This window comes from Phodopus roborovskii, unplaced genomic scaffold (genome assembly GCF_943737965.1).
Source record: "Phodopus roborovskii unplaced genomic scaffold, PHOROB, whole genome shotgun sequence".
NCBI classification, from domain to species: domain Eukaryota; kingdom Metazoa; phylum Chordata; class Mammalia; order Rodentia; family Cricetidae; genus Phodopus; species Phodopus roborovskii.
The window spans coordinates 4909322-5023841 of NW_026126638.1; the positions used below are offsets into that span (position 1 = coordinate 4909322).

At 40.7% G+C, this 114520-nt stretch overlaps 5 protein-coding genes across 10 annotated transcripts; 2 read left to right on the top strand and 3 right to left on the bottom strand.

Moving 5' to 3' along the window:
* Positions 1-4414: 4414 nt before the first annotated feature.
* On the top strand, positions 4415-19105 carry Clec9a (C-type lectin domain containing 9A). Its single transcript, XM_051173081.1, has 6 exons — positions 4415-4505; positions 5741-5821; positions 9539-9685; positions 13565-13716; positions 17773-17891; positions 18970-19105. The coding sequence occupies exons 1-6, from the start codon at positions 4415-4417 to the stop codon at positions 19103-19105; spliced, it is 726 nt and encodes a 241-aa protein (XP_051029038.1).
* A 5441-nt stretch (positions 19106-24546) lies between these two features.
* Clec1a (C-type lectin domain family 1 member A) lies at positions 24547-47191 on the bottom strand. Of its 2 annotated transcripts, none has more exons than XM_051173165.1 (6): positions 46919-47191; positions 34201-34299; positions 32847-33023; positions 29301-29452; positions 27152-27270; positions 24547-25744 (listed from the first exon to the last, which is right to left on the bottom strand). In XM_051173165.1, exons 1-6 carry the CDS (start codon positions 47028-47030, stop codon positions 25585-25587), a joined length of 819 nt encoding a protein of 272 aa, XP_051029122.1. In that variant the 5' UTR covers positions 47031-47191; the 3' UTR covers positions 24547-25584. The 2 variants fall into 2 exon arrangements, with proteins under 2 accessions (XP_051029122.1, XP_051029123.1); XM_051173166.1 differs by having other exon boundaries at positions 25594-25744; positions 27152-27218.
* Positions 47192-50698: 3507 nt separating this feature from the next.
* LOC127213001 (C-type lectin domain family 7 member A) lies at positions 50699-63282 on the bottom strand. Of its 4 annotated transcripts, none has more exons than XM_051173231.1 (6): positions 63046-63282; positions 61300-61398; positions 60197-60331; positions 58847-58998; positions 56718-56836; positions 50699-54244 (listed from the first exon to the last, which is right to left on the bottom strand). In XM_051173231.1, the coding sequence occupies exons 1-6, from the start codon at positions 63146-63148 to the stop codon at positions 54118-54120; spliced, it is 735 nt and encodes a 244-aa protein (XP_051029188.1). In that variant the 5' UTR covers positions 63149-63282; the 3' UTR covers positions 50699-54117. The 4 variants fall into 4 exon arrangements, with proteins under 4 accessions (XP_051029188.1, XP_051029184.1, XP_051029185.1 ...); XM_051173227.1 differs by having other exon boundaries at positions 56718-56784; positions 63046-63281; XM_051173228.1 differs by lacking the exon at positions 60197-60331 and having other exon boundaries at positions 63046-63281.
* Positions 63283-76752: 13470 nt separating this feature from the next.
* Olr1 (oxidized low density lipoprotein receptor 1) lies at positions 76753-90343 on the bottom strand. 2 transcript variants are annotated; one of them, XM_051173154.1, is made up of 7 exons: positions 90157-90343; positions 87197-87298; positions 85052-85288; positions 81878-82114; positions 79665-79804; positions 78934-79049; positions 76753-78655 (listed from the first exon to the last, which is right to left on the bottom strand). In XM_051173154.1, exons 1-7 carry the CDS (start codon positions 90239-90241, stop codon positions 78505-78507), a joined length of 1068 nt encoding a protein of 355 aa, XP_051029111.1. In that variant the 5' UTR covers positions 90242-90343; the 3' UTR covers positions 76753-78504. The 2 variants fall into 2 exon arrangements, with proteins under 2 accessions (XP_051029111.1, XP_051029112.1); XM_051173155.1 differs by lacking the exon at positions 81878-82114 and having other exon boundaries at positions 90157-90332.
* A 3715-nt stretch (positions 90344-94058) lies between these two features.
* Tmem52b (transmembrane protein 52B) lies at positions 94059-104061 on the top strand. The gene is made up of 6 exons (XM_051173082.1): positions 94059-94137; positions 98389-98492; positions 99562-99605; positions 101339-101377; positions 101862-102028; positions 103600-104061. The coding sequence occupies exons 1-6, from the start codon at positions 94059-94061 to the stop codon at positions 103842-103844; spliced, it is 678 nt and encodes a 225-aa protein (XP_051029039.1). The 3' UTR covers positions 103845-104061.
* Positions 104062-114520: the final 10459 nt, after the last annotated feature.

The window sequence follows — 114520 nt, forward strand, 5'->3', positions numbered from 1 at the left end:
TGTACAACACGGGGAAACTGGAGTTGGGAGAGACCCCACAGGGTCTGTAAAACCAGTAAGTGGCTTGTGACAAAGCAGTGTCCAGAAGGCAGAAGAAGCAGCAGAAGTGTTTTATCTGTCCTTTTCCTGATGCTCTATGTTTGGTGTTTGCTGAATAACTGAGAAGTATTTATAGGACCTGTGAGGAAGCACCTCTACCAGGATAAGAGGCAAAAGTTGGACTTTCTCCCCCCACAGCTTCCTTTGTTGAACTGGTGAGAAAATAGGATCATGAATACTGTTCGTCTTAGATGAGGACTTTGTGGAAATGGAACATGCCAGACGTGAAGGTAGACAGAACTCAGAAGGCTGAGTAGACAATGAAATCTGTTCTTTTACACACATTGCCTGTGACCCTGTTGTAAGCAGTCAGCTCCTAGTACCTTTCGATAAATAGTACTTTAGCACTTACTCCCTATGAGGTTTGGGGCAAATGGTTTAGTCTCTTTAACACTGTTTCCTGGCCTATGTAGTGAGCTGGTCCCCTCATCTAGAAGAGAACTGTGATGATCTTTGATATAATTATATGACTTATTGGTCAGAGCATCAAGCGTGTGATGCTCAAAAAAAAAAAGTGTTTCACAACTCTTCACAACTCTGTGCACTAACATGCAAATGTGCACTTTGGTTTATTTTAGACTGTTTGTAAGGGAATACAGTTCTGAGCTACACAACACAACAGAACTTCAGGCTCTTGATTGCAAATGTCTTGGTCTTGCAAGATAGAAAGCCTTGGCCTTTTCTCTTTTTCTCTGGAGCTGGGAATTCAGGGATGAACTTCTTGTATGTAACTTTCTAGTTGCAGAAATCGAGTGGGAACTAATAATTCAGAAACTATACAAACATCAACCCTATGCCTGGACTTTAGCGTTTTTCATCTCTTCAGCATGTGAAAGGACATATTTATTTATTTCTAATTTCATTTACTCTCCCTCCCTCCTCTCCCCTCCCCTCCCACAATGCCCCCACCAAACTAACCCCCATCTACTCCTCCCAGCAGGTAAGGGTTCACATGGGAAGTCCACAAATTATGTTGGGACAGAACCAACCCCTTCCCTCCTGTTCCCTTATAGGGAACAGGTTCCAACAAGCTAGCTCATGCATCAGGAATAGATCCTGGTCCTGCTGCCAGGGGCCCCTTAGATAACCCAAGCTTCACAACTGTCTCCCACATACAGCGGGCCTAGTTTGGTCCCATGGAGGCTCCGTAGCTATAGATCCAGAGTTCATGAGTTTCCATGAACTTGGTTCAGCTGTCTCTGTAGATTTCTCCATCATGATCTTGGAAAATTTCCAAGATTCCACAAGGATGTCTCCAGCTAAGACTCTTAGCAATAGTGGAGAGGATGCCCGAACTGGCCTACCCCTTTAATCAGATAGTCTAACTGTCATCATAGAGCCCTCATCCAGTAATTGATGAAACCAGACACAGAGATTCACAACCAAGCACCAGGCCAAGCTCCGGGAATTCAGCAGAAAAGAGAGAGGAGGGAATAGATGAACAAGGGAGGGAAAAGACATATTTGTGTATTACTACAACATATACAGGTTTAGAGGGTGTTATGATATGACCCATGAGGGACCATGGTGGATGGGAGCCAAGAGGCCCCACTATGAGTGAGAGACAGATGAGCCATGCAGACAGCTCTCACATGAAGAGTTTATTGGAAAGTGTTGTGGGGGAGGGGAGAGAAGGAGAGTGCAGAGTCTCCTCATAGGAAAAGGAGAGAGAGAGAGAGAGAGAGAGAGAGAGAGAGAGAGAGAGAAGATAGGCAGAGAGTTAGAGGGAGAGAGGGGGGGCACGGACTGGGGTGAGGGAGAGGAAGAAGAAGAGGGAGGGCAGGCAGGGTTCTGCCTTTTTAAAGGGAGGGGCATAGCACATGTGCACAGAGACCATACAGTAGGCCAGGCTACAGCCTGTATACTGAGCATGGCCACACGAGGTGACCTCTGCCAGGTCTCCAGGGGCCGGCCAGGTGTGTTCAGATGCTAACAGAGGCAACATATTTATAATGTCCTGCTAAACATACACAGAAGGTGAATCCAATCACACTGTATCTACAAAGCCTCTTCTCTTCTTCCTAGTAGCCGTGCCTAAAGCATATCGTGGAATGAAAAACTGCCCAGATCCTTCAGTCAGAGCATTCCATCATTCCCTTTCAAACACTCAGTATGAAAGTCGCTAAACGGGCTGACTTCTCTGAGTCCTAAGTAACAGCTATTCTTTCCTCCTGTTTCACAGAACTGTCGTGAGGAAGTAGCTAGTTCCTGTGATCGGGCTTTAAAATCCTTGTTAGGGGTTCGATGAATGATAAACACAAATATTATCTAAAACAAACAACGGCGGCAGCAGTGCAAGCAGCACATGGACCCTTTGTTCGGAGAAACCAAGGACTTGTAGAAATTTAGCAGCTGTGGGTCATCCTGGGAAACACTGCATCCACTCAGGCTTGGGTGTCAGTGCTGGCGAAATGGGAAGAGAAACTAGAAATGAGCAAGGCGCGGATGGAGCTCTGGTTCCCGGGATTAGTTGCGATATTATTTGCTGTTGTGGTTTCTTCCTCTTTTCTCATCCTGGTAGAACTTAGCATATGCAAAGGTTTATCTGGATTTCAGTCATTCTGTTTTCAAACCAGACACAGCCCAGGAAACGTTGGCAGAATGTGCTGGACATTTTTTCATTTGTCTCTAATGATTCCCGCTAGCTACCCCCTTGTGTCTCGGAAAGCTAAATTCAAACGAGTATATTTTCTGGGCAAACTCAGCCTCTGAGACATGCAGGAATGTCAGAAGTATAATTCAGATTCTCTATGCTTCTTGGGGTTGGTAAGGACTGATGTTCCTAGCCCTTGGCTCTAGTGAGGCAGACCCTAAAGGTCCAGTGTCTGCAATTCCTGTTTATCTCCCCTGCTTAGGCTTTCCTATCACCCTTTCCCCCAACTGTAACCCTATTAGTGAGTTCCCTTATGTTACCTCTTGACTGTGCCATTTGTGATGAAGAACTATTGATCAACTGAGACTCTAAAATAACAAAGAACATGCAATTTTGCAAGTAATATGGACTATAAATTACCAAGAAGTGACCTTTAGCCATAAGGACAAGTGGCCTAGAGATAAATGATGTCTAAGAGATCAAATTTCTCAGTACCAGTGCTGTAGTCACAGGATGTGATGAGAATGGCCACCTGTCCACTAAATAATTCATCCCTCCTCCAAGAGGAAAATTACCTCTGGATGCTGATGCCCAGGCAAACCCAAACTTCATGACCAATAAGAAGATGCAATGGATGGGGGAGGCTGTGATTCATATTACTTCTTGGTTATGGCTTTCAAGAAACAAGTGTGAAGATGGAGGTTTCTGTCTGGCCTGGTCCCACAGACACTTTGTCCCAAATAAACACAAAAACGACTTATTCATTGTAAACTGTTTGGCTGATGACTTAGGCTAGCTTTCAATTAATTATTAACCTATTTCTATTAAACCATGTATCGCCACCTGTAATCTGACATGTTACTTCTTTGGCATCACAGTGTCTCCCTTGGCTCCTCTCTGCATCCTCTCCCTAGAATTCTCCTTGTCTGGAAGCCCCATCCATACCCCCTGCCTGGCTACTGGCCAATCAGTGTTTTATTCATCAACCAATAAACGAAACATATGTACAGAAGGACATTTCCCCATCACAAGTGTGTGTTCGTAGGGCATTCCCCCATCACAAGTGTGGGTTTGTCACCTTCTCTTTCCCTTTCCCATGACTCCAATGAATAAATAACCCAGGTCTCTTTTGGGAGAAAACTCTCTGTCAACCCAATCCCTGGGGACAAACTATGAGGAACATGTAAACATTTACAGCACTGACTGGTATTTTGAAGTTTACCTATCTTAGCAGTCAATATTATCCTAACCAATAGACTGGTTAGAAATGAATTAAGTGATGAAATCCTTTCCATGTTTTCTTGTTTGAAAATCCAAAAGTTATGTGCAAGTTGGTTTGCCTAGATTGGGCTGTGTTCATCTTTGTTTCCTGACTCATTTTTGTGCTTCATATCCTATACTAGATAGAAGTTCATCCTGTATACCTCATCTTCAGCGTCTGCTACCATATGGGAATCAGAGCAATGGTACAAATTGACCATAGTCATTATGAGTTCATTCTCATTTCTTCCTTTATTGCGTTATGTTTAAATTCTAGCTTTAATAGTTCCACTTTCTGGATGATGATACCTCTACCCTGCACCTTAATCCCCAGTGCCTTTTACAGCTATGAAAGAGTAGTCAGTTCCATTTTTTTTTTGTACCAATGTACTCCTAATCATGAGAAGGGTTATTTCTGTCAGGCTCCTATGTAGGCTGCTTTACTCTCCAAGAACCTTCAGCATGCATGAGGAAGAAATTTACTGCTCTCTTCAGTGGGACAATCCACCCTCAGAGGACTCTCAGAAATGTCTGTCTGCTAGCAAATGTTCAGGTAATAAATTCAAAATGCTTAATAGAAAACTAGATATATTTTTTGTTCTGTTGGTGTTCCGTGATGAACCCAAGGTGTTTCTTATAATCCGAGGTAACCTCTTTATAGTATTCTAGCATGATTGACATAGTCACTGGCATGGATGAATAAGTAAAGGCGAAAAAGGGCACTGGGCTCGGGAAATATGATATATTCTCTCTCCCAAATTTGTAAAAAGGTCAAATAAATTATACAATTTTAATTATTTTAGTTTTTGCATAAAATGCTCAGCAAATTATCTGACAAACACTAAGAAATCAAGGAAAAAGTTGAAAAACTTGATTATGCTGAAGCAACTATGGTTTCATTATTTTATCCCTATTTCTACATCTTACAGTAATTTTTATTTTTATAACTTTACAGCACAAAATATTTTCAAATAGATAAGCGTTTATTCATTTCTAATCATTTCTTTGATGATTCATCAACTAGATGTCACAAGTAATAGCATACAATCAATAGTTGGGTGAGCTGTAAAAGTGTTTTATTATATTTTCCCAAGTAATTACATGGTTTTGTCTTTAGTACCAACTTGTTACAAATTCACTAATTGAGGCTGACTTTCACATGGCAGATCTCCACTGCCTTCAGAATCTCTTTTGTCACATACAGGGCCATTTTAAGGTTCCAGGGATGACCCACAGTCATCACAGGCAAGGCATTATCTGGCCTATCACAATATGTGAAGATACATTTTATTTTTCTTTGATTAGTGTGGATAACTTAGTAAGCCACATCACTCACTTTTCACTTTTAGTTGGAAATTTCTGTTCATTTTCTAAATTGCTTATTAAAATTAAATAGTTTAGTGAATCACGTTCAAGAGATTCTGAAAACAGATAAGAGAGTCTCGATGTTAAGAATTTAGGGTTGCCTAGGTGGCGTTATTGAGATTATTGAAAAAAAAATAGGTATATAGATAGGTAAGTACATAGATAGATGTAATCGCTTATTAAACTTTTGACATTGTATATTAGGGTCACAGAGATATAGTATAAAGTTTATTGAATTTGGTATTTTCCAGGTCAGATACATCCCAAGCTAAAAGTTTAATTTGAGAGAATTTAAGCAAAGATTCCTCTCCTCCTGTTAGAGTTTGAAATCTTCGTATTTCTCTGGTAGGAAGGGCCACTCCTTCCATGCATCCCAACATCTTTGACGGCTAAGTCTTGTCACTGTTCTGATCCTACGTTTAGGAACATGGTGCGCTGTGACGGCGATTTCCTGTGTGCTCTGTGTGGGATTATTAGCAACATCCATTTTCTTGGGCATCAAGTGTAAGTAAAACAGCGTATCTTCAAAATGACCTGTTTACATAAATGGGTGATGAATTGTTTATAGCTGTATTATTATGTAAAAAGTCCATATGTGTAAATGGGTGAAGATCAATTAAGAACTATTTAAGTGCCCATAAATCTGATAAAGGTACTTTGATTTATATTAAGAGGAAGTTCACAAAGTGAGACAGAAGAATCTGGTAAAATTAATCACCTAAAAGAATGTAATAAATTAATTTTAAAAATGGTCTGGAACCACTAGTAAGGATGTAGAGATGTTGTTATGTTGTTTCTCATTAAAGCAGAAGAGCAACATGGTAAATAAAGGACTCAGAGACAGATGTTGGGTTCGGGCTTCAAGCTGAAGATTAGAAAAGCAAAGCAGCTGGCCACTACTAGCTTTTACCTCTATTGATATTCAGACCAAAGGGGGCGATCTTCAAACTATTCTGGACTTCACTGCTCCCCAGATTCGCTCAGACAGCCAGGCTCTATTCAACATAGCTAGAGACTAACTCTCAGACTGAATGCCAGTTCTGAGTCCCTGCTCCTGTCTTATATACCTCCCTAGTGCTGGGATTAAAGGCGTGTGAATTTTTAGGACTAGATCAATTTGATAGTCAGTGTGGCCTTAAACTAACAGAGATCAATCTACCTCTTAACCCTGAGTCCTGGGATTAAAGGTGTGTATCACCACTGCTTGACTTCTATAGCTTCAGCATGAGTTTGCTTTCTAAATTGTCTGGCAAGCTTTAATAAATCACAAATAACATGTCACCACACAGAAGGTAAATGAACTATAGAGACATATAGTTTTCTAAAAATAATATGAAAATTAGATCATATATGCATATGTACTCTGTATATGTGTACACAGGGCTTCAACAAATATAGCCTGAATGTTAACCAGGACTGCTTTAGTGGTCATTTGCAAGGTGTATAGACTTACAATTTTCCCCTTTTGCATTTCTGGTTATAGCAAAAATATTTCCAGAGAGATCAATTTTCCTTGTGTCTTTTCTGTTCATTTTCATTTTTCAAACTCATCATTTAGGTACAATGTGTAGCATCATATAACCTTGTTTGGAAGAGTTAGAAGTATTTTGTTTCATTTCCTCAGGAAATGGAATTGTTCTGTCCTTATTGCTAACTTTTTTGCAAAATAATTACAATTCAAACACCAATAAAGATCAAGCATTTGCTTCCTATGTAGGATGAAACTCCAAGGAGAAGTCTCATTTCCCTTTCTCCTGTCTTATTATCATCTGATGCAGCCCATGCCACCCCGAGCTTAATAGGCAAAGCAGAAATGACTTGAAATCCAGTTTGCCCAGTAAAGTTCATCAGAATATTAAAATTATATATCAGCTTTCTAAAAAGAAGATTATTATATTTCAATCCCTATATGTACCAGTTTATTAATATAATAGAACAAGGAATGTTGGCTTTTTACTCCTAACACTAGGTAGTGCCCAAATCAAGAAAAGGAAAAAGGGAAGGGGAGAAATCCATTCTCTAAATAAGTGCAGAGTTCTTAGATCTAACATCTCATGGGTTATTAATAAAAGTAACAGCTGATGAGATGCACCTACTTCAGCATAAAAAAAGTGGCTGAACACATAAGGCAGAAGAGGGAAGTACTTGCGAACCAGATACCCAATGAAATAGTTGTACCTAGAGTCAGTAAAACTTTCAGAACCCCAAAAGACACCAAGCCATTCAGAGATAAAAAGGAAGAATGACATGACAACATATTTCTCCATAGAATTTAAGAATATAAAGCAAGCATAAAAACAGGGTTCAATATTATTAGCCATTAGGAAAAGCAAGCTAAAACCACAGTGAGACACACTACACACACCAGAAAGCAGAAACTACAAACCAGCGACATCACATGTTTGATGGGTCTCAGAAGCTCTAGCAGGACTGTACAGAGATACAGCTCTCAGAAGTACGGGGCAGTGGTGCTATCAGTGTTGATATCCTAGTTGTGATACTAAACTTCAGTTTTCAAGATAGTACCATGGGGTAGAAATTGGGCTAAGAGCTGACGGAATCTGTGGCTTCTTCTAGCTACATATGAAGCTTCGACTATATCAAAACAAAATTCATTATCTCGATTGCAGAGATGACTTATTACATGAATGTAGGCATGAAAATGAAGCCGATTCTATCATTCAATCGTAGAGATGTGAGGCAGCCTATTCGGTCTTTTATCTAGAATATGCGACCTAAAATAAAAAATGGCAGTGTGTCAAAAAAAAAAAAAAAAAAAGACTAAAAAATAAAATTCAGCTATGTAAATAAATCAAGCCAAATGTCAAACTATGAAGTGGTCATAGTAGCCTATAGCTTACCAAAATCAACCCTTGAAGCATGTGATATGCCAGCAAATATCTCTAGGCACAGGGCTGGTTGTTAACAGAGACTCACAGTACCAAAAACAACAGGCCTTAACATTTTAGTTTATTGAGAATTTTAAAAGAAATTTAGTTTTTTACATGATAAGAATACAACATAATGACACAGAAGTAAAGATATCGCTAGTAAAACCTCTTATTAGAAGGATCCTGGATAGAGCTAGGAGTAATGACCTAGGCCTGTATTCTTAGCAAATGGGAGGAGGAGAAAAGGGAGGAACAGAAGTGTAAGGTTATCCTTGGCTACATGATGAATCTGAGGCCAACATGGGGTAATGAGATGCTGTTGCAAGACAAAACAGAAAAAGGAAAAGGGGTGTTGTCTAGGGCCAGAGAGCAGGTACATTTCCCTGGCTCTCTTTTCACTATTTCACGACTTTCTGTTGGCTCAGGAATCACTGGTTTTTGCCCAGGATACGATGGTGTCAAGGAGCCCCAGAGTCTTTCTTGGAGATTTTTATGTTTTGCTGATCATAAAGACAGAATTTTGCTGAGACTAGGCAACCTGCCTCAGCATAAAGCCTCTCTCCTAAATTAGGGTCTCATTAAAACCAAGGGCAAATCATCTATCATGCTGTCATCACTAATCAATGCTGACAAGTTAGTCATATTCTGCTCCCCAAATTCTCAGACCCATAGTTACAAGCTGCACCATTAACCAGCTGGCATCGTGTCTTGTCTGAAGGTCATCGCCATGTGAATTTGAGATGCACTGCTCAGCTTGATTCCAGGCTTGATAAGTTAGTTATCACAGCACAAAAAAAGCAAAGCAAAGTACAGGAAAAGCAGCCAATGAGGCTTTGGTGTTTACAAAGGCTATAATCACACATTTCACAGACAAGAAAATACATCCAACTGTTTACATCTGTGAAGACAATTTTAATGTCAAACAGACAGCTGGAAATGCAGATAACTTTGAAACACTGAAAAACGGCATACATTTATAGAGGGTAACTTAGAAATACTGAATAATATTTAAATGTTCACAAACGTTTGATCTAGCAACTCATCTTAAAAATAGTTTACAAATGTGTAAAATGAGGCAAGACTGAGCTTTCCTTTATGTGTGTGGACTGCATGTGTGCTTCTGTCTGTCTGTGTGTGTGTGTGTGTGTGTGTGTGTGTGTGTGTGTGATTTGTAATACTTGATCCTTGAATAATTTTAATCTTAAACAAAAACCCAAAGCCAGGCAAATCATGCCCCCATCCTCACTGATAGTTTTCTTTGATCCTTGTTAGGGGATTACTTTATTGTAAAATGTCAGTGTTTTATGAGGAATGTACACCATTGTCACAGTCTTCCAGGTGTCCTCTCTTGCAATGAATCAGCAGGAAAGACTCATTCAACAGGACAGACAATTGATCAACCTCACACAGTGGCAGAGAAACTACACCCTGCAGATGAAAAACTGCCAAACCTTGCAACAAAGACCTCCCCGTTCAGGTAATTAATAAAGGATCGGTATGGTTCTGCATTGATTGTCATATAGGCTAGGGTAGCCAGAACTCATCATGGCTGGTTTCCAACTTGTGGTGACTCTCTTCCTTCAGCCTCCTAAGTGCTAGGATCCCAGTCATGAGGCATCATGCCCAGCTAAGAATAGGTGATCTCAGTGGAGACCCAAATGCATACAGTATCTATGCAAAAGAAACAATTTTGTGTAGCCTGTTCTTTATGGATTCCTAGGGTCTGGACTGAGTGCCGAGACAGATGTGAAAGGTGGAAAATAGTGATGACATGGAAAAAGAAGAGGTCCTTTCCCAGGAATCTGGTTATAACTCTCATCCACAGGGAAACGAGATTCCCAAGCCATTAACTACCACCTTTCTCCTTTCAGCTGGAAACCTGTAATTTTCTAGGAACTAGATAGAAATCTTAAAGGGAAAGGACGGGAACTGAACTCCTGTGCAGCCTTAGTGTCCTGGGTTTTACCTTATCAGATTGTAATTCCACCCAAGGCGTCCCCAGAGCTACCTGATGTTTTCACATAGCAAAATGCAAGGATTTCTTACAAACAGTTTGCGCTGTAATCCTAGAGCCAGCAGAACTGCACACAGGCCTAATGAGAAGGCAATTGCTGGTGGCTCTCTTTGAGGAGCCCACACCCATACTTGGGTCTTAGTTTCGACAGCTTAACCTTAGGGAAAGTGCTTTTGGGTGGCTTTTACTTTTTTCTCAGTGCTTTTCTTTAGCCTAACCCTCATGCTTATTTTAGTCTGTGTTAAAATATCTTTCATAATCTCCTCTGTCTCAAACTGTCCTTTTCTGTGCCCCACAAATCCCAGTTTTTCCAGAGTTCCTGTCTCTGAAAGATTATCTGAATGCTTTAGGTTGCTGAGAGTCACAGCCCTGAGCTTTCTTTGGCCCTCTGCAGCTGCCAAGAATGATGTAACTTTTGTTGCTCTACAGTTGGTTCAGCTTCATCTACATCTCCTTAAAAGTTCAGCTACAAATCTTACAGCAAGATCAAGTGGAATGTGTGTGATCCCTAAGCTTGGCTTTAAAAATCAACAATGTGTTTCACTCAGACACTCAAATCGAGGCCTATTTTCAATTCTAGCTTCAAATGTCCCAAATGTCTGCTTTAGACTCAATTATAGATAGCTAAGCATAAAAATTTGCTGTTGTAAAGACTGGCTTTTAGAATTCAGCAACTGAAGGCTACGGGGGTGGGGTGGGGGAGGGGGGAGGTTGAATAGATGGTGAGCTAATCATTCAATGGACTTTTTATCTGAGGGAGTAAAACTTAATTTTTGGGGCCAGTGCCAAAAGAACACACACACACACACACACACACACACACACACACACACACACACTCACATCTTCAGGATCTCTCTATTGTTTTATTTCTTTCATCTTTTCTGATGTATCCCTCCTATCTCTCTCCTGATGTCTTCCTTCCATCTAACTTTATTTTTTCCCCTTATGGATTATCTACCCCAGCAAAATCTTTCAAGTAATGTAAAGATTGCAATGTGGTTACATTCTACTTTTCAAGTTAATGATTACAATATATACAAATAAAAAAACAGCAAGGTTCTCATTTTCCTTACACGATTAAGCATTTTACATATTACAGGTAAAAAATATTTTGAAGGGCCCACATACATTCATCTAAGCAACTTACTCGATTAATGAAGTGTAAGCAAGCAAGTATTTTCCTCCTATAGTTCTTACACTTCCTGGCTGCATGACATCTCCCATCATTATGCAGTTACAAAAAAAAAAATCAATCATTTTATTATTTATCTCAAAAGGTAGTCTTATAAAAATCTTTAAACTACCACAAATTTAAATCTTTATGTATAAAAATCAGTCATCTTTAAATCCTCAGGGTGTATACCCACTCATCAACAGTTTTTTAAATTAAATCATATCATAAAGCTGAGGGCAGCAATGGGTACAAGGAATTAATCATCCTCTTTGATCAACCAACCCATCCTAACAAGAAAGCAATAGCCAGGCTGCCATCGTTTTCATTTCTTGACCTCAATGAGTCCCTGGCTCATTAAAAGTGAGCCTTTCTAAACTTTAAATTTTTCCCCAAGATTTTCTATTTCAACCCATTAACAAAAGTGCATTAACCTACCCATACTAATAATTCTACGTATCTACATTTTTTCTAAGTGTGGTGATTGAATCATTAATCTGTTCTAATAGCAATGCTTGGAAAAGTCAATCACTATTACTTTAAGTACCAGTAACACTGCACAGTGAGTGGCTAGAAGCCTTCTTAAAGTTTTTACAAAATGGGAGATTATGAGCTATGCTTAATAACAACAGCATGAGGTCCTCAGGACATGTAGTCCTTAGGGCTCTGTCTCTCCAACACTTCCCGCTCCGCTCCCCAGCAGTGTCCCGTGAGTTCCAAGTGTTTTCTGTTCCTCTTGCAGGGCTCCTGGGGAAAATTGACTTTGAAAATCAGAGTATCATAAAACTATTATAACATGAAAGGCTCACTTCTAAAAATTTATAGCGCTAATTCACTTTTATCTCATGACTATTTTAAGCCTAAAAATTTTATTACCACCTGTTAAATAGTTCATGGTGACTTAATAATTATTTAGGAAGTTAAATTGCTGCTAGAAGGTACCATTTGAATTTTGAATTAATGTGAAAAAAAAAACTATCATTGTTTTCTTTAGAAAACAAGATTTGCTTTTTAAGTGTATGCATGCGTGTGGGAAAGTATCTGTGTGGGGTATGAACAAGTGAGTGCAATGCCAGAGGAGGCCAAAGCATCAGATCCCCTGCAGCTGGATTTACACATAGCTGGGAGCCATCTACCTTAGGTGTTGGGAACCTAAATTGGATCCTTTGCAAGAACGGTACGTGTTTTGAAGTGCCGAGTCACCACTACAGTCTTCATAGTTCCTTCTAATTGGACATTTAATTCAAAGAATTGTTGGCAGAGTCACCCAGTGTCAGGAGTGTTCTTAAATATATCAGGTTATTATAAGCATGAGTCAGTCCCTGCTCTGAACCATCAACACTGACTACAATGATAACCTAGTTTGGAGATCTGCTAATCCATCTTGTTCTCCAACTTTCCAAGCACCATTTCAACGCTAACAACCCCCATCCCACCCCCTTCCCCCCACCCTGCCCATGGCTATCATAGCACTCAGCATGCTGATTAGCACTGATTCCAACACACAGGCTACTGAAAAGCCACAAAGGACTCAATATTCCATCTTGGAAACCACGTGTGAAGGGTTTCTCACCTCACATGAGTGCTACTCTCTAATAACCAGACTTCCATGTCACCCTTTATAAGATTCTGCTAGAACCTCTCACCAAATCTATGCTGCTTAGTTCCTCTGTGTGCAGGTCACTGGTTATCTTTTGTGAGTGTATTGTTTATAACACATGTTCCTTATACAACACATTGAATATTGAAGCCTAGGTTTTAGTTATAGTGAAGCCCTAAGACATGCTTCTTTATATGCCCTGTACACACCTACTTGTTTCCAAACCACACTTTTCATATATTAACTGATTTCTCTCTTGTACATGAAATTTTTTTCTTTCTTAAGTCTCAGAATTAAAACATCAACTCAAGGCTTACTTCTCGTCCTGGCCAATGGCTCAGTGGTGGAAAATAGACCAGTTTAGATGAAGTTATCTCCACGCTGATCTTTAACTGAAACTAATTATCAGAGAGCTATTTCAGGTATAAATTATATAACTGATGTTGTGCCCAGCCTCAGAGAAGCTGGCTTGGTTGGTGTTGCATCATGAGCTTCATTTGGTTATCTTGAGGGAGTCAGTTTTCCAGTTTCATGCACTGACAATTAAGGAAATGTTTGTGTTTTGAAGGTAGTAACTGCAGCCCTTGTCCACACAACTGGATTCAGCATGGAAAAAGTTGTTACTATTTCTTTCAACTCTGGAAAATGTGGAACGACAGTAAGGAGAATTGTTTAAAGGAGGGCGCCAGTCTCCTTCAAATAGACAGCAAAGAGGAAATGGTAAAGACTCTTCTATGATCTGTGTCATTCTGCAAACACCATGCTATGCATTAAAATGAAGTACAGATTCTCATAAGATAGGATTCCTTAATTTTCCATAGCAGTGGTATATTTGCAATATCCAAAAGTAAAGAGACAATGTAGAGATTCATATAGTTTACTTTCCCTTCAGTTAGAGAAGTGAAAACGAGTTTGGTTTTCCAGAAGTTGAGGAATACAGGTATTTTATGCACAGACAGTGTGTACATATACATCCCAGCTGTAGATTTTTTTAAATGCATTATGTTCAGTGCTACAGGGAACAGAATAATCATAATTCTCAGAGAGAAACAGAAGTATGAAAACTGAAGTCCCACTCTGCATGTGATGACTCATGCATGTAATTCCAGTACATGGAAGGGTGAGACGGGAGGAGTTCGAGTTTAAGGCCTGTGTATCAACTATGACTCAAAAACAACAAAAGTTACAAGGAAAAAAACCTGAAGTGATGTCATGAAAAGAACTGGCTTGTAAGATTGAGCACTGGATAAGTGAAATGTTAAGCTTATTAGCCTATCTTACTAGGATCTTGATAAATAAGCAATGCAATGTCTGCTGAAGCCATTCCACCCTTAAATAGAATATCTGACGTAGAATTCTCAGATGTTTCTCATCCTAATAAAAATGTTCAATAGCTGAAGTTCAGTTTTTTAAGAACAATGGGAAGTGTTAAAAAAAATACACAGTAAATAAAGAAGATTTAAACTACATTACAATTATATAAAAATAATTACCCTCTGATGGGAGATGTCATTCTGTATATGTTTCTCATACTGGTTAATAATAAAGCACTGTTGGCCAATAGGAAAGGAAGATAGGAGGGACTAGGAGACAAGGAAGGAAATAGGAAGTAGTAAGGAGGAGTCAAGATGGAGAGTCTGGAGAGAGCTGGACGCCAGCCGCCTCCCGGTAAGAGAAGGCCATGTGAAGATACATAGAAATGGGTTAATAATTAAAGGCAAAGCTAGCCGATAAGTAACAAGTAACCGGGCCAACAGTATTGTATCAAATACAGAGTCTCTGTGTGTTATTTGGGGCTGGTGGCGCAGCGGCAGGACAATACCAGGCGGCGGGCAGAAAAATCATACTCTTACAAATGGCGCCCAACGTGGCTAATAAGAACTTCCACTTAAAATTTAACAAAACCTTAAAAACAGGTTTTACAAACAAAAGAACAGAGACAAGCAAGGTTTCTTGGTAGCAGCATTTTTCTCAGTTAAACTCTGCTTTGCTAGAGACAAACAGACATGCTTTCTGGGTGGCAGCGCAGACCAAGGCGGTGAGCACAGCTTTCTTTGCTGGCGGTAAAGGTACCCACTGCCCTCTTTGATAAACCGCGGCTGACACGGCTATGACTTTCATTTTAGCAATGTTGTTGTTTACCAGATAAAAGACTTGTGGCCAGACAAAGATAAAGATTTACAGTAAAGACAGATTCATATTAAGAAAAACCTCTAAAGGTTTACAGTGTGTTTTAAAATATACGTAGACATGAAAAGAAAAATGGTTTTAAATAGACAAAGAGGAACTGGGTGTTGTAACACACGCCTTTAATCCCAGCACTCAGGAGACAGAGGCAAGCTGATCTCTGTGATTTGCAAAGTAAACCTGGTATGCAGAGTAAATTCCAGGACAGATAAGAGTTACACAGTGAAACCCTATGTCAAAAAATAAAAAATAAAAGTAAAATAAACAGAGTAATAATAAAGCCACGTAAAGATGAAAAACTCAGAGAGAATCTGGTTACTGTATGCTATTGTGTTGTCTCTACATTGTTTGACTGCTGAGAAAATAACAACAACTGATAAAGGAAATGATGCTGGATTAATTCAATTTATATATTTTAAAAATGCTTTGACTCAAACATTTAAGTTCAAGGACAAGTTACTGGGGAAAAGGATTTCTATTTTTGTTTCCACAGAAAATGAAAAGCTGTGGATTCCTTTCAGACTAATGTGGTTTGATCAAGCCAGGCCCCCTGAAACAGAGTCGCTGGTGATCCAACATTCAACATTCAAGGCAGCCTTGCAGACTACAGCCAGGATTTCTGCATCTTCTTAAGATCCCCATGACAGCGCCCCCTGTCAGCAGGAAGTAGTTTGGAAAGAACGACGCCCAAATTCCCAAACATTGTTTATAAATGTTTGTTTTCATGTAAATGGACTTGGTTATAAATGGGTAATGATCACAGCCAATTATTTTTAAAGGTAAAAAGGGAATTATGGTATTGATATGATGACTTTGTTTTGGAATGGATTTTCATTTATTGATACAATTTAATGTCAATTTTGTGAGATGTGTATTTCTCCTCTTGTTTAGGTATTGTGTTTATATAGAAATATAATGTAGTACAGATTATAGATAATTACCTATGATAGTCAAAGCTTAGAGTTAAGTTAGTTAGGTTTTTCAAGATACACAGAGATGTATTTGAGATAGATAGAAATTCTTCAAACCTTTCAAAGACCTACAGAATATGGCATTTAAAGTGGTTTAGGGTTTTTGTGACAGAGAGACATAATTGCTCTTGGTAATACCACCTGCACCAGAAAGGAAGATGGACATCGAAGAAATGCATTATGAAGTTTGCTTCCAATATGGCAAGACTAGCCATTTGGACAAGATACTGCTCTTGTCTGGACTGTTTGACTTTGTGCTATATAAACTGGACATGCAGGGCCCACAGAAAAGTGACTGCTGATTCACGATGGACATTGCTACAGAGTTCCTGCTTCATGGAAGAGTCTGCGAGACAGTATGTAGGACACAGAGAAAAGTGACTGATAAACTGCCAATACAAGAAGACAGTTTAAAGTTTCCTGCATTGCTGAAGAGTCTGCCAGACACACTATGGCCTATGGGCTGAAGATGGAAGATTACAAAAGAACTTTGGGTGACCAGGCAGTGAGTTGTCTCTGTCATTTCTAGAGTTTATACTATCCTTCTGTGGTCTTTGAGGGACTTGAAGACAGAGAGTTATGGTTACAGTTTTCCTTAGTATTAAAGATAAGTTACTTAGACTTTAGACACACAAATATATGATAGATGATGGAATATTTTCTTCAAATCTTGCTAAATGTTAATGGACTAAATAGTGTTAACTGTGATTCTTATTTGATAACTGTTATGTGATATATTTTGCTATGTTAAGGTTAAAACCCTTCTTTTTATTTAGACAGAAAAGAGGAGATGATGGGAGATGTCATTCTGTATATGTTTCTCATACTGGTTAATAATAAAGCACTGTTGGCCAATAGGAAAGGAAGATAGGAGGGACTAGGAGACAAGGAAGGAAATAGGAAGTAGTAAGGAGGAGTCAAGATGGAGAGTCTGGAGAGAGCTGGACGCCAGCCGCCTCCCGGTAAGAGAAGGCCATGTGAAGATACATAGAAATGGGTTAATAATTAAAGGCAAAGCTAGCCGATAAGTAACAAGTAACCGGGCCAACAGTATTGTATCAAATACAGAGTCTCTGTGTGTTATTTGGGGCTGGTGGCGCAGCGGCAGGACAATACCAGGCGGCGGGCAGAAAAATCATACTCTTACAACCCTCTCCAAAAATTTGATGACAAAATAAAACACACTTCATCTAACAAAATGTGTTCACAGTGAGTTGGGGCTGGAATCTCCAAAGCTGCACGCTAAGGGAGAAATTGACTCACATGGTGAACGAAGGAAGTGAAATTTTTACTTTTGATTATAAAGGGTTAATATTAAGACTTGCTTTGCTTTGACACATACTATCTGCCAGACTCAGAATCTATGAAAACTTGAATTCCAGATGCACATATTTTCATGGTATTTAACACACCATATTGACTATACAACAGAAGAATTGTGTTTGTGTGTGTGTGTGTGTTCCCACTTCACTTTAATATCTACTATTTTTTCCCCCAACACTCAAGTTCTCATTGATTTCTGGTTTGGCAAAAATCGTGCTTTATATTGCACAGTAATTTGGGATTTGTATTTACTTTTCTGAATTTATAGTTTGTGTCTTGTTTTTTTTTTTAATAGGATTTTATGATCCCCAGCCTGTGGAATCTCAAAGAAAAGGAGTACTGGGTGGGAGTGTATCAAGATGAACTCAGCCGATCTTGGTTCTGGCTAGATGGTTCCTCTCCTCTCTCTGACTTGTAAGTGTATGAAGGAGACATGACAGGGAAACTAGGAATGTGAAGAAGTTTTAAATGTTTACTTTGTACCTTGTATTTCTTCTAGAAGGCACAGAATCATGACACTTTAAGAGGATACTGATTAGAATTATAACTGATATACTTAAGACTTGGCTTTGTTGTTTCTATTGATGAGATGAAACACTGAAAATACCATAACCAAAAAGCAAAGTTGGGGAGGAAAGAATTACTTTAGCTTACACTTCCGTATCACTGTTCGTCATGGAAGGAAATCAGGACAGGAACACAAACAGGGCAGGGACCTAGAGGAAGGAGCTGATGCAGAAGTCATGAGGGGTGCTGCTTACTGGCTTGCTCCTCATGGCTTGCTCAGCCTGCTTTCTTATGGAATCCAGGACCACCAGCCCAGAAATGACACCATCCACAATAGACTAAACCTCCACCATCAATTCCTAACTAAGAAATGCCTTACATTTCTTGCCTACAACTGGACCTTATGGAGATATTTTCTTTATCAATATTCTGTCCTCTCAGATGACTTTAGCATTTGTGTCAAGTTGACATAAAACTATTCAACACAGCTTCTAAATCTTATCCATCAGTTCCCCTATCACCATCTTCTAGAAAATTCTTGTCATAATTCAAGTGCCTAAATGAGTAATCAAGTGTTAAGAACATTCGTTATATAACAATGCTGAGAGAGCCTTCTGGTCAAGAGACTATAATGACTACTGAGCAATTTCTATATTGAACTTTCCAGATGGTAATGGAGATTGGTAGACATAATCAGGTGCCTTAGTATTTTGAGAACTGAGTCAAGAGAACCACACTAGCTAGAACCTACCTTTATGTAAATGGCTTGGGTTTCTTTATAAGCTGTTTGTTCAAATTATATCAATGCATTTTTATTAAAACTGAATAGCTGTTATTTGAAGGAAGATAAAACCACCATAAAAGAATGCCACATCCAAGCAAATTAAAAATAAATCCAACAGTATCTCTGGAGTATTTCCTTGTCAAATACCAGTGTTACCTTCAAATGTAAACTCTAACCTGGGAATCTAACTTGCTTTTTCAGATTGCCAACAACACAGAAACAGTTATCTGCCAGCCAGATCTGTGGATACATCAAAGACAAATCCCTCTTCTCAGATAACTGCAGCAGATGGAAATATTTTATTTGTGAGAAAAATGCACTTGGATCCTGCATCTGAAAGATACAGCCCAGAGCCATCTCCGTTGCACGAAGGTTTGGGAGAGAGAGGTCAAACAGCAAATGATGTGTGGACCAATAAGGCAAAATTGCTTTTAAATTTGTCTTGGCAATACTCTTGAATGTTTTGCAGATTTCAACTGACCTTGTCCTATAGTATACCAAGAAGAAAATTGATTTAGGACTACAGAAGACCTAGCTCATTGAGAACAAAGAAGAGAAAATCATTTCCTGATTGTTTGGAAGTCCAAAGTGACTATCCATATGACAAAGAAATCTAGTCATCATTGGCAGAGTTTGTACAGTAATTCCTGATTTTTTAAAAAATAAACTTACCACTATACTTAACAACTGATAGATTTTTCTTCAGCTCAGCTTCCAGGAATTATATATTGTATGCTCACACCTAGAAAGAAGGCAGAATGATTTCCAAACTGTAGTGTTACCACCAGCCATTTCTGGGGTCCCTTGGCGCTAGATAGAAATGAGCAGGATGGGGGACCTCAGAGGTAATTCCTCTGAGGGCCAAGGCCTAGGGGTGGACCTAACAGATATAAAGGCCTGAGGTTCCTAACCCTTGGAGCTTGGGGTCTATTACTCTAGGATCTGCCTGTGCAGGCTGGAGGCTTATTTCTCTGGGATTTAATTACCCATGGCCTCAGCTCTTGACAGCTTTTGAAGTCCTTGACCTTCAGCAGAAGCAGCAGATAGCAGTCAGTGGCAGCAGGCTGCTCTCACTGGTGTTACGGTTCTTGGATGGCTGTTCCCTGAGCCCATTGTTTATCTTCTCTGCTGTCTATACTCAGCCTTGCTTTTCTGCCTTTTCTCCTGTAATCTGGATGTCCACATTCCTCTGTGTCTCTCTGCTTCCGCTTGCTATCCTTTCTGCCATGGCCACTTTCCAGAATTCTTCAGCTGTTCCCATGTCCATCTCTACTGCTCTAGTGATGGTGACAGCTGTCACCATCACAGCAGTAGCCGCTTCTGCCTTTGCTACCACCTTGTGCTTCTGCAACTTCCCTTGTGTTGCCAGCTCAGCCCACTCTTCTAATGATAAAGAGCAAAGGAGGAAAGAAAGGACCATTCAGGGAGTCTTTTACTGGCCCTAGTGTTGCAAGATCAGGAGTGTCAGAGGAGGGGTCTGCCGGCTGACTCTAAAACTAAACCAAACAACTCAATTAACAGACAAGAAGAGGGTGTGATGGTCTGTGTCAGTCATGCAGCCCCTCAAGGGCTGTGTGTGCACAATTCACAGTGCATACACTTCTTGACACATCCACGGGCCTCCCCTCAGGCCCACAGGTTGGAAGTGCTCCCTCTCTGGCCAGAGTGTGAATAGCTGCAGGATAGACCTGGCCATCTGCAGTTTGCCAAGGAGTATTACTTTCCACAGGCTGTTCCAGCTATGGGTGCAGTCACAACTGGACCCTGTCTTAAGCCATGAGGTAGTGGTTCCCTTCAGTAGCGGGTGTGTCCTCAGAGTAAAGTGCCCAGAGTGCTGGACTGCCATCAGGACAGTCTGGTCAGTTGTTTGTAAAGAGGCTGCTTGGCTGATAGCTTGAATCATTCACAGGCATTAAGAGCCTGTTTACAATAAAGACTTAATGAAACCCAATATATTACAATTCTAATAGCACTTAACCATGCCTATAAAAAATTAACATTTAACAAAGTTTAACTCATGCCTTAGAGATGTAGAGTCATTGACTCCATCTGATCTGTCTCAGAAGGGATGAAGGCTTCTTTATATGTAGAGTTGGACTGTGCTTTTCAGGCTGCAGAGTTCTATTGGGAAAGGAACCCTTAGAACATCAGTGTCAGCATATCCTGCATTATAGGCGGGACCATCCATCTCACCACTCACCAATCAAATAGTCTGCAAGGCCAAGATTAACAACCTAGTGGTTTCAACTGCTGGTCTTCGTGTCTCAACTTCCCCACTACAAAAATCACAGTATGATTCACTTCAAAATACTGCTTAAACAAACTAGGCTCCCTGAACGTGGGTGTCACTTGGACAGTCTATGGGGCTGCTGGCAGTGGAACCAGTATTTATCCCTACTGCATGAACTGGCTTTTTGGAACCCATTCCCTATGGAGGGAGACTTTCTCAGCCTAGATACACGGGAGAGGGCCTTGGTCCTGCCCAAAATGATGTAACAGACTTTGATGATCCCACATGGGAGGCCTCACCCTCGCTGATGAGTGGGTGGGGGTAGGTGGGATGGGGAGATTATGGGGGGAGTTGGAAGACTGGAGGGAGGGGGTACTTGGTGGGATTGGTATGTAAAATAAGGTTGTTTTTAATAGTAAAAAGTTAATAAAAATATTGCTTAAAATGCAACCCTAATGTTATATACAAACTAAAGAAAATGATGTTTTATGTAGGAAAGTTGGAAGGAAAATACTTGCCATCTAATCTACAGGAAGGAAAGATTTTATTATTGTTGTTATCATATTCCTGTCTGCCATGTGCAATCTCTAAACCTTAATGCACAGTAAGCTCTCAATAAATAGCTGCTAAATTCAATGTGATCGAATTTAGTCTTCCATTCTGACAAGAAGATGCTGAGAGGTACAAGATTTCATCCTTTCCTTCTTATTAAAGTGACATAACTTAGATAAATAATTTTTTTAAAAACCTGATTTACCAAGGCAGCAGAAATTATTAAATTGAAACTAAGCATTCTTTAGCCTGAAGTTCATTTCTTAGTGGCTACGCTCCTGTAGCAAGAAGATGATTATGTCTTTGTCTTGTTTTTGTTTATTTACCTTGACATGACATTTAAAGTCTGCCCCCCCACACACACACAGGGAGGAAATAGAAATTTCTCTAGTCTTCTGCTGACCCTGGGAGAATAAATACCCAGAGACCTTGGAAGTTGTAGGTTGTTTGGTTTTCACAGCTGGCAGCTGGTAGCTAAATATACTAATCTGGAAAACAGAGAAACAATGGTGATTTTTAATAGTAAAGACTGTTTGTCTCTGAGATTCTTCAAAGGCTTGTCATCGAGCTATGTTTAGAAAAAGGATGGGAAGCATTGATGATTCTTCTCAAAAAAAAAAAAAAGTACAAGGAAATCATATGCAAACATCCTCTGGCTGATGTTATCCAGCGTGTATATATACGGTGCTGGATTTACAAGCCAGAGATTTATCTACAGTGCAGCTGTTATAAGAGTCTGCAATACCCCAGGCAGTCATGCTGCACCTACCAGATGCAAGGGTTCGGAAAATTCTCAGTACAGGTTGCTAGTGATCCAGGATCCTTGTCCTTTTTTATGGTAACTAGCCATAAGAGGATCAATTTCATGTCCCAATCCTACCAATGATGAATTAGGTATTTTTAATCCATTTCACCTCCCAAACTTATTAAAAAGAGAAAATGATAATTACTCTGCAATTGGAAACAGGTTCTGCTACATAGTATTGCACACTAAATGCACCAACTAAATACTGAAATAATAATATTGGTACAGTAATAAATCTGTTGTTAGAGTCTAAAGATCTATTCATACAGTCAGTTTTGTGTATCTTAACTCACCCAGTAGTCTTTGTGTGTCTTTGAAAAACTGCACTTGACTTCCAAACATGAAGGCTGGCCCCAGGACAACCACTCAGCTCTTGTACCTAGTCTGTAATCTGTTTGTATTCTCCAAGTAAAAGCTGGAGAATTACCATTACCCTTCTCAAACTTCCTGCTGTCACCAGGCCCCTGACCTGTTTCCTGCTGATAAGTCCTGAGAGTGTTCAATATCCTCAGGAAAAGAAATAGCTCATTGTGTACCCGAGGGACCTCAGTCTATGGGAAAAGCCATGTCTCCTGTTTGACTCTTCCTGCACTTTCTTCACAATTACCTACATAGTAAGAGACTAGAAAACTGTCTTCTCATCCTGAAAAAGCCAGTACATGTGGTTTCCATTTTTGATTTTCAGCAAACCTTATCTCAAAATTAATTTTGATTCTCATGTCTTAAATATTTGAGGAGGTGATATTGTACCATAGCCCCCCCCACACACACACACTTTCTCATTTTTTGGAATGTTTGTTTATGTCGTTATCAGTATTATCAGGTTTGGATACAGAAAGGAGGACTAAGGGCAAGAATGAAGAATAAGATCAAGAAAGGAACTGTAAAAAATAGAATTTTTCTCTTTTCAACTGAAATGACACTTTACTTGTTATCTCAGATTGTAAATGAGAATGCTATTCACCCTCTAGATAGTTAGACTCTTCCAATCAATGGTAGTTAGAGAGACCGATGTCTTCCCTCTGGGAGCCCAGAATGCCAGGAGTAAGAACTTTAATAAGAGCTGTGATCTTTGTTTACAATTAAGTACATTTTCGACTTTCTCTTGCTGACTAGTTCCTTGTGCAGTAGGTTTATACAACAATTGCTTAATGATGACCTTGATCTTTATTTCTTATTTTGTAGGTTATTGTATGAATTGCTTTAACTGAGCAGGGAAAACAGTTACCATTTTGTAAATTATGAGAAATATTTGAGAATATTTTTTCATCTTTAATGACTACAGATGCATTTGTTCCCCATATTTATATAAGAGTCATTAAACTATTTTAAATATGCTCTATATTTCCCTTGCATTTTCTATTGCAACCTACATTATGAGACTAATTTCACACTTCATTTTTAAGTAACATTGTAGAGAAATTTAAAATATTTCCACTGTTTAATCATCTATATGAAGTGATGTGATTTTCTTAATAAATAAATCAAACCAAGAGAGACCTAAACCCCTCACGTTTTAAAATCACAAGTACATTTCTGTTTGCTTGACACAGTAAACTTGCATAGAATTCATTCATTATTGAAAAAATCCCCTAGGTAGTTAGAAGGAAATCTAAAGGAAAACTTAAGCAGTCTGCCAGTAGCGTTTAGATAAGCAACCATTATCAAATTAAGTTCTATGAAAATACAGAATTGTTCTCATCACAAAAGGGCTAACTGAATGTAATTTCACAATGAAGTAGACGTTTCCTAGATTTTGCTGTTGAAAACTAAGTGTGTGAAGTCTGATACTGGTACTGTCAAACCCGTAATGCTGGTTCATCTATAACCAGTGAAGCCAGCTGACACAGTGCTATTCGCAATGACCCCTGGTGTGGCTTTGAATGTCATCATGCAGTGAAACTCATGTCTAGCCAAGAGTCTCTTTCTCCTCCAACGCCTGTTTAGAAATCATGTGGTCTACCACACCTCGGTTACTCAAAACACCAACTTCAATGTCATGATTTTGCCACAATCATTTCACTTTAAGAATATCATAAGTCCATCCTCTTGAAAATGATTTGCTTTGCACGCTTTCTTATCCTCAGATATCCCATAAGTGAAACCATCAGAGTGGCCCCACCAATTGCCAAGGTACAAGCAGTCGAAGCATTCACTGAAATCACAAATCCGTTTCTAAAACAGCATCTGTTTCACATTCTTCACACTTATTATTATTAAATATTCAGTACCTGAAAAGTAGAAACACGGTTCAAACAGGATGGAGGAAGAAATCAAACTACTATCTATGCATGTAAAGGGAATAATTTTCATCTGTACTCCAGTCTCCTTGTTGGAGTATAGAGACAGCAACTCTAACTTAGATCAGAGTTGACATCATCTCTTTCCTAGGAGATCTGATTGATTAGGAGAGAGACACACTTGATGAAATGGAGACTGACATAATGAGAACCATCTCAGTTGAAGAGGTGGCCACAGCATAGCAGGGGAAATCATTGCTGAGAGCCTGGGAAAGGCAAAGTGCAGTTGGTAACAAAATGGATTAGCTGTGTGAACACCACAGCAGGGGGACAGCCACTAGTTCTTTCGAACTGCCTGTTGGGAAAAGGGACTCCTCTTCAATTTTTTCTGTTCTCTGTGTTGCTTTGATCTTCTCCTTTCTTCTTTCTTTTCTCTCTTGTTCTTTCTTTCTGTTTGAGAACTGGTTCTCATACAGCCTACAATGGCTTCCGACTTGCTACGTAGCTGATGTGGCCTCAAACTTTTCATGTCTTGTCTCTACCTTCCAAGTGCTGAGAGACAGAAGGCGCCAGTCCTTGCGTGGACATCACCACGCACAGTTAGTGGCTTCCTATCAGTGCCTCTATTTTCTTATGTGTCTCTCTTTTCCTAGTGTAAGGGAGGCATGGATAAGAGGGTGAAAACAGACACCGAGAAGGGAGACAGCTGAAAGGCTTCTGTAAATCAAGGAGGACGACTATCTTGCTTACCGGGGCTAGTTGGTGGTTCGTGGGTAAGAATCCTTTGACAGGCACATATGTGCAAGAACCCGGAACTCAGTTACGGGTGATGCAGAATCAGAATGAGAAGAACCTCTCAAGCAGCGGTCCCAGCAGCTGCCCCAGTGTTTCTCAAAGCTTTGAATGTCCTTTGCGGTGGCCACACTTGACTCGGCCCCTTTGCTGGCTGGCATTTGAAGCTGACCTGTTGGCCCGCACTGCTCAATGGCTCATGCCACCTGCTGAAGCACCTCGGGTACCACTCTCCCTGCCACCCGCTCACAGGCACACCTTCTCAGCTCTTTGCAGTCCTTTGAGTAAGCCTTTCCATTGAAGATGGTCATACAGTCCCTGTTTCTCAGGTTGGTGGGATCGATTATAATCTCAAACCTTAAAGAAAAAAGAAAACAATTCAATTTAATCAGAGTTTATTTCTTTTTTAAATTATTTTTATTAAAATTGAAAACAATCTCATTTTACGTAATAATCCCGGTTCTCTCTTTCTCCTGTCCTCCCATTCCCCCCACCAGCCTCCCATCCTTCCTCCCCATCCACTCTGCAGGGAAGGTAAGGCCTTCCGTGAGGGATCATCAAAGTCTGTCACATCATTTGGGGCAGGACCTAGGCCCTCCCCCATGTATCTAGGCTGAGAGAGGATCCCTCCATAGGGAATGGGCTCCCAAAGTCCATCAGTGCACTAGAGGTAAATACTGGTTCCACTGTCAGAGGCCTCATAAACTGCTCAAGTGCACCCTCCCCAATTGACACCACATTCAGGGGTCTGCTTCGGTCTGATACTGGTTCCCCAGATGTCAGACTGGGGTCTGTGAGCCCCGCTTGCTCAGGTCAGCTGTTTCTGTGGGCTTCCTCAGCTTTGTCTTGACCCTTTGCTCATTACTGCCCCTTCTCTACAACTGGATTCCAGGAGTTCAGCTCAGTGCTTGGCTGTGAATCTCTGCTTCTGCTTCCATCAGCTACTGGATGAAGGCTCTATGCTGGCATTTAAGGTAGTCATCAATCTCATTATTGGGGAATGGCATTTAAGGTAGCCTCTCCACTATTGCTTAGATTCTTAGTTGAGGTCATCCTTGTGGATCCCTGGAGATTTTCCTAGTGTCAGATTTCTCTCTAAACCTATGGTGGCTCCCTCTATTAAGGTATCTCTTTCCTTGCTCTCCTAGAGTTTATTTCTAAAGTCGTATATTCAGAAACCACAGAAAACATTCCTCAGGTGACAAAGATCATGATCTATATCCCCAGGATGTCTTTGCTGGAGAGATGGGGTCAATGAACTCAATTTTCAGCCACTCAGTCACCATTTCATTCTTAGAAGTAACCTACCACTCAAAACAATAAAAATTATTCTTAAAAAAAAAGCAGAACCACACTCCAAGTTCACTGATAATTTAATGTTAAAGTTCAGCTTACTTAATTAAAATGCAAATGATTACATTACTATGCCTTGTTCTACCACACACAGAGAATGGAATTTGCTCTAACAGAGCTTTAATTGTTCATCCAAAAGACATTATCTCTCCCTCCTTATTACCCTGCTTCTCAGAAAAATGACTCCTAGACACTGCTGAAATCAAGCAGGAAAGCACCTGCTGATATGCGATGACCCTCTCTCTCCCTCTCTCACCCACTTTTCTAAGTCATTTCAACACAGGCACCTCTGGGCATCCCCCTGCCAGCACACTGTGCAGCACAAAATAGGTTGTCCATAATTACTGCTGAACCGCTCTGCTCATCTTGCTTTATGAAATGCCTCTTGCACAGAATGTTCTGAAGGCTTACAGTTCAAAGGAGTACGGTGTCCCATCTGTCCACAGCCAGGCTTTGCCACTGCCATTGCGGGAGAGCCCTGTCCAATAAGAGTAGAAAAACTCAGAGTAGCTCTGAGGCATGGCAAAATCCTGTGAAAGGCACACAAGAAAACGTTTAGCTTTGAGATGCTTCAACCAGGAGTACGGGGACAAATGGGATTAACATAGCTTCGGGAAGAATAACATGGAGACCTCTTAGAAGGCCAGAGAGAGAGAGAGAGAGAGAGAGAGAGAGAGAGAGAGAGAGAGAGAGAGAGAGAGGCAAAGAGACAGAGATACAGAGACAGCATTTTAAAAAAGTGGGTGGTCTGAGACATGGCTCAGTTGGTAGAGTGCTTGCCTAGCTTGCATTGAGCCTTGTGTTCAATCCCTGTATCCAAATATAATTAAATGCTAATTACTTAATTAAACATTAAATGTTATTGCCATTACTCTTGATTGATGAGTTAAAACAGAACAAAAACAAGTGGGAAAAATATTTACGAAATAAGTGAAATTATTTTGGAGATACTTTAGTGTAAAAAGAAGTAAAGGGGATTTAGAAGGGTGACATGAAGCCCACACTAGGAAGAAGGAAAAAATGTAATTTTTCATATATGTATATGTATATCATCCCTACACATATAGCCATACACTAATATATGACAATTTTTCCAATATTCTGATGAAGAGACAAGCATCATGTGTTTATTTCATATTTGAATGCTAGCTCTGAGTTGAAATTGGGATACTCAGAAGGGAAGAAATGAGTAAGCGGCCAAGGGGAGATTTCAAGCAAAAGGAGATAGAAAGCAAGTGATATGAAGGAGAGAAATAGAACAGGAAGGGTTAAATGGGATGCAGGTGGGGATGCCAGGGGAGAGGACAGAATATGAGATGGATAACTAACATTAATGACCTTTGAATATGCCGTGTACTTCTGTAGAATACTATTTTTTAAAATGTTACTTTTGCTTATTCTCTGGAGTATTGGTTAAATGATAATATGTTTGATTAAATGCACCTGCAGTCAGGAGGCTGAGTCAGCAATTAGCTGACAGGAAGTTGTAGGGAGGATCCAGGTGGAGAAGGGTTTGTAAGGATGGGTGAGAAGAAGCAAGAGGACTTCTTGGAGACTCTAAGAGGTGAGTTAGGGGAGCTGCTTGCTATTCAACTTCTCTGCAAAACAGGATTCTACCTCAACCTTTGACTCTTGAGTTCTTTAGTGGGACAAAGATTTCAGTTAAGTTTCCTTGGTAGATTTGAAAGAGTTGGTGCTGGTAGCTGTGGAGATGCTGAAAAGGATAGCTGTCACTTAAAAGACAGCAACCATTAAAATTAAACAGTTAAAAAAGAAAAATAGCAATGTACAAATCTACTACTTTAGTATCTTCCTAAATACATGCATGCCCATACATGAAAGAGTTTAAATGGAGTTTAAACCTATAATGGGGGGTAATGCCTCTGCCAGACACCATAGGCTCTCAAACAAAATGGCAAGTATCAACAAGACTTGGAATGTAGTTTAGTGGTAGATTATTGTCTGCCCTGCATTCATGAGGTCTGAACTCAATCCCCAGCACTGAAAAAAAAATCCTATTTCCAGGTCTGTCACCTTCTTTTAAGCTGTTGGTCAATGAGGTTCCAGAGACATCTAAATGTATGAACTATTGTAACTATACTTGTATTTGCCTTGGCCAACCTTCTGGAAAGTGTGTGTGTTTGTGTGTGTGTGTGTGTGTGTGTGTATGCGCACAGCTTACTATAATTATTTGATGGGATATTTTTTAATTAAAAGCCTTTAAATGTTTACAATGGAAAGGCAGGCCATAATATTATCACTTTTCTTAGATTGTACCAATATTCTTATCTTTCTACCTGATCTCAGGTAAATTATGACATTTTCTACCTGCCTGTTGACTGAAAGGGAGTTGAGCTGTTTCTCATATTTTTGTGTAGTAGGTATTTGGGGAGAACATAGCTTTTATCCATTTCAGGGGTCATTTGAAGTAATTGGAGTATGCCTTGGGCTTCTCTGTGAGCAAGTGAGAAAATCTGTGGGTCAGAAACCTGACTCCTTACAGTGTTCTTGCCTTGTTCTTTTAGGGGAGTCCTTGAAATACCAAGGCTCGGGAACTCACCAGCTCTTCCTGTGTGCTTATCTTCAGCATGGTGGCATTGTCAGTCAGGCAGAAATATTCACATCCCTGCCAGCTTTTACTCTCTTTATAGAAGTGGTAGCATTTGCCACCATGCCACTTCCATTTTTCAGGGCATGGGCTGCATCTGTGTTCTTGGAAGGAAACAAACAACTGTGGTCAGTTATCTTCTACCTGGATCTGCTGTGTTTCCTCTTTTGGAAATACATAGTGTCTGCTCTTCCAAAACTAATATATATCACCTAAGAATTTGAGTGAGCAACCAGGAATGATCTATAGCTGGTGTTGAACATTCAGTGAAAAGTAGAAGTACTGCATCTGGTGATGAATGGCTGAAACTTCTGTACCTATGCTGTACAGAATGTGGACAGAACATTCCATCATGAGGGGTCTCTTGTGACTATGCAATGGTTTGAAATTCCTCCCATAGGCTCATAAGCACTGGGAGCATAGTTTTGAGCTTTGGTGAAGTAATTGGATTCTGAGGGCTTTGATATCATTAATAGACTGATTCCTTGATTGGTGACAAATATGATGGCTTTAGTAGGAGGTGTCGAAAATAGGGGCTAAGCTATAGATTGGTCACTGGGGCATGTTCTCGGGCTGTATCATACATATCACTCTTTATGTAAGCCCTTTTCTCTGCTTCAAGTATGACATGTGTGGTGTAAGCTGCCCTGCAGTGGTTTGAAGAGACAACCTTCATAATGGAAGAACATATGTGTAATCTACCCACATAGAGAAAACATTCAGAATATGTGAGAAACTCAACCCAAAAATAAAACCTCCAAGTAATCCAACAACAAAAAATGGGTAAACAATGCATGAGACATTTCCTCAAAGAAAGACATACAAACAGTAATGAAAAGCTGCCAATTGTGACTAAATCAGCACAAAAATGAAAATCAAAGCCACAATGAATACCACATAATCCTTGTGAATTAGAATGACAATCAATTAAAAACTGAAAAATAACAAATACTTAAAAGAAAGCATAGGAAGGAGAATTCTTATATAATGTATGTGAAAATGTCAATTAGTTACACACTATGGAAACAAATATGGAGATGTCTCAAAAAGTCCAAAGTATGACTAACATGTAATCTGATAACCAGACCATTATGCATTTATCCAAGTGAAATCCAACTATAATATTAAATATATATCTTTACCCCCGTGGTTATTATACTACTATTCATAGTAGTCAAGAAATGGACTAGGCCAAAATGTCCATGAGCTGAAGACTGGATAAGAAAGTAAAGCATATATATGCAATGGGTACTACTCAGCTATTGTGATATAAAGAAATTATGTCTATTTCCATGCAAGTTCATAGACCTAGATAATATTGTGCTAAGTGGAAAGAAACAATCACAGAAAGACAAATACTGTATGTTTTCATTCACTTGTGGGAATGAAAGCAATGATTTCATAGAAGAGATAATCAGGTAGAAAGGAGAGGGACTAAAGTCTGAAACTGTTGTGTGAAACAAGAAATGATAGCATGGAACTAAAGACAGAAAGAGACCTACACCATTACATCTGACTTAGAATTTAACACTACTTAGGTAACTGGAAAAGTAACAGTAAGGGGCTAGAGTGATGGTTCAGTGTTCATAGCACTGGTTGCTCTTTTAGAGAACCCAGGCTCAATTCTCAGCACCCTCACAGTGGCCCAGAACCACCTGTGACTCCAGTTCTAGAGGACCTTTTGACACCCTAAGAGCACCAGGCATGCACCTGGTGCATACACATACATGCAGACAAAATGCTCATGCACATAAAAATAAAACAAATCTAAAACAAATAACTTTTAAAAGTGCTTTTAAAAAGTTTCCCCAGGACCCGGCACACACAGGAATACTATAAGTACAAGCACGTATACATAAGCATGTTTCAGGGGAAATGCATGCTTTCGATCAGCTAGATGAATGCTCGCCATAAAAATGCATGGCTTTCAGATGTTTTGTTCACAGTGTGTAGTGTACTAGTGAAACCATATGGCCATAGAATTCCCAAGCTCACCGTGAGTGCTCCCAGCAAGCTCCTCCTACAAAGTCCCTGTCTATGTAGAAGGCTTCATGTGCCAATCGCAACAACATGGTCAATGTATCAAGAATGTACAGCAAGGCATCTCTCTCGGGCAAGTCAATTATTTTTTTGTTTGTTTGTTTATTTTAAGACAGGGTCTCCGTGTGTAGCCCTGGACATCCTATAACTCACTGAAGACGAGGTAGGTCTTGAACTCACAGAGATCTTTGTGCCTCTGCCTCCTGACTACTGGGATTAAAGGTGTGTGCCACCACTGCCTGGTTGAGACAGTCAGTTTTATGGCACATGGAAACCCTATAATCCAAAAATATGTGGTCACTTTCTGTTGTTTATTTTCACTAGGTTTTGAGCACATAGGATATTAGTCAATCTATATCTGTGAGCCAGACTATTTTTCTTGCATATTGAACTCCTCACAGAGCATTCATTCCTATCAACTTGCATTTAAACTGGGTATGACTTATTTGCATAATTTTGTAAGAGCTACATGAGAATTCCAGTATCCATTGTTTTCAGAGGTACCTCGATTAACTTTTTCATAATGTAGAATCCTAAAAAAAAAAAAGAAAAAGAAAAAAGTCCACTGGGCTGGCAGAGAAGCAGAAGAGAGAGAATTACGGTAAATGAGGTCACTAGTCCTGTGGAAAGTAACCGCTTAAAGAAGTGCACCTTGAGACACTGTGTACCAGGAAAAATCATTCACTCATTTTGTGCTTAAGGGGAAGTGGTGTGGGGAGGGATGGTGATGAAACTGTGGTATTTTAGAGTTTCTAAAAGAGAAACCAACGAGGACTGCAAAATGTAGGTTGCCGCCTCTGCTTGTGCAGTGGAGAGGGCAGAGGAGGGGGCTGACTTGGATACAACGTACTAGGAGGAAACCTTCAAGAAGGGAGAAGAGTAAGACAGAGTGGGTCGCGGGGTGGGTGGGGCACTGGGGTGATGTTTGCAGTTGTCATCAGTGATGATCTTGGTTTGGCCATTACAGTCCTTTTCATTACCTTTGTTGTTTTGTAAGATTCATATTTTTGAACAGACAAACAAGGCATCGTGAACTAAAACAACCATGATTTACTTCAAGGTCTCTGAATTTTGAAACTAACCCCTGCATGAGTCTTTTAAAAAAAATGAAAATTAAAGTTAGAACATCCCCAACACTTTCATTGTGTTGGGTTTGCGTCTGCCGACATGATTAAGGCACATCCCTGTATTAGTTGCTGACAGTGTTGTTTAGGTCATTCTAAGTTAACTATTTTTCCTGTTTGAATGGCTGAAATTTGAAGAATCCCTTCCTGTATGGGGACACAGGTGTGTATAAGCAGTTATAACCCAATGTCTGATCATGATTAGGTAGCTCAAACTGTTTGCTGCCGTGGCAGGAAAAGTACTTCTAAAAGTACATGGTTATAGTTACCCAGAAGGATAATTCAAGTCCAGATAGAACAATTTGCATGGTCTGAGAGTCAGGATCTTGCTCACCTCCACTTTTATTGTAAAGTTCGCGACACAGTTTGACAGCTACATGCTGCAGAGTGTCTGTGAGTCTCCTGTTCTGGCTCTGGAGGGACTGCAGTTGTCGGGACAAGTTTCCCAGTCTTTCCTCCTGTTCAGCGATGTTCTCTTGCTGGGTATTGGAGAGCTGGTAGAACTGAAAAACTAAGTCGTGTGATCAAGTCAGACTGGACAGCTCATTTACCTGTATCTGTTTTCTACACATGGGGGAGGCAATAAAGTATATAATTTAATGTCTTAGTGCTGAGAGCTCACGTTGCTATTTCCAAGGGCGTAGTTAATTGCATCATCTCAGGCAAATTTGTACATCCACCTCTGTTGGAAAACTGTAAATCTACTCATCTATTGACTACTTATTATATTGAATAATGGAAGACTGGCACCATCCATTATTCACTCCATTATTAAAATGGTCATACCTGATTTCCATATTTTTGTACATTTGTAGTTAGGGTCTGTGAGGACAAGTGAAGTCTTTAGTGCCACTCAACTAAAAAAAAAAAAATTCAACACAAGTTTGAACTTCAGTTTTCTAAATCTAGAGGAATCTGTCATGAGTCACATGAGTCACTTTACTTTCCGAAGAAAAAAGGCGATTGCAACATAGTGTTGTATCGGAGTGATGGAAATTTGGGAGTAGAGAGAGAAGTAATAGGACTTTTTAAATTCTTAAATTTAAGTTTGTAAATTTAACTTTTGCTTCAGAGAAACTCAGTATATGACCCCCTGATCTGCTTCCCTGTATAGCTTTTGCCTGGGTCACCTTCAGCAGTTCAAGAAGGGGCTGTACATTCTTACCGAGTAGATCGAGAACACACCATTGCTGCTTTTAAATGTTTTATACATGCAATCTTCCTTGTTTGACCCTCCCTTTTTGTAAAAATAATAATAATAACGGTATCATTTCCCAGCCTTTTTGATAAATACAGTGACTTAGCATGCTTCTCTGCTCCTTGTGCAAATGGTGGATGTGTACAGAAACCCTAACCCTGCACCAGTCCACTGTAACACCTGTAATCACAGCAGATACCAGGACTTGCACCAGTGGAGCAGGGGAGAGAGAAACGGTGCAGACTCTCTACAGTGGTGATTTATGTACTCACATGTAAATGGATACAATGCTTGTCTAACAGGATGTTTCCTTCTAACTGGAAAATGCTTGCTGGATTTCAACACACCAATTCCTAGTCGTTTAAACAGTTGCCTTCAGAAAGAGGACATGGCTCCAGAGTTAGGGTTTTAAGACACTCATAGCAAGAGTTTCTCCTCCTGGACAGACCAAGGGATTAGGGACCTCCTGCAGGGTCAAGCACAGACTTACACACAAGGCCCAGGGCGGCCAGGCCGATGAGAAGCACCACACACAAGGTCAGCAGGGTCAGGGCCACGGGACGCCAAACTGAAGAGGGAGTCTCATTCTCTGCAGGGAACAAAAAGAAACTAAAGGTGGCCTTTTCTTTCTCTTGGATTAAAGACACAGAGGTTGGGGGACCTTCTACATGCCAATTGAAGGCAGTCAGGACTTTACCCTCTGTCCTCAGATTCATGGCCACAAAACCCACTTAAGCCTTATTTTTATATCTAGGTCTTTCATAAGCCCAACCCCTCTGATGTCTCCCAGAGGCCACCACACAGAGTCACATTATGCATTACAATGACATTTAAATGGTTGTTTTTAGAACCTTGTGCTTGTCAAAATTCTGACTGTGGAGACCAGTTGTGGAGAGGCATACCTTTCTTTAATTCAAGCACTCAGAAGGCAGAGGTAGGAAGATCTCTGAGTTAGAGGCCAGCTTCATCTACATAGCAAAAGGTAGGCCTGCCAGGGTTATATTGTGAGACCCTGTTTCAAAACAAGCAAACAAACAAACATAGAAAAAAAGGAAGGAAGGAAGGAAGGAAGGAAGGAAGGAAGGACGATGCGTGTGTGAGTGTAAAAAACTCTTACATATGTCTAACATGAGACTGGGCATAATGGTAGACACCTATAATCCCAGCATCGTAGGGACAGAGAGGGGTCTCAGGAGTTCAAAGTCATCTTTAACTGCATTAGAGTTAGAGATTAACTGGTATTAACAAAAACTCAAAACCTAAGAACCCCAAACCTTACCAAGGAGCAACTTTTTACTTCATCAGGAAATCTATGCAATTAATTTGTTCTTAATTTTGCAAAATATGCCCTGACTCCAGTGTTCCACCTATGTATCTTTAGGAAAATAAAATAAACATTCATCACCAGAAATGATGGTTTATTATTTCTTGGGGGGGATTCTTATATGAGAGTCCTAACTTGTAAGAATGTTACATAGTCATTTACTGGATTTATATCTTCCCCAAACTAAATTATAAAGGACCATGACCATCATCTCTCAAATGTAAGTATTGTAAAGTTCACATAAGTTAAACAATAAATGAAAACAGAGAAAGGAACACTAGGAACAGCATCCTCTTAACTTTTTTTCCCAGTAAAGTAGCCACAGTGCCACAAGGAAACCTGTCACCAGGTGAAATCATCTATTTGGGTTATGACCAAAGGCAGCTGACAGATTTGAATTCTCCTCCAGTGCAGATAACATCTGCGGTTTGTGACTAGAACAGAACAAAAGCAGAGTGGAACCAGAAAACTCTATACTCCCCATGTTCTATTTAATTAAAAATTCAAGTCAGGTTCTAAAACAGAAAAAAAAAACATATACAAATTCACTTCTGACTCACTGGAGGCCCACCAGCTACACCGGTCAGGGAATTAGGCAAGCCATCTTCATTTTCCAACCTGTCCTCAAATTATAACCCCCAGCTCTGTAGCAGATCACTGACTGGCCCCTCCTTCCCTGGTCTCAATGTATTAACCCACATGCATTGATAGTGTAAGACTTAATACCTCGCACTTGCCAGTAGACAAGACATTCAGACAAAACTAAACAACCAAAAAATGATGATGATAAATGATGTCATAAACAAAATGGACTTAACAGCTGTTTTCAGAACAGTGCACCCAAACACACACACACACACACACACACACACACACACACACACGTTGAAGACCCAGATATAAATTGACACACCTGTGGACATGTGATTTTATAAAGTCAGAAATACACACTGGAAAAAAAAAAGACAGCATCTTTAACAAATGGTGCTAGTCAAACTGGACAGCTACATGTAGAAGAATCCAAATGGATCCATACTTATCACTTTGCACAAAAATCTACTCCACTCCAACCAGGTCAAAGAACTCAACATAAGGCTGGATACACTAAATCTGATAGAAGAAAAAGTAAGAAATAGTCTTGAACTCATTGGCACAAGGAAAGACTTACTTAACACAACACCATTAGTACAGGCACTAAGATCAGGCACTAAGATATTTAGGATCTCACAAAACTGAAAGCTACAATCCATATAACCAAAGAAGTTGGGTATGAACTAAGGAGCTAGATGGGAGGAATGAATCTCCCTAGGAAAGAGAAATGGAATAAATAGGTATAGACAAGGTGGGGGGCCTGGAAAAGAATGGTCAAATGGGGATGGTGTGGGAAGAGGGGGCAGAGGCGAGAATACAGGGAGGGACAGTTAAAAATAAGTGCCATTTGAGGGGTCACATGGAAACTTAATATAATAGAAACTTCCTAAAGTATATATACACATGAAAGCAATCTAAATGAAATCACCACATAATGGGGCCATGGAGCCCCATTGGACATCTCTAGTCACCAAATGAAGCTTCCCGTACCAGGAATGGATCTTATCTGGTAAAGTTATTGGCCCTGTGAATGTCCCCCAAACAACCCAGGCTATTGCTAAGAATATTGGTTATTCTCTGCAACTGATGGTAAGGCCCTATTGCTGAAGACAATGCCTACACAACTCTGCTGAACACAGAAAATTTGAATGAAAAGGCCAACCTAAAGCCTTCACCCCTACTGACTAGTGTCCATGGTACTGGAATGTGTTCTTCAGTGTAACAAAGGACAAAGGTAAACACCAATAGCCCGGTTAAAAACCCTTTGATCTACAATGATGAATCTACAAGATTCACTGGTGCAATTATGGCCCAGAGCTGTGATAGTAACCAACCAATATCTGACTGGCTTTAAAGCCCACTTCATAAGTTAGAACCCCAACAATGCTCAGATGGCTAAGAACCTGAGACTAGATAGGTCAGAGATCGAGGGCAAAGCTAAATACTACTTTTCTGCTAAAGGGACACACAATAAAATGACTCCTAATGACATCCTGCTATACTCATAGATCTGTGCCTTGCTCAGCCATCATCAGAGAATCTTCTTCCTGCAACAGACAGGAACAAATACAGAGATCCACAGCGCAGAGAATGAGAGATCTTGGAAGAGTCAGTTCTAAATGGGATGCCTCCATCAAATCCCTCCTCCAGGGTTCAGGGAACCTTACAGGAGAGGAGGCAGAAAGAGCGTAAGAGCCTGAGGGGATGGAGGACACCAAGGAAATAAGGAATTCTAAACACTGCTGGACCAATGCACATATGAACTCCCAGACTGTGGCTGCGTGCACAGGGCCTGTATGGGTCTGCACCCAATGGGATTCCAGCACTGAGCTGACAAGTGGATACATATCCCCCATGCTTAACTCTCAGTGGCCATGTCAGAGGAGCTACAGTCAGCAATGGAACCTGTGGAATATAACCCACCAGATAGCAAAGCTGTGATGGGTGCATCCTAGAGAGGCAAAGCCCTGGGATGATTGTTTCCAGAGTGCCCCTTGCTTCTGTTAGGCCTCCTCCTGCTTGCTGATGTCACACTCCTGCTGTGTTTAATACAGTAATTCCTTTCATTACGTTGTGAAAGGATCCCCTGTATCTCATATAGTGTGATATTTCCATGGGAAAATCCCACTCTTCACTGAGCAATTTGCAATAATCATAATGAGGATGATTTTTATAAGAGCAATGATGCTTAGTCCAGTCAATGATTTAATTGAACTTTCTGAGTCAGCCTAAAAGATAAAGATGGCTAAGACAGTGGAGATGATTAGGAAAATGGTTTAGGTTATTCTTGTAATTGCTCCAATAAAAGATACAAATATGGCAAAAATAGACTGGCAGCCACCTTCCCCTTTGTTAGATGTAAGATTTTTCAGATGATGGAAAATAAGGACATTTCATGCATTATAGACCAATGAATTCTGCCTGTTGATCAAAGGCTAATGATCAAAGAAACCAATTACATCCCTACACCCAAGATTAGGCCTGAGTTCCCTGGTCATGTAGTTTACAGAATTAATAATAGGTTTAGATGTGCACCTTGAGAAAACAAAGTTGTGAAAGGAAATTAAAAGACCTTATTATCTGTAAAGAAAAATAATTGGCTAGCTAGAACACTTATTTAAAGTATTTGTAGGGTAGAAATAGGATAGGAATCTGCTACATTGAAACTGCAAACAGCTGCCTGCCAAAACAAAAAAGGAACTTGTTGAAATATATTTGTTTTGCTTAAAACTTTATTAATCAATTATTAAAGAATCCTTGCTTTGGGGTGAAGATGTTATGATTTAAAAATTAACTCAAAGAGAAGTGTTTATTTCTGGGCTTTTAAGAAAAAGATAACGTGATCATAATATAATTTCTTCCTATTTAAAAATTTTAATTTGTTTTGGAAAGTATGTAACTTGTAGTTGTGATATAATCTTTTCTTGCATAGAAATCCTTGTCTTGGGAGGCATAAAAGTGTTAAGAGCTGAAGAAAAAATAAAATAAAATGAAGACTCAAGCTTTACCCTCAGATAAACTGTGTGTGTGTGTGTGCCTAGAGTGTGTGTCTGTCCAGCAGTTCTCTGACTCCTCATTTCCTCTCCAGTTTCTCTGACCTGTTGGGAGCTGCTTCTCTCAGTACTTAACCCAGAAGTTGTCTCCAATTGATAATCATTTGCAAATGAAAAGTTAGTTTTCTACAGTGGAATCTCATTGGGAAAGCAAACCACTCTTAAGATCAGGCCCCATGCTCAGAAGTAGTTGCCAACACAAAGTGAACTTAATGGCTACTTTGGGAGTTCATTGTCTCATAATGTTTAGTTACAGCATTTATTTTGTTTATTATAATTATAACTACATTATAATTATTAACTACTATTACTTAGTTTACAGGTTCTTTGCATATACATTACAGCTTTCCAGCTCTGTGTTTTTATGTGATTCCTGTGTCTGTGAATATATGTTGTCTATGGATGTTTCTTGTACTTTTTCTTTGGATTCTATTCTCACATTTGGTATTTCCTATTCCAATTTGTTTGTTTCTGGTTTTTCTTGTTTTATTTTATTTTACCATTATTATTTAGATGCATGTTTGTTTTCTGAGAGACAGAGAGGGTGTGGATTCATATGGGAGGGTAGAGAGAAAGGCTCTCAGAGGAGTTGGAGGAGAGACAATTGTAATCAGTATAAGAAAGATCTATTTTCTTCTTTCTTTCTTTCTTTCTTTTTTTTTTTTTTTTTTTTTTTTTTTTTTGAGACAAAGTTTCCTTGTAACAGCCCTAGCTGTCCTGGAACTTGCTTTGCAGGCAATGCTGACTTCAAACTCAAAAAGATCTGCCTGCCTCTGCCTCTGCTTCTGCCTCTGCCTCTCAAGTGCCACCATACCCTGTCAAATCTATTTTCAATAAAATCAAAATAGAAAGAAAGAATAACTTCCTTCCCGAGTTGTCATCGAGGCATCGTATATATTTTAGGCACATGGTGTGAGCTATCCACTGTTGCCAAAGTAGATCAATAAAGACAGTGTGGAGACAGAAAATATGATTCCTGTCCTCCTGAATTTATATGGAATAAGGAAAATAAATCAAAACTCAAACAGGAGATACATGGGTTATTCTATTTTGTATTTTAAAATGTAACTTATGTTTCTTAACAACCATCTCAATAGATAGTTCACATTCTATTTAGAAGAAATTTAAAGGGCTTTTTGTAGATTATAGCAATTTCATTATGCTCCACCTGATTTAATGACTTGCAGTAGCTTTATTGCAATTGAGACAAAAATCCCAGAATACACTCTTTCTTGTCATACCCTGCCCTGCTCTTCCTTTCTCAAGTGACCTGCTGCCCCTCCGATGCTCCACTCACAGAACCCTTCTGTGCGTCCTTGCGGCCCTCAGACTGAACTCTCCCTCATTTCCCCGTGTTCAATCTGCCCGTGTCTGCAACCAAATCCCCATGATGGAAGATGGAATGGCAATAAACTTTCCAGTTCCACTTTTTTTTTCTGGATGTTGTTTTCCCTTCTGGCTGTTTTGCTTCTTGCTGTGAGTCTAAAGTTTCTGAACTCTGGCCCAAATTTTCCAAGCTGTGGCAAAACTTCTCTCTAGGGACCACTTCCTTCTTAAAAAAGAATTTTTTTTTTCCACAAGAATCAGCTGCCTGGGAGGTGCTTAATTTGGGTTTGCCTTTCTTGTAGTTTGGGGTTTTAGAGAAGAATCCCTATGCTCTCTTGTGAGGCATGTTTAGAAAGAGATGTGGATGGGCCAAACACTGATATACACATCACCCACCAGGAATGCAGAGATACAGAGAAGAGAATGCAACCTTCCTGTGTCCCTTGACACTGCTATGCTATAAAAACCTGGAGTGCCATTGTCGAGTTTTGACAAACCCCTTTGTTGTTCCATGAAACTTGGCAGATGAAGAGTATTGTCATACATGATTAGTTATTCTTCACCGGGCAGCAGAGGAAACCTCCACACTCCCACAAACGGAGAAGAGAGCACACCGGAAATGAAACAGACTTCACTACATGAAGCCCACAAGCAGAGCCCTGAAGGACAAGGGATCTTGAAAGCAGGGAAAGAAGCAGAACTTAACTTCAGCAGTTTCTACAAGGCCGTGCTGGGTACTTGTGGCAGAGCTGGGTGAGCTCATCGTGCTTAGTCCTGTACGTTGAGCATTCCTGGTTAAATAGGAATCCCAGGGGAAACGGGTCAGCATGTCTGCTGAGGTGCACAATGTTGCAAAGACTGCTTTCTGAGCCGTTCACACTATTGTACTCTTGATGGATTTCAAGGGTGGATGGAGCATTTCTAGCCCTATCTGGCTGCTGGCTATATTTTTTAAGTTTAAATGTTGTCATTTCTGGAACCTCTTTTTATTTTATTTAGTTATTGTTGTCACCCACTTTACACAGTGACCACTTCATGGGAATCTATGAGGTTGAAGGCCCTTTTGTGTGTGTGTTAAATAACAACAGAGAGGCAATTAGTCTTATAGATCTATTTTCGTCCTCTCTGCATATAAATGGTGCTACCCTTCCTATACTTTACAAAGGCAAACATAGGGCCTACCTGGGTATTCAAGCCATAAGGATGACTGAAGAGTCCCGGATAGGAAGCAAGCCTAAGAATTTACATCTAAGAACAAATAGCAATTCCAGAATATCAAAGAGGTTCTATTCTGTAGTGAAATGCATTACGTTCTTAAGTAAACTATGAGTGAGTCCATTTTATAACCTAATGAAGTTATTTGGTTAACAAAATACAGTTTAAATATAAAATTATTAAGCCAGGCATGGTGGCATATGCTTCTCTTCTCAATCGTAGGAAATTGGGGCGAGAGGATTGTTGTAGTTTGTGGCCTACAGAGGCTAGGTGGAGAGCTCAGTGGCAGCTTGGGAGACACAGCAAAACCCTGCCTCAATAAACAAGCAAATAAACAAAAACTATTAATGGTGGCTGCCAAAAAATTTAAATTGCCAAGATAAACGTCTTAGATGAATCGCCTCATCTATTTTCAGGAACACTCTCTAGAAGGGATTATTATTCTGTTTTGCAGGGTTGCTCTAGGGATGTTTGCTATCCCACAGAGAAACACACAATAATAGTGCAGGCTTTGTATATATTGTTGTATTTCATTGGAAGGCTTCCCAGTTATTCAAGTGTATAATTGCACTAAATCCTTATTTAGATAAGAAAATGGTTGTCCAGGAGGTTCCTCCCACCCCAAGTGTGTGCAGAGAACAATGATGGTGCCTGAGGTACAAACCACTGAACACTGCCAACCATAACTGTCCTTCCAACTTCATACATTAATATTTAACCTTGTATGGAAATTCAATTTGGAATTACATAAAGACCCCAGTGTCTGAGGGTTTGTGACTTCTCATTTCTACATTATAAACTATCACAGCTAGGATTATAAGTCATACTTCTCCATTCTTCCAAAAAGATTTACTTTGTAAAATACGAATATAATCATACCTTGTTTTTCTTTACAGAAAAAAAGTGCTTTCCACCAAATCATTTTTAAATAAAATACATTAGCAATGGCTCCAGACTACTGGTTCTGTTTTTAAACCTCTATTCCTTCCCCTAAATTCTCTGCATCCATTTCTTCCTCTGAGGACTTCCCATTTTCAGCTGTAACCCTTTGTAACAAGTTTTGTCATGATTCTCAAAGCCAATTTATGCTGGTCTAAATCCTAATCCAAAATTAGTACCAATAGTTTTCTTCCAAATTCTTATTTACCTGACATTTTGTACCAGGCTAGTTGTTTCTTTCTAATGTCACCTCCATACTGTCATCCATAGAGTAGAAAACCAATGCTCTAACTGGGAAAACTCACAGCTTCTTTTAGGATGCACAAAGCAAAGAGTCTTTCTGTGGTCTCCAATGTGTCTTCAACAACACTAAGGTCACTACTTTTCTTTTAACTGTTGATTTTGATTATTCTGTAGTTTCAATTGCCTCAAAAATTAAAAAAAAAAATTCCCCAGTGGCTACTATGGTGTTTAATATTTAGTGGGTATGCCTAAAAGATGTATGAGATCATGCAAATGTGATTGTGTCTTGCTGCTTCAATGCAGATATGTTAAAATGAAACTAAAAAGCCAGAAAATGTGTGACAATATTGCAATAATAAGGGCAGGGCAATGCAGACCTGGTATTGATTTTTTAAATGTGTTTTTCAAAGTATCATTAATAAAAGTGTTTTTTCCTTATCCTTTTGGTAGAATAGCATTCCCACTTCAATAGGAATCTTGGTCCTTCTTCGAGATCATCTCCCTACCCTTGATGTTGTTCAGGTGAATGGCCGGCCATCAATGGCTTCTTTTAAATTTACAGTGTGGCTAGAATCTCTCCCTTAAAAATTAAATTAAATTAAAAATGTCCTCACTCAATCTTGTGGTACCTTGCAATAACATACTATATTTCTTTAAAGAAAAGAAAAATGGGGCAAACCACAGATAGGTCTGCTTCTTCGTCAGCCCATTTCTGACATACTGCTATAGAATAAACCAATAGCCTGACCAGCATGGTGGCACACGGCAGTGACCCCACCTCTTGTGGGGCTGAGACAGGATGAGTTTTTAAGTTCAGAACCATTCTCGGCTACGTGGGGAGTTCCAGCCTTTAAAAATCGACAATTAAGATGATAAATAAGCTTCCATTTTTCTCATTGTTGAGACAATAAGCTGTGTCGTCTCCACTGATCTACGGTGTTTGTTATTGTTAACATTCCAAGATTGCTTGCCATCAGCTTCCCACCTTTTTTTTTTTTTTTTTTTTTTGAGTTTACTCTCCAAATGTTCCAGAAGCTTCTTTCTGCCAGAGTCCTGCTTCCTCCTTCTCTGTTGCTCCTTCCTATTAGCCTCCCATTGAGCCTTCTTGTTCTCCAGACCCTGTGGCTGATACTCCCTGGATTCTCTCCTTTCCAGTCCATTTTGTTTTCTAGATTTCTGGCTATATATCCCCTCCCTTGGTGATCTGATTCACTCATATCAATGTTTAATTTCTATTCATATCACTTAAATGATTTATTCATTTATCGTGCCACTGATTACTACATATATATTTAGCTCAAATTTTTACCCTGAACCCATATTCTTCAAATATATGAGTCTTTAGACAATTCCAGAGGCATTACACTTGCAGACCTTTGGACTCAGGCTGAATCCCTCACCCTATGGTTCTTCCTGTAGTTTCTATTTCAGGTCATGACAACACCTCCCACACCACATCTGACAGTAGACTGACATCTCGTTCCTGTCTCCTCACAGGTAACCCAACCCAAACCTTGAAGCTCCTGTCTTCAGTATCCATCCAATTGCTCTCTCCTCCTCCTTCTAACTCTTCTTCCTCAGTTGAGGATTCTTACCTCTACCTAGAGTACTGGAGGCATTGGCTCTGTGGATTGTGCTCCAGTCCATCCCAGCATAGCTTAGACATACTTCTGAGAATACATTATTTGTCTCTCTGTATCTTTCTTTCCCCTACTGATTTCATTTTAACTACAGAACAGAACTAAAACATTTCAGATGGCCTAAAAGACACTATTTAGCTCTCCAGTCCTGCTCCTCAAGCCACCCCTCAGCTCTGCACCCCAGCCATACTTACTGCACACAGTTCTCTGAATACAGAGGTCCTGAAAGTCTCCCTCATGTTCCTTTCATAATTCTGTCTCTGTTGAGCATCCTCAAGTCTGGACACTCCACTCCTGGTTCTTTATAATATAGAAAATCCTAAAACCAACTCAATGCAATGCCCAATCTCTCCAGATCTTTCTGGGTCTCCTTTAGACCCTTAAATGACCAGGTTTCATGTGTCTCCTGCACATTCTCCAAGAGAGCATGTAATTATATGTGAAGCTGAGTTGAGAACCAGCTTCCCTCACAGCTCATGGCTGAAGATCTATCATACCTGTCACTGTGTGGCAGTCTTTTGCTCATCCTGATCTGAATGTGTGGAATTTGTGTGTATGGTTATTTATTTTATTCTTGATATTCTCTCTTAACAGTTTGGTATTTTAGACAAACCTGGTTTTTATATGATTAACATTAAAATCCCCAAAACACCTGCAGTGAAATGAAACAGTTAAAAAATGCCCTCTCCTATTTTGTCACAGCCTCATATCAAATCTGAAGTTGCCAGAAAACAGAAATAAGATCTCTACTGTTGTTTGTACAGCTAAGGTGTATCAGATATGTTTTCTTAAGAAATATTTGAATATCACAAGATGAAATCGACATAGCACACAGGCAGGCTAAGGAAACCTTTTCCAGATGTTTGACTCTGAGCCACTTCCTTGTAACCTTCTCTCCCACTGTTCCAATTTCTATTTCTTTCAAAGAGGCTGCCAAATGTTGTACCAAGGGCTTCATCTTGCCCCACCTCTGTCTCCACCCATTAATCTTGAGGGACTTACTTGTACACACTGTTCCTTCTTATGCAGGTCATTAGCCCATCTCTAGGCAAAGGTGAAAAACAAAATTGTGCATGGTCCTCTTGAGACCACGGCCCTGTGGACTGATGGCTGCAGGAAGGCCTTTCCATTCCTGCCTGAAGCATCACCCATACCCTGCCTCTTGTAGCCTCGTAGCTCCAAGTCAAGGAAGTTGGAAATCCCAATACCCTTTAAATGGCTCTCTGTGTAGTTTAGTGGGAAAGCAAGCAACCATATCAGTAGGCCTCAGGGAACAATCATTTACAAACAGAAGGTGTATGAAACAGCTTTATAAAGGAAAAGGAGGGACACTGAAAGCTATTTGATAAAAGAGAGAACAGTTTAAAAAAAAATGTGTCCCAATTCACAGACGTGAAGAAACGCTGGATCTGGTCACAAGGCAAAGTAAATAAATGTCTTGAAGACACAGCCAGAGAGTAGGTGCCACTGATGGAGACTGACACAGAAGTGTTAAACAGAACACTCTAGGAATTTGCAAAGGATGGAATGTTGAGAGAAACATTTCTAGAGTATGTACCTTTGTCATTCTTTATACTCTTAGATGCCTTGTAGAGAAGTTGTGTTGCTTCTGTTCCCGGCTAAAGTTAATATGAACAAATGTGCAAAAGGTACTTAAAGTAACCCCAGGCCCAGAATATACATTAATGCCCATATCCCATCATTAATACTTTATAAACAATGAAACAAAAGCCTCAAGACATTAATATTACTTGGTATAAGAACCTGAACATGGCTTGCTATCTATCTGTAATATGGATTGGGGTTTTGCTCTAGAACCAAGTCACATGTCTGCTATAAGACAACCAAGCATCTACTTGTGTGAATTATAAAAATAAGTGGAATGGGAAAGTGCTATTCTATAATAAGGCAAATAATAGTAAAGAAACTAGTACGACACAAGCTAGATCAAATGTCTTCTAAATAAGATACAATCATGTCAATATTCTGAAACCAACAGAGCAAAGGGGCAGACTATGATAGTGCATGCCTATAATCCAGCTACTGGGGAGACAGAGTGAGGAAGGTTGCATGTTTGAGACCAGTCGGTAACTTACTGAGATCTTGTCTCACACTGATTAAAAGGAGTTTCTACACCGTATCTCAGTGCTGTTCTGTTGCTATCATGATGAAGACCCTATGTTCAACCTCAGAACCAAAAGAAAAGGCTTGGGGTCCGGTGAGGGACTAAGAATTTGATGCAAATGAATCTGAGCTCTGTATTTAAGTTAACAAATCACAGAATTTCAGACCTAAGGAGACACATTAGGGAGGCTTTGCTTCCTTCCATTGCCCTTGATATCACAGAGGATAAAGCCAATCCCTGGTGCTAACATGACTTCTCCAAGGTCTTGCAATTTGAGATGCACAAATTCTAACACATACCCGACTTAATTAGCCCACTTGGAAATCTCTCAAAGTCAAGAGTGTAAATGTGAAAACAAAAGGTCATTTTTATTAACCTAGATTTCTAAACCACATCACAGGTGCCAATCCGCACGGACAATGACAGGCCGTGAGAAAGGAAAGGGAAACAGATGTTGCTTTAAGGTATAGACAATCCCATCTTTCCCTGCTATACCTAATCGGAAAATCCATATCCCCCTCCTTGCAAACCAGAGACAGAATGTTAGGGAAACAAACCCCTGTGTGAATTTCCATTTTCAAATGTTACATGCCTGCAGACAAGTTATGGAAAGTGCAGTTACTCCTCAGTGTAAGCCACAGGAAGATTCCCTCCCTTCTCTCTGCCTCGCACATGCCTAGAAAAAGTGCCTCATCTCAAGAATTTCTCCAGGGCTCTGGTCTGTTTGTGATCTAGGAGACAGGAGTAAGTACCTTGGTGCCTGGGCTCTGCACGTCTGGTGACAGTAGAAGCTCCAGAATACAGGCTTACAGTGGTGTCATCCTCATCGAGCATATCCCTCGTGCTGCTGTATTTGGCCTGCATCCTGATTCCTGCAGAGATGCGGGTGAGATGTGCTCAGAGTGCTCCGGGCCCAGTGTCTAACGTCAGATACCTCAGGAAACCAGGCACGGGGAGGCATTCCTAATGGTCTCTCCCTGCAGGCAGCAGGGGAAGCCTCTGACTCCAGTTCCTGCATGGAGAGGCCCAGCCCCCTCCCCTGTGAGCTTGTACTCAGAATGCCAAGTTGGTCTGACTGAGGGGAAATCGCATGTTTTCTGGCTGGGCGGTCCCTGAACAGTTACTACACTATCTGCATTTTTTCAGACCCATGTGTGTATCTGTTTACAAGTCTTTCGATTGCAAGGTGGGGATGACATGCCCACCCACAGCAGCACTCAGGGTCCTCTGACTAAAGCATAATCAGAGCTGGACACAGCTTCTCACCCAGCATGCATTACGGGATGATTACTCACCTGTACCTTTGGGGACTGAGAGGACACTTCCTGTTTCCAAGGGCAGAGTGCAAAGCATCATTCAGGGGAAGTCCGAGCAGCGGGCCCCCTGAGAGAATCCAGTCGATTCGGTTCTTACATTTTACTCACAAAGAAATGAAAAGCTATCTAGGCGAAATGCGTTCTTTAGGTTCTTTAGAAGTCACAAAGCTGATCAGGGTCAGATTAGCTCTGAAGGGTCTCTCCTGGTGTCAACTTCATGCTCTTCCTTCTTAAAGTATCTGGACTTGATTTCACATTTTGTAACACACCAGGCACATTGTAATCATGAGCAATCCTTTGCTCTGGTAGCAGTCCCAACTTACAGCACTGTTACTAACCACTGTGCAATTCGGGGAAGACAACTAGCAATGTGTGCCCACACTTGGTAAGGCAAGACATGAAAAGAGAAAATTGTCTCAGTGTCCAGCAGCTCCTCCCGAATCAGTGCACTTTAATTCTCTTATTTGGCTGGTTTTTGTGTAGCAACAACAGAATCCCTAAGAGCAGATAATTCATACATGCTAAAAATAATTTCTCATAGTTCTGCTTCAGGATCAAGATGTTGACACATTCAATGGTGAGATGAGGGATGCAACCTCTGAGTGCTACACTGCGGCCATCAAATGATGGACGGAGTGATGTCAAGGCACTAAACACTCTCTCTTTCTGTGTGTGTGTGTGTGTGTGTGTGTGTGTGTGTGTTTATGCAGGCGGGGGGTATAAATGGCTGGCAAAGACAAGCACACTAAATACCAGCTAGTGTTCAAACAGAGTTAAGGCTGCCGGAACCTATAAGAGACCATCAGAAACTACAGATGGTGAGTTAACATATGTTTCAAACTGTATGCTGTTACCCTACTGTTATATAAGATGAGTAATGATGGGAACCCTTTATTGAATAACAACTAGTTAAAAAGTCGCAGGGCTTTTGCATTGGGCTGAGTATCAGAATGCTGTAGAGGGAAGGAGGCAGTAAGGACTCTGAAGGTCAAGGTATGTGAATTGCAGAGGACGTGAAGAAGCTAGAGCGTTAAAAATTACAGAGCAGCTGTGGTAGTGCACATCTGTAACCCCATAATTCACAGGGATCACAAATTCAAAGTCAGTCTGCACTTATAGAAAGACTCTGGAAAAGGGGAAGACAGAGTAAAAGGAAGGGAGAGAGATGGGGAAGGAGGCAGGGAGCTAGGGAGGAAGGAGGAAGATAAGGGGAGAGGAAGAGGGAGGCAAGGGTGTGGGAGAGACATTACAAACAGAACAGAAACATAAGAGGGGGTTCCACTAATTATGCTTCTCATGAAACAGTAAAACGGTAACCAGAACTGTTTGTCGAGTTGTGGTTATCCAAGTAGCTCCTTGCTGATTTTTAACCACACGTACTGACATTTGTACTATGTCCCTTAAATACTTATTTCAACAACGAAAATACTTTTTAAGCATGCTATGCTGTAGATACAAAGACTTTTGGATACAAACACCCCCGGCTTTTTTAGAGCTTATGTCCTATGGAGAAAATTCGTCTGCTGTAAGTGTTGAGGCAAATGTACAAAGGGCCAAGAAGTTCAAGGAAGGCAAAGGGAGAGGCTGATGGTTGAAAACAGAGTAAGCAGAAGATGCCTCATTGGCTTAGGAGGTGAAATGCGTGCAGACTTAGGAAACAAGACTCTGCAGCCCTCTCAGTGAGACTCTCAGTGAGACGGAAGAGAAACACAAAGATTTGAGAAGGAAACATGCAGATGGGGCCAAGAGAAGCCAGCAACCTTACTGGAGAAGTAGAGGGGTCAGAGGTACCGAGAAGGATGAAGGGACTTAGAGCACATGAGGTTTTAAGGCAATTAAAAAGGCCCCTTTTGCTATTATAGTTTTGCTTTCGCTCGGAAACATGTTAAGCGGTCAATGAGAGTTTGGCTTGGTTCAGCTGCCCCTGTAGATTTCTCCATCGTGATCTTGGCCTCCCATGCCCATATGTTCCCTCCTCATTCTCTTCGCCTGGATTCCAGGAGCTGGGCCTGCTTCTTAGTTGTGAATCTCTGCATCTGGTTCCATCAATTACTGGATGAAGGCTCTATGATTATAGTTGAGCTCATTCACCAATCTGATTATAAGGGTAGGCCAGTTCAGGCTCCTCTCCACTATTGCTAGGAATCTGAGCTGGGGTCCTCCTTGTGGATTCTTGGGAATTACCCTAGCACCGGGTTTCTCCCTAACTGAATAATAGCTCTCTCTATTAAGATATCTCTTTCATTGCTCTTCTACTTCAAGCTCTTCCCAATTTAGACCATCCTGTCCCCTCATGTTCTCATTTCCCCCCCCCTTACCAGCCCCCACCAGTTTTCCCAGGAGATCTCATCTAATTTCCGTTCCTAGGGTGATCCATGTGTCCCTCTTAGGGTCCACCTTGTTACCTAGCTTCTCTAGGGTTGCGGATAACAGTCTGGTTTTCCTTTGCTTTACATCTAACATCCATTTATGAATGGGTAAATACTGTTTGTCTTTCTGGGTCTAGGTTAGTTACCTCACTCAAAGCTCATGGAAACTCATGAAGTCCAGACCACAGCTGTGAAGACTCCATGAGATCGAACTAGAACCAGCCCCCTCCCCCCCGTATGTGGGAGTCAGTTGTGAAGCTTGGACCATCTGAAGGTTTCCTGGCAGTAGGACCAGGATCTAACCCTTGTACATGAGCTAGCTTGTTGGTACTTATTCCCTATGGTGGGATACCATGCTTAGTCTTAATGCATGGAGAAAGGGCTTGGTCCTGCCCAAACTTAATGTTCCAGACTTTGTTGACTCCTCATGGGAGCCCTTACCTTTGAGGAGGCATGGCCTGGGAAGGGGGTTGCTGAGGGGAGGTGAGAGGAGGTGGAAGGAGGGGGTGGGTGGGAAAACTTTGTTTGGAGTTCAAAATGAAATTAAAAAGTAAATGTATAAAAAGAAGTCAATGGGAGCTTTTAGTAGAGACCTAGCATGACTATTTTAATTTAAAAAAAAAAACAAAAAAACAAAAAACATTTTATAGATTCTTTGTGGATTCACGTCACGCATCCCAATCCCATTCATCTCTCCATCCTTTCATATCCATCCTCTGCCCTGTTAACCTCCCTCCCCAAAAGATACATTTTAAGGGAAAAACAAAAACAAGCAAACACAGAAGTCTCATCATGAAAGCTGTAGTGTGAACACACTGAGTCACACAGTATAACTTTAGTCCATACATACATCTTTATTTGTAAGTATTCATGGCTATGAGTATTGGTCTAGTTCGAGGCCTCTGTCCCCTCCATACTGGGCCCTCACTGGGACTCCTCTTGGACATCCTGTTGTTGCCTTGTGTCATAGAGACCCTGGGCCCTCACTGGGACTCCTCTTGGATCCTTGTGTCATAGAGACCCTGCAGCTTTGGGTCTGTAAGTCTGTCTCCTTTGCATTCTCCAGCAGTTCACAGATGAGATGGATGTTGGGGTAGTCCAACTCATAACCCTGGTTCTGGGCCTGGTGGTAGCTGTGTTGGCCAGCCTGTCAGTTGTCCATCGTTGACACCACCAGGAGGAACTCTCCAGCAGAGCCCTGGCTAGCTCATCTGCTGCAGTAGTTTAACCAACCTACCCTGCTAAGTTTGAAACACATTGTGCGGATATAAAGACAAAGATTATGGACAACTCCCCAAGTTATTGTGGTGTTCAAGGCAATTGAGTATAGGAGTCCTTCCATAGATGTTTCCTCAGAGTTAACCATCTGGAATTCATCCTTCAAAATTGAGCCCAGCTAGCAGCTGCTGTCCCATCTCTGTCCCTTGAACAAATGTGTGCATTTCTGTTCACATGTCCATTAACATGTAAGTGTTCATGTAAACAGTCTGTCAGCATGTCAGGTAATAGTACACCCTGGGCCCCCTAGAGCAGTGTCCTTTCCCCATAGCTCTGGTCCTACTTGACCTTTTACCTACATACTGGAGGATCTCTCACTGACTGTACTAGTTAGCAACCAGATTTATTTTCTTTGATGATGGCTTCTTGAATTTATCTGTCAGGACCCAGAAAGAGCCAATAATCAAATTGGAACTAATATTAAAGTATTTGCTCATTAGGCTGAGGAGGTGGCTCAGTAGATGCTATGTAAGCACGAGAATCCAAGTTTGAATTCTCACTGTTCACATGGAAGTTGTGTACAGTGCTCCACATCTGCAATGCCAGGCTTAGTGACAGGGGAAAGCAGGTGGGATCTAGGGACTGTTTGATCAGCCAGCAGAAGGGGACAGTGAGACCGTGTCCCAACAAAGAAGTTAGTGGACAGTGACAGTGGACAACATCAGATGTCTGATCTCCAAGGGTACACAGGTAAGTGAGCATGCATGCACACGTACATACATGGCCTTAAGTGTGCACGTACAAAGCATCCAAGTCTTCTTTGAGTCCCATCCTGTGCTCTAACAAACTACTTGAGCCAATTAATCACACTCCGCTCAGATTTATCTCTGTCCCCTCTACAGTATTTCCAGACTTTGAAAATTCAGATTTGAATATTAAAAGATGAGTGCAAACTTCACAACAAATGTATGTTCTCCTCTGACTTTTCAAAATGTTCAAGAACCCAAATTTGTGATTCAGTGTAGAAAGATCTTATATACATATCCCCTATCTAGCATCAAATTAATCAACCCTTTTGGGGAGAAGGCAAAATTTTGTTAGTGATTACTACAAGTAAGTAAGCAGGTTACTCAGAGGCCAGAGATATTCGAATAAGCAGTTTTTGTTATGTAAAATCAATAATTTTTCAAGTGAACAATTCAGCAGATTTAGCACAATTTCTGCCCACCTATTAATCAGCCTGAGGAAGCTACAAATGGCTCCCCAGCCACTTGGAAATCCCCACTGGAAGTGGGAGGGGTGTTATTGGAAAGGATCAGAAGCTAGCAAGACAGATCACACGGGGAAACAGTCACATTCCAATCATCCTTTTGTAAGGAAATGGCGGAAGAATTGGCTGTTAACTGCAAAATAGTGTTGAGAACAGGCAACAAGCAATGCCATTTTGACTTCAGACTCTATTTTACCTGTAGGATGAAACAAATTTTAAGTTCCCAAGCCCTAGGGGAGCTGGGAAACTTCCAATAGCTAAGCAATCTCCTCTGTGAACCATAGACATGGAGCTTTCCAGAAACATAGTTCCTAACAACAGAAGGAACAAATGAATCTGATTGGTTGGACTGAAAGCTTACATTATATATAAGTTGACAAAGATGGAACATTCAAGGAAGTCGCTAGTCTCTAAATCCTGATTGGTAAAAATTCTAACTGGAACTTGGAAACAAATGTTTGTGATTTTTGTGCTTAAATACTTGATTCAATTGACATTTAGGGTCGAAGTTCAGCTCTTTTCTATAGCCCTGATCCCTTTCTCCCCTTGCTTTGTGCTGCCCTGCATTAAATTTTGGCATGTGATAAATTCTTGTGTCTACTTGGGTTGATTAAGGGGCTTGGACCACATCAATTCTATGTCATAACAATGACAAAACATGTTCTGTGTTCCAAAACACTAATCCTGATAGGATGCTTTTTAATTGTTCATTATCAGATCCACTTTATCTTTTGAAATATAATATTTAAAGAGGATGCTTCCTGTAAGGGCAGTGCTTCTATGACTTCATGTTACACCAGGTTCTGCTATCATATATGATAGGCAGATTCTCTGGGTTATCGAGTTGAGGAAGAAGTTGGAGTCACTCCTTTTGTGTGATGGTCATTTTAATCATGATCATGTGGATGAAAATAACAGCCCTATTTACAGTGAAGATTTTCTTCCCTCACTTCTTTGCTTATCAATTTAGAAGTACATTTTGCCTTCTGTCCATGTCTGATAGACATTGAACAAATCACACAAACACAGTGTACACTCCAGTAACAATTTTTGAGTAACATACGTATATATGTATGCGTATATAGCCTACTAATCTACGGTGTTACTGGTCTGTACACATGTTTAGTGCTGACTACTTGGGGTGTAGTAACCCATCAGGAAGCTCTTCCCCATTTCCAGCAGCATTTAATCAGCTCTAGTTCTTTATGTGGGAGATGGGACTTGGTGAAATGTCTACATTCATGTTGACATATAACTGAAGTTGCCATCATACAGGTCTTATTTAATAGATCATATTGTTGACATTTCATGTGTACAGTGTCCCTGTCCTGACTAGAAGACAGTAGCAGTAGGCATCCTGGTCCTCTGGCTCTCACAGTCTTCAGCCCCCTGCTCCTTCACCCACACTATTTCCTGACAATATAGGGGCTTTGTTATGATTGTACCATTTAGATCTGGGAACGTCATGTTCACTCATTCTGGGTATTTCTTGGCTGTCTTACTCCATGTCTAGCGTCTTACTAACTGGAAGATAATATGACCCTCTTTACGAGGCTGACAAGTATAGAAGCCTCACCTTCTTCATCCAAGTTCTCAGCTAAAGTTCAAATTTAAAAAGGTCTCCTAGCATTTCAGGGTTTGCTCTGATTTTCAATATTCATCTTTTCTGTTCTGTTTTTGTTGTTGCTGTTGTTCATGGTGGTGGTTGGTGATGTGTGTGTTGGGGAGTATCCTTACAGTCTCACGTATTTATCTCTTCTTTATCTTCATCCTTACATTTACAGCTGCTTCTCACAGATACTGAATGAGGAAATATTACAAACTTGGTTGTAGACCTCTGACCCATGAATCCATACACAGTTGTGCAGTAAACTTCCCTGGGAAGCTGTGTCTCTGATTTGAAACCTGTTAAAAGAAAATACAATGCGACAATTAAAGCAATCAGAGACCCAGAGAGACCTTTAATGGAGCCAGAAAGTTTAAGGACATTGTTAATAAAACAGTTTTGAGGCATCTAAATTTTAATTTAGATTGTATTAATTCTCAGATGGTAATGGATTTGTCTTTAAAACGAAGGTAAAAATTGATTTCCCCTAAGAAATGCTACTATTAATCGTTGCATAAAATAGTCATGCCAATTTGTCACACTCAAGGAACATTGTTGGCCATAGTACAAAAGCCACTACCTGGTGCAGTTTACCTTGAGTGGCTGCCTCTTCTTGCCCCTGGGGTTGGTAGATTAAGAAAATCTGTTCTACAAATGATGAAGGCTGAGATCAACCACCTTGACCCAGGCCTTTGGGAGGATTCTAACCTGTATTTTCTGAAAATTTTCCTTAAACTGGGGGTGGAGGCTGGGGGGATGAGGATGGGATGTGGAGGGGATGGGGGGGGAACAGATTCAGCTACTGCCATACTTGAATCCAAGGAGTAGTAGCATTTTAAAATGTTAAGCCCACTTTGTGAATCTGCAGAGAATCATCTAATTTTAAGCTTACAGTTGAAAACAAATTATGATGAGCAGATGCTACAGAAGAGGAAGAAGTCTGTTCTGTAGATTATTCATGAATTCTCTTGGCTTGGATTAAAGGAAATGAAGGTGCTGAGCTCTGATGATGTGACTCCAGGGGAGAGAGGGAAGGGGAGGGGTTTTTCATTCCCACCAGTACCTACAGGAAGCAAATTAAATGCTACTCTGAGAACTTCAGATTGATTTAAAAACCCTAAACAGTTCATCAGGCAATGTTAATAAGCACTTGTCAAGCACAATTAGGTGTTTAAGAAAACAGACCAACATGAACAAAACACGGGAGAAAAATGAAATGCACACAGAGTTAGCAGGTGTAGATCTTAAAACAAGCATGCTAAGTGGATTCTAGGAGTTAATAGCTAGTATTGAGAATATTGGACGCGAAGCAGGAGTTGCAAATTGGTGACAGGAGTTCACTTGTAAAAGAACTAAGCTAAATTACAGACAACAAAGTTTAAAATGAGAGATGGGTGACAAAAACATCGGGCAAACTGGAAAAAAAAATATGAGAAATAAACCCAAAGATTAAAATAAAAATCAGTATAATAAGAAATTAAGAAAAACAGAAAAAAGAAAGAGAGAGAGAGAAGGGAGGGAAATAGGGAGGAAGAAGGAAGGAAGGAGGGGGAGGAAGGAGGAAGGAAAGAAGAAAGGAAGGAATAAAGAGAAGGGAGGTGATATTTAATAGGAAGATGCAATTATTTTAAGTCTACGTATGCCTATTAATATGGCTTGAAAATATCAAGTGAAATTCTTGAAGAAATATAGGCAGACACATGTGGGTGCTTCTGATACAAATCTCTGCACTGAAGGAGGGAACCACAATCACATGAATTATGCTCTCTGATTGCAGAGGAACAAAATCTGAAGTCTCAAGGACAAGTAGGAATGTTAGAAGCACAGGTATGCTTGTAAATTGAGGAATGTATTTCTAAGTAATGCATGGGTCAAAGAACAACTAACAATGGAAATCAGAAAGCATTTTGAACTGAATGACCACAAAGCAAAAGAAAGACTGGAGGTAATGAGTTAAAAATTCAGTATAAGAAGTTAGAGAGAGAATTCAATTAAGCACAAAGAAATTAGATGGAAGACAATAATAAATATGAGAAATGTCATTAACCAAAGAAGTTACAAAAGAGAAAAGGAAACACAGTAAAATTAAAATATCTTTTAAAAAATTATTAAATTGAATTAAACACATACTAATATTAATGAGAAAAATTAATGTGAAATGCATGCATGCATATGCATTGGAAGGGGGATGTAATTTCATATTTACAAATATTAAGGAACAGATGAATAGAAATTGCAAAGACACAATGCAGGGCACAATGAAGAAGAATTAGTAATAACAAAATTAAGAAAGATGCATTTAAAATTATATCATAAGTCATTTCACATTGGATGTGTGCAAAACACTCACGTTAATGATTGTATTTTCATGCCCTTTATGTCACCATTCTAAATGAGAGCTATTCTTTCTACAATCAGTTTTGGATAAAGAAAATGGCATTCTAAGAAGCACAGAGATTTTTTTTTTTTTAATGTCACTTGTCTGGTGAGTAGATTAGTCTTTGAGGTCTGACCTCAAAGGCCACGCATGTTCTTAGTCACAAGGCTGCAGGGAACAGCAGGGCCTGCCTTCACCTGGACCAGATGCTGAGGGAACTCCCGAGTCAGCAGCACCAGTTGACCATCCTACTCAATTTTCTTATACCCCTTTCTTTCCGTCCCTAGCTCGCTTTCTCCCTCTCCCTACCATGACTTGCCCTTTTTCTCACATGTGACCGGGAAGCAGGTTCTTAACCACATGGCAGACTTCCACACGCCTCTACAGGAACTTACGAGTTGGGAATAAATGATGAGCCATCCTCCCAGAGCCATGGCCCTTCAGTCTCTTTACGGGAAAGGCCTATCCAAAATGAGTTAACACGGTGAGAAGATGTTTGGTTTTCAATGAATTCCTGTAGTAAAACAAAAATACACACACACACACACATCAGGAGAAACCTAAGACAATTCTATAGGCATTGTGAGATAGTTAATCCATTTAAAGAAGAATGTAATGTAAAACAACAATCTAGAGAGGTCTTCAATCTTTGAAGATCATTGAATGTCTAGAGAGATGGACTTCCTCGTTTTAGAGCCACTGTCAATTTCCTCATTAAGAATAGATTGATAATGTTAGTAAAGAATGTGGGCTAAGGAGATGGTTCAGCAGGTAATTGTTTGCTGAAAACACACAAGGATCTGGATTTGAACTAAGAATATCCATGTTTAAAACCAGATATGTCCATGCATGTATTTAACCCCTGTACTATAGTAGAATATTGGAGAATCCAGAGGCTAGCTGGTTGTGAACCTAGGTCTCTCTCTCTCTCTGTCTCTCTCTCTCTCTCTCCCTTCCTTTCTTTCTCTCTCACACACACACTACACATACCAAAACACACATAAACACACAACAATGCATACACATGTATGTGTATATATACACACATATGCAACACACACACCTACATGCACACATACATATAAGTGCTCATAAAAACCAAAGGGGGAAAACAGGCTTATTAGATCAGTATTCTGCCCCATTCAACAAACCACACAAAATCCAACAAAGTCCAGCTCCCTGGCAATTTCATGGGAAATAAACCATCAATTTTTGCACATGTTGCAAATATAAATTCATACTAGCTTTGCCAAGAAACACAGTGCTGGGAATGAAGCCCAGTGTCTGGCAGGTGCCAGGTAAGCATTCCACCACTGATCTGCATCCCCAGAACTGCAATGCATGTTTTATGAATAAATAGTCCAGATTTCAATAAAGACTGGAATTGGTCACACAAATGAGATGATCCTTTGCAAATTACAGGTTGGTATCAGAAGCCATGTGGATTTCTAATATGATTCTCTTCCTTGGCTATATTCCTGCTTTTGTTGACTTTAGCAAGAACTGCAACTATTGGGTGTAGCATTACAGACTGATAAAAATGGAGTATTGAAGATAGAATGTGTGGATTAGAACTGTGTTGTGGGAAGCTTTCCATTGCTCCCTTATCACGGATCATTTGAATCCAACTGTTCTGTCAACATGGATGGTAAGTCCTCCTGTTTCTACAACATGCATGGTACATCCTCCTGTTTCTACACAATTTCTTATTAACAGGGACACCTCTCAACTCTCAGATTACTTGTTATTAATATGACCATATGTTAATAACATATTAACAACTACTGTTTCTCTTTTCAACTATATATAGGAGGGTTAGTTTTTAAACCTCTTTTCCACTTATAAGGAATTTGAGGTCAGTCTTGGCTACCCAGTGAGTTCCAAGTCTGTCTGGAATAGAAACCATGATTCAAAATTTAAAAAAACAAAACAACAACAAAAAAAGACCCAAAAGACAAAACCTACCTCTTTGTCTTTCTTAGTATTTTGCAAAGAACAAACAATTCATAAATGTACAATATCACTGCTGATTTCTCTTTTATAGTAAAAATGACTTATACGTCAATTTTGAAAACTGAAATGCAAATGTACAAAAATTCAGAGCCCTTACCACTATATTCAAACAATCATGAAGTTAGTTTTGAATGATTTGTTTTAATATTTTTACATTTACTTCTTTGTTTTATGCATTTGTGTTGTATGCCAGGCCACCGTGCTCATATGGGCATCAGTGGGCAATTTGTGGAAGTTGTTTCTCCCTTTCCATTGCATGGGTTCCTAGGATCAAACTCAGATCAAGTTTGGTGGCAACTGTTACCTTCCAAGACCTGGAATCGTTTAAAGTAAAGTTTGATCCCTTTTCAAATTAATTAATTAAAATATAATAATGAATTTCATACTTTACATGCCTATGGTATAATTTTGTAGTTATGTAGAACATTGATATTAACATTGTTGGTCCAAGAATCTCTTTTGTTCTGCTGAACATAGATCACGGGTAATTATAGCCCAAGCTTGTGCTTACAAATTCTCTTGGGTTATCTATCTTCAGTAGATGAGCACCTAGCTGCGAGCAGTGTCTCTTACTTCCAGCCCAGGAATTTTGTGACATCTTAAACAAGTAACAGCTCTTCTCATGTACAATCCAATTAGGAGGGCAAGGCCCAGAAATAAATCCTGGAAAGAAAAGATAATATCATGACGTCCGCTGTGTACCAATTGATTCTTTTAGTGCATTTTCATGGGTACCTAATAATGAGTTTTCATTAGCATATACTTCATTAACATATATTTAACTTTTGACTCAAATAAGACAGTATTTTTACAGAATATATTAAAATCCGTTTGTTTATTAAAAACTGAAATTTGGGGCTGAAGAAATTGTTCGGTGGTGAAGAGTACTGGCAGCTCTCCCAGAGGACCTGAGTTTGATTCTTAGCACAGCTCCTACAACTCCAGTTCTGGGGGATCTGACACACTCTCCTGGTCTCTGAGGTTACCAGGCATTCAAGTGATATACAGACAGATATGCAAGCAAAACACTCATACACATAAAAACCTGAAATTTAAAATCAAGTGGGTAACTGCCATAGTTAAATAGGCAACTATACTTCCATTACTTCAAATTTAATCACAGACTCAATTTCTCTACTGCCCTTCCCTAAAACAAACACACTCAAACTCAGTTGCTACACGCACTAGCTCCATTTCGATTAATTCATCTCATGAAGAGGCATACATGTAATTATATTTCAAGGACTCATGTTTCATTAGCTAAAAAACGTGGGTAGGTAAGTCCAGAGATGGAATAGTGAGGGGAAAATAATGCCAGTCAATTACAATCCAATCAGAAAGACAGACAGCATGTAGAAAAAAAATGTTTTGAAATCAATTATTAAATGTGTTTAACCAGAGTTTTCAGAGATGTCTGCATCTATCTGGTCTGTTTCTTCTGCGTATTCTTATTAGTGTTTACACTCTTGTCTTCAGTCACTTCCTCACTTTTCCCCGACATTCTTTTTCCCTTACGTCTATCTGATCCTAACAATATCACTGTAAAAATATCAGCTCCCTACAGGCAATGAACACCGCCCCTTCCTTTGCATACAATTATATCATTTCCGGTAGGTCTTGCCACACAGCCAGCAGAGACAAAAGCAGTTACTGATGCTGTTAGCAAGAGCTGTGGACTTGTGATATCACTTTGTCAGGTGCCTGACAGGATATGTCATGCTAAGGAAATACTGTTATGCATGTTTGCCTGGAATACACTGCTATTAGACATAAACATCTTCCCCACCGCATGCCTCAGCACCAGGAAATGGACCTCTGGAATCCAGGATTCTATTCCTCCTTTATAAAGTTCTGCCCTTGCCTGTGGTCTGGGATGCCTTGGAAGGAGCCACCTTGTCATCTAAAGATGGTTTTGTGGGTTTGTGGTTCTCTTTATTTCTTGACGGGAAGTTTTCTTTCTCTTCTGGATGTCTCCCTGAATTGAATCTCCAAAATGCTTCATATTTCACGAACAATAATAATGACAGGGGAGAAAAAAGAAAGTCATTCTACTGTGTTTGAAAACTGAAATTCCAGCACCCATATTTTATGAATGCTAATAGGGGATACCTATTAATTATAGATTAATGATAAATCAATGATGCATTGCTGATAAAAAAAAAAAGACAGTCTGATGGTTGATACATGGATGATTGATCAAATATATGGAAAGGAATAAGTAATTTCTATGAAGAAGGTAGCAAGAAGAAAATGACACAGACCTAGCTGCAATTATAAGAGATTTGTAATAATAATTCAATGACAATAACACTCTTTCTACTTTCTTTTATTATTTAAAAAGAGCAGGTTTTTGAGAATTACCCAGCTTGTATCACTGTTGTACTTACTAAGCATTTGACTAATTATGAGCAATGAAGACTTTCGGAAAGCATCACACAACTGTATTGACACAGGATTCTTGAGATATAAAATCCTAAAGAGATCTATTCATCTGTCATAAAATATCTGCTTAGTATGTTTTAAGTACCTCAGGCAATACTTTGTAGAGTCAAGATTTTTTTTTTATTAAATATCATCTGTAAGATAATCTCCATGTATCACAAAGCTCACAAAATTACACACAACTCCTTTAATACAGCTATGTCCTAGGAAAGGTAACAGCATATTATGTTTCCTTCTCCAGCTCTGTAAGTTCCCCTCCACTAACTTACCCTTTAAATTCCTCTTTTAAAAAAGTAAGCTATCCACGTGGAATAGGACAGCAATATGGCTAAGAATGTATGTTTTATTAAGCAGATTGTCTACAATCTACTCATGACCCCAATTTATAACGATGGGATAGTCAATCTTCCAGTCTGTTCATTCTTCTGTAAGTGAAATGGAAATTAACAGCAGGAACTCAATGGGATTAATGTACAGATTAATTGTCTGTGACTACCATCAACCTCCCTCATCCATACTCACCTAGGACCCCCAGGACTACAGCAACCACTAGGGCGACCAAGCACAGGATTCCCAAAGCCACTGCAATGGGACGCCAAGGGGGAGATGAAGAGCAGCTTCCTGAAAGCCAGAGAGATGAGAAAGAAAATAAGGAAAGTCTGTGGAGCCCTTTAATTGTTCAGGACACTGGAGTGGGGGCAGAGATCATCAGCCACTAGAGTCCCAAGAGTCTAGTCTTGCAGTATTGACTCTCCTTTTTCCCCCAGCTTCAGGACATCTCTTCAGCTGCTTTGCTGTTATCCCTTTAGCATCCTGTATATCTTGTACTGTTTCTGTTTTAAAATCTGCCTTCTGATAATGGGACATTTTCATCTAACATATGTTTTCCATCACTGATGTACCAACAACTGGTTTTTAAAAATTCAAATTAACCTTTTCCCACAAAAGTAGATCATATTTGGGATTTAAAACCCTATGTCTCCTGGCTATGCCTTGCTATATGTGCACCCCTCAACTGCAGGTACACATGCTAGTCTGGATGCTATTCATTCCCTGAAATCCAACTTTTTCACAGAATGAGCAGCTTTCTGTAGGAGGAACAGAAGCAGTTATTAAGGGTAGCTTTCCTTTTTCATTTAATTGTTGCACTATTTGGACAAACTACTTTCTCCATCCCCTTCTTTAATTTTTTAAGTTTCCATTTGTGAAACTGGATCAATAGCAACTTAAAATACTGTTGGAACTAAATAATCTAAAAATGCACAAAACACACCTTCCAGAAACTGTGAGCACTTTGTAGTTTACACAGCATAAACACATAAGCCTTGCCCCTTCCATAACTCAATTTTCTACCGTTTTCCAAGCAAATTTCACAAGAAAGGAGTTGTGTAAGTGGTTATAAGAAGAAAATAATTGCATAATGTGAGCACCAAAAAGCAGAAGAAAGCAAATTGTGATGTCAGAACCCATTAGTCATCTCTTCCTTAATGATAGCACTGAACTGATTTTGTATTAAGCTTACCACACCAACAGCAGAAGCCCAGGTCACAAGGATGCCCAATAGGAGACCCAGAAAGAGAGTAAGACACCTAACCTGTGAGAAGAGAGACCTTTAACATCCTGTATAGCTTGCACTGTTTTCATTTTAAGAATCTCCTATCTCCTGCTAATTGGATATTTTCTTCTAGCATATGTTTTCCATACATGGTATGCCAACAACTAGCTTTTAAAAATTCAAATTAGTCTCTTTCCACAGAAGTAGATCAGATTTGGGATTTAAAACTCTGTGACTTCTGGATACTTTTTGGGTTTCACCAAAGATGTATTCATTTTTGTTTTTCCATGCAATCCTCTATTATTTAATACCTTGCCCTTAGTAAGGTTATACAGGTTTATTTACACTATGTTGAGTTTCCTGGCCACCTCACAAGTAACAAGCGACTCATTAAAGTTCTTTTATTTTTGTCTATCGCTCATGTTACCAGCCCCACTTCCAACTGATGAATAGTTTCTAGGAAAAGAGATTTGGTGAACATTCAAGGGATCTGTGATAACCTCTAGCAGCCTATAAAACATACATATACATACACATACACATACACATATACACACATATACATACACACACACACACACACACACACACACACACACACACACACACACACACACATATATATATATATATATATATATATATATATATATATATATCCCCGGGTCTCTATCCCCGGGATAAGAATGAAGGTTCTGTAAGAAAATGAATACCTTTCTCTGATCCCACAGGTCTTTTGAGGATGTCTCTAGTCCTGAAGTCCAATTGAGTGTATCCATCTTCATCCAGATTCTCTAGATGAGAGTTATATTCCATTGTTTCATAGGGCCTTGGGTAGGCAGAGCACTTGAATGTTTTTTCCAAGTAAAATAACTGCCAGAATGAGGCTTTCAAAGCCAAACCCTGAAACAGCTCTTTGCTGAGGTTTATGGAGCACAGTGTAAGTAGTCTAGTCAGTGCTCAAAGCAGGAAATGAAAGCTACGTTGGAGTAATTTCCCATTTTTTGCCTCTAGATCCTGTTTTTGAGCCTGTAAATTCTGAAGAAACTAAAGCACTGTATAGTACATGGCTGTTGCTTGAAATCAATGCTACGACTGATAAATAGCTTGGTGTCTTAAAAGGCTTCAGTTACACTCTCCATCAAGTTGGCATGATTAATTGTTGTGACCTATAAAAACTGTTAAGCAGTTTTGGTACCTTGAATTCACCATTGGTCTGTTAGAATTTTGCTTGCATGCACACATCTGTACATGTGTGATTCTGTAAGTACACATTAAATACTTCACAACTGGATGAGCTGGATGTTTGCAGAAAGGTTATCCACAAAGAAACTCATTGCCGATTGCAGGAAACTACAGGTAAGTATCAAAACCACATTACTCCAGCAACAGAAAGCAGATGATTCTCTCTGAGGCTTGTCATCAATTCAAAATATATAGTAGTAAATATTTATTGGTAGTTAAATGCTTTCTCATTTAATCTCAGACCTCTAAGGATTCTATGTAAGTATGTGTTAGCCCTACTATTTTTAAATGGGGAGAAAAAGACATGGATACTCACACAATGGGAATTTTAAAACCAGAACAAGGGACTGGAACAAGGTCTTCTCTGTCTTTAAGACTTGGAATTGCTTTCTGCTGCACTGTCTTTGTTTTTATGGTCTTTTAACAATGCATGCAATAGTTTAGGGACAATCTAAAACTTAAACATAAGGTTAAATGACTGGAAATTTTTCTCTTTCTCTCTTTCAATTCACAGGTTAACACAAAGTGAAAAAATTAGTACAAAATTTGGTTTCTATCATTTGATTACTGTTATAGGTCAACAAGGAGGACATCAAAGTAACAAGGACAGAGTTAATTTAAGGATTGCTATTGCAATTAAAAAAAAGAGAGAGAGAAAAAAAGGTCCGCAAAACAAAATCAGAAGGCTTTCTTTCCAGGGCTGGAGTGTGCTAATGAAGTTGTCGTGTTATGGTGCTGAAGTGATAGCCAGAAGGATCCTTCATCAGGCCTTGTCCGTTTGCACTCGTTAAACAAGAAACTTCTCATCTTTTTGTCATGAGGCAGTGGCAACCTTCGTACCTTGGTATGTAACCCCAACTCCCAGAGACAGTGAGGGAGAACAAGGATGGTCCTGAATGTTTGCCCTTGAGGAAACTGTTCAGGGAAGTGGAATTATTACACCAAGGTTAGAGAAAAAATACTGTATTGCAAATTCAAAAGGTAACTGCTGTAAACTAGATTCACCTACCACGACTGCCAAGTTGGTTTTTTTTTTTTGTTTGTTTGTTTGGTTTTTTTGTTTGTTTGTTTTTTGCTTTGTTTTGTTTTGTGTTTTGAGATAGGATCTCAGACACTCATCAATAAACTTACCTCTGACTTAAGCTATTAGCACTACCAGCATCAAGCTTGCTTGTATAGGTACCTCAAGCTATTGGACCCAGGTCCTTAGGAATAAGGCCCTCAGTTACTTGGAAGTCTTGGTAGGTCTGTCAGGTGTGCTGATGAGGTTAGGAGCACTCATTATATGATAACTGTATGATAATGAGTGCATACTTTTCCAGGTCTAACAAGGATGGAGATGATAGAGCCATTAGTGGAGAGTAACCAGGTGAGATTCTGATTCTTTCCTGGTCTGCCACAAAATTCTTACTGACTATTCATGGATAAGTTATATAGGGTTCTTTTTTATCTATTCTCAACATCTATTAGCCATTCAAGTCATGATGCAATCTTTGTGAAGCAGTGTGATGACATATGGGACATTCTACCCCGAGATAAGGCATGTTGACTGATGTCTGAGAAAACAAGACAAAGAGGAAGATCACCCCTGACACAGGCCATGAGATCTTCATGTGTAAGAGAGAGGGAGGGGGGATCCTCTTTTACTGTCTAGATGAAAGGAACATCCTTATTTTACACCAAAATTTATGTAAGCCATGTAATTTATGTAATTTATGTAAACTCTGCTGAGTTTCCTTCAGTCTTCACTAATCAACTAAACTCAGTGGGTGTTGTGCAATATTAGTTTAAGATGTGTTACATTCTTGTGTGCTGTGGAATATTTGTTTCATGATGCAAAGATGTGTTGCATTGTTTTATGTTTGTTGCATTTGTTTAACTCTATGAAGCTGTGTTACTTTGCCTGCTTAAAACATGTGATTTGTCTGTCTAATAAAGGGTAAACTGGGCTTCCAGGCAGAAAGAATAAGTGGAAGTCAAGATCTAGGCTTGATAGAAAGGGAGAGCTAGGAGCAGGAGCGAGAAAAGGGGAAGGAGAGAAGGATGCCAGGGACAAGCCAATCAGTAAGACAGCCAACCATAGATTAAGAAGGAAAGAAAGATAAATAGAATGTTAAAAAATTTTAAAAGCCAAGAGGCTAAACATAGTTAAATAGAAATGGGATAATTTAAGTTAGAAAAGCTGGCTAGATACAAGTCAAGCTAAGGCTGGGCATTTCTGAGTAAGAATAAGTCTCCATGTATTTATTTGGGAGCTAGATGGGGTGGAGGGCCCCCAAAAAGTAAAACAACCACACACACACACACAATTACAGAAGGGTCACACATGAGAAGAAGACGTGAAAGTATGAGATAGTTGTTAGAATACGGGCTCCTGTGAGGGAGGATGGAGTAACAGAGGTGTATGGGGCATGAAAATAACTAAATTTCAAACAAAAAAATTAAAAACTGCTCCAAAGAGCTAAGCATCTAAGAAGTTAAGAATTCTTATTCATCATAGGTTTTCAATAAATATATATTGAATCAATGTGTAAACATATTTATGTGTCTATAAATATTAAAGAAAATATGCTGTAATATGAAAAATAAAAGACCCAGAGACTGATGTTGAGGTTCAAGGTTAAGTTTAGAAAAGCAAAGCAGCCAGCCACTAGCTGTTTCCTCTAGCTTAGGCTGAAAGGGCTGATCCAGGAGCTCTTCACCAAGCCTCAACCTGCTGCCTCTCCTCAGTGTGGCTAGAGAATGAATGCCTCAATCCTGAGACCTTGCTCCTGTCTTACATGCCTCCCTAATGCTGATATTAAAGGTATGTGATCCCAGGTGCTGAGATCATCATTGTGTGAGCTGTTTCTCTTGAGGATTGGATCAGTCTTGTGTAGAGCTGTGTGGCCTTTGACTCACAGTGATCTGTCTATCTCTTAATCCTGAGTCCTAGGATTAAAGGAGTGCATCACCACCTCCTAGCCTCTGGATGCTGGGATTAAAGGTGTGTGCCTAGCTTCTATGGCTAGTGGTTGACTTTTCTTTTTGAGCCCTTAGGCAAGCTTTAATAAATCATAAGTATATATCCCTACAATATACTTTAAAAATCAATAACAATTATTATTCTTCAGTTAGTAATTTTCTTTTTTCTCATGTTTATGTTAGCCTACAAAACAATGGACTTCATGAAATTTCTGGACATATGTGCCATTATACTTTTTTCTCAGTTGTAACCCTTCTTACTCCTCTCTGGTTAGAAGCCACCACTAACCTGAGCTTGGTGTCACATACTCGTGACCTCAGCACATGAGAGATGGATATAAGAGGATTGCAGTTTCAAGGCCAGCTTGAGCTACACAATGAGAGACACCTAAAAAGAAAAAAGTCTGTCTATACCTGACATTAAAAAAAAATAAATGATAATGTTTCAAAAGCAATAACTTATAATCTCCTCTGTCTTCACCTAAACTCCATTGTCTGCTACAGTCAATGGCTTTGTGTGGTTCACTCTATAATCCTGAAAAGGAAAAACATTCTGTCTTTCCATGTATTCTGAGTTCTATGTCCAGCACAGTGTCTGGAGCCAGACAGGAAAGCAACCCTGCTTCTCATAGAAGTCATCATGCCAAACTATCAACAATTCCAACTTCTGTCCCAATTACAACTTCAGAAGGCAGGGGGGAATTGAAAAATGGAAAATGCTATTTTCAAGGAGGAAGCATTTTATCTATTTATTTTGGTTTTGTTTTAGTGGAAATATATATGTAATTCATTTAATTTTAACCTTTGCCCTACATTTAATTGAAAGTCATAGTATGATGTGATGTTTGGACATCTGTGTACAGCATGGAGTGGGTTTTTCTTGCGTATTTATTTTGTGCTTTGGATAACCTATACAGTTTGTCCTTCATCCTTCTGCTCACCACCATAGCTCCTCTTTGTTTTTTTGTTTTGTTTTGTTTTTGTTTTTCATTGCATTTACTTTTCATACATCATTGGCCATCCATTGACTAGTCAGACACTTGGCTTTTACTCTCTGTGCTTTTAATTACAGAATCTTACTTAACAGAGTGTAAGTGGGATGTAGTGCCAGATGGCCCCACGAGGGTCTCTGTACTGTCCTAGTTGGGTCAGCAGCAGCACCCGGTAGCCTTTTGTTCTTTGTGTGGGAATTTTATACAGTTGTATTTAGAATAAAGTGACTGAGCTTAAAATATTGGCAGAAATTCACAAGGCGTTTTTACAGATAGGAGTGGGCATCACAGTGTAAATAAATCTCCGATGCAACTTCTAAATTCAGGATCCAGAGACACAGCACGAGGTGGTGCCCTTTCCCCAGGGACTGCTGTGAAGCGACTGCCTTTAAAGTGTTTCAGTTTCTGATCTGGCTTCCTCCTGTGAAAATGTCTGTTGAAATCCATGTGTGCTGACAAAGAGGCAAAGCTGATTCCCAAGAATAAATCTCCTATGAAGTGTGGTCTAAGCCAGGCCTGAAGGAATAAACCAAAATCACACAATCACACAGCAGTGGTCAAAGTGAGGGCGCCATCTACAGCCTTGTTTTAAGAGTTTCAAGGCAAAACAGAAAATAAATCTCATCAGCTTGGGAGTCGAATTGCAGAGTTTAAGCAGGAAGAACCCGGATTGAGGTGAACAGCTGCTGTTTCCTCTTCACAGCCATGGCATTTAGAAGTTTTTGTTTGTTTTTAGACTCGTGTGGCTTTCTTAGTCATAGCTGTGTATGCCTATTTTATTTCTCATTTTCCAATGACCACTATCAATTTACAAGTTTTCACATTGAAAGAATTTTGTCTATTATTGTCTTATTTGTTGTCAGTTCCAAATATCTCAAGTAGTTGCTTCCCTATGTTAAATGAATATAATTGTATTCAACACAGACTCTGAGAATCGTGAGAATAGTCTCTGGGCATCTTTACTACCACCTACACTGTTCATGTTATAGAAGGATTCTCTTTAGACTTAATTCTCACTAAACGATCATTTGCTGAGTGAATGAATGAATAAATTAACTTAAAAATGAAAGAATTCTTATACCTTTGGTCAAGGCTAATTAGAATAACGGAAAAGCAAACTATTTGGTACAATTACTTTGATATCTAAGTTTACTGAAGCAAATAGGTTTTTTTTGTTTTGTTTGTTTGTTTGTTTTGTTTTTCAGACAGAGTCTCACTACATAGACTTGGCTGGCCTAGAACTTACTGTATAGACCATGACAGACTGAAGCTTGTAGATTTACACCAGCCTCTGTTGCAGGTTACCCTTGCCCCTTGGGGGATGGGGCAAGAAGATGCAGCACCAAGGATTCAGGCACTGGGAGTCAGTGAGTAGCAGAGTGTGCTACAGACTCTTTCATTAAGGAAGTTAGGCCCGCCTTTATCCCCCCTCCCAAGGTCCCATTGGCTCAGGCAGCTGACTCTGCTGCATTATCCTTCCCTCATTAGTGTCTTTGGGTCAGGTGTCTCTCTTCATCAGCAGTCTCTGGGCATAGAGGCAGGCTTGACTCAGGGAGAACATGCTTGCCATGCTTGCCATGCATGCTCATGCAGGCTGGCCTGGACATCTGGGCAGGGCGACTCCACCTTGGGTAGGCTGGCCACAGTTTCTCCTGTAAGCCTCTGCATCCAAATGCTATTTCTATCGTTGCTGAGACAAGGTCTTACACTGTAGCCCAGTATTCTAGTTTTCTGTTAGTTGCTGTTAGGGTGATTTAGGAGAGGACAAGGTTTATTTGGCCTACAGTTTCAGACTACTGTCCATCATTGAATGGAGTTAAGGCAGAAACTTAGGCAACTAATTCCATCACAGCTATAGTAAAGGCAGAGAGAAACAAATGCATCTTGCTGTCTGCCTACTTGCTTTCTAGCTGTCTTATGCAGTTCAGGAACCCCTACCTAGGGATGGTACTGCCCACTGTGGGCCACCCCCCTCCTATATCAATTAACAAGCCCCCTTACTAGAGAATGGTACTGCCCACAGTGGGCTAGGCTCTTCTTCATCAAATAACAAGCCCTCTTGTTAGGGAATGGCTCTGCCCACGGTGGACTAGGCCCTCCTACATCAATTAATTAGCTTGCTAGGACAATCTGATCTAGCAATTTCTCAGTAAAAGTTTTCTTCCCAAATAACTTCAGATTCAGAATTGACAGTTCAAGCTAGCCAGGACACTCAGACTGGCCTGGAAATATGTTGCCCAGGTTGGCCTTGAACTCAGAACTCTCTTGCTGTTTTATTCTCCTGAATTTAAACATTGGAGGTCTGTGCTCCCATAACTTGCTCCAGACTAGTTTTAAAAATCACACATTAAGCACTGTGTGTCGTTTCTAAAATATTATGACTATTAGGTATTTTTTTTAACTACTCAACCTTGAAATTGAAGCAAAGCAAGATAGTGTTTTATGGGCAATGTTAACAAACAGCTTAGCAAAAACAAGATTTGACACTTATGAATATTGAGGTAGATTCCTGTTGCTAGTGTTATGGGATGCTGTACTGGGCTTGAATTATTCATGGTGCTATTGATTTGCTTATTCTCTAAATGTTAAATTATAAATGAACTGTAGGGTGTGCTCATAACGAAGTTAGACAACTTAGGAAGTGCTGAGGCATGCAGCTGTTGGCTGACCCTTAACACAGACCATTAAGTTTCAATATGTTGTAACTGAAGGCCGGATTAATAACTGTAAAAGCCCAGATTGCTCCAAGTCCACACATAAGGCAATGAATAACCCAACCTTGTCATTCCTTGCAAGCCAAAACCCTCATTGCTCCCTCATTTTTTCCTATTTGCTTTCAGAAAACTGGAATGCTGTCAGACTCTGTTGCCCAGGCTGGTCTAGAGTTGATCAGGTAGCTCAGGCTGGCCTGAAACTCACAGCAATCATCCTGCCTTAGCCTCCCAAGTATAGCTTCAAGATTGAATTTTTCAGTGTACTCAGTGTATTTGAAAAGTTATGAAAATAAATTAGTGGCCAGAGGAAATGTAGTTTTTCTGGGTGAAGTTCTCTGAGACAATTCAGTCTTTGAGGATGTACCATCTTTTCCTCTATGGTAAAGTCCTAAGAAATCGCAGCATAAACTATGATGGAAAATAAAAGAGATGCCCCCCCATTTTTATGTGCAATGTGCATGACAGTATCTTCCAGGGCACAATGCCACAACACAAGATTCCTAAATAACGCTTATACACAGAGTTAAGCCCAAGTTAGTATCTTCGAGTTCTTTGTTCATTGTGCATAAAAGTTTTAAAATCTGTCAAAAAAAAAAAAAGAAAGAAAGAAAGAATATCTGTAGAATGTGGAAAGACAAAAACCAACTAACAAAGAAATAATGTAGAGAGCTAAGATTTCTGGAACTCACCAAACTCTAGGCACTGGAAGTACTCCACAAACTTTATAGATTCTCAAATAGCTATGAGGTAGCAAGTAATATTCCTGTTTTTCATCTGAAGACATGAAAGCACCATGACGGTCAGTAAGTTGCCCTTTATAATAGAGGAAGTCAGCAGCTGAATTTGAACGCAGATAGCCTGACACCAGAGCTCTGTGCTAAACCAGCATGCTCAAATCTTCATTAAGGAAATGTGCACATAAAAAACAACAAATTTACACTAGCAGTCAGTAAACTTTCTCTGAAAAAAATTAACATTGAGAGTAAATGTTTATAATTTTACAAGCTACTTACCCTCCACTGCATAAGTACTTTTTGTTCTACTTTTAAAAATGTATGTAAAAGAATAGTCTCAGCACACAGGACATAAAAAAGCCACAGGGAAAGAGTGGTAGTTGAGAACTGATTTAAATAATGTCAAGAATAAGAGCATTTCCAAAAGTTGGAATCAGTCAGTATTCCGTGTAGGAACTAACCAGGGATAGCCCGAGTGTTTCATGTGTGAACCATCTGGGATGGCCCAGATCAGAGACGCCACTTCAGAACAGAGGCTCGAGGAATGATGTAAAAGGTTCTATGAAGACTCCAGGCAACATGAGTGTGGGTTCATGTGGCATCAGCAGGGCTCCAGAAGACAGTTCTGTCATCAGTTTTGGAACAGCAACTATACCAAACAGCTATGAAATCCACCCTTCAGTATTAGACTCCAGTGTATTTTTTTTCCAGCTTATTTATATTTTCAGCAGGATGCATTTGTTCAGTACTCACTCCCCAGCTTAAATATGGATTTACCTTGGACTTTTTCCAAAAGCCAGGATGGACAGTCCAGTATTGCGTATGCCTTCCATTCCGTTCAAAACTAAAACGTGAGCTGACGCAAAGCAGTCATTTTCAAAACAGTGGATGAAAGTTAGACTTGACAACAAGATGGAAAAGAAACAAAGTAGGCTCTGTGGCTGTACAAACTTAGCAGGTTCAGAATGCGGCCAAGTCACCAAGAGGGCAGGAGGGGGGAGAGGATGTTGGGAAACTCCCTGAGCTGAGGGCTATGGAGAAACAAAGACACGAAGAGTTCATACATAGGCTAGCAGAGGAGAAGGAAGAACACAAAGACCGTGCAAGGTCACCAGAGCAACCGGCAATACAGAGAAAAGTCGAGGAAGGGAAGGAAAGAACGCGAGAAGCAAGATAAAGGGAAGGAGGAAAGAGGCGAGGAAGCGGGGGAGGAAAACAGAGTGAGCTACCGGTCTGTCAATCTTCAGTCACTGTAGAAATGGAGGTACCACCCTCTGAAGACCTAGGGGGTCCCTTCCCACCCTTCCTTTTGTCTTGGACTCACACCTAAGCCCTTCCCAGACTTGTTGCTCTCGGGCACCTCACTAGGAATTGTGATTGTGCTCTGGATGAGCTTGAGTTTTATATTTCTAACTGAAGTTTGTATTTCTAACACCCTTGGATTTTTGTTGTTCCTGTTTTGTTTTTATTTTTAACATGTTTGGTCATCCCCTAGTAGAAGAATTAACCTTAGGGGAGGAGTGACCATGGTAAATTATTTGTCACAAACACTATAGTTGTGAAGGCTAGGAGGAGGCTATGGGAGGTAAAATGTTTGCTATGAAAGGCTAAGAGACTATGTCTGCATCCCCAGCAGATGTCACTGACCTGTAACTCTGGTGTAGGAAGGCGGTAACAGGAGGCCTCCTGGAGCTTCCTGAGCAGGCAGACTAGTCAAAACCAAAGCCTGGGTCCAGTGGGGAAGTGACTGAAGATACCCAACATCAACCTCAGGTCTCCATCCTTGCGCATCGCATCTGCACGGGTGAGCCCCTCCTACCCCTAATACACACCAAGAACAGAAATGAGAGGACTGAGAGCAACTTACATTACAGAAAGAAAAGGATGTTGATCTAGGCTTCTGTAGTCACAGAAAAGACTTTCACAGATGGTTGTGAAATAATGTATCAAGTGTACAAGAGTAAGAGGGTTTCCTCCTTAGCAGACTTTCACTGCAGGGGGGGGGGGGAAACCCCTGATCTGGCAAGATGGCCTGAGTCCCATGCCTGGAAGTACATAGTGGAAAGAACAAACCAACACTCCGGAGTCTTCCTCTGACTTTCATATGCAGACACATACACAAGCACACACACACACACACACACAGAGAGACACACAAACACACAGAGAGATACACACACACATAGGCACATACTTCACACACACACACATAGATACACACACACACAGAGTTACATACACAAGGAACAGCAACATGCTCATAGTAAATAATCAGGGGGAAAACCTTTAGAAAAAAATACCTCATGATGAAAAGCCTTATCTTGATTTAAGAATGGATAGCACATGAAATGACTACTAGAGTTCAGATCCCCAGCACGTGTATAAACACTGGTCATGCTAGCATGGGCTTGTACTGACCATGGCAGGGTGGGGAGAAGGAACAAGAGTATACCAAGGGCTTGCTGGACTGCCAAGCTAATTTGTGAGCTCCACATTCAGTTCAAGACTTTGTCTCATGAACTAGAAAGTGGCAAATGAAGACAAGCCTCTGGCCGCTGTAGGCATCTGAATGTGCCAGTATTCCACATACAACATGTGTGTATTCACACAAACAAATGTATACTGCACACACACAAACACACACACAAGTACACACAAACTCACATGTATACATGCAGAAACACACACGCTAATAAAATAAAACTGTTTAAAAAAATAACTTCTTAAATTAACAAAGACTACCTATGTAAAATGAATAGTTGACACCATACTTAAAGTTCACAATCAAAAAGCAGTCATTATGAAAGCACGATGTATTGAATATGTTTAGATTACTTACACTGAAAATCCAGCAGCATATAGAAGAAAAGTTTTGAGGACAATGGAATGAGTTTACCAAGGCCTCAAAGTACAACACTAACATAAAATCCATTGCTTTTGAACACTAACGACAAATACTTATAAATCAAATTTGTAGGTGGTAATTCTATCTACAGCAACTTGAGAAGTATGAAATACGTAATGATAGTCTATAATGTATAAGATATCTGTACAATATCTGTACAGAAAATACAAAACATCGTCCAGAGAGAGCAAAGGGTGTGTAGAATGTGTGGATAAATATTTGCAAATCAACATTCTTTTCATTTTTCTTATTTTATTTTGAGGTAGGATCTCACTTTGTAGTCCTGGCTGGCCTTGAATTCATAGAGATGGAGTTGCTTGCTTCTGCATAATGAGAGCTGGGTTGAAAGGTGCGCGCCCCACCATATCCGGCTATGAATTAGCTTTTTAAAAGGTTTTAGCTTTCTTAAAATGTATCTATAGATTCAAAATTCAAAAAAGCGTTTTATGGAGTTGATGAGCCACTCCAACACTGAATATGAAAGTACAGAAGCACAAATCAACTGAAACAGCTTTGGGAAGACTGTGGTTCAAACATCCTCACAGCATGATTTCAGTGTTTATTATAAAGATCCAGTATTCAAAACAGTGCAGAGGCCACAGTCGAAAAATGTACAGAGAAGCCCCTGGGACAGAGCATGCAGAAACAGTTAGGCAATGTTAAGTAGCAACAGCAACCTCACTAGGCTGTTGAAACAATTGGGTATCCACACGAGAAACGAGGAGCTTCAATGCATGACTTGCAAAGAATCCAAAGCGAGTCATCGACCTCAAGGTAAAACTTGAAACTAAAGACTTTCTGGAGAAAAAGGCACAAGAGAAAATTTTGTAGTGTTGAGTCAGGCAGTGAGTTCTTAGACTGGTGCCTAAAATAGGAAAATGGAGTTTATCAAAATTAAAAATGTCTGTTTTGTGACTTTTTTTTAAAAGACAAACTGTAACCAAACAACAAGCAAACAAATAAACTGTGGTAGTTTAAATTTACTGATCCCCATATGCTCTTGAGGAGTGGTACTGTTAGGAGGTGTGCCTTTGTTGGAGGACCTGTGGCTTGTTGGAAGAAGTATGTCACTGTGGAGGCAGGCTTTGAGGCCTCGCCTATGTCCTATGTCCAGGCATGCACACTGTCTCAGGCCTTTTCCTGCTGCCTGCAAATCAAGATGTACCTCCCTTCTCCACTCTCAACCCCTTTTTCGGCACCAGGTCTGCCTTCACACCACCATGTTCTGCCATGACGATAATAGATTAAACCTCTGAGACTGTTAAATGTTTTCCTTTATAAGAGTTACCGTGGCCATAAAAATAGAAACCTTAACTAAGAAACAAACAAAAACTGCACCTTTGAGCTGGGCTTCTTCGCCTTCTTCTATGCCTATTATTTGTAGGTTTGGCCTTTTCATGGTGTCCCACATTTCCTGGATGTTTTGTGTTAAGGATTTGTTGGATTTAAGATTTTCTTTGGTCGATAAATCTATTTCCTCTAGTTTATCTTCAGCGCCTGAGATATAGGTTTGAAGAGAAAACTGACTATAGAGAAATGCCCAGAGACCTACAAGGAAAACCCTAACTAACAATCTGAGCAACAGTGGAAAGGCTACCTTAAATGCCCTTCCCTGATAATGAGATTGATGACTAATTTATCTGCCATCATAGAGCCCTCATCTAGTAGCTGATGGAAACAGAAGCAGACACCCACAACTAAACCCTGAGCTGAACTCCTGGAATCCAGTTGCAGAGAGGGAGAGTGATAAGAAAATGGGGTCAAGACCAGTCCACAGAAACCCACAGAGACAGCTGACCTGAACAAGGGGGAGGCATGGACTCCCAGACTGATAGCTGGGAAACCAGCATTGTACCAGCTCAGACCCCCTGAACATGGGTCTCAGTTAGAAGGTCTGGGCGGTGTAACGGACCTCTGACAGTGGAACCAGGATGTATTCCTGGTGCACGAAAGGATTTTGGGAGCACATTCCCCATGGAGAGATACTCCCTTAGCCCAGAGGCAGGAGGGAGGGCCTAGTCCCTACTCCAAATGACTTGACAGATTTTGTTGATTCCTTCTAGAAGGCATCACCCTCCCTGTGGAGTTGGGGAGAGGGTGGGATGGGAGGGAGGGAGAAAGAGGGAACTGGGATTGATATGTAAAATAAGAAAAAATTTTAAAAAAACAAAACAACAACAAAACTGTTGTTCCATAGCCTTTTTTATTCTCAAATATGTAAATCCCTCAGATTTAAAACCCAAGAAAATAAAATCTCCAAAAGACGTACCCAGTTATTTCATCATAGAAAACATACAGACAGTAAAAAATTACATTAAAATAAATACAAGATCATTTGCCACTTAAGAACTTCAAATGAAAACTGCAACTATAGACAGGTATATACCTATAAGAATAGCTAAACAGTTGGAGAGATGGCTCAGGAGTTGAGTGCTGGCTGTCCTTCCAGAGGACCTGGGTTCAGATCCCAGAACCTTACAGGATGGTTCACAATCATTTGTAACTCCAGTTCCAGAAAATACAGTGCCCTCCTCTGACCTCCTCTGGTGCCAGGCATGCATGTAGCACATAAACATACATTTAAAGAAAGAACTATTACAGATAAAATAAATAAATCTAAAAATTAAGATTTTTCCAAAAAAAAATGGTTAAAGTTATGATATTGACCATACTGGATTACGGTGAAGATGAAGAGGAGATGGGTCACTCTACACTCCTGGTGGGAATGCAAAGTGCCTTAACTTTGGCGAAATGTTTATTGGTTTCTCAGATCACTAACTATATGTCTATGTACTGCACGAACTGAACATCACACTTATAGGTACTTACCTGAGAAATCAGATCCTGGATGTAGCCAAAGACTTGCTCATGGACATTCATAGTAGCTTTATTTGTAGTTAAACCCAAACTGAAACAACCCAATGGCACCAACAAGTACACAGATAAACAACTAGCAGTATGTGCCCATACTGGAATGCTCAACATTTAAAAAAGAATGAAGAACTGATAAAAACACTGAGATGGAGATGTATGCATGCCAAAATAATAGCACCAAGTGAAAGATATTAGGCCAAAAACACATATTATGTAATTCCATTCATATAAACTGTAGAAGTCACATGTGACAATGCATTCCATTAACCTTAGAACTTGTGAGTCAGAGGGAGGACAAACTCTGTGAGTCAGAGGTCAGCCTGGTCTATAAAGTGAGTTTCAAGCCAGCCAAAGCTACATAGTGAGATCCTGTCTTACACACACACACACACACACACACACATACATACATACATACATACAAATATATACACTCTGTTCATCATCTTGGCTATGGTGATATGATCACCACAGTTTATAGTGTTACAGATTCAATTTATTGTAAGTTCATTACACAGAAAAACTACCAATGAAAAGGTAATCCCTGTCTCATCTTCCTAAGGACCCAAGGATGCATCTATCGCATATAAACACACACACACACACACACACACACACACACACACACACACACACACACACACGACTGTTGGCCTAGAACAATGGAACATTTCCTTCAAAGTGGAAGTGTTTGGAAGTTTGTGGGGAAAATGGAGGCTTTGAAAATAGAAGTTTCTTAGCTCATTTGTTACAATAGAACACTATTTTTATACCCAGATCATGTTGCTCTTAAGAACTTTTCCTAAAATTTAGTTTCTTTCATTTTGGTCACATGTGTTTCTGAATTGTAGCATTGCATGCCAGGATCAAAAAAAGGTTGTCTACAAGGAATGTGTAGCTTACGGGGGAAATCTGGTTTTGCTTTGGGGAGTCACATGCTATATGGTTGTAACAAACACTGTTTTAAAGGGCTAAAGCCACAATACTGTTTGGTAGAGGGAAGAGGAAGAGATAACTTATGTAAGAACCCATCACAGGGGTTGGAGAGGCAGCTCATGATTAAGATTACTGGCTGTTTTTCTATGGGTCATGAGTTCAATTCCTAGCACCTACATAGCAGCTCACAACCACCTGTAAATTCCAGTTCCAGGGGATCTTATGAATCAGGCACTTGTGTGGCACATAGGCAAAAACCCCATAAACACAAAATAAACATGAAATTAAAAATGTAAATGGTGCAGTATGGAAATGGACCGCATTTACGAAGGTGAAGCTGTGGCTCCTGGCAGGAACGTAAGTTCCTTCTTGCAGTGTGGCTTTTCCTCTGTTCTGATTCTTTGCCTGTTGCGTCACAGGCGTATTTCCTTTCTGAACCCTTTGCCTGCACTTGAGCAGGTTCTCCACATTCTGTTTTCCATGCAGCTCCCATAAGGCACACTGAGGTATAGGAGACTGAACAGAAAGCAGGAGTCATCATTTAAAACAAGAAAGAGATGCAGGATTGCAGGGTGGCTGGGAGGCTGGGGAAAGGCAAGGCTAATACATACGGATAAACAGTTGAACTCACAACGTCTGATACAAAGATGTCCAACGACTGGATCCCCAGTCCCTGCTTCTGTTCCTTGCCTCTGCTGAGGCGAACTGATGCTAGCAGTTAGCTGACAGCTGTCAGGAAATCATGTTTTACATTCAAGTGAGCAAGAATAGCTTAAATTTCGTAACAACAGTCTAAGGTCTGTTCCCTTCAAATTGACTCTGTTAGCAATAGCTTTGCCCGCTTCTCGCATATGCTGAATGCAGTTAAAATGCAGTGGTCAGCAAAAATAGCTCCATTTTGAATGTATACACAGGTGCCTGATGGATGAGTCTGGGAAGGAATTCCTCTGATCTTAAATCTGCAGGTGTAGAAAAAAAAGAAAAGAAAAAATGACATGTAGCATCTTTGTGCTAGAAACCAATTCTTTCTCCAAGCTTGAAATCAGCAGTAATGTGAAAGGAAATGCCAGCAAAGGTCTAAAGGGGCAAATAGCAAACCCTCGTGCGACTTTCAAGGATTCCTCACTCTTCATTCTGATAAGGAGAGGACACATGTGGACTGTGACAGTGACTTCAAAGCATGTCCAGCCAGGAATAGAACACTCACAATGGGCTCCAAGATGAGAAATGAACTTACAAGTGAGGACGCAAAGGAGGGCCATTCTCCCACAGCCATGGGTCGTTTTTTTTCTTCCGGTGCAATCCCATCCAGAATGGCGAGGTGGAGTGAGAAGTTGCTTGCAAGATGTAGTTCTGTGGAAACACACCCCTCTGACTTCAGAGTAATTCAAACTAAATATCACAAAGATCTTCAGCATCCCTTGGTTGTTTGATGGCAATGTTTACAGAAGCCTATGGAGACTCTATGTTCATCCTATAAGCCCAAGGCCAAGTATGCAATCAGATCAGGGAAGGGGGGTGGGGAAACAGCTATTTTCCCTCTCAAACAAGTATTCCTCCGTGTGGTGACCTGAATGAAAATGGCCCCCATGGAGAGTGCAGGTGTGGCGCTATTGGTGTAGGTGTGGCTCTGTTGGGAGAAGTGTGTCACAGGTGGTGGGCACCGGGGTTTCAGAAGCTCAAGGGAGGCTCAGCATCGCTCTGCCTGCTGCCTGGGAATTCAGATGTAGAACCCTCAGCTCCTCTTTTAGCACCAAATCTGCCTGTGTGCCACCATGCTGATAATGAACTAAACTTCTGAAATGCAAGCCAGCCCCAATTAAATACTTGTCCTTATAAGAGTTGCCATCCTCATGGCACTTATTAATGGCAATAAAAGTCTAAGACATCCTCCCCCAGACCTAAGCCTGATTCGTTATTTTTTTACTAGCCCATAATCTATCCCACCATCACCCCCAAATGACTCACCAGATCGTCTATGCTACTAATTTGTAGCAGCTGAGCATCCAAAGACAGGCAGTTTTCTTGACTCTTTGCCCAGTAAGACTGTGTATAAGAGAACAGGTAACACCTTTCTTTATGCCATAACCAGTCTTGTGGACAAGGACCTAGGAAGAGTTAACAGAACACATGAGTTCTGAGCAAAGGCATTTCTTCGGTTCTTCCTTAGAATGATACCCAGATTCGACAAATACCAGAATGGCAAAAATCTTTATGTCCTCATTGTTAAATCCCTTTTTTTACATTTTATTTTTATTGTATGAGTTTTTGCCTGCATGTATGTATCTGTGCCACATGCACGTGGTTCTCTCAGAGGCCAGCAGAGGGCGTCAGATCCACTGATCCCAGAGTTGCAAACAGCTATGAGAGGCTACATGGGTGGGCGGATCCTTTGGAAGAGCAGCCAATGCTCTTAACCACAGAACCAACTTTCCAACCCTTGTTTTCCTTTATATCATTTTTCTTCTGTTGAAAAAGGGGTGGCTTTTCTTTTTTTTTTTTTTTTCATACAATAGATTTTGATTATGGTTTCCCTGCCTCCAACTTTTCCCAAGTTCCTCCTCCTGTCTTTTATATTTCTTATATTTCTAAAGACAGAAAGGGTGTTTTGGGAAGAAGAAGAGCTGAAGCATCCTGATTTTAGTAAACTGGGTTGACTCTCAATTTACCATTTCATTTCCCTTCTCAAGAGACAAAGTTTGTATGCAAGTCTGTACTTTCATTTTTTTTTTTAAAAGTTTTGTTTGAAATTACAAAAACAAGAGTTAAAGAAATGGATTTTATTGGGTCACTCGCAAAGATAGACATGCATTAAAAAAAAGCAAAAACAAACAAACAAACAAAAAAAAAAAACCTTTCTGATTCTGTTCTATCTCCAAATAACAGAATTAGTTCTGGCTACTTTATCTCCTTTTATCCTTGCGTTGTCCAATACAGTTGTCAATGGGGCTTCTGAAATGAGGTAAGTTTGGAGTTACCTGTGTTTGCATTTAAAGCACACATGTGATTTTGAGAGCTTCATGAGACTAGCCCATTGAGAACCTCACAGGTTCATGTTAAATGAGTTTTTCAGATGTTTTGGTTAAGTAAATTATGCCGGCACAATTATTTCCCTTTGCTTTTTTTTTTTTTTTTTTTTTTTTTTTTTCTTTCTTTAAACATGTTCATGGTAGAAAATTTACTGTCACATAGTAGCTCACATTCTTTTGGACAAGTTTGATTTAGGTAGAATGTTGTATTGGTATAAAATGAGCGCTCTCAATCTCAGTAAATAAGATACTCTCAGCAGCAAATTTTCTGGGGGATCCAGCAAACTGGTCTATGGGAAAAGGCAGTAAGTAGCCTGAGGTGTCAACATCTGCATGCTGACAACTCCCAGGGAGAAATAACTTACAGCCTAGACAGATGAACACCAGCAAGTTCCACAGGATGCCCCACATCCCACCAGCAAGAGAGTGTTCCCCACTCCTCCACAGACCTAGTTCCATAGGTCACTTCCGCCCCTGGCTCCACCCCCAATGGGCGTGACTAGTGCCACAGAAGCAGACAAAGTGAATATCTCACTACAACCACCAACCTCAATGTGATGGTGACACACAAGAGACTGCCTTTTCCTCTGCAGTGTAACCAAAATGGGGAAAAGTCCTTAGGAAGAGTAAAATTATGACTTCAGTTGTCACTGTGGCACAAACCCGCCTGATAATTTTATGCAGGCAAGCTGTACCCGAAAGGCAAAAAACTAATATGGTAATTCCTGCCTGCAACCCCAGTACACAGAAGACTAAGGCAGGAGAAATCCCTTGAGTTCAAGGCCAATCTGTTCTAAATAATGAGTCCCAGGTCAACCTGGACTACAGAGAGAGAATCTATCTAAAACAAAAGAAACAAAACTACAGAACAACAAAAACAGAGAGAGAGAGAGAGAGAGAGAGAGAGAGAGAGAGAGAGAGAGAGAGAGAGAGAGAGAGAGAGGAAAATGTTAAGCCTACAAGAAGGAGAGCTCCATCAAATTAGAGGTGTCCGAGACTTCACGCAGGCTAGGGTGGAAATGGCACTGTCAGAGAGCTTGTGTAGAGCACTCGAAAGGCGTGCTCTCTGTGTGGTGTGGGAGTTTCACAAAGCCTACCTAAGACTGAGAAGAGAGCCCACCACCATCCCTCTTCACTGCCCCTCCCCTGTACCTGAGAAGTTTGCAGCTCTCTGCAGGGAATTTTGGAGGTTCAGGTTTTGCTGCACAAGCTCCTCCTGCTGTTTGGTTTTCTCCTCCAGCTGCCAGGTGAGGGTGTCTATTGTGTCCTCGAGTTCCTTCTGTGAAGCATTTGCTGCCTGCTGCTGGGCTAAGATCTGTCCCTCCAGGATATGTTTCTGGTGAGTAAGGTTTGCTTGGTATTGCTTTAGGAGGTCAGATACCTGGAGTACTAAATCACAGAGAATTAAGACTCAGCCTCTGCTCTCCAGTGCAAATGCTGCCACTGGATGATGCCCAGGACATTAAAACACACACTCAGTTAATCTATCCTGACAACAGATGCGTGTTGACAGAAACAGTTTACCCATTCGAGCAACAATGGAGGAATAAATGTAAAGGAATGAATGAAAGGCTGCTGCAGCACAGGACTCAACAGAAAATCCAGAGTTAGAGCTTACTAGACTTTTTTATCTGAGGAGGTTAGGGGGGAAGACACACTCTCTTGATTTTTTTTCAGACCCCCCCCCCTTCTTTTTTCTTCGTTTGCATCCTCTATGCTTTGTTTTCCTGGTGATTTCCTTCTCTCATTCTTTATGTTTCCCTTCTAGTTCCTTCTGTCTCTCTCATTGTTGATATTTTCCATCTAACTCATTTTAACTCTGTCATTCTTGATGTTTTTCTCCTAGTCTATTTTAACTTTGTTCTTTGTCTATTTTAACTCTATCATTATTCTTTTTCTTACAGCTTGTATACCCCAGCAAAATCTTTCGGGCAATATAAAAATTACAATGTAGTTACGTTCTGTTTTTCAAGTGAATGTGCACAAGAAAAAGGCAGCAGGTTTTCCACAAAGACTTCACATATTACAGGTGAGAAAAATTATCCAAGAACCCACATACATTCAAAACTAAGCAACTTGTTATAGATTAACCATATAGGCAAGCAAGATATTCTTCTTAGTCTGGTCTTTTACTGGCAAACTGCAGCTTTGCAGTTACAAAGAAATGGCCAATTACTTTATTACTTATCTTGAAAGGCGATCTTATAAAGAATCTTAAAGGAATCACAAACCTAAACTTTCATATATGAAAAAGAATCCATCAACTCTACTTTAAATCTTTTGGGTGTATAGCCACTCATCAATAGTTTCTTACAACAGGAGATTGAGGGCAGGGATGGATACAAGGAATTAATCAAAACCTTGGATTGGCAACCAGTTCTAGCAAGCAAAGTATGTCAGGAAGCAACAACTGGGCTGCTTTATATTTTTGATCCATGAATATATAGCTCAGCCATGTGTCCTTGGGGACTTTAAATTGTTTTCTGGGATAAAAATCAAAGCTATTATCAAAACATCTGATCTAATCCGAAGTTATTTTAAAGCTTTGTTTCAGCTAATGATGCACACCAAAAATCTGTGAGTGCATCTTTCAGCATTAAGAGAATTAGAGCCAGCCTGGCTCCTGGGTACTCAATCGTTTTCCTTAATCATTAACCTGAACTGTGACCTGTGCAGCCTTTAGGTGAAATTCATAGGTCCTAGCTGTGTTGCATTTATTTTTATTCATCAAAACTCTATAAACTAACATTATTATCAATCAGACAGTACATCTTAGCAAAGAATCATCTTAATGATAATCCACAGGTAAAAATGCCCAGTAGAACTGTATGTTTCCACGGGATAAACACACTACATTACAGGCAGTGGGGATCTCCAGATACCCATTCACACCATGCCAGATACCAGAGGAAGATGGCAGGGGGAAACATTAAAAGCACAACAAAAGGAAAAGACACCTTCTGGTCAATGATCTCAGGCCCTTGCCTATCTGAGATTCACCCAACAAGGATTTTACTCTTCGTGGTCAGACACCCTGAAGTCAATTGCAATCTGCTGTTCTTGTGACATGGCCACCAGGATGACACTAGTCAAAGGTTGGTCTTTCTGAAACTTTCTGATGATTTTTGCAAAGTTAAATTACCCCTCTGATACTGAAAGCATTTTTTTTATTTTTGTTTGTTTGATCTTTCCATGTAGACCTGCCTGGAACTCGTAATGTACACAAGGCTAATCTTGAACCCAGAGATCTGCTTGCCTGTCTTCCAGTGCTAGGATTAAAGGCATGCCCTACCATGCAGGGCCTGAAAAAACTTATAATCTGAGTAACTTTACACCAAACCACCCATTATTATTATTACCAAAGTCTATCCTTCTCTCAGTATTTTACTATACAATGAAGGGATGGCTATGTATTATTATATAATCTTTACTTAACAAAATCGCACAATTGAATTGTTAGCAACACAAACAAAAGTTGGAGAGATGTGATGTTGAATGGCACTTAATTGCTAATCCTGAGACAAGCACCCTTATCCGTGCACTTCCCAAGAAGGGACATCTGACTCTGGCACACCTAACTCTGTAATTAGAAGGCATACCTTACTTAATTACACAGTGAAGGAAAACTCAATAACACATAAAGCTTCTGGGCTAGTACACAACCTGTTCTTTGCCTGCCTGCCTGCCTGCCTGCCTGCCTGCTACATTCTGAATCCCTATAAACAGATGAAATCATCTCAATTCCTATATAAACTCACTCTTCACACTTCTATTTTTTATGGATTCTGAACTACCTACCTACACCTTCCAAGTCAACTGACCTCCACTGCTTGTACTTAGACAGATGCCGTGTCCATCCAAGAAAAAGTGTCCCAGAATGAAGCTAACATGGGAGCTGGGGTAAAGAACTGCAATGACAGGAAGACTCTTGAGGGCAGGGAAGCCAGCCACTGAGAAGCATTTGGATGGAAATAATAACACACCTGTGACAGAAGCAGTAACGAGGTGGAATAGGATGGCACTCCCACACAAATCTCAAAGCTACAATTGAAAAGAAAGAGAGAAATGGAGAAAGGAAGGAAGGAAGGCGAGAGAGAGAGAGAGAGGAAAATGTTAAGCCTACAAGAAGGAGAGCTCCATCAAATTAGAGGTGTCCGAGACTTCACGCAGGCTAGAGTGGAAATGGCACTGTCAGAGAGCTTGTGTAGAGCACTCGAAAGGCGTGCTCTCTGTGTGGTCTCTGTGTGGTGTGGGAGTTTCACAAAGCCTACCTAAGACTGAGAAGAGAGCCCACCACCATCCCTCTTCACTGCCCCTCCCCTGTACCTGAGAAGTTTGCAGCTCTCTGCAGGGAATTTTGGAGGTTCAGGTTTTGCTGCACAAGCTCCTCCTGCTGTTTGGTTTTCTCCTCCAGCTGCCAGGTGAGGGTGTCTATTGTGTCCTCGAGTTCCTTCTGTGAAGCATTTGCTGCCTGCTGCTGGGCTAAGATCTGTCCCTCCAGGATATGTTCCTGGTGAGTAAGGTTTGCTTGGTATTGCTTTAGGAGGTCAGATACCTGGAGTACTAAATCACAGAGAATTAAGACTCAGCCTCTGCTCTCCAGTGCAAATGCTGCCACTGGATGATGCCCAGGACATTAAAACACACACTCAGTTAATCTATCCTGACAACAGATGTGTGTTGACAGAAACAGTTTACCCATTCGAGCAACAATGGAGGAATAAATGTACTTGGAAGGCTGCTGGGGAATTTGCCCAAAATGATTCAGAATTTATGGACATAAAAGTTGTTCAGTTGTATTTTCGTGATTCCAATTCTATTGTAATTTTTATTAGTAATCATGTAGAGATTTCTGAATAAAAAATGCACAGCTTTATTTTTGTTTAGATTTTTATGTGAAGTGAAAGTAACGGCAGGGAATAATATAGCCCAGTAGCAAGTCTGCGGCAGGTGGGGTATTGTTCAATGGCAGAGGACTTGGTCATCATGCCAAAGCCCATGGGTTTTAAAGTAAAGAAAAGGATGGGTATAAGCTCCAGGGATCCTCCCCCTAGGTGAGGAGCTACTGGGATGGCTGCTGGAAAGGGAGTCAGCTTGTTTGCTCCATGGATGTGGCTCCTGTGATACCACCCATGCTCCAGCAGATGGCCCTGCATCCATGTACGTATAGGCGACATTAAGTGGTTTAAAAATTAGAAGCAGAGCACATGAAATTCAGAGGAAACGGGGGTGTAGTGTTGGGAGGGAGATGGGAGTAGGTTTGATCAAAATGCATTATATACATGAATATGAAACCCTTGAATAGTAATAAAGCAAAACAAAAATTTTAAGATAGCGACAAGGTAAAAACTAATATAATAGAACAAATATAATATTGGCAATCTATAGTTGTTGCCTCTCCCCTAGGAGGAATTGTCATTAGCAATTTATTCTGCTTAATTCCTCTTTAGCTCCCTCCTCCCCCCCCCCCTCCACCCTGTCTACACCGCAGACTTCCTAATTTTATTTAGGAACTCTTGACATTTGCCTTCATTTTTAGGACAACCACCCATGAAATATTTGTAAATTTCTGTATGATGTCATTGAGAGTGGATTTCGTTTTAGCCACACAACAGTTTGGGATGGTGGAGACAGAATGAATGTTATGCAATCCAGCAGAAATGAACTCTGTCCTAGGAATTCAGCTCCGTTTTGGAGCACAGGTCACTGCTGCCCCTTTGCTTCAAGGCCTAATCTGAGCCTGCTAGATGGTGATGGGCTCCTTACTTGCAACTACTGCCATCGAGTGGTATCCTTTGCCCCATCATTAGGATACCCCCATCATTAGGCTCTAGTGCCCACAGATAATGTAAAACAAACAAACAAAACACCATTACACTGACTTAGACATGTCAGAAGCAAGTGGTACTTCTGGGGCTTTACATCTTGGATCCTGGCTGGCAGAATAACCCAGCACCAAAACCTGTTCATGCAGGCTGATGCAGGGAAAATACTATCTTTCCTTTTAGCCATTCTGGTCCTTTTTGTCATGTGTTCTTTTCCCCTTCCCTACATGTTATAAACTCAAAGTACATTTTGCTCTTGGTGTTTTTCTTATTTTAATGGAACAATTAATTATGATTCTTAGCATCTAGTCAAATTCATCAAAACAAAGCTGAGAAGTATTTCTTTTCCTCTTGGGTTGCTCTGATGACCCTATGTATTAGAAACTTCGAGTTATTATCAAATTATTCTGGGATGTAAACAGCATCCTCCATAAAATTATGAAGCAAAACAAAAACACTCCTATGAGTAGTCTTCATTCCATGCCCCTCTCCAGTGGAGGGATGAACACAATATATCCATTAAATACTTGGCTTCTTCTCAAAGCATCTTCCCAAACTGAATCTAAATCTAGGCTGATCTATAGTTGCTATGAGTTGTGTTCATAACCCTCATTGCCCGCCTCCATTTCCCTATTTCAACACTTACATTGCATCCACTGTACAATAAGGGTCACTGATAACCCCACACAAAGGATGGCCAGAGTCATAGCAGCAGGGCACCACCATGGGGAGGAAAGAAAATGCAAACCTGCAGGGAAGGAGAGTCAGAAAATTGGAAAAGACACAGGCAAGTCGTCAAGCCTGGCTCTGTGCTCTGTACCTCTTAGTCCCCTCCCCAATCCCACTGGGTCTGAATGTGTGCAGGTGGGACCATACGTGGTTATGGAACTGAAGTTAATTACTCGTGGTCTACATGGGGAAAATAACAGCTGGGATCCAGTGAGGTATCAGAGGCTAAATACTTGGTCCTAAAGCTTTTACTTCATCTGTTCTATGCACAATGCCCTTCATGGAACCCTCAAGGCAGCCTAACTTCACCTACGGTGCAGAAAGCCTGACATTTATATACACATATACACAGGTATTCATAAGTAACATTATGCAAACAGCTGTCAGATGCCAAGCAAAATATTTTAGCTGGTCACGTGAGATTTTCCCCAAGAACTTGTATGCCTAATGTCACAACAATCAATTTTTATTAACCAAAGGAAACTAGGAATGAAACCTTGATATGCACTTGGCTCATCATAATAGCCTGCCATGCACTATGTTAATGTGGTGATCCCCCTACAGTAAATAGTAATATAAATCCCAAAGCTCACATATGGCAGGGGAATCATTTGATGTTTCCTCCCTGAGGTATGGCGAGTCAGCTAAAAATGTGTATTCCAATTGGGATTGCAACAATTCTGGTGCAGAGGCAGATGAAGCCAACTTGAGGCATCCAGGCCTATTAGCCCCAGATAATAATTCCCTTAGTTTTTCAAACAAGTCACACAGCTCTCAGACATGAGAATGCGCAGTTATGTGTCCCAGGATTGAATAACCAGAAGCACTACAGACTGCAAGAGGAAAACAATGTATTTGGTTTCCTCCCCTTGTAAGATAAACAGAGCACTGATATTATTCTCCTCTACACTTAAAGGGGAAACCTAAAGCTTCAGTCCCTAGTTTGAGAGCACACATGTGCCAAACCTAAAATGTAGGACTTTGGGTTTTACTTTGATCTTGCTTGAGACAACGCTTACTTTGTAGTCCACACTGCCTTGGAATCTACTAAGCCCGGGATGGGCTCAGATTGGTGAGTGCTCTTGCCTCAGCCTCCCTAGTGCTGGGCTATCAGGGCATGCAGTACCACATCTGGCTCTAAACATAGGCCTTTAATCCAATATTTATAAGCCACAATGCTTGGAATGTGAATCACCAAGCTTTTGGTATGAATTTGGTAAAAGTCTGTGTCAATCAAGCTGGGCTCCCATGTGTTAACAATCTCTGTTAGACTCTATAGATAATTTTTTTAAAAGATAGAAATTGTCATCAGAGGAAATACAGCCCATTCTCTGGCTGAATGATTTCTGTCCCGGCACTTCTGGTGAGTTGGACGACAATGGAAGACAGTAATACCTTTTACTAATGGTTACCTACCCTTGGCCCCTGGCAACATGTATCTGTGCTCAAGAATCCCTTTCTCTTTCACACTCCAGTATTCATCCCACATTGTATGCCCACAACTCAAAAGAAAACACCAATCCCATGAGCCACCCATGTGAAAGGAAGACACGTGTTCCTTTGAGCTACAAGATATCTCCATCCCATCTCGGCGGTAGGAATTCTCAGTGGTCTAATTCTCACCTGATTTATGGCTATTAGCTAGAAAACAACCTTTCGTCAGTCAATAAACAAACAAACAAATATTTCTTCACTAAATTCAGTGCCTCATGTATATAGTTCGCAGTAGGTCACAAATCTAACCAAGGATCTTAAAGAATTATATTTATGGCAAAAGTCTGGCAAGCAGTGGTTACTGCACAAATAAAAAATGGATGGTTGGACAAATCAATGGCTGACATAAGTTCTTGAGTCTACTATTAAACACCAGCACTTCTTCACGGCAAGCTAGTTCAGTGCTGGTCTACCACTGAACACCAGCACTGTCTTCACTCTGAGCTGGTTCAGCCACTCAGATGGTAAATAACACCATACCCACCCTTATTCTACCCATGGAAAGAGGTCAGTCTTGTTTGCAGACACAGTCTGTCTTTCTTCCTCTTCTTAGGTTTTGTACCCCCCCCACACACACACACATGGTTAGTCTCTGTGTAGCCCAGGCTGTCCTGGAACTCACTCTGTAGACCAGACTGGACTGCTCCTGTCTTTGGAGTCCTGGGATTAAAGGCATGCACTCCCACTACCAAGCTGCTTTTCTCTTAATTTTTATAAAATAATAGATATTTTGTCTGTAGTTGTCTACAGAATTGAAGTTATCAATTAAACCTAGGTGGTTCAACTTACTGAATTGGCTAAACATAAATGACAATTTTTCACAGCCATGATAGACAATGAAGTCTACTGTGTATTCAGCCATATTGAATTTGCTTTAGATAATTCACAAAGCACTTCGATGACACATATAAAAAATAATCACTGTGTGCTCTGAATGAATTCATTCCCTGCATTTTTTCATGAACTGGATTCTGCATATATGAAAATCTGTGGTATGATTTTGGATCCACTGTATATGGTTCCACAAAACTAAGCGGCTTCATTAACCCTTCTGATTTTGGATTAGCTCTCTGCAGAAGGCAGATAATACCAGTGCCACACTTCTAAACTTCAGTTTAAAGAGTCAGAGGAGTCCCTAATTCAAAGTCACAGCATGGATAACAGCCTACAGCAAAGAATAGTACAGATAAGTTAATATCTTGAATTCTACTTGGGTTTTTTTTTTTTTTTTTCTTCTTCTTCTTCTAAATAAGTGGTATTAGTCTCTTGATTTCCTGGCGTTTGAATGTTTATGCATTCTAAAGCCATTCTCTAGTACATCCATTTCCCTTTCTTAGCTAAGCCTGGCATTCTGTCTTCCAAGCGTCCACCCATTCCTGGTACCTTTAGCCTTCCTGTGACATAACTTCTGATCAAGCTGCTCATTCACAGGCTTCATCTTGTCATCAAAAGTCATTTCCAAATTCATGCCAAGAGTGAGAAACTGAAGCAGTCAAGGATCTCAGCGAACTGCCAGTGGGCGAGCTTCTGGTGCGGTTTAAATAGTGACTCTTATCTAGCAGAGGATGACTCAGCCTTCACAGGAGGAAGGGGAGACTTTGCTTCATATTGGAAAGTTGGCTAACACGAATTCTTAGGTTGTGTCTGTTGTGGGTGGGGAAAATGGTAATTCCAGTCCTGTTTCATGACCTTTCACTAAGAAAAAGACAGCAGGAAAAAATGCACCATGCATTACAATTATAGGAAAGACACTGAAGACTTATCAGATAAGGGCTCGAAACTCAAAGGAAGCACATACTTCAGGCTAGGTTTGTAGAAAGGAATGCGACTTCATTGTCCACGTGTATCTGTTTGCCGATTCACTGAAACGTATTGTCACTACATGGTATCTTTTTATAAGTAGTACATTTCACTTTTTATGGTATGAATTAACAATTAGACATGTAATATAAATCATGTAAGATTGGCATTTCTAGCCATGCTATCCTGGGTGCAGGACTCAATAGGGGCATTCTTGCACATGGTGACTTCAAACAACAGCATGAGCCCATTGAAACTAAATAGAGTAAGTTTTTGGATTTTCCCCTAGGTCTGCTTTCTTGGGGAAATACTTATACTGAATACTTATATGTGTCTGTGATTTGAAGGTAATGTATATTTGGCAATGTTTCAATTGTCAGGTATAGTGTCATAAGCCTGTGCGGGAGTGTGTGGGGGAGGTAAAGAGCCAGGTGGATCTCTATGAGTTCAAGACCATCCTGGTCTATAATACTGAGTTTCAGGTCATCAAGGGTGCCACAGTAAGCTCTGTCCCAAAACAATTTTTTTTTAAAAATGATAATGTTTCAATAGGAACTTAAGAGATATTGTGAAAAATTACTAGCTTTGTGTGTTTGCTTGTGTTCATGCACAACGCAGGTGCAAATGGAGGTCAGAAAGCAACACAGGTAGGTGCTGATGGGCCCTGGTCTCCCACTGTTTAAGCAAAGGTCTCTTGTTTGTTGGTGCATGCTCTAGGCAAGCTGATCTGCAAGATTCCAGGACCCTCTCCTATCTCTGCCCTCCATCTCACAGAAAGAGTACTGAGATTACAGACAGGTGTGCCTGTGATGGGCTTTAGAGGAATTCCAGGGATGCTAACTCCGGCTCAGCTTTAGCATGTGCCTTTTCAAAAGGAACCCCTTATGTTTTCTGGAGTTTGTGTGTATAAGACTCTACAATAGCTGAATTGTGTTTTAAACCACTTACAGAAAAAGCAGAGTGGGGAAAGGAAGAGGTAAAAGAATGGGTAAGCTATCTAGGAAGTTACATATGAAAAGCCACCGGTACTGATACTGTATATGGGATTCCGTATTCTTCCTCCATGCCAAGCTTTGAGTTTTCCCTCTTCCTATGTAGGATATCCAGCACAAGTTGAGAACAGCTTATCTGCCATGTAAAGTTTCCTTCTATCACACAGTTCACAAAACAGCCCATAGAGCCAACACCTTATCAAAGATGTGCATTTAAAACACACACACACACACACACACACACACACACATGCACGCATGCACGCACACACGCGCGCGTGCACACACACACACACCAAAACAAACAAACAAAAAAACCCAGTGCCTCTCTTACCTGCTCCCTGCCTGCTTCCTAGCTGGGGAGTGAATGCCAGGAATTGAATACATCCCTCAACTTCCAAAGTGGCCTTTTCACTTTCATTTTGTTTCATTTTGACTGTCACTCAGAATCAGTAGAACCTCAGGAAATTACTTATAATGACACTTTATTGTTCCCACAGTGACTTGGTTATCTGAGACACCATCAATATCGAAAACTATAAACTATACAATGACTGCTATTTTAACTACTTTAGATGAACTGCTTAATGTGGTGGTAAGTGCATTCACATTGTCATACGGCTGTCACCACAACCCACCTGCACAGCGTTCCCATCTTTTCTAGATGGAGATATTCTCACAGCTCCTGTGGTGGCTCATTCTATTCCTGCCTTGTCTGGATCACTTGGTACCTAGGCAGAGCATTTTGGAATGGAGGTTATAGTGTACACCTATTCCCTCTGATTTAAAACATTTCTTTGTGGACGGGGGAAGGGTGGGATTTCTTGGTCTGTGCTTGTTTCCCTATCTATCTGTGGTGAATAGTTTTTGGTCATATCTTGCCATGAAAAGTCACACAACAGATAAATAAAATCAACCAGTAGAGATGGTCTACTTGTATTTTGGATGAGATTCACTCAAAATCCGAAGAAGAAGAAGAAGAGGAAGAAGAGGAGGAGGAGAAGAAGAAAAAGAAAACAGAAGCAGCTATCGTCCTCCATGTAATGAGGCATTTTTCTAGCAGATGGCCTTTGGGCTTCATCTTCATCACCTGCTCCCTCTGGAATTCTTACTGGCCTTTGGACAGGAATTAGACCCTCCCTTGAACCTTCTGGATCCTCAGTCTTCTGGGTATCACTGCAGAATCAGACGAGGCAGCCCCTATAGTCACATGACACTATCTCATCTAAGACCCTTCTGGCCTTATATCTATTATATTTATATCTAGTTATATCTGTTCTATCAATTTTGCGTCTCTAAAACATCCTATTGACCACTCCCTGTTCCTCCTTGAAGTCAACCCTGTATTTTCTGCCCCTTGAATTTTGATGCTGTACTTTGTGTCAGATTTCTAATTCCATAACAAGCTATCTGAGGTAATCAATGCACAAGAAGGAAAGGTTTAGGTTAGCTCATGGTTTCAGAGATTTTTATCAGCCAATAGTCCACTGCTTTTGGATCTGTGGTGAGACAGAACATCAGCATGAAAAGATGCTCGACTCACAGAGGTAGGGAAGGAAGCAGTCTCATCCAAGGACATGTTTCTAGAACCTCTCCAATCGCCTAACAGTGGGCATAGGCTGGCAAACAGCCCTTTAACACTTGAACCTTTAGTGGGCATTCAATCTCTATCACTTCGTGTTAGTAGAAGAATCCACCAGTTTTACTTTTAATGTTTGGCTCAGTTTACTGAGAATTGTGTCTTCAAGTTCCAACCACATTCTATCACAGCTTAGAATCATCTTTCTTCATTTAGAGTACTTTATTTTATTCATCTTTTCATCTGTTGATGTGAGTTTATCCCCCTCCCTGCTCTCTCTCCAGGGTCTCACTATGTAGCCCTGGTTTTAAACCCACTACAGGCTGGGTTCAATCACAGAGATCCTCTTGTCTCTGTCTCCCAAGTGCTCCCACACCTACACACTGGGCCTTTTCTCTTGCTCTTAAACATCCACAGGGATAAATTTCCAAGAAACTATAAAGACTTGGAATACAGGATGCTCCATGACCCCTACCTCCTGGTGTCACGCCTTTTCTTTGAGCATGTGTTCTCAGAGCTATAACTGAAAATGTAGCAAAGGTCAAAGAATGAAGCTGATCACACACAAGGGATTACTTCAGGCACACAAGGAGTATGCCAGAGCCTCTCTTCTCCTGTGTCTGTCTCTGTGCTCATCATTAAAACTTAAAGAACCATTCCTTGGACTCCTATAGTTCTTAGTCTGTGAGTGGGGTCCTGTGAGACTTCCCACTTCTTCATTTTTTTTTTTTTAGGTCTTTACTAGCAAAACCCGTTGGAATGTTATATATATAACGTTTTCTTTAGATTTTTTGAAGTCTTCATGTGTAACTTTCATTCTGCGTTCCCGCAAGGCCATCGCGCCAGATCCAGACTTTCATGTCTATTGATGTTGTCCTTATTCAGGTCTAGTTTCGGCTGTGTTTTTAGGTACCATGAATGTTGCTAATGCCGACAGAGGGAAAATAATCTTCTCCAGGAAGGAGCCCCTCACTGATGGTCCAGCACCAAGTGGTCAGTCCTCAAACCAACCAAGCAGGTCCACGCAAGTAATACTAAGTGGAATGAGCAGGAGATTATGTATTTATATTCAATTAAGCGATTTTTTAAAGCATGATTATGTTAATCCTATAGCCACTAAGAGATGCTAAGCAGACACTTTGATGTCACCCTTGTAGAATCCCAAGCAACGGACCCAGTTAAGCTTTATACACATTTCTGTCCCTACTGTGGATGCTATTGATAGTGCTGTGTGTGTGTGTGTGTGTGTGTGTGTGTGTGTGTGTGTGTATGTGCGCGTGCATGCGTGTGCGCATGCATGTTGCCTTACACTGTTGCTCACATAATTTGTAGTAATGAGCTACATGACATATAAACCATACATCCTTGGATAAGCTGAATCCTTTGTCTTGTTTAACTTCCCTAAGTTTAGCACAAAGCTCTGAGTTTGATCACCAACACTGCACAAAATGGCACATGCTTGCAATCCCAGCACTGGAAAGGTAAAAGCAAGACCAGAAGTCAAGGTCACCCTTAGCTACATAAAAACTTTGAAGTCAGATATGAAACTCTGTCACAAGGGCGGAAAACCCTCATGTTTAATCCTGTTACTAATTTTCAGTGCCTCTGTAGTTGGGATTCAATATTGGTGCTGTGATCTTGGCTCCTAAAACAGGAACACCCAGGAATTGGAGAATGAAATTGACTTCTGCTGCCTTCTCTAGTCTTGAAATCATGACCCAACCCGCTGCTCAGCCATGTGCAGCTTGATGTTGGTGGCTCAGAGTACCAGTAGTCCTGATCTCTATTTTACTGAGGCATAGAAGGAAGGAGAGCAGGGAAGGGGTACACCTGATAGCCAAGGTCAAAGGAGAATAATCAAAGGGACCACAAGTTAGCAATTCCCTTGCTACACTTGTTCAAGTGGTTGTATAACAATTCCCCCAAGCACAGGTCTGTGTATGTGTGCCTCCCACTGGCCCCAGTCCCAGCCCTTCACGATGTGAGTACAAGCTAATGATTCACCAGCTTTATGGAATGGGTTTATGTAGGCTGGTAATGAGAGTATTCCCTTCTCCCTAGCTCCATGCCTCCCCCATCCTTATGCCACTTAGACCTTCAGTTTTCTTCTCTGACTGATCTTTCCTTTACCATCGTCTCCTATTGAAAGACTGTTATTCTAATGTGTCACTGGGCAATGACACATTAGAATAAATAAATGAAGTTCTATCCCCTTGCTGGGGTGGATAAGAAAGAAATGGTACCAGTAATTCTGGTAGAAGAAAAACAAGGCAGCCATTAACAGAAGCCTGTTTTGTCCAGGCCTGTTAAGAAGCTTGGGGGCAAGAGAGATGATTGCAATCATGTGGCCAGAAATTGCCACGGGGTGAAAGTAATTGGAAAACCTGTTCATGCAGGTGAAGGCTGGTATGGGTAGAAGTAATGGGGGGGGCTAGCCATGTGAACTATTCAAGAAGAAGACTAGGAAGGTACAGTGCAGTCTAGAGAGGGCTGGTAGGAAGATGGGATGGGCATAGTGGACATTAATGGAGCTAAATTTAAAATCATCTTAACTAACATCAAACGCTTGCTAACAGAACAGTAATATACATCATAAAGATTCATATTTTAGTCTGTCTGTTTATGTATGTATATTCACCGCACACCTGCCTGGTTCCCAAGGAGAACAGAAGGTGTCAGATCCCTCTGGAACTGTAGTTCATGAGTCACTGTGTGAGTGCTGCTTCACACTCCCCAGCCCCCCACCCCGCGTATTGCTTTGGAGCCTGTCCTGGAACTAGCTCTGTAGCTCTAGGCTAGCTCTAGAACTCACAAAGATCTGCCTGCCTCTGGTAGAGTGCTGGTAGACTGCTTTTTGTATCAAATCAAACTGAGCTGTCAGAGAGATGGAAGGCCTTTACCAAGATCCCACAGTAACAAGTGACTAAACAAGTCACTGCCTCAACCCCCTGAGGTATTCTCTTAGCCAGGGTTGTTTATGAATTTTCCCACAAGAAGAGGAAAAGGGAGGGGTGTGTAGGGTTTTCTACTCCGCGGTGTTTAAAAAGAAATATTCTACACAAGATGCTTCCTTGTCCCTGATTTCCTTTTCTCTGAGAAACAAAAGCTAACGCAAGTCCATGGGCATCTATTATGCGCCTACTGTGTGAGTGAGAGCAGTAAGGCCCAGATAAACAGCTGTAACTGATGTCCCCCTCTCTAATCCTACAAAATACCTTCCATCTCAGGGAATTTCCTATTGAAATCTGGAAAACACTTTTCACTCAAGAGCCTATAAATGGATAGATTTGGAAAGACCAACGTTGCACAGGGGTTCTCTCACTGTCTGCTCTCCTTGGCTGAGAAAAGGAAATTGTTTATCTCTACATTCTCACATCACATTGTCACAGTGTGACCCTATGCTTCGCGAGGCCTTGAGTGTGATGGAGCCCACCCTTCGCCCCCCCATTAATAAGAAAACAACTGAAATGCAATATTGTTCAGTCTTGTGGTGTCACTGTAAAGTAATTCTAACTGCTCTTTCTTATTATGTGCACTGGGTAAAGGATTCCTGCTTTAAATGACAGGCATTCACGTGGTATTCACTGTTTCCATATTTCACTTTATAACCATTTCTATACCTTCCATTGTGTTGTGCTTGTGTTTAGACGTGCCTTGAAGTTTTATTTTACTGTGGCTATTATGGTTTTTGAGACAGGGCTCTTGTTGTTTCCTAGGGTAGCCCTCATGTTACTCAGCTAGAAACTAGACTCAAATGACCCCTGCCTTGGCTTCCTGAATAGATGGAACCACAATTGTACACACTATGCCTGATTTTTTTTCAAATAGATTTTCATATTTTACATATCGATCCCAGTTCCCTCTCCCTCCCATCCTCCCAAGGACCCCCTCAGAACCCCCCCATCCCGTCCCCCACCCACTCCCCAGGGAGGGTGAAGACTTCCATGAGGGACCATTAAAGTCTGTTAAGTCATTTGGGGTAGGGTCTAGGCCCTCCCCCATATCTCTAGGCTAAGCGAGTAACCCTCCATGGGGAATGAGCTCCTGAGGTTCTTTCATGCAACAGGGGTACATCCTGGTACTATTTTCAGAGGTCCCAGGCCTCCTAACTGAGGCCCATGTTCAGGGGATCTGGGTTGGTTCTATGCTGGTTTTCCAGCTATCAGTCTGGGGTCTGTGAGCTCCCCCTTGTTCAGGTCAGCAGTTTCTTTTTGTTTAGGTCAGCTGTCTCTGTGGGTTTCCCCAGTCTGGTCTTGACCCCTTTGCTTATCACTCCTTCCTCTCTGCAACTGGATCCCAGGAGTTCATCTCAGTGTTCAGCTGTGGGTGTCTGCTTCTGCTTCTATCAGCTACTAGATGAAGGCTCTAGAATGGCATACAAGGTAGTTGTCAGTCTCCTTATTGGGGAAGGACTATGTCTGATTCTTAAGTGGCAACATCAAGTTGAGAGGGGCAGGTACCAAGAGAGACAGAGAAACAGAGGGGGTTATCCTGGAAACCAGTTTTTAAAACTATGTCTGTGTGTCTAAACTTCTTCAATGGGATAGAAACTGAAGTAGAATAGGGGCTGAGAAGATTGATAGCACCCAGCCAGCGGGGGGCGGGGGTCTAGTTTTTAAACCCATCTCCTACTCTAAAGATGGGATGGCTTTCTGGCTCATTTGGAATCCCTCGGTCCTGCCCAGTGGTTGCAACAAATGACCCATAACTAGCAGGGTTGATTATCAACACAGTGAGGGGAGGGCTTCAAGGAGCAAGAAAGGGGATGCCAATCACATGGAGAGGGGGTGGAGGGAGATCGGCAGAGTGACCTTCAGACTACCGCGGTCATCCAGGAGCCAAGAGTGTAACCAGTTACCTGATAAACATTAGAACAGATCTGGTCACTCGAAAGCTGCCTTTGACCTATTTCACATCCCAGTCTCTTGCTATAGACTTGGGGGGGGGCATCTAATTCAGAGGACAAATGTGTCCTTTAATGCCTTTCCATTAGTGACAGAGGGAGAAAGATTAAATACACAGAAAGGTTTGCTAATCGAAAGGAACGGAAGAAGAAACGGATGTGGAGACCACGTAAAGAGAAATAGAGAAAGCGAAGGAAGCTGAAAGGGAAGAGGAGAGAGAAATCCTGAAATTTAACGGCAAGGGGAGTAAAGGGAGAGGGATATTGGTTTACTGCTGGGAAAAGTTTTCTCTTTAGGAATTCTGGACCATGCAGGTCTACGTGGCACTGAGCATGGATAGGACGCAGCACACGCACCTGGCCTGATCCTCTGGACCAGGTGTTCAGCCTAATGGCAGCCCAGAGTCGAGTGGTGATGGCCTCTGTCCTGGTTTATTTCATCCAGGTGAGTTCAGTTGTGGAAAAAAAATGAGAAGGGCCTTTCTTTTGCTTATTTCTTTAGCTATACCAACTCTGGGAGGAGATGGATGGAGTAATGAACAGATGTAGTCAGGGACGAGTACCATACACTGTACACTTAGCACAGGGAATCTCAAAGATGGTGCACACAGTGTGTGGCTGTGTGGATGGACAATGCCGATGGAAAGAGGGACAGACGTTGGGACAATCAGGGGTGGTGCATGCTGCTGCTACGCCCGGCTTTGACAAGGATGCTGAGATTGAAACTCGGGTCCTCACACTTGCACAGCAGGTACTTTCCCCACTGAGCCATCACACCAGCACCAAAGGACTCTTTAACTCTATTTTAATATTTAAAACCCTTTGTTTTACACCAAGGTGAAAGAGATGCCTGTGAGTCACCCATTAGCTGAGAAAGGAATGGACGGACTGAGGGATTCTGTACAAATACCAGGGACAAGTTCACATAGCTAGGAGGTGTAGCGGTGAGCGAAACAGTGCAGAAACTAGACTGGATCGCATTCCTATGCAAGCAGAAGGCTGTCTGCTTGGCTTCCCACACAGGTTAACTGATATGCGAAAGTGCGTGTTCTCGTGTGTGCTCTCGTCTCCCTCTTTCCCCTCTCTTTTCCCCCCTTCTTTCTTTGTAACGTCTTGTTCCTCCCTTACTCTTCTTGTGTGATTACTTTTGCTATATTGAAGGCTGGATTAAATTTTCAACTGGGGAGGGACAAGGAAGACAATCACAGTGTCCCAGGGGATGGGTCAGGAGACTTCTGGGGTGACAAACTGATATAGAAGGCTGTCCATCATTCCCCAAGTTCAGCCACTATCCAAACCCCAAGATCTCTGCCCTGCCAAGAGCCGTGCCTTACGAGAAGTAGTCATGGGTAAAGGAATGATCACTGTCACAGCCCAGTACAGACCAACCCTATGGCCCTGCCCTCATATCTATAAGTCAGTCTGACTGAATGCAGCCCTGAGGGATGATTGTCAGGCTGCTGAATGCTGCAGATGTGACTATTTCCCTGACTGAGGTTATTCCCTTCCCACAGCTTCCTGGAGCTGGATGCCAGGAGAACTGTGTCAATGCTGAACAGTAAGTGTCTGAGAGTTCAAGCCTGGAGGAAGGAGAGTCAGACGAAGCACCAGCACCCAGACATGGGCTAAAACATCAGCACATAGCTCTGACTTCCTTTTCCACTTCAGTGGGCACCACCTACCCGCCCAGACATGTATGTCATCTGAAGTGCTCAGAATAACCCGGCCAATAACAATAGCAAATTTTTTTGTGTGTGTGTGTGAGCCTTCCCATCAGTCTAGCAAAATTAGTTTAAATACATGTAGTCAAGGAGACCTGTAAATGGCTTCCTTAGCCGTGCTTTCCGGTGACTCATCAGGGCAGACTGGATTCAACAGCCCGTCACTGGCTTATCTGTTTGGGTGATCCCCATAGTAGCATGCCCACTTCAAAATCCTTAGTGTCAATTGAGGACAGACAGTAAAAATCCTATTCATGCTAAAGAAAAACACATATTCCACTGTGGAATCACTTCCTCAAGCCAACTCTATCAGATATGAGGGGAATTAAGCAGTTAAAGATGACTGTAGTTACTTGGTATGTGTGTATTTGATGTTGGTTACGTGGCCTTGAGGATGTGGATGGACATCTGTCACCATACAAAATCCAAAGTAGAAATGAAAGGCTTTGAACAAATGATGAACGTGAGAAGCAAGATGATACACTGCTCCAGGGAAAATGAGAACTGCAGTTTCCAAGGGAGTGTGACCAAATATGGAATGCAAGAATAGATCTCAATATGCATTTAGTAGGAAGTGGTCTTTTAATTATTATTATTTAATGACAAAACATGTACAGCTCTAAAGGCACACACGCTCCTCTCTCCACGTCTGACTCTCGGTTTTAGTCTCTCCCACGCTGTCCCCTGTAAACTAGAGTTTCTCTGTAAACTACAGAGAAAGTTTACAACTGCTGAAGCTCATGAGCTGTCCTTGCGTGAAGCCCCTCCCTCTTCTCCCTTCCTGTTTTGTCTCAGTGCATGTCCCCACCAGTTCTGATCTGAGACGTGAATGTGTAGGCCCTTCTTAGGGGAGGATGTTGCAAGAACTTGTGAAATATAAATTACAAATGCAACTTCTTTTGTGCCTTTAACTGACCTTTTCCTGATGTGTACATTTTATTGGCCCCACATGCGTATGAATTTAATGTTCATGTCTCTTTGCAAAGCCACTTCTTTAAAAAAAAGGTGTGCCAAATTCTTCTTTGACAATTTCCATTTAGCAGCTCACAATAGCCCCGAGGACATTTTCTTTTCCTTTTCTTTTATACCAGTTTGGAAAGAATAAGGTTGCATCACAGCATTTTTCAAACAAAATTCGCCAATTGTTTCTCTTCTCCATTTGAGGTCCTCCTTTCCCTTGACTCTTTCCACAGCCACTCTTTTTAATGCAGTCTTTAGTGACTAACAAAATGATCTGCACAGCAATGCTACCTTTTTATATATAAACCTCTATTCAATTGCTTACATTAAACTTCATAAAAAGTATGTCTTAGCTGAGCATGGTGGCACATGCCTTTAATCCCAGTGCTGGGGAGGTGGAGAGGTGGGTGGGTCTCTGTCATTTCAAAGACAGTCTGATCTACAAAGTGAGTTCCAGGCCAGCCAAGGCTACAAAGTGAGAGCTTTCTTTAAAAAAAAAAAAAAAAAAAAAAAAAAAAAAGAGGTCTTGATATGTTTAAATGTAACAAACGATTGTTGCAGCTCACACTATTGATTTTTTAATATAATAACTTCCATTCTGTCTCCACAGTTGCCTGTCCACCGACTGGGTGCACCTTTGGTATATATGGTAAGTCTGAGTTATATAATGTCTTCCAAGAGACTTCCTTTTTTGAGTGCATTTTTTTTAAGTTTTTTGTATGCTAATTATTAGTATGAATAAAAACAAAGGTGTATTTCACAGAAAGGTTTCCCTAGCCCATCCCTAACCTATGTGACAATACACCATGATTTCCTATTTCAATGCAATCTCTTCAGCCAAAGTCAAGAGATTATAGTGTCTTTCCCCCAGCATGTGCTTAAGAAATACTTCTGCACAGTAAGGTGAGAAGCAACCCCTTCAAACTATCTTCAGTATTGTTTGCTCTCATAACTAATGTAGTCCTGCTGAAAATTAATGAGTGATACATGCGAAAGGAAACCCCAGTGATCAGAGCCCTTTTAGTGGTCTAAAAAAGATGAACAATCAAGGTCAGACATTAAGGGGTAGTTACATCATCAGAGCTGGGAAAGCAGATGACCACAGCTTGGACTTGACGGGTGGGCTCTTGCAGGTTGCTGGTGGTGGTTGGTGCATTGCTTCTCCTGTGCGGCCTGACTTCAGTGTGCTTCTGCTGCTGTCTGAGCCGTCCAGAAAATGGGGAAGATGGGACCCCGCCACCCTACGAAGTGACCGTCATTGCTTTTGACCACGACAGCACTCTGCAGAGTACCATCACGTGTGAGTGCACTCAAATTAGAGCACCAAGAAAGGGGGGCTCACAAGTACTAAGCACTAAAATACTAAAAAGAATGGGGTGTACGGCGAACCGCCAACTAGCATTGAGTGTTGGGAATTCAGAGTAATTTTAATTTCTAGAAACCCATTGTGTGGTGACCTGGGCTGTCACTGACCTCTGTATTCTCAAGTTTTTGGCTGATGATAAGTTGATGAGCAAAGTAAAGTTTACATGGCTTCCTTCCTTCCTCCCTTCCTTCCATCCTTCTTTCCTTCCTTTCTCTTTCTTTCAGTAGGGTCTCATGTAACTTAGTCTGGCTCCTCATCCTCCTACTTCCCTCAGGACTGCTGGAATTATAGTGTGTACTACCACCCAGCTACATTCTCTTTCTTGCATTTTTTTTGTGATGCTGGGACTGGAACACAGCTGGAACACAGGGCTGGACAAACATGTTACTGATGAGATCTCCTAGACTCTTAAATTGTTTTTATTTCAAGAAATGGTTGTGCTAAATTAACCTGGTTATCTTTGAATTTACATTGTAGGTCAGGCAGGCCTTAAGCATATAATCCTCCTGCCTCAGCCTCTAAAATTGTTGGGATTACAGACTTGCACCACCTGGTCTGGTTTATACTATATTTTTTATGTAAACTGGTGGTTTACACTTTCAGTTGGTTATTCCTCAAACCTCGCTATGTTAAATTTTAGCCCCAATGTCTCTGATGACTGTGATAAGACTTTACCTTCTTCTGTTCTGTTCTGTTTGTTTGTTTATATTTTGAATCAGGGTCATTCTATGTAGTCCTGGAATGCCCTATATAGACAAGGCTGTTTCCGAACTCAGAGAATCACCTACCTCTGATCTCCTGAGTATCAAGGTTAAAGGCATGCTCCACCATGCCCAGCTCTTCCTCTATTCTTTGTGAAATTATTCTTTCCTAAAACCAAGGAGCAAAATCAAGTTAGAACAACAGAGCATAAGATACTGTGGCATATACCATAAATAAGAGCAACATAATCTGTGACTAACGAATGACAAATATGGTAGAAATAAGTATCTCAAAGAGGTTTGTGTCCTGTGGTGGTAGCTCATACCTTTACTCCCAGCACCCAAGAAGCAGAAGCAGGCAGTTCTCTGTGAGTTCTAGGCCAGCCTGGTCTATAGAATTAGTTCCAGGATAGGCAGAGCTACACAAAGAAACCCTGTCTCAAAAAAAAAAAAAAAAAAAAAAAAAAAAAGTGGGATTGTAATATTGGGAGGCTAGGACAGTGCAAAGGGATCTAAATGGGAAGGCTTGCCTAGCTGGTGTGAGGATGCAGGCTTGATTCCTAGCGTAGCAAAGCGGGGAAACCTGGAAGAAGGGATAAACTATGGAAAGGCAACTCAGATTATTCAGACATCAGGGAAAGCAGGGAAGGTAAGTAATCTTTAAGGGATTTTTGTAAACTTTGTCACCAGTTGTGACAATGAGTGTGCAAATAGGTTAAAGAAAAAGAAATGTTAGGTATGATGTAACTCTCATTACCTTTACATGTCATTATCTCTACACCAACTGTCTTCTTCCCCCCACAGCTCTTCAGTCTGTGTTTGGCCCTGCAGCTCGGAGAATACTTGCAGTGACTCACGCACACAGCTCCCTGGGCCAGCTGCCCTCCTCTCTGGACGCACTTCCAGGCTACGAGGAAGCTCTTGGCATGAGTCGCTTCACAGTGGCAAGGTGTGGGCAGAAAGCTCCCGACTTACCCTCAGTGCCAGAGGAAAAGCAGCTGCCTCCCACAGGGAGGGATTCTCCTCAGATAGAAACCCCCTCACACTGATGACAACTTTGATGGGATTCCTAATAACTGAGACATCCTTAGAGCCCCCAGATAAATAGGAAGTCTTCTTTTGTACCACTCTGAAAGGTTCAGGATAACATCTGGGCATAGTTCTGTCAACAAGGTAGGCTCTCACTCTCCATTTACAAAGATACACTTTTTCTAACACACAGTTTTCTAATTGGAATTCTAACTCCTTATCCAATGGACAAAGCTTGCAACTATATTAATTACTTCCAAAGCAAGAGACCATTAAGATGTCCTGAATTCCTTCAACTATGACATGAATATAAAGTTCCTTTTACCAAATGATATTGCAAATTGCTCTTCTGTTTGACTGTGGTAATCTTGAAGGGAAACACAGTGCAAACACAGCCACTGACATCAGTGTACCAAACACATGTATCTTTCCTTCTAGGGAACAACCACTGCTATGCTGAACATCACATAATACCCCCGCCTTGACTTGTAGATTGCAGGGATGGGGATGCTGATGAGAGTGGAGAGACTATAATACAGTATGTGTCACATGTCAAAATCTTTCTATCACTTCGGTCCTACATACAAGTGTGAAACATGGCCTAGAAAGCAACAGTGGTCCTACAGCCTCGTCCTGCCAACACACACACACACACACACACACACACACACACACAGAAGCTTGTGCGTGCACCCTTTTTTAGACTCCAAAAGAAGGCATTGCTTTGCTTCTTTCCTTCCTGTTTTAAGTACTTAAAAATCTCCACCATGTGAAATCTAGTGATTCCACCCGGCTGTCAGGGGGCCCTGACTGCCACCTAGTGGTGATACGGTTGAGAACGCATTATCACGTCTCCAGTGCTCACGGTAACTAAATGCTACCCTAAGCTTGGAACCTTCCATAGTACCACCCTGAAGAGTGAGTAGGGTCAAGTTAAAATACCTTCATTGCACTCAAAGAAGTGAGATGTACCCTAGGAAAAAACTACCTAGGAAAGTTACTGAAATCTTGGAAGAAGGATTTTCTCATCTGTAAATTAGACATCATTGTGCACAACAAAGAACACAAACACCAAAGGCGTGAGTTGTAAAGTATGTGTCTGTTACATCTCATTCCTCCTGTTGTGTGTTACCCGCTCTTCAGCAGCCTGTCCTGGTCTGTCCTTTTGGCTGTCTGCTATGCTATTGTAAAGCCATAGCTACAATGACTTTATTTTATCAATAAATGTGTCTTAATTGAGATAAACAGCCCCCCCCCAAAAAAAAAATCTAAGTGATTCTTCAGAACATGCTCTGCAGGGAGTATTTGAGAACATGGCTTGTTTTGTAGGCGACTAGCTGGGATTCTCTGGGGGAGAAGATCAGATCCAGGGAACCACTGGTTCATGCTGCACCTCATTAAATACATTCTTGCAACGTTCACTGAAGCCCAGAGGGGAAAGCATCGTATGTGAGTGTAACCTGCTAGTGATCAGAACTCCGAAATCACTGATCAGAATGCCCTGGGAAGCTGCTGACACGTGTAACTTGTTACCAGCACCTAAGGTGGCCTATTTTTACCACCAAATAAGCCATCTAGTCATTGTGAATTCCACAAAATTCTCTTTAATTTATCCCCCCCTTTTTTTTCTTTTGAGATGGTACTTTGTTGTATAGACTAGGGTAGTCCCCAAGTTCCTATGGAGGCCAACTTCCTGCCTAACTCTGCCAATTAAGAGCCAGGATTAAGTGCTGGGATTACAGAAGTGTACCACTCTGCCCCACTCAATATCCTTGACTTTTCAATGTTCAATATGATACAGATTTGAACAAGCAGTTGATGCACATTAAAAAGGCTGCAATTTATTTCTTTCTTCAACCGAAGACCTATGTCAATCACCTCATCAATCATCTCAGTCACTTTCATTATTGGTTTCAAGTTCTTAATCCCTTTTAAATTACTTTTATACCAATTTTTAAAATGAAATTACATGATTTCTTCTCAATGCCTACACTGCTGAACGATGCTGGACAAGGAACTCACAGCTCCGCTCATCAGAGGGAGGTTCTCAGTCTTTAGTATCTCCTGGGACACCTAGCATTAAGGTCAGTCTTTTTCTGGTAACTTCTGCATTCCTTTTGATACACATCCAAATATCACTTCTCTGTCTGTACCCTTATGTCTCATAGTTCATCTAGGTAGGCCCTTGGTTTGGCTCGGAAGGAAATGAAAGCCTTCATGTAACTTTCTAACCCACAGCCCCAAGCACCTAGACATCCTGTTTCTGTAACTTTTTATGTTCATTTCCATTGAAATCTGTGCTTTTTCCCCTCCCTATGAGAATAGTGTTTTGCATCACATTAAAACAGCAGTATCTTTCAAAACAAGAAGTGTTATTTAAGAAATACCATGCCAAGAATAGCAAAGAGCCTGCCAGGGAAGAAAAATGCGTACAATGAAAACTTTGATTCCCATCTCTCAACTTTTATTTTTGAGAAATGATCTCACAAAGTTGACCAGGATAACCTTGAACTTATTCTGTAGGTCAGGCAGGCCTTAAACATACAATCCTCCAGTCTCAACCTCAAACGTCTGGGATTACAGACCTGTACTACCATGCCCAGCTTATCTACATTATTTTACATCTTTAAATAAATTGATGATTTGTAGTTTTCTTCAGGTCTTTGATGATTATGATGAGACTTTTCTGAAGGCCTGGACACCAGAGCCTGTGTTTAAAGGCTTAGGAAGTTGGAGTCTAACGTGAGCATGTGACGGCAGGCCTGTGTAGACATCAAAAAGGAAGGGCTTTGCTCACTCTACTGCTCTTCATGGTTTGTATTCATCCAGGCCACCAGCTCACTGGAAGGTGCTGCCCACATTCAGAATGGGTCTCCCTTCACCATCTAGTCACTGTCCTGCTCATCAGACCTGTCTCTGGAATCACTCTCAACACACACAGCCCTAGACATCTATTAACCCAGCCAAACTGACAACTAAGACCAATGATAATAGTCTGTAAAATAGTTTGTTTGGGTAGAGATTAAAATCACCAAATCTTCGAAAGGAAAATTTTGTCTCCCTCCATGGTGACAAAGGTAAGAATGCAGAGAAACACAAGGGTTTGAGTGTCGTGTTGGGGACAGGATCATCAAATCTCAGCAAGCTGAAGAGTTGGATAAAGATATGTTTGCCTAGAAAAGAACATTCTTAGCCCTTTGCTTGGTAGGACTATGGCTTGTTAAATTAATATATTTTAAGGGATTTTTGTTAGTATGGCAAGATGTTCTTTTAGTAATGAGATGTGTGATTAACATGGGGTAGAGAAGACAAGGAATGAAAATTTGGGGGCCAGATCTAGCCCCATATAAATTGTACTCAGACTCTGGATTCCTGACATTCTAACCTCTCCCTATCCACAGTTTTTATCAGCCAAACAGCCTTTGCAGATAAACATTTTCCCCAGGAACTCTTAGATATAGAAAAAAGCATTTGCTAGTGAAGCACATGAAAACTTAATTCAGTCAAGAATGACTTCACTAAGTAGAAAGAGAAATGAAAGGGAAATAATTCAATAAACGAGTATCCCTTGCAACTGAGTGAGGAAAGTCTGAGTACAGCATGCCACACCCTTTCTGATTCTTGAGATGTAGGCAGGAGGATATATATTTGAAAGTCAAAAGGCTTCTTTCTTTCTTTGTTCTGAGATAAAGTCTTACTACGTAGACCAGGTTGGCTTTGGGATCACACAGATCTAGCTGCTTCTGCCTTCTGAGCACTAGAACTGAAGGCTTGCCCCCACCACACCCAGCCAGGCTTTTATAATGGTGTAAATGAGGCCATCGTCCCCCACCCTCTCTATCTTCCTTCTTTTTGCTCTTGCTTTCTTTTTTCTTTTTTTTTTTTCAAAATAATATTTTTATTGATTATTTGGGGATTTCACATAATGCATCCCAGTCACACTTATGACATGGGATAATGTTCTTGTTCACTGTAAAGATTTGTCACTTGTATTGGTTTGATAAAACGCTGAGTGCCCAGTAGCCAGGCAGGAAGTATAGGCAGGGCTATGAGACTAGGAGAATTCTGGGACGAGGAAAGGCAGAGACACAGTCAACAGGCAGATGCAGAGGAAGTAAGATGCCAATGCCATACTGAGAAAATGTATCGAGCCACATGGTTAAGCATAGATAAGAATTATGGGTTAACTTCAGCTGCAAGAATCTGTTAGTAATAAGCCTGAGAAATAAGCCTCTGTGTGTTTATTTGGGACTGAACAGCTGCAGGATGGGGTAGGACAGAAACTTCCATCTACGTACTTACTTGGAGAAGAGAAGGGACATGTCAGGATCATGGCTGAGCAATTTGGGCACTGAAGTCTGTGACAAAGAGGAACTAGTTGACATCTTACTGGCAGGGGGACTCCGTGAAGTGATCATTGTTTTAGAAAGACACAGTAAAGCACATCACATCTGAGTCCTTGGGTGAAGTTCAAGGAAAGAGGATTTTCATTCTGTAGAGCAGCAGATTTACTCTGCATCCTCTATTGCTTACTCTGGAGTTTCTTGGGGGTGACTACAATGCATTTTTTTCTTCCTTTCATATTGATCGAAACTAAAGCTCTTGCAAACAGTCAGAAATGAGTCTAGTATGATGCTTGAATGTGAAAGTATGCCCCTACATAGAAGGACAAAACTACCCTGATAGCCTAAGGCTCTTCTTGTTCCTGGAGTTATCAGTGGGTAAGAACCCAGGCCCTGAAGGCTGTAACAGTCTAGGTTCTGCATCTGACCTTCATAGGCCAATTCCTACCCAAGTCCACCTTCCAGGTCCTATGGTGTTTAGGTTTAAATAGGGGGCCAGAGGTATTTATTCAATCTGGGCCCTAAGCAATCATAGCCTACCCATAATCACCAGTTTCTTGTCTTACCTATGTGACAGTCTGACACCTTTTCAGAAATGAAGACCAGTTTTTCCTCTTGTTAGAGCTAGGCTTCCTTAGCCTTTCCTCTCCTATTATGAGGAAATTCCAACTTCTTGGGGTCCATAGTCAAAGGTTTAGCTGTCAATGTGGAGTACACAGTGACTGTTTAGAATAGCTTAATTCCTGCAAGGAGGTTTACATTTATGTGTGGGGAGTCCTGAAATAGGCATCTACTCATTCATAAGAGGACAACACAGATTCTGTTTGTAGTGAGTAGACAGAGTGTGGTAGTGGGTAGAGAGAGTGTGAGGGGAGATGAATAGGATCGTGGTGAGCAGCTTTCCATGGAGGAGGAGCAAGCAGAAGCCCAAGGTACTCTGCTGTGGCCTGCCTCTGGTCCAGGTCCAGGCTAGGAACTGTACTAAGGTGATCAGATGCACGTGTCTCTAAGGTCCTAATTAGAGGGTCAGCTTCATTAATATAATAGTTGTGGGTCAGAATATAGAAAGAAAGCAAACAATGCATTGTTTAGCAAAGTCTGGAGATCATGAGGTTTGCTTCACCTTTCTTTGGTTAAAATACAATCAGCTAGAAAGTAATAAAGAAGCCAGAATGGAAAATCTGACCTTGAGCAAGCAGAATAGGAAAATAGTTTCCCTGATTTATGGGTTGTTCCAGTATCAAGTGTTAACTCTGGAAAATATTTGACTTGCTCTGTCTGAGTAATGTTGGCCACCGACCTTCCATTGGCACACACACCTTAGACAACCCAGAATTGCACCATTTCCCACCCCAGAATTCCATAAAACTTTAATGCTTGAAAAGGGTACCAGGAAATGAACATCTAAATACCAAATGAGCAATGGAAGGACAGTTTCTGTGACAAGTAAAGACTAAAATAAAATTAATAACAATAATAAATAGATAAGAGAAAAAATTGAATTACAAAACTAGGCAAAATTCTGAGAATGAAACAGGTAGAATAAATCCTGGGAGAGTAGTTGGAATTGTTTTAAGATAGTAAATGGGACCATGAGCACTTTGGACTTTGTTCTACGCTGGACAACTCTGTAAGTATTTGAAGAAGGGGAAGGGATGGCATTATTCTTTTGGATGTGTTCCTCTGGTGAAAATGTGAACACAAGAAGGGAATTCAGAAGGGGTGTGGCCATTGGCTGCTGGACCGCCCCAAAGCACCAGCGTTTGTTTATACCATGAAAACTCAAAGTTCTGAGACTAACGGTCTTTCTCTATATTTCAGCATCTGGGGTTTACCCTTGAATGTGCATGCTGCTGTCCCCATTCATACTTAATGGCCCTGGTGCTCCAAGAAGCTAGGCTTCTCAGGATTTCCACTTTACAAACAAAGTGTATGTATGGGGGTCTTCCTTACACTTGACTCCTGGCCCTCTCTTCTCTGTGGTACAAATCACGATGACTGAATAAGCAGTAAAGCTCAGCTATCTTCTCCTCTAGGCAGCAGTAAATACAGGTTCAATGTGAAGGAGGCAAATTTTATGTCAAGACAAATAGTTTTGATCAGATCGGTTTAACGTATAGCAAGAAAAAAAGATCGCTAAAGGTTAAAATTCTGAAACCAAGCTCTGAGTGTTAAAATTATGATTCTGTCCTTTAATCTCTGGCCTAGTGTTGGGATAGACACTTGATCAGTTTTGCTTATAATTACCTCATTGATGATTAGTGACACAATGAGTATTTGTGCATTTGCCACGGGAATATAGAGCACATCCTACCTATAGTAGTGCATGAGTATTAATATCTCCATAATTAGTCGCTTGTGTTATCTTGTAGACACCCCCTTCCATTGTCTTAAGTTCTGTTTCCTTTACCCATTGTCTTTTCCTCTCTTGGCTGGTTTCTGTACACTGAGACCATTTCCTGAAAATGTGTATAGGAGAAAGAAATGCTTGGATGGCTTCCACGTCACCAGTGTTCTGACCCCTCTCCACACTTAAAGGGTAGTCTGGCTTGGTGTGAAAATCTAGTAATAAAATAATTTCCCTTAGATTTCAAAGGCACAGTAAGATTTAGATGAATTCTGGACTCTCATTTTCTCTGCTCTTTCTGAGTCTCTTCTTACGCAACGTATCAGTTGGTACTGCGGCTTTTGGGGGTCAGAGAGGTTTCCTAGCATCAACCCAGAGCCAAACTCTCTGACTCCTAGACAAGAGGTAAGGAAAGGGTGGTGAGCAGGAAGTGAGATCCTGGTATCTTGATGTTGGAGAGCAGCTCATAGACACTGCCTCAGGAGAATCCCTGTCCTTTTCCATGGAAGCAGGGAGGCTGCATTTCTGTTTTACTTTACCCCAGTGGTTTTCAACAGAAGAGCACCCAAAAATAAAGCCAATCACCAGATGGAAACTCCCCAAATGGTTCAAAAGAATACCAAATTGCTCAGAAGAGTCCAGAGGAAAGCAGGGAGGCAGAGTCTGAAGTGCACCGATCAAGAAGTGACCACCAAGGGTCAGATTTTCTTGAACATCTTAAACGCAGTCCCAAGTGGCTTTTCAGTTTAACCAAATGGAAATTAAAAGTGGTCCATGCTGAATGGGAAAAGGAAATGGTTCTGGAGGAAATGACTCTATCTTTTCTCTCTTCCCAGGGCCAGCAAATTGTGACAGGCCCCCTCAAAGTGTGTTCCGTTCCTTCATGGATGCCATTTATCAATCTTGGGGGTCACAACCTTTGACCCAATTCTGGTCTGGCCACCCACCCTCAATGGCCAAGAAAAAAAGCCAAACCAAAGTGGAAAGCAGAGAAAGGAGACTTGTTGAACATGTCCGCCCTATGAATTCCCTTTCCGGCCGGTGGCATTTCTTTCTCCCAGCCTGAGATTGCTGGGGAAATGTCCATTTTGGGGGTCCATCTTTTTTTTATAATCTGATAGCTAGAGAGACAAATATCTCTTCATTTCTGCCAGACTGTTTCCAGTGTGTTCTTATTTCCAGTGGGGTCTCTGGTAGCTCTGAGGCAATCAAGGCAGAGAGGTGCAGCCTCTTGGGGTGTCCAAGCCTTTAACAGAAGAGAATGTTGGTTTAAGTATCAGTCAGCTCTGACTGAGGCTTTTCTATAGCCAGAGGTTGTCTAAGCCTGTAAAGGACATTTTCCACGAGGGGTGCTACCTGAAACCTGGACCTTGAAGGCCCTTAGGACTCTCTCACACTATCTTTCTGCCTTATCTGAGTTCATGTTTGTCTCCTTTATCCAGTGTCTAGAGTTTACCCCAGACTAAAATAACATTGGCTATTTGGTATAGCCCCTCCAAACTGATTAATCTGCCCCACCCCATTCCTGCAATTCACCAAGATGGTGGTATGGAGAGCTGAGGCCTTTGGGAGATCAAGTCATGAGGGCAACAGCCTCATAATAGAGACCTCTCATCCTTTCTTTGGGCCCCACCTCCTAAATTTCAGGATGTCCTTCAGCCTTCCAAGACAGTATCCCCAATGTGAAGTCAGCACACACCAGCCTATGAGGATATGTTGCATCCAAACTGTGATGACAATCTTGGAGCAAAATGTAAAGTGTGTCTATGGAAGAGCATAAAATTAAATTTATTTTCTAAGGAACTAGACTTTCTTCAAAAGACTCCAGGCTGATAGCTGGATAAGGCAGAGGCATGACACAGTGAAAACCGCTTTAATACATTTATTTTGGCATCCGTGTCTGTCTTTGCACCACCCACAAGTGACGAAAACAAGATTGGATGTTATTAGGAACGAGTGTGGCTGATAACAGTGGCTTTAAAGCACGTCCCTGAGTTTTTAACACACACACACACACACACACACACACTGAGATAACTGTCCTGAATTTAAGCAGAACCAAGTATAAAACAATGAAGCCACCACATCATGGTGATAAACACATGAATGAAAGAGCAGAGTGCTCACCGCGTGTAGGAAGGAGACACTAGGGGCAAGGAAAGTTCCTGGCATGGGAGTCAGCAAGTCTCAGCCAGATGATCTTCTGATGGGAGATGTCATTCTGTAAATATGTTCTCTTATTGGTTAATGAATAAAGCCTGTTGGCCAATAGGAGAGCAAGATAGGTGGGACTAGGAGACAAGGAAGATTCAGGGAGATTCAACATGTAGGACTGTGAGAGAAAAACTCTGGACCTTCTCTCCAGTAAAATAAGACCGCGTGGAAATACTTAGATTAACAGAAATGGGTTAATATTTAAGACAGAGCTAGCCAATAAGAAACGCTAGTAACAGGCAAACAGTTTACAATGTCTCTGTGTGTTATTTGGAGCTGGCACGGCTGTGGGACCAGGCTGTCAGGAAAACTACTCGTAACAATCTTTAGCATTTGTTTTGTAGGTAACCATTTACTTAAAACTTAAAAAAGCAAAACTTCTTAAAAGTCCTCATTTCCTTGATGAGCTTGTCCTTAAAAGGCGTGGCCACTGTTACGGGTGCCCAGGCAAATGTATTGATACATTTTTGATGATTGGCAGATCAGTACCCTAATTCTGTTTTTTCATTCATAGATAGAAATTATCATAAATAGAAGAAATAAACCTTAACTTTGTATTCAGTTTCAAGTTCTAACACCTGACTGGGGAAAATTATGAAATGCGTTCGGTGACAGACATAAAACTCTGGGTATGAACTCCGTGCAGGACTAGCTGATTGTGGAGGTACTGGTAATTTTTAAGATGTAGTGTGATGATTGATGTGTTCACATTCCGAGGTGAAATGCAGTTTACTCTCAAATGAAGCAGTGGGCATGATGGTATTGCTTGTACTGGTCTGAAATTCTCTACATGACTGAATACCCATAAAAAAACAAAATCAAAAGTTTTGAACTCATAAACATAACAGTACAAGGAGCCTTTAGAGTGGTTCCATGAGAAAATATATCTTTTTACCATTGCATTTTGTTTGGTTGAAGAAAGGAATTTTAAACTATTGTTATCCTTTTGAATGTAAAATGTATACATGTACCTTTGTACATTTTAAAGAACTTTCTTAGAATAAATAGTAAAACCTTCTTAGAATAAATAGTAAAATTGTAGAAGCAGATACGTTTTAAGTGATTCTTGTTTTATTTGTGTGGGCGCTCTGCCTGCATGTATGTATGTGCACCAAGAACATGCAGTGCACAGCAGAAGCCAGACGAGGTCACCAGACCATCCAGAAGTGGAGCTACAGACAGTCCTGTGTTGTCTTGCCTTTGCTGGAATTTAAAATGTGGTCCTCCGGTAGAGCAGCCAGTGCTCTCTTAACCACTGAGCCACCTCTCCAGCTCCCTGTACATTTTGTATTCTTATGTAAACTACTAGCACTTAGAAAACCCTCATCAATGGTTAACAGACGTTGCATCTTTTATTTCTCATGATATTGCACACACTGCCACTGGACTAAAGAACCAACTGCCCTTCAATTAATTGTGACTGTATATCTATAAAAGAACTGAAGGTCACTCAGAAAACAACGGTATGCCTATTTTAATCCCCAGGTTCATCTCACCTAGTTGTAGTTTTCTTCTGAAAGATTTAATTGTATTTGAGTCAAAGGTAAAATGATTAACTGGGCATTAAATTAGTTTCAGTTTGAAAATAAAGCCTGAAAATTATTTATATAACAATGTGATGCATTAATTCACTGGTCTTTAAGTGTGGGGGCAATTCAAAGATTCCTAGGAGAAAAACAAGAAGTTGGCTAAGCATTTCATTTTCTTGTTTCAGTATTTAAACTTAGCTTGTTTTATTTTCTGGACTTTTTAAGGCCAAACCACTGAGAGTAATTTGAAAGGGGAAAAAAAA

Coding starts and splice junctions, on each gene's coding strand:
- Clec9a (XM_051173081.1), top strand. CDS start 4,415: ATGCATGAGGAAGAAATTTACTGCTCTCTTCAGTGGGACAATCCACCC. Junction 4,506..5,740: donor GTCTGCTAGCAAATGTTCAG/GTAATAAATTCA, acceptor TCCTACGTTTAG/GAACATGGTGCGCTGTGACG. Junction 13,717..17,772: donor TAGACAGCAAAGAGGAAATG/GTAAAGACTCTT, acceptor TTTTTTTAATAG/GATTTTATGATCCCCAGCCT.
- Clec1a (XM_051173165.1), bottom strand. CDS start 47,030: ATGCAGGCCAAATACAGCAGCACGAGGGATATGCTCGATGAGGATGAC. Junction 34,300..46,918: donor TGCAGAGCCCAGGCACCAAG/GTACTTACTCCT, acceptor TGTTCCCTGCAG/AGAATGAGACTCCCTCTTCA. Junction 27,271..29,300: donor TAAGCACACAGGAAGAGCTG/GTGAGTTCCCGA, acceptor TGCCTTTCACAG/GATTTTGCCATGCCTCAGAG.
- LOC127213001 (XM_051173231.1), bottom strand. CDS start 63,148: ATGGAATATAACTCTCATCTAGAGAATCTGGATGAAGATGGATACACT. Junction 61,399..63,045: donor ACCTGTGGGATCAGAGAAAG/GTATTCATTTTC, acceptor TCTGGCTTTCAG/GAAGCTGCTCTTCATCTCCC. Junction 58,999..60,196: donor CAAGGCATCCCAGACCACAG/GCAAGGGCAGAA, acceptor TTTTCTTTCCAG/GATTTATTTCTGGGCCTTGC.
- Olr1 (XM_051173154.1), bottom strand. CDS start 90,241: ATGAATTTGGAAATGACTTTTGATGACAAGATGAAGCCTGTGAATGAG. Junction 79,805..81,877: donor GAGAGCTGCAAACTTCTCAG/GTACAGGGGAGG, acceptor AACTCTTCCTAG/GTCCTTGTCCACAAGACTGG. Junction 78,656..78,933: donor CCTCCTTTGCGTCCTCACTT/GTAAGTTCATTT, acceptor CTACACCTGCAG/ATTTAAGATCAGAGGAATTC.
- Tmem52b (XM_051173082.1), top strand. CDS start 94,059: ATGAATGTTGCTAATGCCGACAGAGGGAAAATAATCTTCTCCAGGAAG. Junction 98,493..99,561: donor TCCTGGTTTATTTCATCCAG/GTGAGTTCAGTT, acceptor CCCTTCCCACAG/CTTCCTGGAGCTGGATGCCA. Junction 102,029..103,599: donor TCTGCAGAGTACCATCACGT/GTGAGTGCACTC, acceptor TTCCCCCCACAG/CTCTTCAGTCTGTGTTTGGC.